The 144,179-nt window shown below is 40.3% G+C and overlaps 1 protein-coding gene across 3 annotated transcripts; it reads right to left on the reverse strand.

Moving 5' to 3' along the window:
- Nucleotides 1–31,074: 31,074 nt before the first annotated feature.
- On the reverse strand, nucleotides 31,075–103,580 carry LOC131258378 (bifunctional purple acid phosphatase 26). 3 transcript variants are annotated; one of them, XM_058259665.1, is made up of 10 exons: nucleotides 103,431–103,580; nucleotides 95,613–95,822; nucleotides 90,965–91,165; nucleotides 74,108–74,219; nucleotides 71,501–71,724; nucleotides 64,976–65,114; nucleotides 34,498–34,718; nucleotides 33,289–33,410; nucleotides 32,973–33,134; nucleotides 31,075–31,688 (listed from the first exon to the last, which is right to left on the reverse strand). In XM_058259665.1, the coding sequence occupies exons 2-10, from the start codon at nucleotides 95,802–95,804 to the stop codon at nucleotides 31,613–31,615; spliced, it is 1,449 nt and encodes a 482-aa protein (XP_058115648.1). In that variant the 5' UTR covers nucleotides 95,805–95,822; nucleotides 103,431–103,580; the 3' UTR covers nucleotides 31,075–31,612. The 3 variants fall into 3 exon arrangements, with proteins under 3 accessions (XP_058115648.1, XP_058115647.1, XP_058115649.1); XM_058259664.1 differs by lacking the exon at nucleotides 103,431–103,580 and adding an exon at nucleotides 103,343–103,366; XM_058259666.1 differs by lacking the exon at nucleotides 103,431–103,580 and adding an exon at nucleotides 103,343–103,366 and having other exon boundaries at nucleotides 31,617–31,741.
- Nucleotides 103,581–144,179: the final 40,599 nt, after the last annotated feature.

Genomic DNA, 144,179 nt, shown 5'->3' on the forward strand with positions numbered 1-144,179 from the left:
CAAAACCAGTAGAATCACTAACTCTACATTACCTAAAAATCTAAAATCAATCTTTAAACCAGTTGCTCTCGGGAGCATCTTGAAACTCCGTATCAGATCTGGATCGCACGTTAAAAGTTCGATTACCGCAAAACTATATAGTTATGACCGCCTTATTAGGCTTGACAACCATCTCGAAAATCAAGTCCTAACAGTATCCAGAAACGTACAACTTGAGCCCGGTGCGAAGTGTGTGAGAAATGCGAATATCTTTAGAAACTGAATTCAAACTTAAGTGAATTGGGTCATTTGCTTACGGGCCAAATTTAAGGTTTTAGATCGTCAGATTCTAACCCAATACACCCTCGGATCAGAAAAAATTTCTAACACATGTCGGTGTACTTGTGGCCCTGATCGAGTAAAGATGACTGTTGAACTGAAACAGGTACACCGCGGTCGATCCGTAAATCCGATCAGACCGAAAACTTAACCTAACATAGATCCATTGTTAGGAAACTTTCTCTGGATCGTATGCAGAAAATGGGCCTCCAGATGAGCTCCGTTGACCCGAAACAGCCACTCTTTGGCTATAACCTAAGTATACTATGGCCCGGGGGCCAATGACATTAGTTCTGGGCCTATATAAGGGCCTTAACCCACCCCTCTCTCATTCCATACGAAATTTAAAACCCTAGGAGAGAGAAGTGAGAAAAGAGAAGGAGAAAGTGAGGAGAAGTGAGAGAGAGTTGTGGTTTATTATCGGGATTCAATCCCGCCACTCCATGTGCTGAATCATCATACTTGCATCGCTATACCGTCAATTTTGATTCCGTTATTGGGTAAGAAATTCTAACCCTAATCTGTTTTAAGTATCCAAATAGAGTAAATGGCGAAATAGCTAACCTATTTCATGCTATAGGTTGTCGTTGTGCCGTAGATAAAGACTTAGTGTTCGAACTGAGTTCGATACGAGTTTACCGGCGAAAGGTGCGGACTATAAATGTTTAGGTTACGGTTTTCAAGGCTTTCAATGTCAGTTAATGATTTATGACTGACTTGATTGCTATCACATGTGCTTAGACGCGATGGTTTTCGTGTATTACACATATATATAAACTATGTTGAATATAATGCATTCTATGTGTTTGTTGAAATATTTGAATGAATACAGCATTATGACTTATGCTTGTTATGTTTACTTATTGATAATATATGATTGTTGTACATGTGGCAACTCCTATGCGGAAGGATTTGCTATAATATGTGTTTTAACTAATATATTACATGTATGTGATATGTGTAGTCTAAGTGTTTAATAAAATGCCTAAATGAGAAAATGCTTATTAAAATGTACTAATGAGGGCGTTGAGATAGGATTCTCAATTCCCTTATCTATAGATACAATTTCTTTTATGTAACCTATCTTACTACTATGTCATTTATGGATGAAATATCTATGTATGAAAACACATGTACTATTTGTTTGTTGAAATACTCAGATGAGATTTATATTTAGATTGGCTGTCACATGCTGTCTTTGACTATCACATGTGAATGTTATTGTTTGGAGTGTGATTGGGGCTACGATGTAGTCCAGGTAATCGGTAACGGTTTACGATCGGTGGCCGAACTGTTTTAGCCACAATAGATACGTTCGATGAATCCGAGTCGTACGGTGATTATCAATAGTGGTTAGGCCATGCAGAGTGCTTACGCGCTCTATGTCGATTAATTCAACATGCGCTCATAGTAGTCAAGCTTGTCAAGTAACCCGATTGACCTAATATATGTTCACCATGTATGGACACTACTGCTTGAATCTAAGGTACTAACTTACTAGTGAAGAGCTCGTTTAACCTTGGTACCCCGATCCGTCAAGACTCATGAGCCGGGCATGGTGGTATAGGACACCGTGGTCTAGGGTGACGAGCCTTCCCGTAGACCAGTGAGCAACCCAAACTCGTGAGCCAAATACGGTGGTATGGGACGCTGTATTCGAGCTGTCGACCTACGATCAGGTGACGAGCCTCTCGTAATGACCTCAAGTATACACTAGGACTACGCTAAGGTGACGAGCCTTTCCATGGTGACCTCAAGTATAAACTAGGCATATGCTGAGGTGAAGAGCCTCTCCGTAGTGACCTGGAACTTGCTTAGTGTATGTGACGAACTAGGATTGACAACCCTAGATGGATCATCATTTCGGTATATGATATAAAGGGAGGTACCTTAGCTTCCCAAATCTGCTGCATGAATAAACCTAAGTAAATATTAGCTAACATGATCATGCACCACATTGCATGTGCTTCGGCGAGGAAGTGCATGTTTAGAGAGTTTACCATCCGCAACCATGAGATGATGTCACTAAGGGAGTGCAAGTGAGGGCATGCATCATTACAGCATATCACTCCTGCATTAACAAGAGTACTTAGGACATGATTGTTGTACTGCTTTATCATTACTACTTGACTGAATTGATAACATGTTAACATTTGCCTTATAGCCACTGAGTTGATCACTCACTCCCACTCTGGGATGATATTTTAAAACACCAACCATTCTCTGGTTTAGATGCAGATGGTGGCGATGCTTACGAAGTGGAGCCTGACTTTTATGATGACGAGCAGTTCTCCTACATGCAACTCTCTGCCGGGTCTATGTAGACCTAGATTTGCGTCAACGGGATTACAGTGTTGCAAACTAGTTAAACACTACATTATATCATTTTGTGAATTTTAGAATTATACTTGTAATTATTTAACCTGGTGACATGTTGATACTTTAGGGACTTACAATCACTTATATGTTTTATATACTTATCACAGTCTTCCGCTTGTGTAATCTAATTGTCCCTGAAGTATGATATGCTGATTTAGTGTAATTTCATTCATGTTTAATACACTAATATAGATAACATTTAATCATCATTATCTATGTTGCATAAGTGATGCGTTGGAACTCAGGAATTGGGCATCTGCTCGACCCTCGATTTTTAGGGCGTTACACCCACCCGCTATTAGGTGGATGGATGATTGGGATATAACACATACTTCATGATCAACCCCATAACTTTCTAACGTCAACAGCAGTTATCTGTTGCTGGACTGCTGGGCTGCTGGCCTAGCGTCAAGCAGATGGACGGTTTAGATATAACACATGCATTGAGGTGGGTCCACACGTGTGGGACCCACCAGCTTTGGATCAGCTGACATTTATGTTTTCTCTTCATCTGGGCTTGTTCAGATGGACAGGCCAGCGAACCTGCTGCTGGGCGGTCCAGCAAGGTGGGCCCAACACATGGAAGATGGATATATACATCATGGTGGGCCACACACACATATCATCATCATCATCAAAAAAATAAAGGGAGAGGGAGAAAGAGAGAGAGAGAGAGAGAGAGAGAGAGAGAGAGAGAACAGTGAGATGGAGGGGCCTCGCCATTATGAGCCCCCCTAATACATGTATCAATACATAGATCCCATGTATGTATGGGCCCAACATTACAAAATAAAAATCTAAGGTGGGGATACCATCCCCACCATGCAAATGAGGGGTCTAGATGAACCTTAAAGGCATGGATTGAAATGAAATTATCATGGTGGGGTCCATGGAGAATAGACCCACCATGGCTCATGCATGCAAGAAGATGGACCAAAGGCTATATTGAGGGGATCATGGAGGATCTCCACCATGGGTTGGTGGGCCCTTCAAGTCCCCATGTAAATGAAAGAAAGAAATCTAAGGGAGATGATGAAATCTAGCTCTAGAAAGCACCTACCTTGGATCTTGATCTCCTTCTCCCACCACTATGTTTTAGAGCTCCAAGGGATGAGATTCAATGGTTGGGATTGATTTTGGATGGTTGGATTGAGGGGGAAAAGCTTGAAGAGGGCTGAAATTTTTTTAGAGATGGGTCTCTCTCTTGCTAACAATGGAGGAAAATGAGAATGAAAGAGGGAAAGAGAGAGATGAAGGAGAGAAAGTGGTGTAGCTTCCTAGGCAATGAGTAGTTGTAAGATAATAATTAGTTTTGTAAGAGGTGTGACTCATGGGGAAGAGAAATGTAATCATGGGCTAGGGGCTAGGGTGGCTAGAGCTAGGATGATGTCATCCTAGCCTGGGCATCATGATTGCTTGCTAGAAAATCTACTTGGACACCTTGGGTCCCACAACATATGATCAATGGCTGGGATAATACGCGGTCTACATCTTATGATCTAAACATCGGATTGGTACACGAGATGGGCATCAGAACTGCGGCGATGGCGTGGTCGCAATGGCATAGGTCTCGGGTTGAGTTGACTCAAGATTACATGATGTGACTTAGGGTGGCGCACAAATGCAATCTACGGGTCGCGGGTTATCGAAATTCAACCGGGAGGACCACGGGGTCCTAAGGAATGGAATGGACACTAGGACATGAGCCTGACAATTTTAATGTAATGAGACATTGGGGAAACGGCTCCACATGCTTATATTCCTACACTGGCTCTATGTCATGTGAAGCACTATTAGATTCACCATCATCCTTCGAGACTTTAGACTCCTTAGGTTTCTCAACCTTCTTATGAATCTCCTTTTCAATTTCTTTTCCACTTCTCAAGGTGGTAATGGATTTAACATGTTCCACATGTAGAGTTGGAGAATTGGGATCACTTATCTCGAACTGTCCCTTAGGGTTAGATTGAGGTTGGGCTGAAAAGGTCCCTTTCTCCTTAACATTTAGTCGTGTCTCAATTCTTGCAACCGAAGTTCTGAGTTCATTTATAGCCTACAGTTGCCCTTACATGAATTCATTCAATGTATTCTCAAGAGTTCTCTTGGATGGGGGTCCATTAGATTGCCCTTGGGGATTATTGGTTGCATTCATAGTTGGTCCGTTCCTCCAACTAAATTTTGGATGGGTCTGCCAATCGGGAGTGTACATGTTGGAATTTGGTGCATTAAAGGGGTGTTGATATGAGTTTGTAGCATTTGCTTGAGCATACAATACCTCTTGGAATGCAGGGAATGTAACACAATCCTTTGTTAGGTGTACATCGCTTTCACAAATACCACATACGATTTCAACGGCCGTTTTGGGTTGAATCACTTTCTTCTTAGATTCCAAGGCCTCAATCTTCCTTATGAGATCCACCAACCTTAAACTAACATCTTTCTCCTCTTTGAGCGCATGTACTCCCCTCTCTCTTGGCACTGCCATGGGATTATTAGGTTGGTTAGATGTATCCCATGATTAGGCATTTTTGGCTAGCATGTCAAAGTAATCCTAGGCATCTTCTAATTCCTTGCTCATGAATTCGCTATTGCACATCATCTCTATGAATCGGCACATATTTGGATTTAGTCCATCATAGAAAAACTTAATCATCCGCCAAATCTCACAGCCATGGTGTGGGCAAGCGATAAGTAAGTCCTTGAATCATTCCTAACACTCAAAAAAAAAGTTTCATCTCTTTTTTGGGAGAAGTTCATTACATCTCGTCTAAGAGTGTTGGTTTTATGAGCAGGGAAGAATTTTTTAAGGAACTCCCAGTTCATTTCGGCCCATGTGCTAATTGATCTCGGCCATAAGGACTGAAGACATGATTTGGCCTTAGCCTTTAAAGAGAATGGAAATAATTTTAGTCTAATTATATCAGAAGGTATGGTCATAACAATCTCTTCAAATACTTTTTATGTGCAAATATTGACTTTCTGAATCAAGTCCGCGAAATTTAGGAAGTAATTGGTCATTCCAAGTTTGAAGTCCATGTTTATTGCGTTGGTTGGAAAAATCATGCAGGAAGGTGCACTTGTTTTCGTTGACTATAGATAATCACGTAAGGACCAAACCAGTGGAACTTGGTGTACCTCATTCTCATCATGTACCGTCCTAACCGATGGTGTGTTCCAGATCAGATTCTCATCAAAGTATTATTCAGTTTCATTCATAGTTACAGATGGTATTTCAAGATTATTTAGATGTTTTCTAACTCCTCAATAGATCGTGAGCTCGTCAACTAAACCTCCTTCACTCATAAGTCTCAAAGTATGGTCGCTTACCCACTTGGGCATGAACCACACAAAAACTCGAACCCTAAGTCCTAATCCTACAACAATTATGAAAACAAATAGAGTGAGAGAGGAATGATGAAACCAAAAGAGAGGAACTAAACCGTAAAATCCTACAAAACCAAAACAATCAAACTATGTTAGTAACATTAGAGCATATAATAAAAAACCAATTTTTTTCTGAAATTAGAAAATCCTACAACTAATTTAAGTCTAATGGTTTTCTGGGTTTATAATCCAGCGATTTAGGAAAAAGAGTATGGTTTTCTGGGTTTTAAATCCATCGATTTAGGAAAAAGAGTTTAAAACAAATAAAGATAAAAGACTAATGATACAGGAATCCAGCAACACAATATCAATTTGTTGATTCAATGTATATCTCAATTGGAATCGAAGTCCTATCTTATCCAATCCGAAGATAATTCAATTAAGCCATTCATAAAAATTAAAAAGAATATGATTTCAATTGATTGATACTCTCATGAAGTATTCAAATCTCAATTACAGGGAATCAAAAATATCCAAAGCACCTGTAGGTGACATTAGATCAATCGGTTATACAGATTGAATCCTTCTCTAAATCAAGGCTAAACAATTGCTAAATCAAAGCATTCATTGTACTCAAAATACACAACAAATTAAGAAATAAACAATTTAAAGACATGAAGTAAATTCAAACCAAATCAATTCTATTTTCATCATTCAAAATAATGTCATTGAATCAAATAAACTAAATATTAAAATTGAACTATGAGCTTCATCACTTAACCTTAACTAAGAGATTAGTTAGTCACAAACTACCTTTAAAATAAAAGAAAAACTAAAACATCTATTAGAACACATGAAAAAATCGAAGCAAAAGAACGTTGATGATGCTCCACCTAAGCCTTCTCTCCCCTTCCAAACCCTATAAGATGATTTGGAATATCCTATAAACTCCTTTAAATAGTTTTGGAACTCAATATTTCACATCGCCTCAGAAAAATCACAAAATGACTTTGAATTTACGCAGTTATTGCAGCTTCGATGGCACCTTCGATGGGATCGATCCTCCTTCGATGGCATTGAACTTTTATCAAAGCGCCCGAGTGTATTTAAGAAATTGTCCAGCAATGAACTTTCAAAATTATCTATTTTCTCGATGTCATCGAACCTCCTTCGATAGGATCAAACTTGGCTTCGATGACATCGAACAAGTCCTCGATGGCATCGAAGAATGCACAAATTTCTAACAACAAAATCGAATTTTTCATGATTTTTGCAATGGGATCAAAGTGGCTTCGATAGCATCGAGACTTGTTTTGATGGCATTGAAGGTGTCATCAATGTCATCGAAGGTGTCAATTTCTGCACTTTCGATTTTTTGTACTTTAACTCTTTGATTTTCTTCCTTTCTTACTTGGTTTCCTTGGATCTTGAACTCTTAAATTCTTCAATCTTGACCTCCATAAATCCAACTCTTCATCATCTTCTTTTGAGCTCTAAATCCATCCTTTTAAGTACATATTCATCTTAAGTTTCTAAATCCCTTGCATGATGAAAACATATATAATTAAATTAAATTAACACTTAAATGCCAGGAAAACTAATGTAATTAAAGGGTTAAATATGCAAATTTGACTCTCAATACACCCCAGCTAGCATTTTACTAGTCTTGAGCAAAACATGCGAAAGATATTTTAAAAACAAATGAATAATTTTCATATGCTCAAGCGGTTCTAAAAATAATCCAAATTATAAAATTTTAAATTACATTAATGTTGAGTACTATTTTCTCCTAAACTCTAGCACTTGATAAATGTCATAATCAAGTTCAAAGCATTAATCCTATAATTAGAACAATTCTAAACATTGAGTTCCATGGGTGAATAGTACCTATCCTATTTCTTCTTAAAGATCCACTTACTGTCGATCGCTCTATGGCTGATAGGAAGCTCCATGAGCTCTCACGTCTCATTCTTATACAATGAGTCCATCTCGTCATACATCACCACTTTCCATGTTTTGGCATCTATGCTGTCAAGAGCCTTATGAAAAGCAGATGTATCCCCATTATCTATAATGAGGGCAAAGGCAACATTTGAGGCATCCCTATATCTTGTTGTAACCTACGATCCGCTGGTAGGTTCCTTCTCATAGGTGTTTGTTCCACCTGCTCTTGTACCTCTGTCTGCATCTCAGTATCAGCCCATGTCTCATCTCTGCCAATCTAAATATTCACAACCGACTTTTCTGCTTCCTTGTGCTCATCCTTACAAAACAAGGATCCCTCATCGATTTTGACGTCACGATTAAGGATAATTTTCATTGTGACCCGTTCATATATTCTATACCCATTCACACCATTATTATAGCTGCCAAAAATGTACTTGTTAGCCCTTTGATCCATATTTTCTCTCTCAATTGACAGTACGTGAGAGTAAGCATCGCAACCAAAACTCGCGGTCCCTAGTAGTCAACCTCCTTACTACTCCACACTTCCTTTAAAATTTTACAACCAACAGCTATAGAAGGGGATTGATTCACCAAGTAACAAGTTGTATTAACAGTCTTAGTCCACATTTCCTTGCCCAACCTAGATTACTCATCATGCATCGGGTCCTCGACACTTTCACCTTTCACCCTGACCGTTTTTCCACCATCATCTTTGAAAAAGTTTTATATTTTTGAAGTTATTCTTTTTACAGTTTAACTCTTTTAAAGTTTCTTCTTTAGAGTTTGAGGATTCTCCTTTTACAAATGTAGGAGTAGAATCCTTAGATTTCAGAATGTTATCTTTAATATAACCAAGTCAAGATTTGTCACCACATTGGTGAGATGAGGTTAATAATTTTTCAAGTTTCTGGTCTCCTTAGGTATATTTCCAAATATCCTTTGAACTATTAAGGGATGAAACTTCAATTTTAAACTTCTCAGTTTCAGATTTAATATTTTGCGATTCAGAAATTTTCAAACTTAAATCCATTTTTTTTCAAAACAATCAGAAAATTGAGATTTTTTCAAAATAGCCTTTTCAAGTTCTAATTGTAATTTGTGAAAAGGCCGAGCAAAGACCTAAGAGTCCTAAAGGGGGGGTGAATAGGACTATGCCAAATTAAAAAATTAAATGCTGAATTAAACAAATATAAATAAAGATAGCATTAAACAATCCCACAAAGCAGAAATAAATAACAACCCAAGATGTACAAGTATTGAGAGGTTGATACAGATGTTGTTCTAAGGACAACCTTAAACCAAAAACCAATAGCTTATGGTAGGACAACCTGATTCCTAGAACGGTCTGTGTATCAAAATCTCAAACCGATACAAAGGAATAAAGAAATAAATAGCAAAGAAAATAAACTAAGCTATTACAGCATTCCCACACTTGCATAAAAACTTACAACATTCTCCACAAATGCTTAAAAAGAAATTACAACATTCACAGAAAGCCACAATCAATCATCCACCACAAGACCAAAAATTATTGTGGTTCGCTTGTGTGTACACCAACTGTTTAGAAAAACAGCCACACAACTACTCCACTCCCAATATCCTCACACGGTCGATATTAGCGTTCACTATGCAATAGGTTTTTCAAGGTTCACATAAAACCTTCACAATTGTGTCTTTCAAGTGGGCTTACACAATTCAAAAACCCCACACTCTAAGTTTTCTGGATCACCTCAGACAAACCAAAAAAAGAAAGAGATTTTTCTTGGCACAATCTCAAAAAAACCAAAAACAGAAATGTAAAATACTTATCTGGACTTCTCCTTTGATGAAGCCCGGAAGAACCAATTTGAAGTAGATGTTCAGCGTAGATGTTTAATGTCCACACTCACTTATGAAAAGGTTTTAAGTTCTAAATGATTTTTAGATTAAATCACTTTGGACTTGCTTTATTTGATTTTGATTCCAAGAAAGGGAAAAACTTCAATCCCTTCTTTAAATAAGATTGGAATATAGAATCTCAAAATCAAATACAAAAAGCTAATTAAAGATAATATTAAATAAGCACTAAATAGCTTAAGAATATCACAAACTTATATCTTAGAGTGGTGTCTTGATTTTACTTGAATTGAATGAAAACTCTGAAAATCGTGCTCAATTTATAAGTGCAGAAACTATTCACTCGACTGGTCCAGAGGACAGCTCGATCGGTCGAAGGACCAACAAACTTTTGAAATTTCTAGCGTGATAAGATAAGACCATTCCACGACTAGTCGAATGGCTTGCTCGACTAGTCGAGTGCTCGACTGATTGAGTAGCCTCCATGACTAGTCGAGCGGCCTCCACGACTGGTCGAGCCCTGCTCTCAACTGGTCGTGTGGGACCCAATTTGGTTGCTGGACTTTGAGTCAAGCTTGCTCGACTGGTCGAGCACTGTTCACTCGACTGGTTGAGCAATCTCCAAGACTAGTCGAGGGTCCAACAAAAAATTCTGAAAATTAGTAACAAACCTTAGACTGGTCAAGGAAATTCTTGGACTAGTCAAGACAGTACTAGGACTAGTCGAACATAGGCTAAGACTAGTCAAGAAACAGCCTATAAAATTATATAGTGACCCAATTTAAGTATGAAATCAATATGACCTAACCTATGGTCAATATAGGGTCATTCATACCTTATAAGTGATATTTGATCATTGAATCATCATTTGCTTCGGTTGATAGTTGATCTTGAAGTACACGAAGCTTGATATTGAAGTATTTTGAATCTTCAACTTGAAGTACTTGAATAGTATTTCACCTTGAGCTTTGAGTTCCAAAACAAAGCACTTTGTCTTGTCATAGATGAAGCTTTAAAACCTTGAACTATCACTTGATGTTGTACTTGAACTTGTATATCTCTTAATCTTGCATTTGAAGTTCTTGAGGTAAAGACCTTTGTTCTTCTACATGAATTGCATGATCTTGAATATGTAGATGAGCTACAGAGCTACACAAGATACAGATTCCAAGAGGTTTTGGCACTACAAAATTTGATAATTATAAGAATTAGATAGAATAGCATTTACAATCTCCCCCTTTGTCAAATTTGTGAGAAAATACACTTCATAAAAATAAGATATGCATAATACGTACAATAAAGAATCATGCACCAGTTACAACCTGGTTAAAGAATCATGCACCAGTTACAAACTGGTCATCAAATCAATACACATCAATTACTCATCAAAAACTCCTAAAAGTCCCCCTTAATACCATACTTCATAAATCCAAGATGGAAGAAAAAAATAACCATCACACCTAACCACATACTTCATAGATCCACATTCATTCTCCACATATATCAAAAGGATAGAATAAATTCTCCCCCTTTTTGTCACAATATGACAAAGGAAGGAACCGATAAATGAGGATGGAAATACAAGAGTAATGGAAGGGTAAGATAGCATAGAGATAAGTAGTAAAAACATATCCACATGTCTAACCACAAGAAGAAATTCAAGTATTAAAAGTTATTACATAACAGATACTTAAAAATACTAATCTGATCTAGAAGAAGGAGCAGGTATGGATGGATCAATTTGATGAAGTCCCTGGTTAATGTGCCTAAGATATTTGTACATATATTTAAATTGCATTTCATGCGACACATTCATACTTTTAACCTTCTCCTCAAGTGAGCGCAAACGTACAACAAAGTCAGATGGCTGATAATTAGGACCAGCAGCAGAATCGGATTCAATTTCATCAAAGAGGTCATCCATATTGACATCATCTGGAGGCAAATTACCCTCCTCTTCATTTGCGGCAGTAACTCCACTAGCACCCACATCAACTTGGCCTGGGGCCAACTTCAAATTCATTTTATTAATGTTAGAGTTGTTGAAGGGTAAATGGTGAATGGGAGCTTCCCCAACAAGCATAGCCACTAAACTATGGGTGTCTAACGCAGTCATAAGATAAGGAAAGGGTATGTCACTATGACCTGGGTGGAGACAGAACTGAATTATGTTATGACAAAAGGTTTTTCCACAAGAAAACTAATGGGAATACCTTCATCATTGATAGGTATATCCATTAATTCAGAAATAAGATGATGGTCCACATCAACTGGACCTTCTTTAGTCATAATAGTAAATGTCAGATTCTCAGTAGAAAAGTCAGTAATGCAAGCATACATAGCCTATGCAATAGAGCGGTATGCAGGTCCACCCCAATGCAATATGTTATCCCATCCTACAGACTGAAGGAGAGGAATAACATCAAATGGTGTCAAATGATCAGGATTAACAGTTCGTTCTACTATCACATTGCGCAATCGAATATCCCTCACATACTAGGGATCATCCTCAGGCGACCAAAGGTGGCGTACTGTGTGTAACGTCTCAAAAAAATCCGTACAAGGACCCGAGTACCACCTCAGGCAGAAATCACCCAGGACCAAAACCTTTAGAAATTAGGTTAGTATTAGCAAGTGCTAAAATAGAGTACTTGTGAAATTAGCATTGATCACTTTAAATATGATCTACAAGACCTAAAACATGTAGAATCATTGGTGCTACATTACCCTGAAATCTAGAGTCCATCCTTAAACCCAGTTGCACTTGGGAGCACACCGAAACTCCGTATCGGACCTGGACCGCACGTCGAAAGTCCGATAACCGTAAAACTATATAGTTTTGACAGCATTACTGGACTTGACAACCCCCTCGAAAATCAAGTCTTAATTGTGTCTAGAAATGCACAACTTGAGCCTGGAGCAAAGTGTGTGAGAAATGTGAAAATATTTAGAAATAAAATTTGAATTTAAATAATCTGAGTCGTGTCACTTGTAGGCCAAATATAAGGATTCAGACCATCAGAATCTAACCCAAATACACCCTCGGATTAGGAGAAATGTCCCACACATGTCAGTGTACTTGTGACCCTGATCGAGTGACCGTGACCGTTGAACTAAAACTGGTCCACCACGGTCGATCTACAAACCTGATTGGAATAAAAACTCAGCCTAACCTAAATCTATGGTCAGGGAGATTAAGTCTGACTGCATGTGGAAAAGGGGCCATTAGAAGTGCTCCGTTAGGCTGAAACAAACGCCCTTTGGATATAACCTAAGTATACCTTAGCCCTGGGGCCATTCCCATCAAACCTAGGCCTATATAAGGACCTTAAACACTCTCTCCCATATTCCATACGAATTTAAGAAACCTTAGGAGAGAGAGAAGAGAAAAGAGAAGGGAAAAGAGAGAGTGAGTGAGTGAGAGAGTGAGTTGGAGATTCTTCCTGGGATTCGATCCCGCTATTCTACGCACTCAACCACCATTTCTGTATTGCTACACAGGTGATTCCGATTCCGTACTTGGGTAAGAAAACCTAACCCTAACTTATCTTAGGGTTTTTGACTAGCGTAATAGATGAATTAGCTAACCTATTCCCTGTTATAGGTTATTGTGGTGCCGTAGACAAGACTTAGCTTTTAAAACTGAGTTCGCTACGAGTCTACCGGTGAAAGGTACGAACTATAAATGTTTAGGTTATGGTTTTCAAGGCTTTCAATGTCAATTAATGATTTATGGTTGACTTGAATTGCTATCATATGCTTAGACACGTTGTTCCCGCACTTTACATATATTTATATGAACTATGTTGAATATAGTGTATTCTTGTGTTTGTTGAAATGTTTGTATGAGTATGGATTCTGGGTATGGATTTGCCATGATTAACTGTTGTAGACATATGGTTGAGGTATACGTGACAATTCTTTAGTGAAAGGATTTTCCCTAATACGTGTTATCACCAATATACGTCATGTATGTTGGAATATGTAGTCTAAGTGTTTGTAGAAATGTCTGAATGAACAAGTGTGCAATAATTGTACTTTACATAGGTGTTGAGATAAGATTCTCAACTACCTTAATGATGTGTATGATTTCCTCTATATAACTTATATTCTTTATCTGTTTTACTTACGGACGGCATATGTGTGAATTCATGTTTAAGTTGAAATCCATCAAATGCTCACATGCTTGTATGATTGGAATTGTCGATCCATTACTGATCTGATTATCTTGTATGATTATCTGTTATAATTGAATGTGTTTGGGACTACAGAATAGTCCAGGCAATCGGTAACAGGCACGGAATAAGTGGTTGAGGTTGTTTCACCACATAGGACGTGATTGATGAATCTGAGCCGTACTTGGGATGTCGACAGTGGTTAGGCCACACGGAATGCTTACGCACTTCATGTCGGTTAACTCAACATGTGCTCGTACTAGTTGAGCTCGTCATGTAACCCGATTGACTTGATGTATGTTCACCATGTATGGACGCTACTGCTTGAATCTAAGTACCAAACTCACCAGTGAAAACCCCTTTAACCTTGGTCTGCCAAGATTCACGGGCATGGTGGTATGGGACACCGTGGTCGAGCTGTCAGCCTACGTTGGGGTGACGAGCCTCCCCATAGTGTCCAGTGAGCAACACAACGTCGTGAGCTGAATATGGTGGTATGGGACACTGTATTCAAGCTGTCGGCCTACACTGATAAGGTGACGAGCCCTTTATAGTGACCTCGAGCGTACGCTAAGACTGCGTAGAGGCGACGAGCCCTTATGTAGCAACAAGAGTACATACTAGGCCTGCACTGATAAGGTGACGAGCCCTTACAGCGACCTAGAACCGTAACATCGTATGAGAATTACTAGGACTGACGACCCTAGAATGGATCATTATTTAGGAATTGATATAAGGGAGGTACCTTAGCTTCCCAATGTTGCTATATGAAAAGGACTAATAAGAACTTGGTAATCATGTTCATGCACCACACTGCATGTGTCGTTTAGCATTGGGCAGAGCACTGAGGAAGTGACTGACATGCACGACCGTTAGATGAAGATCGTATAGGGAGTGCAGGCGAGGGCATGCATCATTTATACATACCATTCCTGCATTAATCAAACTACTTAGGGATGTTTGATTGTGTTGCTTTATCATTACTGCTTGACTGAATTGATATCATGTTAACCTTTGCTTTATTGTTCCACTGAGTTGATCACTCACTCCCACGTTACGGGACGGTGTTTTAAACACCAAGCAGACTCTATCTTAGTTGCAGATGGAGACCCGACTGACGAGGCAGAGGCGGACTTCGTAAACGATGAGGATGCCTTCTCATATATACAGTATTCTGGTGGGTTTACATAGACCGTTCTGATCGGTGGGGCTTCAGGGTTGTACTTGTAGTGGACTACTACATTTTTGACATTTTGTATTTTGAAACAATACATGTAATTATTGACCTGGCAATACATACATACTTTGGGGACTTATACTGAATTGTAAAGTTATACGACTTGCGTATTACAACTGTCCCTGGTTATGTTTTGCTGATTTACCTTAATCTTATTCATGTTTTATGCACTAATACAGACAACATTTAATCATCATTAAATATGTTGCATAAGTGATGCATTGGAACTCGGGAGTTGGACTTCTACTCGACCCCCGATTTTCAGGGCGTTACACCGTGATAGGAGCCGAACGAGATGAAGAGGGACCACGAGATCCTTTCTTCTTGGTTTTACTCTCCATTTGCAATAAAGAAATTAAGGAATAAAGAGATTGCAAAAGAGGAAAGAAGGGTTCCTAGTAAATCAGATTTTTTGATAGAAAACCCCCAAAACAATCATAAAGCATGAAATAAACCACACAAATGAAGAAAAGGAAGTGCAAAGAACTTGAATCTACAAGAAAATCGAAAATAATGCACTAACCATGGAGGAATCGAAGATGGGTTCGACCAGTCGAGGTAGGGCAAGAAGACCCAAATGAAGAAAAGTGATTTTTTTCCCAAATAAAAGGTCAAACCCATGTTTCACGATGGGTCGAGTACATACTCGACCGGTCGTGCCACGACTGGTCGAGTATGTACTCGACTGGTCATGCACCTCACAAAATTTGCAATTTTACATAAATTTTGAATTCTAAAAAATTTTAAAATAAAAATATATTATGATACAAATAGACATAAATCATCAGTTCATATTGTACATACCAAGATCAAATTTTAATTTTGTAAACTTGCTTTTGTCGAGCGATTTTGTGAATATATCTGCTAGTTGAGTCTCGGTTGGAATATAATCCAAAGAAATTGTCTTGTCTTCCACTAATTCACAAATATAATAATATTTAATGTCAATATTCTTGGTTCGTGAATGTTGAATTGGATTTTTAGAGATATTAATTGCACTAGAATTATCACAATATAAAACCATAGATTCTTGCACAATTCCATAATCGCTTAGCATTCTTTTCATCCACACAAGCTAAGTGCATGCATTACCAGCAGCAATATATTCAGCCTCAGCTGTTGAGAGCGATATGCAACTTTGTTTCTTACTTAGCCAAGAAACTAAATAATTTCCTACATAGAAACAACCACCATTGGTTGATTTTCGATCATCAATGTTACCAGCCCAATCAGCATCCATGTAACCAGCTAATTGCACACTAGTATCATGTGGATACCAGAGACCAAGATTTACTAAACTAGCGACATATCGCAAAATGCGCTTAACAGCAATTAGAAGTGACTCTTTAGGGTCAGATTGATATCTAGCACAAATTCCTATGCTAAATGCAATATCAGGTCGGCTCGTAGTTAAATAAAGTAAACTACCTATCATACTACGATATAACTTAGAATCTATACTTTTACCTATTGAATCCTTAGAGAGTTTTAAAGTAGCACTCATTGGAGTATCAAAATTTTTTCCGCTCTCAAATCCGAACTTTTTAACTAAGTTCAAAGCATATTTGGTTTGAGAGATAAAGAAACCATCAGGGAGCTGTTTGACTTGCAACCCTAGGAAATAGTTTAGTTCTCCAACCATGCTCATTTCAAATTTAGACTTCATAAGATATGCAAACTCAACGGTCATGTTAACATAGGTAGATCCATAGATAATATCATCAATATAGATTTGCTCTATTAGTATGTGATCATTATGTTTTTTTACAAATAATGTCTTATCAACGCTTCACATTATAAAGTTATGACTTAGTAGAAACTTAGTCAAATTTTCGTACCATGTCCTAGGAGCTTGTTTCAAACCATATAGTGCCTTTTTCGGGCGGTAGACATGATCAGCATGCTTAAGGTCTTCAAAACCCGTTGGTTGTTCAACATACACTTCTTCATGCAAATCGCCCTTTAAGAATGCACTCTTTACATCCATTTGGTATATTTTAAACTTTCTAAAGCAAGTAATGGATATAAATAGTTTGATTGATTCAAGACGAGCTACTAGGGCAAAGGTCTCATCATAATCGATGCCTTGAATTTGAGTGTACCCTTGTACAACTAGCCTAGCCTTGTTTCCAATAATATTACCAAGTTCATCAGACTTATTTTTAAAAATTCATTTTGTTCCAATAATTTGTTTATCTTTCGGTCTTGGAACTAAGTACCAAACATCATTTCTTACATCATTTCTTACAAACTGATTGAGCTCTTCTTATATCACTACAATCCAGTTTTCGTCAGTAAGAACTTCTTTTAGGTTGGCCGGTTCTATCTGAGATGTAAAGCAATGTAGTTACACATATCTTCAAGTTGTTTATGAGTGCGCACACCAGTGAGAGGTTTTGCAAGGATTTGATTAGAAGGATGGTCTTTAACTGTCCTCAGTTCAGTGTTATTTTGACTTGATGAAGAGTCTGGTTTATCAATTAAAAGAACTTCATCATTTTCTAAACTTGAGACAGGTGTATTCAAGTGATCGTCTATAACCACATTAATGGCTCTTGAATTACACCAGTCCTCTTGTTAAGAACCTAATATGCTCTACTATTCAGAGCATACCCTAAAAATATCCCTTCATCACTTTTGGTGTCAAACTTACCCTGATTTTCTCGGTCACGTAAGATGTAGCACTTGCTGCCAAAAACTCGAAAGTATTTGACAATAGGCTTCTTGTCAAACCACATTTCATAAGCCGTTTTACCATTTGATTTTCTAGTATAAACACAGTTAATTATATAACAAGCAGTATTAACGGCTTCAGCCCAAAGATTTTTAGGAAGCTTCATACTATTTAGCATTACATTTGCCATTTTTTAAAGCACTCTATTTTTCCTTTCCACTATACCATTTTGTTGTGGTGTTTTAGGCACAGAATATTCATGTGATATTCACTGCAAAATTTTGCAAAACTCCTATTTTCAAATTCCGAACCATGATCACTACAGATCTTAAAGACTTGTGATTCTTTTTCTGTTTAGATATGTTTAAGTACCCTCTTTACTTCATCGAGAGTTTCTAATTTCTCTCTCAAAAAGACTACCCAAGTGTACCTGGTAAAGTCATCAACAATTACCAGAATGTACTTATTGCCACCTCGACTCTCTGTTCTAGTTGGTCCAATAAGATCCATGTGAAGAAGTTCGAGTGGTTTAGATGTGGTATTGGAGTTCACCTTGTTGTGAGTACTCCTGGTTTGTTTGGCAATCTGGCATTCACCATAAATTTTATCTACTTTCTGTATTTTGGGTAAACCTCTTACTAACTCTCTTTTGCTCAATCTATACAAGTTGCGGTAGTGTACATGTCTGAGGTGCTTATGCCACAATTCGGTCTCATCGGTTTGGACCATGTAACACGATAGATTAGATGAACTTGAATCACAAACAATGTAGCAGTTTTCAGAAGTTCCGCAACCAGTTAATATTACAGAACCATTTTTATTTAAAATTTCACACCCTTGGTTAGTAAATTTTACACTATGATTATTATCGCATATTTGAGAGATGCTTAATAAATTATGTTTTAACCCTTCTACATATAAAACATTCTCAAATAGAGGGAGGTTAAAGAGTTGAACCTACCTTGGCCAATAATTCTATACTTACTACCATCACCGAATGTGATTGAACCATCAGTCATGTCTTTAAGATTGGTGAACAGTCCTTTGTCACCGGTCATGTGTCTGGAGCAACCACTGTCTAGGTACCACTTTAAATGGCTCGAAGCTTTGAAAGCGGTGTGGGCAACCAAACAAGTAACCTTAGGGACCCATTTCATTACAGTTTTGGGTTTAGGATTATAGTTGGTCTTCTCTTGTTTATAATTGTTATAAGACCGACCTACTGAGTTAGATTTTAAGAGCTCCTTAAGTAAATCAATAATTTTCTCAGCTAATAGATTACGATTTTGATTTTTATAGTTGATATGATTGCTTTAGGTTTTAAGTTTTGAAAAGTATTTTTTGAATAATTTTGATTCAGGTTTTTCCCTTTTGAGTTAGAAGACTCCCCTTTCATAAATTTGGGTGGAGTATTCTTATGTTTAGGAGGAATACTTTTGTTGTAGCCCAATCTAGATCAACCGCCACATTTTGCAGATCCAGATAAGAGTTTTTATAACTTAGGATCACCTTGGGCATACCTCCATGTGTCTTTCAAACTCAAAAGCGAAGAGACTTCAAGTTTTAGCTTTTCATTTTCAGATTTTAGGTTTTCAAATAGGAAGGTTTTGAAATCTAAGTCGCACTTAGTTTTTTCAAAGCAATCTAAAATGTGAGATTTTTCTAAGACTAGATTATCAAATTTTTCTTTTAGTTTTGAAAACTTTTCTTTCTGAAGTTTTAACTTTACAGCAATTTTGCAACTTTCCTTATATAGGGCATCATAAGCATCTTGAAGATCTTCTTCATTTTCATGGTCACTATTTAGATTTTCTTCACTAGTTGAATCATCATTATTTGAAAAAGTGAACATGGCTAGAGTCATTAGGGCTTTAACATCATTACCCGATTCGGTTTCAGAATCTTCTGACTCAGAAGAAGCTTCAGAGCAGGAAGATTCATCCCATGTACCTAACATACCTTTCTTTTTAGGTTTGTCCTTTTTAGGACATTTGTTCACTAGATGCCCATATTCATGGCAGTTGTAACATTGGCTGTCATTTAAAAATTTACAAGTTTTAGATCTAGATCTTTTCTTTTCATTAGGTTTTTACAAATCAACCCTCTTTTTACTTTTGAAAATCTTATAAAACTTTTTAGCTAAAAGGGCCATATCATCTTCAGAATTTTCTAAATCAGAATTGTTATGTTCTTGAGAAATATTTTCAGAAGACTTAAGGGCAATGGATTTACCTTTAGGAGCTTTAAAGTTTAACTCATAGGTCTGTAAGGAACCAACCAATTCTTCTACCCTCATATTATCCGTATCACGAAGTTCCTGTATCGCGGTCACATTTGAATTGAATTGTTCAGGCAATGAGCGCAATATCTTTGCACAGACTTTACTTTCTGGGATTCTATCACCAAGACCCCACATATAGTTAACAATGTCATTCAATCTTGTATAGAAGTCCATGAAAGTTCCACTTTCTTCCATACGTATTTCCTCAAATTTAGTTGTGAGGATTTGGACTTTAGATTTCTTGACAATTGTTATTCCCATGTGTGTCATTTCCAAAAATCTCAGGGTTGCTTTGTAGTATCATAGGATATAATTCTCTTAAATTCATCCGGTGATAGTGCACAAGTTATAGCATTTAAAGCCTTTGCATTGGCACTACTCTCACATTTCTGAAGATTGGTCCAAGAGAAGTAAGGTGTGACTTTTATCGATTTAGATCCATCAGTACCGGTCACTTCAGTGGTAGAAGGGGTCTAATTGGTCACTGTGGCTTGTCATATGCTCTCATCCATAGATTTTAAGAAAATCGTCATTCTAGCTTTCCAATATGCATAATTGGAGCCATCAAATGGTGGAGGCCTAGTGACTGAAAGGCTATCAAAATTTGACATCTTAAAAAAGCTCAGATCGATTAGCTCAGGAAATTAATCCAAAAAATAAAGTGAGCTATTAGGCTTTGATACCACTTGAAAAGGCCGAGCTAAGAGTCCTAGAGGGGGGGTGAATAGGACTATGCCAAATTTAAAAATTAAATACGGAATTAAACAAATATAAATAAAGATAGCATTAAACAATCTCACAAAGCAGAAATGAATAACAACTTCAGATGTACAAGTATTGAGAGGTTGATACAGATGTTGTTCTAAGGACAACCTTATACCAAAAACTAATGGCTTATGGTAGGACAACCTGATTCCTAGAACGGTCTATGTATCAAAATCTCAAACCGATACAGAGGAATAAAGAAATAAATAGCAAAGAAAATAAACTAAGCTATTACAGCATTCCCACACTTGTATAAAAGATATCAACATTCTCCACAAATGCTTAAAAAGAAATTACAACATTCACAGAAAGCCACAATCAATCATCCACCATAAGACTAGAAATTATAGTGGTTCGCTTGTGTGTACACCAACTGTTTAGAAAAATAGCCACACAACTACTCCACTCCCAATATCCTCACACAGTGGATATTAGCGTTCACTATGCAATAGGTTTTTCAAGGTTCACCCAAAACCTTCACAATTGTGTCTTTCAAGTGGGCTTACACAATTCAAAAACCCCACACTCTAAGTTTTCTGGATCACCTCAAACAAACCAAAAAAAGAAAGAGATTTTTCCTAACACAATCTCAAAAAAAAAACAGAAATATAAAATACTTATCTAGATATTCTCCTTTGATGAAGCCCGGAAGAACCAATTTGAAGTAGATGTTCAGCGTAGATGTTCAATGTCCACACTCACTTATGAAAAGGTTCTAAGTTCTAAATGATTTTTAGATTAAATCACTTAGGGCTTGCTTGATTTGATTTTGATTCCAAGAAAGGAAAAACATCAATCCCTTCTTCAAATAAGATTGGAATATAGAATCTCAAAATCAAATACAAAAAGCTAATTAAAGATAATAGTAAATGAGTACTAAATAGCTTAAGAGTATTACAAACTTATCTCTCATAGTAGTGTCTTGATTTTGCTTGAATTGAATGAAAAACTCTGAAAATTGTGCTCAATTATAAGTGCAGAAAATGTTCACTCGACTGGTCCAGAGGACAGCTCGACTGGTCGAAAGACTTCCACGACTGGTCGAGTGGCCTCCACGACTGGTCGAGCCCTGCTCTCAACTGGTCGTGTGGGACCCAATTTGGTTGTTGGACTTTGAGTCGAGCCTGCTCGACTGGTCGAGCAATATTCACTTGACTGGTCAAGCAGTCTCCAGGACTGGTCGAGAGTCCAACCAAAAATCCTGAAAATTAGTAACAAACCTTGGACTGGTCGAGGAAATTCTTGGACTGGTCGAGCTAGTACTAGGACTAGTCGAACGTAGGCTAAGACTAGTCGAGAAACAACCTATAAAATTATATAGTAGCCCAATTTAAGTATGCAATCAATATGACCTAACCTATAGTCAATCTAGGGTCATTCATACCTTATAAGTGATATTTTATCATTGAATCATCATTTGCTTTAGTTGATAGTTAATCTTGAAGTACACACAGCTTGATATTGAAGTACTTTGAATCTTGAACTTGAAGTACTTAAATAGTATTTCACCTTGAGCTTTGAGTTCCAAAACAAAGCACTTTGTCTTGTCATAGATGAAGCTTTAAAACCTTGAACTATCACTTAATGTTGTACTTGAACTTGTATATCTCTTGATCTTGCATTTGAAGTTTTTGAGGTAAAGACATTTGTTCTTATACATGAATTACATAATCTTGAATATGTAGATGAGCTACACAAGACACAGATTCCAAGAGGTTTTGGCAATACAAAATTTGACAATTATAGAAACTAGATAAAATAGCATTTACAATTTGGCACATTCTTCTTTTTGAAATTTCAATTTAGCCACAATTTTGCAACTTTCTCTGTATAGGGTATCATATGTTACTTGAAGATCGTCTTCAACTTCAAAGTCACTTCCAGGAGTTTCATAATCAGATGTTTTACAATCATCTGAAGAAGTGATTCTGACTATAGTCATAAATGCATTAACATCTTTTACAGTTTCCTGATCTGATTTGTCAATTTCAGAATTAGCTTCTGATTCTTTTCAGATTTTAATGATTCATTCCAAGTGGCAATCGTGCATTTTCTTCTCAATTTATCCTTTTCAGGACATTTTGAAGCGAGATACCCATATTCAAAACAGTTGAAGTATTGGGTATCTTTAAATTTAGATTTCCAATAGTTTGAGTTTCCTTTTCTTTTGTCAAATGGTTTTTGAAAATCAGTTATTGTCTTATTTTTGAAAATTCTATCAAAATTCTTTACCAACATATTCATATCATACTCATTTTCCTTGTCATCTGAATTTATATTTAAAACATTTGATTTAGACTTAGAGGATTTGAAGGCAATGAACTTGATTTTAGGAGCTTTAAAATTCAACTAGTAAGTTTATAGAGATCCAACCAACTCCTCAACCTTCATTGTATCAGTATCTCTCAATTCATATATAGTAGTAACTTTAGAATAAAACCTATCAAGAAGTAATTGTAGTATTTTTTTTCACAAACCTTGCTTTTAGGGATTTTATCTCCAAGACCTCACATAGAATTGACTATGTCATTCAGTTTCGTATAGAATTCCATTAATGACTCATTTTCTTCCATACGAATTACCTCAAATTTGGTTGTGAGGATTTGGATCTTAGACTTTTTCACAATGTTGGTTCCTTCATGAGTCATTTTAAGTATATTCATGCTTGTTTAGTTGTATCACATGAAATGATTACTTTTAAATTCATCTGGTGATAGAGCACTAGTTATAGCAGTTAAGGCTTTAGCATTAGCACTGGTTTCACTTTTCTCAGTAGTCTTCCAAAAAGCATAAGCGGTTTCTTTCATGGACATGGTTTCATTCTCAGCTACTATTTCCATCATAAGAGGGATCCATTGAGTCACAGTGGCTTGCCACATACTTTCATCAATGGATTTGAGGAACATTGTTATCCCGGCTTTCTAATATGAATAATTTGAGTCATCAAAGGGAGGTGGCCTGGAAATGGATAAACTCTCCAAATTTGACATCTTATATCTCTAGATTTAGCTCTATGAGGTAAATCCCAAAAAGAGCAACCTCTCTCTAATACTAAGTTATTTTCCATCCATACACATTCACAAGATATATCCATGTTCAAGAATCACATATACATGTATCATGCATTATCAAGTATATCATCACATATAAGAATCACATGCACTACACATATATCACATTCACTTTCTCCCCCTTTTTGTCACAAGTTGACAAAGAAAGATATAATGAAAAAGAGCATTATCAGATGGGTAGATGAATGAAGCATAAAATAAACTGATTAAGCACAGCAACATTAGAAATTCGAGTCAAGTGTAACAAATATAGAGTAGCTAACACTGTAGAAAACAGTGTATGAAAGTAAGTCACATTACAAACCATAGTTGAGAAAATATCATTCTCATTCAAAAGAGGATGGACCAGGCATCTTAGGATCATTAATCTTCAAACTCCTACTAAATCGGTGAAAGTGCTTTTTAATGTACTTCATGTTTTTTTTTTTTTTTTTTTTTTTTTAAAAGTTTGAGCTAATGACTCTTGGGATACATGCAAAGCATCCACCTTCTCTTTTAAAGCCGACAACCTCTAATGAAATTAAGAGGGCTGGTATTCAAAATCATTAATGTCTCTAGACTCTTCCAGATTAGCAAAAATATCATCAATATTAATGTCGTCTTCATGTGCTTCTTCCTGATCATCTCGTTGCTCAGGAAGAGGAAATAATCACATCATATTAAGATTAGCATAATTGAAAGGCAATTCAGACTCCGGCGCTTCAATCGATCGGATGTGAACACGATATTGCAAAGCAAGGGAAGTCATAAAATGTACGAATGGAAGCAAACCATATCTAGGATGCAGTCTATATTGAATGGTAACAAAAAAAAAATCAAGGAGGGAAGACGAATACAAACACTAGTGGCAACAACATGAATAACTCGAATCATGAAGGGAGTAAGACTAGTCTTATTCATTGCCATTGGATATACATTCGAAGTGAAAATTCGATGAAGGACATGGTATTTGGGAAATAACTTATTAATGGGTAGGGCGTTACCGGACCTCCAATCAACATTGAATCCACATAACATACAGGTAATAGACTCTTTTTCTGAATTATTCATTTTATTAGAAACAGTGAAAATAGGAATCCCGTCTTCCGCCATATCTATTTCCATCAATGAAGAGATAGTGGAAGGTGTTATGGTGATGGTTTCTTTCAAAAATTTAACTTTGAAAAATAATTCATATATATAAAAAAAAAAAAACCTCAAAAATAGATGCGTACATACCTTGCATAATGGACCAATAAGTCGTCCCTCCTCATTGTAAGATTTTCTCCCATCCTACTTCAGAAAGGAGTTCAACAAGTCCAAATTGAGCAATATGGTTTAGATTAATGGATCACTCTATAATAATACTTCTTATTTTAAAATCCCAAACATTTTTCGAGTCATCTTCCGGTGCACATAAGGTACGCACATCGCGTGGACCGGAACGGGATGAGGAACCCATTTGATTCCTACGTATGGTGCATTTAACTCTAGGTTCCATGCTTTAGAACAACAAGAAATTACTAATAGAGAGGTAGAATAATGTAAATCAGATTTTGGGAAAAATCCTCAAAAATGGGTTTCTAGCTTTAACAAAAATGATAAAATCTATATTATAATACAACTAGGAACTTAAATCTAGAAAAGAAATGCTCAAAAACAACTTACAAGAGAGTTAGGAAGATGGGTTAGCTGAATGGAGCACCGACGGATTGAAAAAGAAGAAGTGAAAAATGAGAAAATGGGATTTTCCCCCTTTGTGAAGGAATCCATGCCCGATTTGGCTAGCCCGAGTATGAACTTAGCTGGCCGAAAAACTCTGTCAACACCGAGCTAGCCAAAAGTCCAAAAATAAAAAATAAAAAATCACATTTTTAAAATTTATTTTTCCATTTTTCTTTTCTTTTTATGCACAAATTATTTTCAAACATACATTGAAGAATAAATGCAAAAAAGAAGAGTAAAAATAAAATTATCATCATTTAATAACACATCATCTTATATCATGCTTTAAATCAGAGAATTTGACACTGTCAAGCAACTTAGTCAAGATATCTGTAAGTTGCTTTTCAGTTTGAATGTATTCCAGCATGATAGTCTCATCTTCAACTAATTCTCATATATAGTGATATTTTATGTCAATGTGTTTTGTACGAAAATGTTGAATAGAATTTTTTGATATATTTATCACACTTATGTTATCGCAATATAAATTCATCATTTTCGAATAATTCCATTATCAACTAACATACGTTTCATCCATATAAGTTGAGTGCAAGCATTCCCTACAGCAATGTATTCTGCTTTTATAGTGGCTAATGATACAGAATTTTACTTCTTGCTCATCCATGATATAAGACAATTTCCAATATAGAAACATCTATCACTTGTAGATTTTCTATCATCAACATTACCTACCCAGTCTGCATTAGTGTATCCTGCAATTTGTACATACATATCATTTGGATATCACAAACCTAAATTAGCAGTACTCGGAACATATCTGATTATCCGTTTGACAATGGACAAATGGGATTCTTTAGAGTCAGATTGATATCTAGCATAGATGCCGACACTAAAATAAATATCCAGCCTGCTGGCAGTTAAATAATGTAGACTACCAATCATGCTGCAATAAGGTCGAGTGTCAACACTTTTATCTTGTTCATCTTTTGATCATTTAAGTGTTATACTCTTAGGAGTATTAAAATTCCTACCTTTTTTCAAATCCAAACTTCTGTACTAAGTTTAGTACATATTTGGTCTGGGAGATGAATATTCCGTCTTCAAGTTGTTTGACTTAAAGTCCAAGAAAGTAATTTAGCTCGCCAACCATACTCATTTCAAAATCTTATTTCATAAGATCTACAAACTTTAAAGAGAGATCAACGCAAGTAGATCCATAGATAATATCATCAACATATATATGAACAATTAATATGTCATCATTACATTTTTTGACAAATAAAATTTTGTCAACACTACCTATTTGAAAGTTATGGCTAAGCAAAAATTTAGTCAATTTTTCATACCATACTCTAGGGGCTTTTTTTAAACCATACAATACTTCTTTAAGATGGTATACATGATCAGGAAGTTTGGGATCTTCAAAACCCTTTCAAGAAGCCTTTGATGCAAAAACTTGTGCTAACTACTACAAATATCAAAGGAAAATAATAGAAATCCTCCTTTAACTGATAAAATTGTGGACTTGCTCAAAGAGCTGTTAAAATCTAATGAACTATCGATTGGGGGGGTGAAGAAATAATAATCTTAATCACACAATGTATTGAAACTTTGATTCTAATTAATTTGTAGGATAAAATTCACCTGTTACTTTAGGCAGGACAACCTTATTTCACGACGTTCTTGAAATCAAACTTTCAAAATAAAAGGAGACATAATCAAATAAAATAATCACCACAAATGCACAATGAGTTATAATGAAGAAATAATAATCTTAATCACACAATGTATTGAAACTTTGATTCTAATTAATTCATAGGACAACATTCACCTGTTATTTTAGGCAGGACAACCTTATTTCACGACGTTCTTAAAATCAAACTTTCAAAATAAAAGGAGACATAATCAAATAAAATAATCACCACAAATGCACAATGAGTTATAATGGTTCGGTGCTTAAATCCACACCTACTCCACTCCTAAAATTACTACCCTCATAAATTTGGTTTTCCATTATATTAAGGTTTTCACAGGTTTACCTTAACAACCTCTTACAATTCTTATGATTTTCACGGGCTATCACAATAAAAACCCCTTTGTAATTTTCATGGGCTTACCACAAAACAACTCTCTTTGTGATTTTCACGGGCTATCACAATAAAAATCCCTTTGTAATTTTCATGGGCTTACCATAAAACAACTCTCTTTGTGATTTTCACGAGCTTATCACAAATCAAACCACGAACATTTTTGGACTATCTCAGAAAAACTCAAATAAAGCAATAATAATAACAGCTATACTTATTTCACAGATCAATTTGAAGATGTATTCTAGGCTTCAAACAACGATATTCTTTCTTGAGAGTCGATAAAATAATATATGTTCAACAAAAAAGAATATATGGATTTAAATTTTTCTCAAAGAATATAAGCCCTAACTATTGTAGATTCAATTCTATATTTTTTCAAGTAGAGTATAGATTACTTTCTAATTACATTTAATACTAACTTAAGAAAGAGAATTGAATAAGCTAAATAAAAATATTAATTATCACACAAAAAGCTTTGGGAGGACCTAGGTTTCTCTCTAACTTGTAGAAGATTTATTAGTGAATTTCGTTGTTGAAATAAATGAGAAATGGTCCCAATTTATAGCTAAACAATTTGGAAATTTAGTCAGCCTAAAAATAGGTTCGGCTGGCCAGATTCCAATGATTCTGTTCAAATGGCTATCGGATTACGCGGGATAAGATTTATCAAAAATTCGGTTGGCCTGAGCCAAAATTCGATTGGCCAAATACATGGTTCGGTTAGCCGAATTCTTTTGAAATTTCTAGAATTCATTGCTGTAAACTGACTCGAAACAGCTTTGGGCTGGCCGAACCCAAGGTTAGGCTAGCCGAATTTGCAATAAAATTTTCAAACTTTTGAATCTGAAATCTTAGTCGAAACTGAAGTTGGGTTAGCCGAAGTAAGTTGGGCTTGCCGAACCTAAAGTTGGGCTAGCCGAACTTCAATGAGCTTACACTATATTTTAAACATTTTAATCATTTTCCGAAAAGGACCTAACCTAAGGTCTTTCTAAGGTTATTCCACCTGGTGGTTGGCATATACAGAGATCTTAATCTTGAAACTATGCGACGTCTTTAAGTCTTAAGATGTTGAGCCAATCTTGAATCGATCTTCATGAGATGTCGTTGAAGACTGAAGTGTACTTGAGATCGAACCAATATTTTGTCTAAGAAATTTGACAACTCTAAGTGTGCTTCAAATACAAGCACTTACAATCTTCCACTATTTGAAGTTGGTGAAAACTTCTGATTTATTTTTAATCAATGAACATAACAAACCATGGCGACCATCCAGCAGAAACTACGGGCGACGGCCCCCATATATCATAATGCACATAATCTAAAACCACCTTACAAACATGTTTTCCAGACTTAAAAGATAACCTTGACTGTTTACCATATATACAATACTCACATATACTAAAATCAATGCTTTTAAAAACTAAGATCAAACAACGGTTAGAAAATACCTTCATGCCCCAGTCGCTCAAGTGGCATAGGTGTGCATGCCACATGTGCAAACGTGAAATCTGCTACAAATGTTGCAGCTCCACCCGATGAAGTACTCCCGATCAACTTGTAAATGTTACCATTCCTCTATACTTTCATGACTACGAGTGCCCCCTTTAAAACTTTAAGGACATAATCGAATTCGATGAATTTTGCACCCAAGTGTCTCAAGTGCACCTAAAGATATCATCTGATTTCTCCTTCCTATACTAAGATTTTGATCATCCTTCTTCACATGCCCTGTCATGCCACAATTCTAGCCACAATACCAACACTTCAGCTTGCCTTTGCTCTTACCAATGGATTTGAATCTTGATCGCGAAGATCATCTATCCCGCTCAGAATTTCTCCCCCTTATAACCAATGCATCTGTAGAAGTATCAACGTCATCTCTTTTCTTTCTCATCACTTTCAACTGAAAAGTTGAGATAACGGTCTCAATACTAATAATCGTCTTATCGGTGCATAAAGTGTCTTTGAACGACCCATGTGATTCTAAAAGAGAATTCAAAATAATACATGTTTGATCTTCATCCTTCATCACCTCATCCACATTCAACAATTTGCAAACAAGCCTATTGAAGTTACTAATGTGAGTCTCAACGTCAGTCCCTCAGTCATCTTTAGATTGAACAATTATATATTTAGATACAAACAATTTTAAAAAATCTTCTTTGCGTAGATGTTCTCTAACTTCACCTATGTATCAACTGTTATCTTCTCTCTCATAAAATTGTAGAGAACTTCATCCGCTAGACACAACTGGATCGAGATATTAGCCTTTTGACTTGTTCCACTCTTCTTCTTTCATAATTTTCGATCGCTTTCCAATAAGTGCGTCTTTCAATTCTTGCTAAACTAGAAAGCTATTTACATTTATCTTCCATAGTTTAAAGTTATTTTTTTCCTAAAATACTTCTCTACATCAAACTTCATGATAGATGTCATAGATACATTGCCTTTAGATTCGATTTACTTCCCAACAACAACTTTGATGCCACTTGTTTGAGATTCGTGGAAGCATATGGAGAGGAATCAAACAAAGTAATCACAATCGCACAAGCAAAAAAAAAAAAAAAAACTCCGAATTTACATAGATAAAGACACAACGCAATAATGCACTATGAATAACAAAGTTATAAGAACGAAAATATAAACAAATCACATAAAAACGCACAACTCATTGACCTGTCAAGTCTACCGATCGAGATGCTTCAACCAGCCGAGTCAACCTGTCGAGGGTTTTGCCAAAAACCAAATATTTTCGTCATCCTTGGAACTGTCAACGAAAGCGTCGACTAGTCGATGACCCTGTTTCAGCATTGAGGCATCCAATTTCCGACCCTGTTTCAGCATTGAGGCATCCAATTTCAACCTCTCTCTCTCTCTCTCTCTCTCTCTCTCTCTCTCTCTCTCTCTCCTGGGTCAGGCCAGGCCCAACCATACTTTTTTTGGGTTCGGTCTAGCTTGGGCCATGGTCCTACAGTTCGGTTGGGACCATGAATTTGTCCAGACAGCTAAGCTACACATGCCAACGGACACGTAGGACACTGAACCATGGATCAAGTGGCCCCACCAATGAGCCCAGTGCGCAATCTTTGGACCAGATCATCAAAACAGATGGGCCCACACCTACAGCATAGATATAAAGCCACGGATACTATGATATTGAGAATATTACGAATTTGAAAATCTTAATTAGCAAATCCATATAGCCAGAAGCGCATTTTGAGCATTAATTTTCAAAGCCAGGTCCTCTCCCTGGCCATCAGAAAATTCAGAAAGGGTGAAAAGTAATTTCCAATCTCATCTAAAAGTGTGGAAGATAACATAAGCTTCTTTCTTATATCTTGGTTCATCACTGTAACATGATCATTCATTGCCAATAAAACTCACGTAGCATATGCCCACACACCTTTCTACTTATTCTTCAGGAACTATTTCCCGCACATAAGGGCCGTTTGCTGCATCCCAAATCACAATTCTATCAGCAATATTGGTGATCTGAATGGACATTCAAATGAGAAGGTATATATTGGAAGCACCATTTTCAGGAACTGTGTCGGGATGCATGTTTCCACCCGATATCCCCATCTGGAAAAGCTCAAGTGGGTTCTGAAGTTTTCTGGATGGTAAAATGGCGGAATGGGATCCGTTGCCACAGAAGGCAGAAATATCGGAACACACCTTAAAGCCATCATTACCGGATGAAGGGTATATGCGAATCCATGCACATCGGGGAACAAAATGTGAATCCATTCCTAGGCAATAAAATGTACAAGTTTCAACATGTCTAGTGGAAGAAATGACCCTCCAGATTATTAAATGAGAGAAACCCACATTCCACTATCCCATCCCATCAGTACGTGGCAATGCCGTTGTTGTTGCTCTTGTGGTGATGCTTCTTTAGTCTCCTCCTCTGCAGATTGCTTGCCCTGCATGACCGATGCATCATTGTAAAACACATCAAACAACCAACAAAGAGAACCTGTGGATGGATGACAGAATACAGTTATTTCTAGAACAATACAGGAATTCTCTGTGATGAACATTTTTTACGTCTCATGTTGGGAAGGGAGAATAGATATGGGGGCACAGTACAAGAAAGTGACAACGAAAAGACTGGGCAAGAGAACGCATCCATACTTGCATGATACTGAAAGACGCAGCTATGTAAAAGGAGTTACATAGCATTGCCGATGCTGGAAAATTTTCACCTAGGAACCAGTTCTCAGGAGAACCTGCAAGAACCATTTCGAACTCATCCTGTGTGGCGTATATGCAATTCAGGCCACACAAACCCATCCTCTGGATTGGATGAAGGATCATGCAAAAAATCAGGCTCTTTCGCAACTCAGGTGGGCCTCGGTGAAAATCAAGGGTGGGTGTCCCCTCCCACCTTGTCCCCTTTGCTGTTGCCCACCTCATTTTGGATCAGGCTTATTTATGGGCCCCAGGGTTTTCATGAGGTGACACTTCTGATGGATGGTTTGGATATCGTGTACACATCATGTGAGATGAGTTCTCACAGAAGTTATTTATGGACCGGTTCCTAGGAGATCATTACCTAGCTGATAGTTTCATTTTCTTTGTAGGACCCTCGGTTCAATGGTCTGGATGTCAATCTGATGGGCCTCACCATTTTTGTTTGTAGGACCCATGGTTTGGTGGATCAGATGTTGACCCGATGGGCCTCATTATGAAGGGGAATGTCCCAAATCATTCCTAAATTGGAAGACGCTAAGCCTCCAATATTTTAGCCTTTTCTCAATTGGAGATGGACTCTGGGTATATATTTCTTTCTTCCCTACTACTTGTGACAACTGACATCTAAATAAAGAGTTAGAATCTTCCAGTCTGACAGATCAATAGTCCGGATCACCCATCCCAGTGGGGCCCATCAGATTGTCCATCTGGACCGACCAACCATGAATCCCACGCGTATGAAATTGGAAGCATCAGTGGATGCGCATTTGCTGAGGATTAAAGGCCCATAATTTCCCCCAGCTATATAAAATTACATAAAACAAAAGGACATTATTAAAATCAAACACATGAAAAATATATCACTAAGTAAATAGAGAGAACAACAGGAAAATTGAATTAAGATTTTTCCTAATAGCTGTGTAGACAAGTGTCCCACAAGGAATTTTTCTTTTGAAAAAATGAAGCAACCTTGTATGATGAAAACAAATCCAATGATGATATATGGCACTCACCAGTACTGATTGTGAAATACAACAGAGTCTGTTGGTACTTGTTTTCCATCATCGTTGCGGTTCCAATGGTAGAAGGCATGTGTTCTGTTCTTTATCTCCAATGTAGAATGACCATAACTGGCTTCTCTGAATGCAGAATAATCTGGCTGCGGGTTGGTAAACCTACATGGCGCAACATTAAAAATGGATTATAAATTTACAGACAGAATATTGAAAAACTTGAGATCATTTTTAAAAATTAAGGGGACCAACCGAACCACATCAGAATAGAAAATCAAAGAATACTGTGAACTTATAAATAATCAAATGGACTTACTTTCCGGCCAGACCTTCCTGGTTTCCTCCATCGCCCACGGTTATGTATACAGGAGCTGATTTGTCGGGCACAGGATAACGGTCACCAGTTGTTATGTTGTAGTTTATGTTAGAGATGCGATACTGTGAAGAAACAAAAATTTCAATTGAAATTCCACAAAATAAAAAGTAATGGGAATTATTTGCGGCCATTGGTAATGCAATTAGAATAATCCCCGATAACTGTAAACAAATATGATAGAAATAACTTGCATTAGCAGACACATACAGCAAAATAATGGCAGCCATATCTTGAATATTTTAGGTACTTCTAATTGTAATAGATAGTTTTTCAGTTTTGACTATTATTTTGTATTTACCATCATCAACTACTGCATATCCATTTTAAATTAGTTTAATCAATTTCCAGCCCACTCCCTTTCTGTTCAACTGGTCAAGTCTGTTTCAGCTCCAACTTTTTTCATTGTGCGATATCTGGACCATGAACCAGTGGGCACAACAAGAACATCCTCTGCAAAAAGCCAGGCTGGTCCACATAACAGGTGCGACACGTGTGCAAATTCAGTATAGAGATTTGGTGTTTCTTTCTATCCATCAATTTTTAGCCACCAGCTGAGTGCTGATTGGCCTTATTTGGTGCTGCAGAACTTTCAATCAGCCCCACCTAGTGAATGGTCAGATCCGTTATGCATGTCATGTTGGAATGTAAACTGCGATTCACCTGTTAAATTCTTCACTTGAGCAAAGTGTCGTAGAACTCTATTGCTATTCTAAAGCGTGGGAATGAGCTTCTTTGATAGAAATACATAAGATTGGGATTTCAGAAGCCCCAACACCATAGACAGAAAGGAGAATTAGAATGGGGAAAAAGATTAAATCAATGGACTTCACTCCTGCAACTAGGTACAAGACAATCAGATTCTAGAATAAAAAATGTCCCCACAGTAACATTTATTTCCGACTTATAGAAATTAAGGTTGACTCAGCTAATCATCAATAAATCTGTTTGCATATTGATTTAGGTTTCTTTTCTAAAACCAAGAGCTGAATGTATGAATATGTCAGATTACAACTGCTAATTGCAGAATCCAGAATCCAATTCATATTGAATCTATTGGTATCTGCCACCCTTTTTTAAATGGTGGCACATGTATTGGGCAGTTAATGGGGTCAACAATCATCATTAAAAGTAAAAGGGAATGACCTATACCGATCTTTCATAAGCATGCACATGGCCAGCAAAGATAAGATCGACTTTGAAACGAACAAACCAGCTTTCAAAAATAGCACGCATGCCTTCACCCTCCATGTAGTGGGCTTCGTTACTGTTGTATATTGGGGCGTGCATTAGAACAATAAGCCAGGGTGTCTTCTCCCTATCCACCCGTGGTAGCTCATCACGTAGCCATTTCCATTGAGGAGTGTACTTCACTGGCAAAACATTTCAATCTTTTAGCTAGAAATATGGATAGTATGAAACTGATCTTTAACTATATAGAGCAGCCAAGCATAAGACTTCAAAATTATGCGTCTGAGATGATAACGATAAGAAATGGTAACAAAGTGATCTTTCTATTCCATTTTAATTTCATGATTGGGTAAAATAACAGATACTAATGAAAAGTTCTACGTCTAAAATAAAATGATATTAAATTATTTTAGGTTGTGTTTAAATGTTTTGGAAATTTTAATTTTGTGAAATTTAATTTTTGTATTTTTCTATAGTATATTTTATTTTCATGCTTTTAAAATTTTAACATTCTTTCAGAAGATGGCCTAAGAGTTCCTTCCACTATAGTCAACTCCGACTTTCATCGATAAGTGAATCAATGGGAGCATCTCTAATCAAAGTGATTCTTAAGAATTTATAAGCACCTGGCCCATGGCAGGGCCCATGTAATAAATGGTCTAGATTGATGATTAGACCCATTTTCATACATTAAATATGGACCATCCATTTTCCTAACAATTGATTGGATGGTACAAATGGTCCAATTAAAGCGATTCTTGAGGAACTTTGGGCAATCAAAAGTGGGGTCCATAGGATGGACAATCCAAAATTAATGATTAGACCATTTACGTACAAAAATATAGATGGTAGGGAAAAGGATATATTCATGAATTTGGACTCCGTATGGCTGCACTTGTAGTTATATTTATCTCAGAAAAATCACTTTGATTAGATCATTCTAATCCTCTAGGCAATGACGAGTAAAATGGACATCTTAGATTAATTGTCTAAAAAATGGTCTGATGGTCTGATCATCAATCTGGACCATCCATCATGTGTGCCTCATTATTGATTGAATGTGCCTTGCGAGGATCACTTTGATGTGGATCCCGCTATGGGTATGTGCCTTTAAAATTTCACAAATCACTTTGATCAGATAATGCTAAAACATCAAATCTAATCTGGTCATTGATTGGTCCAACCGAGTTCGTATTGAAAATCAATGGCACAATTGGACTGATATCGAAACCAAATGTTGAATATACTAAAGATGAACAAACAGTTTGACAGATATAAAATATGAATGGTCCGATTAGTAAAAAATTAAAGATCAATGGTCCAATTAGTCGAAAATTAAAGATCAATGATCCGATTGGACTGATGTTGTAGGTCAACAGTTCCAATTGTGCTAAAATTTGAGATGATTAGTCATATTGGGCTGGTACAAAAATTCAACAGCTTGGTTGGACCAATGATGAAACTAAATGATTTAACTGACACTACGATGAATCAGACCAACAGCAAAGATGAACGGGAATCCGACCACTATCAAAGATGAACTGTCCGACCAGTCCAAAATTGAAGATCAATGATTTGATTGGATCAACATTGACAATAACGATCTGATTATGTTATTGTTGGATGTGGATGGTTAGATTAGGCTGATAATAAAAATCAACAGTCCGATTGGACTGATGTCGAAGCCACATGGTCTGATTTTTTTTTTCCTGTTGAAATGACACATGATCTGATTTGATACTAAATATGAAAAAGTCGAATTGCACTGACATTAAAGATGAACAATTTAATATATCCAATATTGAAGATGAATAATCTGATTGGGCTGTGTTGGGATAAACAGCGAAATCACACAGAGATGAATCTATGATTGCAATCCAAAAGCACCAAGCAAGCACAAAGAGAACACAACAATTTAATGTGGAAAACCCTTTAAGGAAAAAACCACGGCACAAAGCGACAGAAATCCACTATGAAATCAGAATTTACAAAGAGAAAGGACTTACCCGATTTGAACAATCCTCAAATCTCACCCTTATTACACCCCTTGAAACCCTAGAACTATTTAGAAACCCTTTGGAATGGTATAGGAAGCCTTAGAATATCTTAGAGACACTTTGGAGCATTCTAGGAACTCCTATTTATGGATTAGGAACTCCAACTTTTGCACCGAGTTGGAATAATCCGGAAACTGCCTCAAATTTACGCAGTCCGCGCACAATCTGCGTAACCTTGGGTTGGCCGAACCAGAGATCGGGCTCGCCGACCGACACTTCGGCTAGCCAAACTTGTCCTTAGGCTGGCTGAATTCCCCACAAGTTCCAAAAGAATATGTTGATGGATTTTCACCCAAACTTTGTCGGGCTGGCTGAATTTCCCACAAATTTTCACCCAAAGCCTGCTCGATGTCATCGAGCTAGTTTGACAGATTTAAGACATCTATCAACAACAGGCTGATATTGATGATCAATTGAAGATGAACAGTGATAAAATATAATCAGACCATTCCCCTTCGATTTCAGACCGTTGCTAATAAAAATCTACCCAACCAGACCATTATTCATCATCCTATTCATCAGGTTCAGCAAAACTGGACTGTTCATCTTCAATATCTATCCCATTGATCTTCACTATTTTCTAAACAGGACCGTTCATTTTTGTTATCAGTCCAATCATACCATTTATACTTACATTGTTCAAATCAGACCATCTGGTTTGACATCATTCCAGTGGGTGGTTGACTTTCAATATTAGCCCAATTGGACCATTCATCTCCAATTTCAACACAATGGGACCATTCATCTTCAATATTCATCCAATCAGACCGCTTCAACTTGGGACAGTCAGACCATTCATCTTTGATACCAGTCCAATCAGATCTTTCAAGTTACGTATTGTTCAAACCAGGCCATTGGGCATCAACATTGGTCCAATTGGGCAGTCGATTTCGAGATTGACCTAATTGACCATTAGTCTTTGATTTTCAGTATCAGCCCAATCTGACCTCTCGCTTCTATTTCAGCACAATCACACCATTCATCTTCAATATCATTTCAATCAAACTATCATCTTTAATTTTGGAGTGTTCAAGATATTCGCCTTTGCTATCATTCCAATGGGATCAATTATCTTTATTATTGTTCAAATATGGCCATTTAGCTTTATCATCAGTTCAATTGGGCTGTCAATTTTCAATATCAGTCCAATTTGACCATCTCACTTTCAATTTCAGCCTAATTGGACCATTCACTTCAATATATTCCACCAGAGCGCTTACCTTGAATTTTGTACTCATCAAACTATTCATCTTTGATATCAATCCAAAGAAACCATTCATCTTTAGTGTCATTCAAATTGGGCCATTCACATTCCACATCGATCCAATTGGGTTGATTTTGAGTCTCGGCCAATTTGACAGTTACCAATTTTACCACAATCAGACTGTTCATCTTCATTATGGTCCAATCGGACCGCTGATTTTCAATTTTGGACTGATTTAACTGTTCATCTTAGACAATGGTCCGATTGGACCTTTCGTCTTTGACATCAGTTCAATTGGGCCATTGATTTTCACTACTGGCTCAATTCGACCGATCAGTATATATATATATATATATATATATATGGGAAATGGTACTATAAGGTCGACCTCATGGGAACTTCCCATGAGGCCGAACTGTGTGGGACCCACCATGATCTGTGTCAAACATCAACACCGTGCATTTGATGGGTCCCCTTTAGGTTATGGGATATCCCAAAAATCAGCTCTATTCCATCTAAAACCATGTAAAGACATGCCTAAAACATATAAAAGCAACTCGTGGGGCTCACCTGAGTTTTGGATGCGGCTGAAACTTGGTCTGACCCCTTATCCAAGTGGGACACACACAATGGATGGGCTGGATTTGTGAACCACATCTCGGTGGGCCCAATAAATGATTATGAATGTTTTAATGGGCGGGTAACTCTTCTCAACTGTTGTATGTGGTGTGGCCCACCCAAGTCATAGATTGACTTGATTTTTAAGCCTGTGGCCCACCATGGAATGGTGCATCTGACTGATGGGGTAGATGTTTGACACATATCACGGTGGGGCCCACACAGCACCTCATGGGAAGTTCCCATGAGGACTTACCATGAGGTCAACCACATATTACCATTTCCCTATATATATATATATATATATATATATAATACACACTTCCCATTAGGTCAAGTTGTGTGGGCCCCACCGTGATGCGTGTTGAACATCTACCTTATCAGTCAGATGCACCATTCCATGGTGGGCCTCAGGCTTAAAAATCAAGTCAATCTGTGACTTGTGTGGGCCACACCACATACAAAAGTTGAGAGGGGTTACCCTCCCATTAAAACATTCATGATCATTTGTTGGGCCCACCGAGATGTGGTTCACAAATCCAACCCATCCATTATGTGTGTCCCACTTGGATGAGGGGTCAGACCAAGTTTCAAATGCATCCAAATTTTAAGTGGGCCCCACCAAATGCTTTTATATGTTTTAGGCATGTCTTCACATGATTTTAGATGGTATGGCCCCCAAGAGTTCCATATACGGCTGATTTTTGGGATATCCCATTATTTAAAAGGGCCCAACAAATGCATGGTGTTGATGTTCGACACGCACCATGGTGGGGCCCACACAGCTTGACCTCATGGGAAGTTCCCATGAGGTCGACCGCATAGAACCATTTCCCACACACGCGCGCGCACGCACCTTCTTACGTGAGCACCCATGCGCACCTTTGCACACGTGTCTTGGGCACAGAATCTGAACGATCCAAGTGATGTGGCACCCCTTAAAACTCTATGGGCCCAATTTTCAGCCTAATCCAAAACTCTAGTGGGCCATAGCAAAGAGAAATGCAAATCAGTGGAGGAAACTGTTTCGTTTTCTCATGGCCCAGTAGAGTTTTGTATCGAGCTGAAAGTTGAGCTTGTGAGGTTTCAAGGGGAGCTGCATCATGTGGACCGTTCAGATTATGTGCCCATGACATGTGTGCAAATGTGCACACAGGTGCTCACGTAAGAAGGTGCGCAGGTGAGCATTCCTCTATATGTGTATGTATATATGTGTGTGTGTGTGTGTGTGTGTGTGTGTGTGTGTGTGTATATTGACTAGAACTAGAAGTTAAAAATATCACAAAATTGATGTATTTTAGAATGATAAATAAATTTGTTTTGGTATAACCAAATGGAGGTACTTACAGAGCAAGATAATATTATTTCATGAAATTTGGTGCAACCAAACACACCCTCAAGAAAATATCCCAATCATTGGAAAAAAGAGAACTCAAAATCAAGCGGCCAACACCATAGGTTTGCTCCTTATAGGCAAGGGTTCGACTCCCCTTCCTGACATTACCCGATGCACTTGGTTGTGGGTGATTGCGTGCATCTGTAGGGAATAGTCTCGCCTTAAAAAAGGGGCAGGGATACCTTGTGTTGTAAAAAAAAAAAAAAAAATTTAAAAAAAACCATGAAAGCCTAGAAGAATACCAGTTACGCACTCTCTTCCTTTCTAGTACAAAGGATATCTCTAAAATCTACCGGATTGAAAATTTGTGCTCATTCAAGAGGAAGTTATTACCACTTTATCGGATGGCACTTGTCAACTGTGATAAGTTTCAAACAAACTCTACATGGGTTTTGTTATCGCTAGAATTTGGTTGAACCCGCAGCTCCACCTGTAAGTTACTAAGTACCTGCACCAGTAGAAAAGAAAGGACAATAGGGGCGCCAGTTGTAGCCAGGGACCCTCCAATGCCTTAAGTCAGGTAGATAAACTTAGAGTAGGTGTGGCTGAAACCGGAATTTTCGTGCATACCTTTTACCCAAGATGGGGTATATTTATAGGTTCTCTAGGCAGTTTGTGTATCTTAGTGGATCTATTAGATATGCTGGAAGGGCCTGTATTATAGTAGGGATCTGCTTCTGAGAATATCTCTGATTCTGCCTTGATTGGCGTAATTTTCGGCTGAGATCTCTTTGGACCGATCCCGTCCTAGAACGATGCGAGATTCTCTCCAAACGTTTTTATTTCGATGTCAAGGTTGGTTTCCGAGGTCGAGGTCGGTTAGATAACTCGATTGAGATGGTCAGGTTGGTCAATGAATCTCATTACCGAGTTTTGAGCTTGACCAGTTTAGCTCGGCAAGTGAGTCCTCCATCGAAGCTCAGCTCGACTTCCCTGGTGGTGGACACATTGATGGCTTACGGAGGTTGCACTGTTGGTTCTACGCCACATGTCTCATATGGCTAGTCAGTTCGGTTTTCCCCTTAATAGTTGCCCCCTACTTCCGAGTTTAATATCCATGAGCTCGGGAAGTAAGAGTTTGAATTGATATATAAGCGCGAGAATTTGAAATTTTAATTATAAGTAGATAGCTTGATTCGTCCATCTTATTCGATTTTGCCGCCTGGTGATGAGGGCGGAAATCGAAAAGGACGGAGCCTGTCATGGGAATCAAAAAGGATATAATAGTAGTTTTGTCATACGAGGAGTCGTCCACTGAATGTCGAGCGTCGTTTCATCTTACAGACGACTCACAAGTGGACACCCGTCTCTGCACAATTTAATGCTCCTCCCAAGTGAACCATGTGTCGCCACGAGGTGGAGGTCGTGGATTAAGGCGTCTCTTCGTGCCCTTGTGAGTGTTGCTGGCATTAAAGGCATTATCCCTTGGATGCTTATAAATAGAGGCCTCCCCCTCATTGTGCATACACCAAGTCTAGCTAAGTCCGAGCTTTGCCGACCTGTTTCCTTCTTCCTTTGTCCTATGGGTCCTTCGTCGTCCAGTTGCAGTTATCTAAAGACTTGATCTTTTCGGTACGCCTCCTCTGCGTCTCTCCCCCTTTTTCTTTTCTTTCATCGTCGGTTTTTCTTTCTACCAATGTCTTCTGAGGTCATCTCAAGGGGAGCTTTTGTCTCAAGAGCCTCCACAGAGAGTCTATACAAGATAGGACGGACTCTGGGTTGGCTGCATCTTCGAGGGAAACATCGTCGGTGATGGCACCTCGCGATGGGGAGGCTTCTCCGCCTCTAGCGAATGCAGCCTCCTTGTCTTCCCTTGGGGTGGCCTTATCGGCCAACATTTTTGTTTCCCAGCTGTGACCGGAGGATTTACAAGCCATCCGGTCGGAGTTTGGGATCCCATACTCGATGGGTCTGCAGCTTCCCCGAAATGGGGAACTTCCAAGTCATCCTCCCGCAGGGGAGGTGGCCTTTTATCCAATTTTCTTTCCCTACAGCATGAGGATGCCTTTCCATCCATTGGTGAGAGAGGTGCTACACCGCTTGAGGCTTGCCACAGGATAACTTAACCCTAACGTATGGCGAGCTGTCTTTGGGTGTTATATCTTATGGCGACAGATCGGCCATTCTAAGCTTCTGTGGATGAGCTCTTCTACTTGTACCAGGCCAAGAGCAGCCTAGGTTCTCGCAACTAGTATTATTTTTCCTCCTGGCCGAGCATGGGCCAAGCTATTATTACCAACAACCTCTGCTCCAATAAGGGCTGGAAGGACATGTGGTTCTTCACTATGGGAGAGTGGGAGGCCCCTGCATCGGAGCTGGGTAGGTCATGGGCTCGAGTTCCTACCATGTTTGCCATCCCAAGTCGGGACTTAAGAGTTGTGACTTTACATTTATAGAATGTCTTTGATCTCTTGCCTTGTGGTTTTAACTCATCTGATCGCTCCTTTTGCAACTCTTCCTCGGTCTCAACCCCATCTCTTGGAGGCCCTCCTATGCTAGATAGGATCGCTCGAGAGCGTCCCACAGCCCAACGGGATTGTAGGAGGTTGATCACTCCGACTATGCTGCAGCAGGTCACTTTATCGATTGTCAGGTCGTCAGGTAACTCTTTTTTCTGGCAAGGCTCTTGTAGTTTTGTGTGTGTGTGTATTTCAGAAATGACGGATCGTCCCTGAGGGAAGAGGATGAGGCACCCCTCTGCAGCAGAGATGGAGCGGCTGAAGGCTGCGGCTAAGAGGGTCACTCCCTTGTCGCCTGCTCGGTGCGCAACTAGGGTCGAGGCTGCGGGGTCCTCGGCAGAGAGGTCGGCGACAGGGCATGCGGCGACGGGGCTTGCCCCTAGGATTCTTCCCCCTACTATGCAGGCAAAGGTGGGGCCTGATGTTGTGACAAAGCAGAGAGATGCTGCAGCGGAAGTTGCTGTCAAGGCAGCTCCTGTGGTGCTCCAGGAAGCTGTTTCGACTATAGCAGCACATAGCTCCCCTCCCCCGAGCATGTCTTCGACGGAGGTGGTAAACCTAGAGTCGTCTCCAACTCCTATTGAGGAGGAACAGGCGGAGGCTGCTCCTAGGGGTGCTACTAAGTACCAAAGTTCTGGCCTCGAGGGGGCTGTGGGTACAGGGACGCTGGGGACTGTAGTCCATGCGCTTCTCCCGCGACATATGGTTGTGCTAGCCAACTGGGGCCACGGTCATGTGCCCAAGGAGGAGGTTAATGCGATGCTTTCCCTGCATCCCGATCTTCTCCTTGGTGCTATGGCGTCGATGCTAATTAAGGTAACGTTGTTAACACCCCTTTTTTTTCTCTCTTTTTTTGCTTATGCATTTGCTAACCTTCGTCTCTTTCCTATTTGCAGAGCGCCATTAGGGTTCTCACCACCCACTACCTTTTGACAAACCTGAGGGGCCACTTGGAAGAAGCTACCCGGAGGCTCGAGTCTGCCGGGGTCGAGCTCCAGGCTAAGGCTGCTGAGCCGGAAGCGGCTGCGGAGGCCCAGGTGGCGACCCATGTCGAGGTTGAGGTCCTTTGCAAGGCCCTAAGGGTTTCCAAGGAGGACCAAGCCACCAGCGCATCTTTGCTAGCCACGGAGCAGTGGGGGCCTATGTGGTTGAGGTGGAGGCGAGGGCCTCTGAAGCGGAGTCCCGCCCAGCCAAGGTGGGAGTTCGGGCGATGAAGGCGAAGGCCAAGCTGGCAAAAGTCAAGGCCATGATTCCTGGGAAGGAGGCAGCCGTAGTGGAGGCTTTCAAGACATTTGAGGATCATGTGGCTGAGCTAGAGGAGACATTCAGCGTTGGCTTCCAGCATTACTGAGAAGACATCCTGCGTCGATACCCCGATCTCATCTTAAGGTGTCTCGATGACGATGTCGCTGAAGCCTCCGAGGTTGCCGCTCCCGGGGCCGAGGAACTTCCCTAGGGATAGGCTTTTTGTAAGTGTATATCTTCTTGGACAACTTTGTAACACTCCCCCTCATTAATGAGAAGAATTCTTTTTGCCCAACTATGGTGTTTCTTTTTTTTTCTTTTTTTTCTTTTTTTATTGATTATTGTGCATGATTACTTGGTAGATGAGTTAGTCATCTTAGTAGATTAACTTAGTGATCCAGTTGTTGAGCATGTGAACTTTGGTCGGATGGTTATTGAGGACGCAAACTTAGTAGAATCAGAAAAGACTGATTCCTTTTTTATTCATAAAGGGAATCTTTTACATGTAACAATCATTCGATGGTCGGTAGCTTGCACCTGAGGTGAGTTGTCGGTGTACTGTAGATTTCCCCCGGGCTCATTCTTACTGATAGTAGATTTTTAGGTGCTCAGCATTCCACAAGTGGGATAAGAATCAACCCTGCATGTCTTCTAGTCGGTATGTCCTTGGGCAAATTGTACCGGCTACCTTGTACAGTCCTTCACAGTTTGGCCCCAGGGCTCCCGTGCCGGGCTCCTTGGTGTTATGGAAAATTTCCCAGAGTAACAAGTCCCCTACTCGGAATCTATGTACTTTAACCCTCATATTGTAATGCCGAGCAGCCATGTGTTGGTAAGCAGCGACCCTTATAGCTTTTCCCTTAATTCTTTAATCAGATCTAGACCCAAAATTAGTTGTGCATTGTTTTCTTCCATGTCAAACAGCTCGATTCGCCCCGAGGGTATCCTGATCTCATCTAGTACCACCGCTTCTGTGCCAAAAGCTAGGGAGAATGGAGTTTCCAATGTTCTTGTACGGGTCGTGGTGCGGTATGCCCATAAGACATGTGGTAGCTCATCGGCCCAAGCTCCCTTGAATTTTTCGAGTTTGGTTTTTAGGTGGGTTTTTATGATTTTATTTATAGCTTCCACTTTTTCATTAGCCTGGGGATGCCGAGGTGAGGCGAAGGCGTTGTGAAGGCTGAGCCTCTCACACAATCCTCGGAAAACAAGCATTGTTGAACTACCTACCATTGTCAGTAACGATAGTGTGGGAGATAATGAACCTGCAAATGATATTTTTCCAAATGAAGTCGGTGGTCTTTTGCTCGGTAATCCTTGCCAAGGGCATGGCATCTATCCACTTGGTAAAGTAGTTGACTGCGACAATGGAAAATTTGGTATGTCCTCTACCCATCGACAACAGTCCTATGATGTCGACTCCCCACTGTGCAAAGGGCCAGGGACCACTCATCGGGATCACCTGCTCGGGAGGTTGTCACAGTAACGTAGCGAAGTGTTGGCACTCGTCGCACTTCCTTGTGTACTGGTTTGCGTCTTCATGGATGGTCGGTCAGTAGCATCCTTGCCGAATCACCTTGTGGACTAAGGCCCTTCCCCAAATGGTTTCCGCAGATGCCTTCGTGGACCTCCCTTAGAACATATTCGGCTTCATCAAATTATAAGCATCTCAGATATGGCATCGAGAACGCTCTTTTGTATAAGACGTCTCCCAGGATCGTGTACCGAGCAAACCGGTTTTTGATTTTACAGGGGGCCTCTAACTTGTCTGCAGGCAGCTCGCCTTCTTGCAGATAGCGTATGATCAGGTCCATCCAGCTCGGTGATTAATTTATTAGGAGGGCTTCTTTTTGGTCGGGCTGGTTGATGCTGGTCTTAGGCAGGAATTCGATCAGCATGATCTTGTCGAGGTCATCGTCGACCGCCGCAATTAATTTAGCTAGGGCGTCTGCTTTGGAATTTTCCGACCTGGGGACCAAGATGATCTTGTGCTTGTCGAATTCTTTAAGCAAGTCCCATGCCTTTTGCAGATAGGCAATCATTCTCTCTCCTCTAGCCTGATATTCCGTAGTGACCTGGCTCACTATGAGCTGGGAGTCACCGTCGATTTTCAATGCTCGGGCTCCCATTGCTTTGTCTAGCCTGAGCCTGGCAAGGAGTGCCTCATATTCCGCTTCATTGTTGGATGCTGGGAATCCAAACCATAAAGCATACTCTATATTGGACTGGTCAGGTGAGATGAGGATCAATCCTGCTCCACTTCCCCGAGAGTCGGATGACCTGTTCATGTGAATGGTCCATTCCCGTAGGCTGACGTTCCGCTCGTCGTTTGTCTACTACTGAGGAACGGGGAAAGTGAATTCGGCGACAACCTGGCCTTTGATCGCCGCCCTTGGTCGGTATATGATATCGAACTCACTGAGCTTGATTGCCCATTTTGCTAGTCGCCCTGATGCTTCCGGTTTCTGCTAAACTTGGCAAAGCGGTTGATCGGTTGGAACCACAATAGTATGAGCCTAGAAGTATGGTCGGAGGTGTCAAGATGATATGATCAGCGGTAGCACTAACTTCTTTATATCTGGGTATCGCGTCTTGACTTTGACTATAGCTTTGCTCGTGTAACAAACTGATAGCTGCTTATTTTCCACCTCGCGTATTAGGGTCGAGCTGACCGTTGTGGTTGACACCTCTAGGTACAGTAGTAGTGGCTCCCCTGGCTCTAGCTTAGATAGCAGTGGAGGGGACCCCGGATATTCCTCGAGTTATTGGAACGCTTGCTCGCACTCATCCGTCCAGGTCAACTTCATGTTTCCCTTCAGCTGCTTGAAGAACGACAAGTATTTGTCCGTGGCCCGAGAGACGAATCTATTCAATGCCGCTACTCTGCCCATCAGGCATTGAATCTCTTTTGTTGTCCTGGGGGAGTTCATCTCTGGGAGAGCTCGGATCTTGTCGAGGTTCACTTATTTCCCCTTCTGGTTGACCAGGAAGCCTAGGAACTTTCCCGAGATGACATCGAAGGCGCACTTGTTCAAGTTCAACTTCATTCGATATTTCTTCAGGATCGCAAACATGTCTTTCAAATTTGCTGTGGTCCCTTGCCTCAGAACTCTTGACGATGTCGTCGACGTAGACCTCAATTGTGTTCTCGATCTACTTGGCGAACATTTTGTTGAGCAGGAGCTGGTAGGTTGCTCTAGCATTTTTTTTAGCCCGAATGGCATTACTCGATAGCAGTACAATCCTTTGTCCGTGACAAAGGCTATTTTTTGCTTGTCGTGTTTGTGCATAATGATTTGATTATATCCCGTGTATGCATCCATGAAGCTAAGGGGCGCATGCCTGGTGGTACTATCCACCAACTGGTCAATCCTTGGGAGGGGAAAGCTGTCTTTCGAACATGTCTTATTCAGGTCGGTGTAACCTATGTAGACCCGCCATTTTCCACTGGACTTTTTAACTACATTGGCCATCCAGTCGGGATAGTAAATCTCTTTGATAAACCCAACCTCGAGGAGTTTGTCGACCTCTTCGTCAATGGTCACGTATCTCTCTAAGTCAAATGCTCGTCTTTTTTGCTTCACAGGTTTGTGGTCAGGGTCCACGTTCAACCGATAGACCATAACCTCTGGATCTATACCGGGCATATCCTGATGGGACCAAGCAAAGACATCGGCATGTTGTCTTAGTAGGTTGGCTATCTCCACTCGAAGCCCTGGCTCAAGCAACGATCCGACCTGAACGGTGCCGGTTGGGTTAGACTCGAAGAGTTGTATTGCAACGAGGTCTTCCATCGGTGACCCTCTTTCAGCAGTCTCTCCCCGTGGGTCTAAGGAGATAATTTGCATTGCCTGTTGTCGTTGTGTCTTTGCTCAGAGTGTTGTTGAGTAGCATTGTCGAGCCTCGTGCTGATCGCCCCTAACCTAGCCGGCCTCGTGTTTGGTTGGGAATTTCATGGCAAGGTGTTAAGTGGACATGACAGCTCTCATAGTATTCAATGACGGCCTGCCCATGATCATATTGTAAAATGAAGGGCAGTCTACCACCAGAAAATCAACCATGGTGGTGACCTGGTTAGCGCCTTCGCCAACAGTTATAGGTAACAGGATGCTTCCTTCAGAGGTTACCCTCTCCCTTGTAAAGCTGAGCAAGGGCGTTTGGACAGGTCACAATCTAGACCTTCCGACCCCCATCTTGTCAAATGTTTCAGCGAACAGGATGTCGGCCAGATATACCTTGTGGTTGGCCACGATCATAGTGACTACTAGGGCGTCGTTGTGCAAATGATGAAGTCCTCGGGCTTTCCTCTTCAATGAAGGTGAGGCTGCATAAGTTTAGCCTTGGTTCCTTAATGGATCGGCCAGTAAGATAAACTTGATGCTCCCTTTCACTATTGGTCATGCTTCGAGCGTGGGCTCGGCGTGCCCAATTTGAGTCTCCACCTCCGGTAGAACCTCCAAAGATGGTGCATATTTCGCCCATCGCTTCATTGTCGTTTTGCTCATCGCGTCACTCCTGCTGCCTGCTCGATCAATCTTCTCTTCCCTTGTTGACAAATTCACACAGATTTCCCTTCTGAATAACGGACTCAATTTCTTCCTTAAGGTCAAAACACTTAGTCGTGTTATGACATCTCGATGGAAATGGCAATACTTCATCTTGTCCATCTTCTCAAAGTTGGCCATCATCTTGTTCAGCCACCTTAAGATTCTTTTGTCTCCCACCTCCATAAGTACCTATTCCGATGTGGTATTCAAGGGAGTGTACCTGTGGAAACGGCTTTCTAGACGTCAATTGGGTCGCGAGCCGCTGCTCTGGTCATTGTCCTTTTTTATCTTAGAGTTTGCAACGAACGGCTCTCTCTCTTCCTTTCGCTTCATGTCTCTAGCCGAGCTATTTTTGCCTCGAGTAGCCCTTCGCGTGCTGAAAAGCTCCTCTACGTTTGAGTACTTTTGAGCTTGGTTGAGGAGGTTAGCGAGAGTTGTTGGAGGGATTTTTCCGACCGAAAAAAGAAATTTCCCTTGTTTGAGGCTGACCATCATGGCGGTGAGAGCGACCTGGTCAGAGACTCTGAGTAGCTGTCCACCTGAACAACTTCAGCGTTGAAGCGCACAATGTAGTCCCTCAAGAGCTCATCCTCCCTTTGTGTTATTGTGAGGAGGTGAGCTATGGGTTTCCTCATATCCTTTCTGCCGATGAACTGGGTAATGAAAGCCCCGTTGAGTTGAGCGAACAAGCCAATGGACTTTGGCTTCAAGCGCTTATACCATTTCCGAGCAGCCCCAGTCAGTGTTAGGGAAAACGCCCTGCACATTACAGGTCTGAAGGCACCATGGAGTTTCATCCATGATCGGAGGGACTCTAAGTACTCCGCCGGATCCCTTGCCCTGAATAGGGAGTTATCTAGAGCATTTGGAATCAGGCTAGGAACTGGACCTTCATAATGTCATCAGTGAATGGAGGCTCGGTTTGCTCGAGTAGGGCGTCCACGGACATAGGGGCCTTGGCCCAACAGGCCTATTGGTTGTCTCTGATCTTACCTCAGATTTCTTTTAAATTTTCCCCCCAAGGGACCTCGTTCACTACCGTGACTTTCAGGGCTTTTCCTCGAGCTCGCCTTCTTTTCTCCAATGTATGTCGCAGATCTGACTCAGCGAGCTCGGTGGTTCCTAGAGTTTGCGCTGGAATGCACTTGCTTCTAGCTGGTCGATCTTTTGCCACGTGCAATTAAGGAGGCATGAGCGGGGGGGAAGATTGCTCGATTGCTCCCGCCAACTCTATATTTTGGTCATCAGGGAAAGGATGATGCCTCTCCAGTATCCTTATGATGCGGTCGATGCTAGCGTTTAGGACCTCCACTTTGGTTTTGAAGGAGATAAGCCGACTTCCCCTATTCTGGGATCTCTGTGATACCACCAGTGAAGGGAAGTCAAGCGAGGGGCTTGACCGGGAAGCCTAAAGGTTTTTAGGTTGTTCGTCCTACATTAGCTCGGCGACGGCCGATGCCTTTCCCCTTTTCTTGGCCATCGAGGTGGGAGAAGGGGAAGGGTGGTCCAGCTTTACTGGTATTGGGGAACTTTAATGGCTTTGTTGTCGTTCCCACAGATGGCACCAAATTGTTGTCACTAGAATCTGGTTGAACCCATAACTCCACCTGTAGGTTACTAAGTACCTACACCAGTAGAAAACAAAGACAATGGGGGCACCGGTTGTAGCCAGGGACCCTCCGATGCCTAAGTCAAGTAGATGAACCTAGAGTAGATGTGATTGGAGCCGGAATTTTTGTGCGTACCTTTTACCCAAGATTTGAGAGGGGGGGGGGGGGGGGGGGGTCTCTAAGCAGTTGCGTATCTCAGTAGATCTGTTAGATACGTTGGAGGGGCCCGTATTGGAGTAAGGATCTGCTTCTGAGAATATCTCCGATTCCACTTTGATTGGCATAATTTTCATCTAAGATCTTGTCAAACTGATCCCATCCCGTCCCGGTACGATGTGAGATTCTCTCCAGACATTTCTATTTGGAGGTCGAGGTCGGTTAGATAACTCAGTCGAGATGGTCAGGTCGGTTGATGAATCTCATTACCGAGTTTTGAGCTTAACCGGTTTAGCTCAGCAAGTGAGTACTTCATTGGAGCTCAACTCGGCTTCCCTGGTGGTGGACACATTGATGGCTCAGGGAGGTTGCTCTACCAGTTCTTCGCCACGTCTCTCATATGGCTGGTCAGTTTGGTTTTCCCCATTACATGTTTAGTTGAAGGCATTTTACAAGATACCAACATATTTCCCGAAGTTATATTCCTAAAATCCATCGTCAGGTAAACTACATCGCATTGTTCAATATCTAGTAAACCTCTTGGATAAGACTTGGAACAAGCTTCACAGGATTAGATGCCCCTGAACTTTCAATCAAAAGACTTTTCATGGATGCCTTTTGAATCTCCAAGAACTATGCAATTGATTAAACCTTTAGGACAATCTAACCAATGTGAAGTTTGGCCTATAATCCATTTAAGAGGTGGTTAATCCATTGCATGGAAATTTCAGTGAGAAACATTTTGATTTAAGAAACATTGTCGCATTAATCCCTATAGTATAACTAAGAGCACCTTTTCTCCATTATCTTTTATGTTGGGGGGCTTGCCCTGTTGAGTTTGTGCCTGGTTACTATTATTTATGTACTTCTAGAGACTAAATTCTCTTGATACACAATTATACATGATGAAGGCTAAAAGTGAAGCATCCTTCATAAATACTTAAGACTTGGTTTATTGTTAGTATCAGGTTCCAAGGTCTATCTACAAGTTTCAGCCAGATGGATCTCTAGTGGAGTACAAGGCCCGTTTACTTGAAAGGAGTTTTCATCATCTACAAGGTATTTGATGTAGGACCAACGCATGAACTCAAATAATGTGAGAGATCAATCAGCGAATTTAAATTAATTAATGAAAACTATAAATCTTGCTACCATCATTACAAATATTAAGATTCTAAGAGGAAATCATGCATAGTTTAAGCCTAAGTTGCCAAGCATCATCCTCAAAGACCATTAAACATGAGAAACTAGCATCTAATGGATGTAGAAACATCCAAATAGCATAGGGTTAGGTCTATTGTAAATGGGAAGGTCTAATACTACCTAGGGTTTACTAGATTTGGGTGTGGTTAAGCTAGGATTAGAAAAGTTCGGGAAAAATGTGAAATTAAGGTTAAAGTGAGGAATTGAATAAATGGATTAAAGGATTTAGGTATTAGGAGATAGGAATTAAGGTTTTGGATGTAGGAAAGTTAAGGAATTTAGGTTAATTGAAGAATTTGAAGATATAGGATTTGGGAATTTGGGGAAATTGAGAGATTTGAGATTTTAGGGTTAAGGTAAGGGTTTTGGACAAGGGAACATAGGGTTTTGAGGAAAGGATGATGAAGAAGAAAGGAAGGTGTTGGAATAGGTTTTGGTTGAAGAACTAAGGAGATTTCAATAAAATACCTTGCATAAAGAAGAAAAAACAAAGGAACTTGGTTTTTTTTTTTTTTTTTTAAGAGAGAATCCACCATGGAGAGGTGTACATGATGTGATGTCCTCATCAGTATTGACTATAGAGACTTTTCCTCTAGTAGTCAAGATGAACTCCATCATTGTTGCTCTCGATCAGTACTCCTAAGGGCCAGTTTGATTGTTGCAATTACTAAGAATTGGATGTAAATATATAATAATTATTTACCTTGATATTTTATGCAGTATGATGTTGACAGCTACAACAACTCGGTTTGCATGTGGCAAAAATCTGTGGGCTCCACCATGATGTATGTGTTTCATCCACACCGTCCATTCATTTTGCCAGATCATTTTAGGGCATGAGCACAGGAATGGGCCAAATCCAATGCTCAAGTGGACCACACCACAGGAAGCAGTGGGGATAATGACGCCCATAGTTGAACCCACCATTTTTTGTAGTGTGGTCCACTTGAGCTTTGGATTTGTCTCATTTTTGGGCTCATGCCCTAAAATGATATGAAAAAAAATGAATGGACGGTGTAGATATAACACATACATCATGGTGGGGCCCACAATTTTTGCTTGGAAACTGCCCATTTTTCAAGGAGAAATTTCACCTTTATTTCAAACAACGAACACTTGCTATCATTATGCCTTCACCATTGTTTACCGATAATTACCGGGAACTAAACAAAAATTCCTCACGTTAGATGGATCTTAGGCATGCATTTTTTCCATGTGAGATAACAAAAATTAGTTTATGCGACTCTTTCTCTCAACTCACAAAATCAAGAGGATGATAAAGTTCTATAGACTCAAAGGCAATATGGATTGTAAAACAATGGAAAGAGAGAGAGAGAGAGAGAGAGAGAGAGAGAGAGAGAGAAGAGAATGCAAAAAGGAGAAGCTAAAGTTAGGGTTTACGCTCCCCTCCTTTTATATTATGAAAGTTCATAATTACAAAAATAACATTAATAACAACAGAAAAAATCCCCTCTATGTCCTAGAACAAAATAAACCATCTAAGTGGGCCTATGTAGGCCCATATTGCATTCATTAACATGAACGTTGGGAATTTTTGAAAAGCGGAAACTTTTGCAAATCATGTTTTTAAACCTTATACGATCAATTCCCACCCATAAATAAACATATTTCTAAGCTCTAAAATAGATGGTTCGGATCCTTAATGCCGCGAAATATGGATGCTAGAAATCGATGTCATTTCGTCACAAATCAAGGTCTCCTAAATCTACCCACCCCCCCCAAAAAAAAAAAAACCACACTAATTCTTTATACTATATGGTTGTAAAGAGCGGTTGGAGATGATGGGCCTTTGTTCAAATGGGCCATCAATGAAGAAGGGAGGAGATGAGCGAAGGAAACTTTGTGTGCGCACATGTGCATGTGGACGTCACTGGGGGGAAGGGGGTTGCCCAAGGCTTGGAGTAGGATCTATTTATAAGAGGAGCCCTACAGTTTTGGTGGAGCATTTGTTATGCTACTTCATCCTATGAACTTTGGTAATGTCTTACAATATCAGAAGTTCGTCATCTTAAGTTTTTCCACAAACCCAAATAGACCTATGTCCTTCCACCTTACTATAAAAACCAATCTAGCCTTTAAAACCCCATTGCAAGGCTTTAAATTGGATATCAAAGTATCTGACTAGTGGATTTCCATTAAGCTTGATAATAACAAATCTACAGTGAAAACAAACAATCTGATGACTAAAGTTCATCTAAAAACCATTTGAAAACATATGATGACACTGACCAACTATTTTAAGCTTATTGGAGCATCCAAGAGGCAAGATCTAGCCACTAAACTTAAGTCATGGGCAATAAGTGGATTTCTTTTTGAAGTACATCAAGCCCTCACCCAAATCTTCACATGAGAACCCAATATCACTCATCTATTAGCCACTAATGTAACATCAAAAGGTGTATCAAAACCCCATATTAAGACCCTGAAGTACATTTGCAATCTCATGTTTAAGGACAAGTACAAGTTGTGTGCCAAACAGGTGAAGGTGGCCATGTTGTTGAAAATGTAAACCTTTGCCTAGAGAAGATTTGAGATAACGAAGGATATGATACACTATTGTAAAATGTGTGGTACAGGGGGGCATGCATGAATTGACTTACGACACTCACAGCATATGAAAGATCTGGCCAAGTGAGGGTGAGATAGATAAAGCGACCGACTAACCACCGATACATTCCTGGATCAGAAAGAAGTTTGCCATCATTAAGACTAATCTTGTGAATCGCATCCATATGAGTGTTAATAGGCCTACATCCGAGCATTCCAGTCTCAGAAAGAAGATCCATATCATATTTCCTTTGAGAGAGCACAATGCTAGATTTAGATCGGGCAACTTCAATACCCAGAAAGTATGAAAGAACCACAAGATCTTTGATGCAGGACAAGAAATTCAAGTATGATGTGCAAGATTTCAGGCTTTAGATCACACTAGTTCAGAAACAACTACACAAAATTCCACATCCCACACAAAAGTTGAAACACTCAATCAAGGGGAATCTTATATGGGTCCAGGCCTACACATGCTAGAGCCGGCTCAATCAAAATTATAGACCAAACAAGAATCAAAAGAGGGTAAATTCATCCACACATGCACAAAAATAATTCCCCCAATCCAAGGGATTCAAAAATTTCAATTCGGGGAACCCTAAGGTTGAAGAAAGGGCATAAAATTAGGGATTTGAGTAACTTAGGGTTAGGTTAAAGATTTTGAATGAAAGAGTGAAAGAGAGGAGAGAGACAAACCAGAGAAGTATCGCACGTGTGGACAGCAGCAATGGCCCAGACGCACGTGCGTGTGATCCCGGCCGCACGTGTGTGGGGCCCACTATTTACAAAAATGCCACCTTGGCCCTAGTCGGCCAGGGATGGACTCCAAAACCCCCAAATCTCAGCTCGATCCGATGCACGGTTTGTACGTAGTGCTCCGCCAACGTTTCAGCCCTCCTGTAAGGCCAGATTCTGAAAATCTGCTATAGAGAGAAAAACGGCTGTGCGTAGATGATTGTAGGAGAAGAGAAATATGGATGAAAGAAGGTGGGGGCGAATCGGGATAGGTATGGCTTCGCACCACAGTAGTCAGCCCTTCGAGGAAGGGAGGGTTTTGCACCCAATTGAATCTCTACAACTCGGAAATTTAGAGCAGAAAAATGCAACAGTTTTATTAATCTTCATTGAATGAAAAAGACTACAAGGGATGCTTATTTATAATAAAACTCTATACCCCAAAACAGGCGCCATGTGCGCAACCTATTACTTGGCGACAAAGTAATAAAAAATAACAACTAATCAAAGCAATCTAAACCGTCCATGATACTCCTAATAACAATAATAAGCAAAACCCAAAGTACTAGATTAATTAGAATAGTGGGTCACGATCATGAGAACCCATGGTGGGATTCACATGACTATCGGTTCCACTCCAACAAACCAAAATGCAGTCCTCTAACTAGGAGGCCCTCCATGGACGTCGTCATTGATCTAGATCGATGGTGGGGCCCTCCTCCTTGCGTACATGCATAGGGGGGCGTGCGTGTGATGTCCCCATCAATCTTTGATCTCAAATTAAGCCTTGAGGAAATATTTAACAGCCACCATTCTAGCAGTATCATCACTGGACAATACAATGTCATCTACAAAGACAACCAACACCATAATCCCGATGGGTCTACAACAAATGAGCAACATGTGATCAGCTTAGCTCCAAATGAATCCAAAGTCTAGAAGAGCATGACTGAATTTGTTGAACTAGGCGCGTGGGGATTGCTTGAGATCATAAATGGACTTCTTGAGTCGATATACAAGAGGCAAGGTGTGATGCGTAGCCTGGTGGCTAATCCATATAGACTTCCTTGACAAGATCACCATGCAAAAATGCATTTTTACATATAATTAAAATAGGGGCCAAGACAAATTGACCGCCAAGGAGATAACCACACATACAGAGTTAAGCTTGGCCACAGGAGAGAACGTCTCAAAGTAATATACTCCATATGTTTGAGAGAATAGGCCTTTACAAATAGTTGTGCCTTGTACAGATCAACAGAACCGTCAGGAAGATACTCGATAGTATAAACCCATCGACATCCAACTGTCTATTTTCCTGGAGGTAAGGGAATGAGCTCCCAAGTATTTCTCTTTTCCAACGCCCTGCATTTCTTCCATCATAGCCTTAGTCCAATCAGGGCTACTCATAGCTTCCTTCAAAATACATGGGGTAACAAAGGAGGATATGGAAATTGCAAAACAATGGAAGGAAGGTGAAAGACAGTGATAAGAGACAAAATTGCTAATAGGATGCTTTGTGTATGACCGGGGAGGTTTGCACAAAGCAATAGGAATATCATCAGGAGATAGAGAGCTTATACCTGGATCACCAACTGAAGTGGATGAAATAATGGACAATTGATTAGTAGAGGATTTAATCCATCAACAATACACAAGGATAGGCTTGGAGACAGATCGAATAGGGGATCATCAAAACAAGTGATAGGAAGAGGTATAGAGTTGGATTGAGGCTCCCCCTAACTAGTAAGAGGATTATGTAAAACTGATGATAGATACAAAGAGGGAGTGATGCAGGACACATGATTTAATGCTACCATAAAACATAGAGACTATGAAAGAGTCTATAAAGTAATTTAATTAATAAAAGATGCTAACCAACCAAGTAATTAAGAGTAAACAATAGAAAATTAAATCTGATTTAACCTAAATCATATGACCGCATGCTAAGAAATCAAGCAAATCAATAAAAATTTGGCCCGATGGAAGGATAGAACTTCCAATTTAGTATAGGCATGTTCTACACTCAAGGGTTTGACTTGTAGGTTCTATGATTACGGTTAGGAAGGGAAAAATCTGAAATTTGAAAAATTATAGTTCATGGGAATTAAGAATTTTGGAATAGGATTTTTTGAGAATTTGGGGAAAAGATAAAATTATGTGGTTAAGGGGATCAATTGATTTAGGTGTTGGTAAAGGGGAATTAAGGTTTTAGATGAAGGGAAGTTAGGGATTTTAGGATCCTCAATGGTTAATTTCGGTTGGGGTTGTAGTTGGATGATGAAAAGATAAAGAAAAAGATGATTTGGATGGTTTTGAATACGAAGGAAAGAAGAGAGATGAAGTTTTTGGGAAAATACCTCTTTTGGATAGAAAGGAAGAGTGAAGGAAGATGATAAATGAAAGCCTCGCACCACCTTTGAATGGGGAATGGAATCATACCACACCCAAGCTCCAAATCATATGGAGTATTTTTCAAATAACATGAAGAAGAGATAACTCAAAGCTTCTTTTTTTTTTTTTTACAAAATAATGGCATAAGGGCTTCACACACCCATTTTTCTCTTTTATAGTCTCAAAAAAGACCTTTTACAAAAAGACGCTCTTAGATAAGATTCTCAACATAAAGACGCTTAATAAATTAAAAGTTGTCCCTAATTCCCTATTGTCAACACAAATACAAGCTATACCAAAGACAATGAAGCAAGTAAATAATCTAAACAACTAAACTATTTCGTAGCCCATGAGGGTCCACGATGAAGATGTCCAATGATGATTATCCAACGGTCCGATCATCGTGTCCATCAAGCTCCTATAAGCAACCCACACGCATTTCCCAGTGTGGGGTCTTCAAAGATGCATGAACATGCACGTGGGGTATTCAACGTGGCTAAGAATGTGGATTGGATTAAATGGACCCCATGTAATGGTCGTCTAGCCATAAGGAGACCAGCTCAACCATCCTCTGGGATAGTGCTCGGATGTCCTCATCAGGGAAAGCTTAATGGAACCCGTTCCAATTACAGGAGTTTGGTTTCCATCAACAACAACGACAAAGTGTGATTGCCTAGAAGGAAGATAAGAACCAGTGTTTTAAATAGCGGTAGCGTGTTGCGTAGCGTTCAACCCTCCGTAGCGTGTAGCGAAATAACGTAGCGTGTAGCGTAAGCTACACAATACTTCTATTTTTTAATTTTAAAATATATATATATGTGATAAATATTAAATAGTAAGAAGTTGATGAATAGGGTCTTATTATTTTTAAGTTAATACATGTCTCGTGTACAATTTTTTAAGGGCCCGAATTAGGCGGGACTCGGATTGTGAAGTGTAGCACACAAGTGTCAAAGCTTTTTGGGCCCCACCATGATAAATGTGTTATATCCACACCGTTCATCCATTTTGCCAAATAATTTTAGGGCATGAGCCCAAAAATGAGGCAAATCCAAAGCTCGGGTGGACCGCACCATAAAAAACAACAATAATTAAACGTCCACCATTAAAAATTTATTGGGGGCTACAAAAGTTTTAGATCAAGCTGACATGTGTGTTTTCCCTTCATCCATGTCAGTGTGACCCAATTAACGAGTTAGATGGAAAATAAACATTACAGCGGACCGTGTAACAAAATAGTGCAAGTGCACTGTTCAACGTGCACCGCAGAACACAAAATAATAATAATAATAAGTGCGTGGCTATGAAACAGCCACGCAGTCTATTCCGGAAATGAAAAAGAAGAGGGGGAAACCGAAAGAAAAGAGGGAAAGAAGAGAGAGAGAGAGAGAGAGAGAGAGAGAGAGAGAAGAAGACGAAGAAGAAGAAGAAGAATCCGCAGCTGCGGCCGCAACCGCAGCAGTTCGAGAAGAAGAAGAAGAAGAAGGAGACGAAGGAGAAGGAAGAGGAGAAGAAGAAAAAAGAAAAAAGAAAAAGTTAAGAGCGTACCTATTTTTGTCTCAAGATGAGATTGAATCAGTGAAAACTGCAAATGTTGGTTTGCCTCTGGAAGCAGTTTTTCAAACTCAAGATTGAAAAGTGGGGAGAGGAGCAATGTCAGCAGCGTCGGTTTGCCCCTGACAGCAGATTTTCGACCTCAACATTGAAGGGTGGGGAGAGGAGCAGCGTCGGATTGGCCCCGTGAGAGGATTTTTGGTCTCCAAATGGAAGGGTGGGGAGAGCAGCTGCTTCGGTTTGGGGGTGGAAGCCCTTTCGAATTAGGTTTTTTCTTTTTTAACTTAAGTTTGGCTTGTGGTGTGAGTTCACCACTGTTTCCTGCACTGAAAAAAAAAATACCAAACAGGTAGCGCACGCTACGTATCCATAGCGTATGCTACGACCCCTGTAGCGCACGCTACAGGGGAAAAACGCTATTTGTAACGCTACGTAGCGAAATCACTACGCTACGCTACGGGCGCTACTGCAAACACTGATAAGAACTAAACATAGGAGACTTACCAATCATGTGAGAGGTGGCTCCGGAGTCAATGACCTAGGGAGAAGGAGAAGAGGTCACACCGAGAACAGTGATGGCTCTAAAACTATCAAGAACATCACAAACATGTAGTTGCATCAATGCATCATAGGTCTCATGAGACAAAAGAACCAAATCACTTGAGGAAGGCTTCTCCCTATAGGCGGCAATGAAGTTTTCTCAGAGCTAGTGGAGGCACTACTGGCTATAAATATGCCAGCCCAAGATGGATAGCTAACAATATCCCAACATTTATCAACAAGGTGATTTGTTTCCCCCACAGTATGAACAATGGTGTGGTCTATCATGTCTTCGTCCTCATCCACCGCGGCATTAGCTACCACAGTTACCCCGATCAGTGTCACGACCCTTGCCTTTATTACGCGATCCACTATCACATCCACGTCCTTGACGGCTCCACATTGGAGCTCGAGTCCCATGGCTAAAGGAAGGTTGGTCCCCAACAACATAAGCAAATCGACCAGGAGAAGCAAATGTAGGGCTAGACGATGTATCGACCCTTTGACACATGGCATAGATGAATTTTAGAGAAGGAAGAGGGTCCAATAACTATAATTTGCTTTCGAACACTGTAATGCTCAGAATTGAGGCCATATAGAAATTGCATGATTCTAGTTTCTTCACGCTGCTTCCATGCATGTTCATAATCCATGGTACAATGGGAAGGGAAAGGATGATAGAGATCCAACTCATCCCACATACCCCGAAGAGCAGAAAAATACTCCTTCCAGGATCCAGAAAAATACTCCTTCAAGGATCCTGAATCCTGTTGAAACTTTCTAATATTTGAGGTCAACTGGAAAATTCTGGATACATTTTGAGCCTTTAAATACATAACATGAAGGGTGTCCCATATCCTCTTAGCAAACGTCAAAAACATAACTAAATTACTCATAATAGGCTCTATTATGTTAAGAAGCCAAGGCATGACTTGGTAGTTCTCCTTTGTCCAAGTCTTGAAGCTCACACCTGAAGAATCTAGGGCTTTATCTATTATGTAAGAGAATCTATCCCTTCCTACTAGAAACAATTTTACTGATTGGGCCCACTGCAAATAGTTGTTGCCATTCAACTTAATTGTGGTAATTAACAAGGGATGTGATTCTGATGATCTGACTCTGCATACGGAAGAGATTTTATCTTCCATAAAGGCCTAGGAACACACAACAAGGCCAAAACAGCTACACGAGAGCACACACAATAAACAACACATATTTGCACAAATCTAGGTTCCAGAAAAGGATTTGAGGTCCAAAAAGAAGGTTTTAGGCCCCAAAAAGAAAGACAATAAGAAGCCACACTCACATCAGTATCTAAATCAGGCAAGGAAGCCACCCCACTACACTAAATGATCACTTTAGGCATACACCGAGAGATTTAGTGTACAATTGCAAGCCCTAGGCTCCCAAAATGGTACAACTAGACCCCAATTTGGCTCCCTACTCTCTCAAATCCTCCCAACATGAGACCCCCCCAAAAAAAAAAACTATAGATTATAAGGGACTATGAATCTGCCCCCCATTATGAAGAAAAATTGGAGAAACATTCACTGATTTAAGAGGAATCATGAAAACTTAGGGATTTGGGGTTTTTCTGTCAAATGTGAAAATCAGTCCAAACATACCTCAAATGGCCTCCAAAAATTCTGCAAAAATCACTATAAATCTCCTAAAATCGAGTTGCTTCAAACCATGTTCTGCCCATTGTAAAATGACCTGTACGGATAGTACAGTGCTGCCGTCTGCCGTATGGTTGCTGACGTCAGCAGGTTCCAGTGGTGCGATCAACTCGTAGTGCCCCTCTGATACCAAGTTGGTTGAGATGGATTTAGGGAACGAAGGGAAGAAAAGGAAAAAGGAAATGAGAGAGAGAGAGAGAGAGAGAGAGAGAGTTGTGAGAATGAGCGGTATGATATGTAGCATGTCTCTAAAAAATTTGGTATCGGCATAAATATTGTACAACATAGCAAGATATTGTCAGTATCACGATATATTATATGTGACCCTTTACATAAAATGATTGATATTGATGGATATTGTGCAATACCCAAGGAAACTGGTTGCTGACTTTAGAAAAATCGAGAAAAAAAGGGTCACATATAATATACTAGACCACTTAAACGGGGGGGGGGGGTGCATATACTAGACCACTTAGCACACCGTAAGCATTCTCTATAGTGCGCACACGCACACAAGGTTTTCAATATTCGATAATATCGGTATCATACATGAGCGGTATGATATGTAGCCTGTCTTTAAAAAATTTGGTATCGGCATAAATATTGTACAACATAGCAAGATATTGTTGGTATCATGATATATTATATGTGAGCATTCACATAAAATGATTGATATTGATGGATATCGTGCAATACCTAGGGAAACTGGCGGCTGACTTTAGAAAAATCGAGAAAAAAAACCCCCAAAATTCCCCCTTTTTTTATTCCTCTCCACTGTTAAATCCTTCTATTGTGGATTTTTACCAATCCTTTTGAATCCCTTTAAACACAAATTTCTAGTCGAAATCAAGAGTGAAGCTCATTTGAGATGCATAGGGTTGTTTGATGAAATCATCATCAAATACACTAATTTAGGGATTTAGGACAAGTTGAGCCGATTTAGGGGAAATTTGAAAATGTCCCAAATTTTCTCAAATCTATTGTAATTTAATTTTTATAAAAATGAAAAAAAAAACATGTTTGTAGCTTGATCTACACATTATTGGTACTTTGGTTTTTTGTTTTGTTTTGTTTTGTTTTTATTTTGATTTTTTTTTTTTGAGGGCGGGGGCGGGGCGAATAATTTTTAATTAAAAATATTTTTTTGTAAATTCCAATTTGATTGCTGGTTAAATTCCCTTAATATTTATGGATATAATACACTGAATATGTTGCGATTATGGTGTGCTTAATGTTCTTTTGCAAGTTGAACATGTCGGGAGGAAAAGGGAGACAACTTGACGTCAGACGGTAGTATGGGACCCCTCTTCCTAATAATCATTTCGGGTCTCGGTGCATTTTTGTTTTTCTGCCACATATCGAAAAGTGGAGGGGTGACCTGCTTGAGAGAACGCTTAGTTGGAGGGCATCACAATGTTGTAGATTGCCCAAAATATCTGAAGGATGTGAGAGTACGGATAAAGGAAGTGTTGAGAAAAGAGGTGAAGATTAGAGACGATCGTGCCAGAAGGGAAATGGAGATTAGGGAGGAGTTAGGGAGGTTAGTGCAAGGTGTTGATGATGGAGTGGAGTTGCATAAGGAGGAGAATCCTGATTATAGATGCACCATAGAGGAATCTTTATGGGATGATTGGGATAGGAACCAGGAGAGGTAGTGAAGCAAAAAGGGCCACTTTTGAGGGGTTTACCCAAGGGATTGGTGGTAATCGGAGGAGTGGAGTGGGGGGTAGTAGGAGGGGAATGTCATGAGGGCCGAGCCATAGTGGTAGCATGCAAGTGCCAGGTGTACCTCCAAAGCCAACGATGTATAAAGAGGAGACAAAGCAAAAGAGACTAAAGGATATGTTCAATAAAAGGATGTGAGAAAGAGAGTGGGAAAGTTCATTGCCATTTTATTTTTTTTATCACCTTGTAGCAAATGCAACTGCGAGCCCGCGCTTCAAGAATATAATCACAGAAGTGCAGCATGGGGGTGAGAGTGCAGTGTCACCCATGCCACGTGAGACAATGAGAAAATATTTAGATGATGACGTCATCGACATGCAATGTTATGTCGATGAGTTGAGGCAATCCTAAGTGACTTATGACACCACTTTAATGTGTGATTGGTCGATTGGACGGATGAGAATGTTGGTGATAAGTTTCATGGTCTAGGGATAGGATGGTATTCTTGAAGTCCATAGATGTCAGTAATCATATTTAAGATTCAAACTATATCTATGGTTGATGCATGATGTCATGAAAAGCATTAGGAGGAAGAACCTCATATAGTTTATCATGGACAATGGAAGCGCATTTGTGAAGGCGTAGAATGAGTTAATGAAGAAGTTCCACTTGTACTGGACCCCATGCGCAGCCTATTGCATAGATCTTATGCTGGAGGCAAGAGGGTATAGGTCTTCAGTGAAGGCTGCGATTACTAATGCCCAGTTAATTACAAATTTTATATACAACCACACATGATTATTAACCAAGATTCGTGAGGTGTGTTGGGGATATATTGCGGGCTGGGGCGACGCGGACCACCACAAATTACATCACCCTGAATAGCTTCCTAAAACACACACAAGGGCTAAGAGAGCTCTTCAGCTCTAGGGAGCATGTGGACTAGAATCAAAGTGGCAAGAGACTAGCTTGGAGGATCGAGGAGCTAGTTTTGAGCAGCTCCTTCTAGGACTTCGTACGCAAGGTGGTGGGTATTCTAGAGCCCATATATAGTGCTAAAGGTAGTGGATAATGAGACATATCCATCGATGGGCTCCTTGTATGAGTTCATGCGGTTAGCTATCAACGCTAAAGCCTCCTAATGCATATAAATGGGTGCAAATAATAATTGATGACCACTGGGAAATGATTCTTGTGCATTCACTTCATCAGGATGGTAAGTAATTACATAAGTTACATTTAATTTTCCATATGCTTCAATATTTTGCTGATTATTTGCATAGCATGTATGTTTCTTTTCTTGTATTGATATATGAACATATGCACCATGTTGGATTTCAACATACTTCCTGAATCCCAAGTACCTCTATAGTTGTGGGCTCTTCGATGACAATGGCTTAAAGAAGGCGGTGCATGAGGTATATAAGTAATTCCCCAACCGTACAAGGAAAGACAACTTTGGCAATGAAGTGAACATGTTCCGCACTTAGCTCTTCTTTAAGTTCCTCAAAACCTTCATACTCATAATTAATGCTAAATGTCATCAACAAATTATTCAATTCCGCAATGCAGCTGGTATGTTTGGGTGCGAGGCCGCGCGATCGTTGAGGACAAAAATGATGTAATGCGAATTGTTGCATTAATTAGCTCTTAAACTAAAAGGTTTTTTTTCATATTTTAATACTGCATGTGAAACTAAGGAAAAAATGATCAATTTCACAGGCGAATGGTGAGACATGTATGGTAATGACTGTGAGACATTACAGTGACTCGCTATACGTGTGGTTGCACATACGGTGTCCTCCTCATAGTGTGAAAGAAATTAAAGCACCTTCTCTCTCATTACACCAACAAGTGCATTAAATTGGGTTATGAAAGGCTTCACAAACTAGTCTATTGTCATTACAACATAAAGCTACAAGAGAGGTTGCTACGTTCAGGAGCTTCATATGTACCCACCCTAGATCCATATTAGTCACAGACTGTGACAGTTATGCATTATCCATGGATGGCCATACCAATCCAGTTCGAAGAGTACTAGTGTTATGTTAGAGAGTATCTTCACTGGTATCATTCTGCTACAAGTTGGGCACAATATTGTTGGTTTGTGGAGCAACAGCACCATGCCAAACCCCGTTGAGATGGAGTCATGGAGATGATGATTTTAAGCCACCATGCAGCTCTATGTGGGCCAAAGTCAATAGCCGCGAACATCATTAACAAGTATATTTCTAGTTTTCTACTTCAACTTTTGCTTTTCAATGTATTACTTGTGTTTCCATACATGTGTTCTTACATTTACAAATGATGCAAATTGACTTTGAATATACTTACATCAGTTCAGTCAGACATTCCATAGATTAAGACCCTATACAAAGGAACCTATTATGTGCACTTGTTTTTTGTAGTGTTTTGATTTCTACGTGCGTATTGATGTTTTTTTTTTTTTAACAATTCCTAAACTTTCATTGAAAAATTCAACCAATTTCCCAATGTTTCCCCATGTTTCCCAATAACAACAATACATTACGTGATACATCTGATATTTCCTATGTGATAACCAAGATGTTTCCTTCTCCCAAGGGTGTGATACATCTATTGATAACGATACGGAAAACATTGCGTGCCGGCGCGTGCGTGCGCGCGCGCACACACACACACACACAGATTTGTGCATATTTAAGGGTTTTAAATGAAGTGCAATAGATATGTCTAACTTATGTACATGTCTCTACAGGTATGCTATACGCTGGAATGAGAGTTCATGAAAACAAAACATAATAGCAGCAAACAAGGGAAAGACAATTACCAAATGAAGAATAGCTTGATAGAACAATGATATGAGTAGATGCACGATGGATTGAATACCAAAGAGGAGAACTACTCATGGAAGCCTTATACGGTGTTGTGTATCGATGTAGATAAGATTTGAAAGGAATAACTTCCCCCTAATCGCACAAATAGAAAAGGGACACATAAGTGCATTTATAACAACATAATTTGGTAATATCATACAAACTACAGCTCTCTATGGAACAAAAGAACAAACAAAATTCCCATGATACATGAACAATATCAAAGCCAAAAGAGCATCTCATCGCTTCCAAAGAGCAGATCCTAAAGATCATGTGAACTAAAGTAACCTAAAACACAATCATATTAGTGAACACATGGACTGAAATCAGTCTTCATCATCATCCAATACGTATCCAACTAATTGGGGCTGGTGGCAGTCAATTGAAATCACTACCAAGTGATAGTAGTTCAAAATCGACAGTCTTCATTGAAAAGAACTGCACTAGATTCAGACTATCATTCCTTGCTTTTCGTATTATCGGTTTTCTAAAGTAAAGGACACTTGTGCAATAACTACCTGCAATTTTTAGCCACATGCTATTGTGCAGAAAAACTGACAAGCTGGAAATGGATATTTTGTAGCACTCATATGCAGCAAAGAAGAAAAAGATGGCCTGATGTTAGAAACTAACTCTTTCTCTAACGCTTCAAATCAAATTACATAAGAAATCTTGTAAAACAACTTTACCCTAAAATTTCAAAAGGCAAACTACGTACCCATAGAACTCGTTATAGAAGATGCAACACTTCTCCAAGTACTTAAGTTTTACAAGCTGCTCGTGGAACCAAGTTTTGGAAGGAAACAAGTCTGAATAGTGACTCAGCCCAAAATTCAGCTGAGTCAACTCAACTAATTTCAGATCTGTGATTTCTGATGTTCTCTAAATCCCCAACCCCAATGTTTTTCTTTCCGAATCGAGCTATCTGGATTATGGGTTATTTGCAATCCCCATCGCTATTTTAACCAACCCAAAACTATAGTACTATACCAGTGTTAATTAAATTGACATATCATTGACCATGAATCCTTTTCTTCCGTTCCACTCTATCAAGGGTCATAACTTCAGTTAGACCATGGGTCATCAAGTCTTTTCTTACTACTTCCACCCATGTTCTTTTGGGCCTTCCCCTTGCCCTTTTAGAGCCTTCAACTTGTACCACCTCACTCCTAATCAGTGCAGTTCTCCGTGTCCATTGCATATGAGCAAATCATCTAGGCCTACTTTCCCTCATCTTCTTGGTGCTACTAAGTTCCCTCAAATGCTTTTATTTCTGATTCTATCCTTCCTCATCTTTGCACGCAACCATCTCAAAATCCTCATTTCTCCTCCACTCAACTTATGAACAGGTTGTTCCTTAACTGCCCAACATTTTGTCTCATAAAGCATGGCTGGTCTTGCAGCTATACTATAAAATTTTCCTTTCAGTTTGGTTGATACATGATGGTCACATAAAACTCCAGAGGCAGATCTCTATTTCTTCCACCCTGCTTGAATTCTATGGGCAATATCCTTCTCAATCTCTCCACTCTCATGAATTATTGACCCAAGATATCAAAAAATGGTCTTCTTGGCCAACAATCTTAACTAATTCCTCGTCTTAAGTTTATTTTTACGATTTTTTCCATGATTGATAATCTCTCCTTGAGATCAAGGAATATTAAAGAGACTCCTTTGAAATATAAGCACCTGTGTGGTAGATGCCTAAAAATGAGTTCAACAACTCATTTTAGTTAACAGTAATTATGTACTAGAGATCTTCATCTCTAAAACATGAGATCATGTTAACGGTAATTATATATTAGAGATCAAGATCTCTAATACAAATTTAGTGCCAACTAAAATGAGATGAACTCATTTTTAGGTATCTACCAAACAGGTTCTGACTTTATATTTAGAAAATAGAGATGTATAATATGCTTGTGGGATATAAATAACAACATTGATCATCTCATATGCAAATTACCATAGTAGTTTGTATGTAACACTATATTGAAAAGAAAATGTGATCCTTCCACTAGTGTAACATATTGGAGAAAGTGGGTTGAAGTGTACCCATTGCCATACTACGTATAGGTATGGCCTGCAATCCTGGTAACCATGACTTTATCCCTCCAATTAAAGGTTACGGGCATAAGGCCTTGGGTTGATCATTCTGCTTTAGGGGAATTGATTTGCCATACCGAAGGCCTTATTTACGTAACTTTGGAACTGATTGACATTAATTATATCTACCCACAAAAAGAATGATACAACTAATTTTACTCAAATACCTACAGAACAATACAACAAGAAATCAATGGCTAAAGCTCATGCACTCCAAGCCAAAAAAAAGTCTTTTGAAGATTTTTAAAAGAAAATGAAAAACTCTTTAAAAAGGAAGGAAAGGAAAAAAGAAGACAAACAACCAAATAAAAGAAAAGAAAAAAGAAAGAGTTTGGAGCTTCATATGTCTTTGTTAGCATTTCCAGAGAGCTATTTTAACGATGTTCAGAAAGGCCTAATGCAGTCCCATGCAGGATACCATGGAATCAAGAACGAGAACCAAAGAAAGAAACCAAGACTGCAATTTGAACAACCCAAAGGGAACCACTTTAAGGAAATAGAAAAGTGGGGGGGAAAAAAAAAGAAGAAGAAGAAAAAGAAGATTAAGTAGTAATGGTTGTGGGAAGATTCCACAACCCTCTAGCCAAAACTAGGGACCACAAGAATTTCCATCTTTATTCCTCTTCCGAGAGCAATCACCAAAAAGAAACACAACATATATTTCTTAATGCCAAAGATGCTTCCACATGTCCAAGCTATGCCTTTTATAGGCTTAACAAAGAGAGAAAACCCTACTAAGGGAGGGTATTGATGCTAGCCACCAAATGGCCACACAAGCTGGTTGACCTAAGATGTGAACAATCCAACCATTCAGATTGTCTTAATTGATGATTTGGACCAAATTAACGTCCAATGATCAATTGGTTGAGATCAATGGTCAACTCGCACTGTGGGGCCCATGGGACCAATTGCGTGATCATCAATTTCATAGGTTTATTTATTTAACTAGTTAGGGTGAGTCATGATTTAGTTAATAAATTACATTTAGTATTTTTGTCCTATTTTGGTGGGCCACTTTGGGGCACAAAAAAAAATACTAATAAATAAATAATGTCTCCAAATAATGTGAAATCGGTCCTGTTTGATAGCCCATTGAGTTAGCTTTCAAACGAGTTATGGTATTGTAGTCATTTTCATAAATTAGGGCTTCCATGTTTGTTTAAAGCCCATATAAGGCTATAGTTAGAGGTGTTAAAAGGCACTATTATGATTTAGTTAAAAAAAAAAATCTTTGGTTTTGGTATTTATTTTCTTTGGAAGATTTTGAGAGGGGGCTGCTTGATCTGTATCATTCGGTTGGAGGATTGTTAGGGTTCTACCCTACAATTTTGTTTTTCTACCTTTAACCAAGTTGCATACCTTCTGGAGTTTGCATCAGGTGTTTTGTTCATTTCCTATTTATTATCAAATAAGGACAGCAAGAGACTAAAATAATCCTAGGAATATGGCCGCCCACCAAAAGTGTGGCCATGGCTAACAGGTACGAACATGAGGGATCCACATGTTCCAAATGTGTGATCAAGTGGTCCCCACTCCTGATCTCTTGCATAGCATGTGTTGATTGCCTCAAAACTAGTCCTGTAACTGAACTGAACCCCAAAGCCATAAGGCAAGACATGGTAATCACCATGACAGTTTGAAACAGGTTCCCTAATCCTTCGAACCAATTGCTTACCAATTTGTTCTTAGTCATGATTTTCATGCTTAGCAAACCCAATTAGTTGGGACAAGGCTTAGATGATGATGATGAGTCACGATTTTAGGCACGCCATGAAAGCTGCAGAAAAGAATTTGTTGAGGAAAAAAATGGATCAAATTGATCACTTGTGCAATGAAAAAAATTGAAGTGCTTCGATAAGTCTATTGTATTGGAAGGCTCAAGCCACTATCAAAACAAAGCATTGTTGGACGAGGAATTCTAAGGTGCCCCTTAATTGCATGCAACCCTATGGGAAGTAACTGGCGTTCCTAGGAACTCTAAGGCCCATTTAGTTGCTGGGGAATTCATTCCCCTATATATGTATATTTCCTGCAGACTTAGTGTTTCCTTGGGAATGTTTAAATTCTCTTTGGTTGTGAAACCTGGAAAAAGTCTAAATTTTGTTTGTTTCAAACTCTGAGTTAGGTTGATGAATGTCTGAAATTTGGTTGGTCAACATCTCCATCATATTAGCCCTACCTTCAAAATTGACCATGACTCTCAGTAATCCCTTTTGTTGGACATCCATAATTGTTGATCAATATCCAAAACATTGTGGGTCTTGATTAATCATATTAAAAATGTCCAATCATCAATCCAGACCGTCCATCATGCATCCCAGCTTTCGTTGCCCAACTCTTTCTAGAACCACTTCGATTGGATGATTCTAAGCATCTAATCAATGGCTAAGAAAATGGATGGTTTATATTGATCATAACAAAATGACCCAATCATTGATTTGGTCAATCCATGATGTGGGGTCCACCTTTGATTGCCCATCCCTCTCAAAGTTCACTTTGATAGGATGAAATAGATCCAAACACTGATAAGGATCATCCATGACATGGGTCCACCTTTAATTGGTCATCCCTCCTACGAAAACTATGATCAAATGACCCTAACCATCTAATCAGTGGTTAGGAAACGGACAATCCATATTTATTATACCGAACAAAGGTCAAATAAATGATCTGGACTGTCATGTGTAGCACAGTTTTCTAGAAATTGATCGGATGGTTGGTATAATGCAATCGAAGTATTTCTTGAGAAAGGGGATCAAAGGTTGGCACCACATGATGGATTGTCCATTTAATGCTTGGAACTTTTCTAATATAATCAATATGACCATTCCATTTTCCTACACATGAATTGGATGGGGATCATCCAAGCTAAGTCATTTGAGGGAGCTAGGCAATCAAAGTTTGGCCTCACTTGAACGATTGCCCGTATCAATGATGCAATATTTTCTAGAATAAAATTAATATGGACCATCCATTTCCATAACCACTGATTGAATGATTAGGATCATTCGATAAAAGTGACTTCTAAGAGGGATGAACATTCGAAGGTCGGCTGCACATCATGGACAGTCTGAACCAATGATAAGACACTTTCCAGTATAATCAGCATGCACCATCCATTTTCCAAGCCATTTGTAGGATGGCAAGTATCATCCAATCAAAGCAATTTTTTAGAGGATGGACAATAAAAGGTGGCCCCACACAATAGACACTCCATATCAATGATAGGACCATTCTAGTACAACCAAATATGAAGAATCCATCTTCCGAATAGTTAGATTCACCTATCACAGACTTTGCGAGGGATGGGCAGATGGGATCAAATGTGGGCCCACATGATTGAAAGTCCAAATCAATTATCAAATCAATTCTAGTATGATCAATATTGATCTTTCATTTTCCAAGACATTAATAGGATGGGGAGATCAAACAAAGCAATTTTAGAGCAGGAAAGTAATTTTTCACGAGGATGGCTACAAAAGGTACGCTCCACATGATGGATGGTTCATATCAATGATCATCATGTTTCTAGTGCAATCAATATTGGCCATCCATTTTCCTAGTGATTGATATGATGGTTAGGATCCTCCAATCGAAGTGAGTTTTGAGAGGGATGGGCAATCAAAGGTGGTGGCAACGGATGGACAGTGTAGAACAAAGGAAGAACCTTGATTTTGGGACAAGGGATGTTCACATGTTGCAGCACCTACTATACGATCCAGATCTCCCACACATGTACCATGTTGGCTTATGTGTTGGATTCATCTTTTCGTTCTTTAGATGAGTTCAAAGCAATATTGGCATCCAAATATCACAACTCAAGTTTGACAAAACTTGGGAGACATCCAAAAAACCAAAAACGAAAAACAAAAACAAAACAAAACAACAAAACTAGAGTTCTGAGAACTCTTTCCATGGAAGTAGACTTCTCATAGGAGCTCCAATTCCAAGCATCCAAACGATGTCGTCCCTCGCATTAGATGCATGGGGAAGCTTCACATCACAATTCATACATGCTACCATGGAACACGTGTGAAAGATCCAGGCCATTCATCATGTAGGCCACAAAATGAGCATACCCTGGCCCAAATATCAAACTAGTTCAATCATAAGGCAGATGAAACTTGTAGGAGAACAATGGATTGTAAGAAATACTTCCAAAGGTCCAGGGTAAACACACACGTGTCCTACCTGATGAGCAGACCGGCCCGATTTTTGTTCTAGGGCATTTGTATACTTGTGCCAAGTTAGCATGTCTATTGCAAAGTCCCACATCCATCTCACATGAGTGACTACACAACACTGCTCAGTGCTGGAATTGTCTAATCAAAGACGCGTACAAATCATTCCTAGTGCATGGGAGAAAATATTACCAGATGTGGCATGTACTCTATTTCATGATTTCCAGCTGACCAAAGCCATGGCTGATATGCTGCACTTCGCTCAATGAAGCGGCCCCATGAATCCCAACGGACACCATTCTCAAGGTTATATCTATCAGCATAAGAGAGGTCTCCAACATATAAGACAGCTTGTCCTCCACTCTGCATGTAATGCTCTAGAGTGGAAAGAGAATTATATGTTTGGCCTAAATCACCTGAAAGCAAAAAGGCCAATCTGTAAAAGAGATTTATATAATCTAACAATGTCAGAGATGCCAACAATTAGAAGCTACAGAAGTAATTTTTATATCTTTATGGGCAAAGGTTAGCAAGATGAACATGTTGGATGATGTGTCCAGTCTCACAAGGAAATTTAATGCGTATAGTGAATAATTTTCGTCAGTAATTTCAAGTCATATTAAAGCCCTCCTATTGCCTCCATGAAAATTAATGTTAAAAAAGAATAAGTTGATTAGTAATTCCAAGTGGTATTCAAGCCTTCCTTTTATCTCCATTCTCCATACCACGAAGAACTGAATTTTGTCAACAGCCCTCATCCTTCTAATTGCCATCTTTCATTGTTGTCTTGCCTTGGTCAATACAACTTAATTTCCTTTGTCATTATTAAGTAAATGTCTAATCCATGGACCTTGAAACTATTCATCATCCTAATAATAATAATTAACACACGCACGCACGCACACGCACACGCGCGCGCGCGCACACACATCCATCCATCCAGGCCATTACATGATCTACATCTACACACACACACACACACACACACACACACACCTATATATATATACATGATCCATCCATCCAGGCCATTACATGATCTACATCTACTCACATGGTCCAAATCCCACAGCCATTATGGTCCCGTGAACTGATTGCATTTGAACTCAATTCACTGTTTATTTGTGTTTTTAAATTGTGCAAATCTAACCGTTTATGTGTGTATTCGAATTGTGCAAAGCTGACCATTTAATTGTGTATTAAATGTCCAATTAGGACCGTTGATTAGTGTATTAAATCTATCACAATCGTTGATTTGTTTGTTAAATCTGTCTAATTATGACCATTAATTTGTGTGATAAATCTGTTCAATCATGACCATTAATTTGTGTGTTAAATCTGTCCAATTCTGAACATTGATTTGTGTGTCAAATCTGTCCAATTATGATCGTTGATCTGTGCATTAAATTTGTCCAATTATGGCCGTTCATTTGTGTTAAATCTATACAATCCTGACCGTTGATTTGTGTGTCAAAGCTGTCCAATAATAGCTGTTGATTGGTGTACAGAATTTGCCCAAATCTGACTGTTGGATTGTGCAAGAAAACTATTAAAATATGTCCATTGATTCATGTGTGGAAATCATGCAAATCTGTCCATTGGTTCATGTGTATAAACCATGCAAATCTGTCCACAGATTCATGTGTATAAACCATGCAAATCTGTCCATTGATTCATGTATGCGAATCATGCAAATTTGTCTGTTGGTTCATGTGTAAAAACCATACAAATCTGTCCATTGATTTGTATGCACAATCCATTCAAATCTATCCATTGATTTATGTGTACAACCGGTACAAATCCAATCATCCATCCAACTGTTCATCCCTCCATCCATCCATCTGACAGTGCTGCACACACAACCCACACATGCTTGCCCAATCTAGAAAGAGGGGGAGTGGTGTGTGTAAGTAGGAAGAGTCGACCATCAACCAAGTGTCAATTGAAAGATTCATCTGGACCATGGTAAGACAAGGTCATAAATGGCAAATAAGACATCATTCATTATGAAATGGATTTGGATCAATGTTAGTTAGGTTCTCTTATTAAGCTTTTCAAAAAACAATTATTCTTCGATCCCAAAAGACATAAAAGTGGCAGTAGTGTGTTTTGATTTTTGATTTTGGATTTTGGCTGGGAGGGTTTAAATAGTGATGCAAAGGAAAGAAGATAGTGATGCAAAGGAAAGAAGAAGAAGAGAAAACAAAATAATAATAATAATTTATAAAGTGGAGTTTTAGTGTAAAAAACAGTGAATTTTTATCAAATTGCACGATTTGTGACTCAAATCATACAAATTTGGTACCAATTTGAATCCAATTCATACAAAGTGCTAAGCTCGCAATCCAAAGGCACAGTTTGAAACTTTGAACAGTACATAGTGCTGACAATAACATCTGTATAAAGAAATAATTCAAGTTGAAGAATGAGCCAGTGAAGACTCTTTGGGAGCAAATGTGGGTAGCCTCTTCTAACATACAATCAATGACATCTTATCTGGAAAATCCCGCAATTTCATTGGATATTAGGATGCTAGACAGCAATACATAATCATATTCGGAGACGACTTGTCACTGTCAACATTTTAAGCGGTGTCTTATATGCCAATTACTATTTGTCCCATTTAAGTGCTTCGATTGCAATGGCTCTAATATGTCAGGATTCTTCTAAGAACTTTCTCATTTTATACGCCAAGCAGTGATATATATTGCACATTTTGAAGGTCAAACCAAAAATAAAATTAATTAGCAAGAGGCATATAATAAAACTTAGCTGTTGAAGAGTGTTGGTATAACTTACCAATAATGCCAAAAATGTAAGGAGCATCTGGATCAACCTTGGGAGGTGTTTGAAACCAAAATTCCCTAACAGAATCACCAGTTCCAATCTTGTAGTAGTACTTGGTATCATACTGGGAATAAGAAGAAGAAGAAGAAAACGATATCAGTTTTCTAAAATCACAGTGTGTTTTTATCCAAATGAATAAGCAATTTGTCAACACATTGAGGCCAACAATGCATCAAGAAGATAAATTTACTTGTTATATCATATATTTTACTTTCCATGATGCAAATGAAATATTTTCTTCAAAATGTATTCAATAACAATGGCATAATGCCTACCAAAAGCAAAGAAAGCACCAAGTCTTCCTCAGCAAGAGATCACGATTCAATTTGGACCCATAAAGACATAAGCACACAATGTTAAAGACAATGTTAAAACTATCAATGATCAACCTAAGCCCACAAAAAATAAGCCCAAATTCCATGGTTTAAAATTAAACAAGAAGCCAATGAAAACATTTTGGGAGCATCGTTCCATTACTAGAACAACATGGAAAGAACCATGAATTAACCTGAGCCCAAAACGAGTAGCATTTGCATCCCCCTCATCACACTGGCAAACCTCATCCTCACTGGAAAAGAAAAGATGCTTGAGCCATTCTAGTATTTAACAATGTATCCCTGCCATAGTTCGAGCCACAATCAAAATAGCCCATTTCACTATCCAAGCAAGGAGGATTTGACTTTTAAAAGGTTCCTATTAACCATGGTGAGACATCTGTCAAACCAATTTAGGAAAACTTTGTGAACCAATTCATTCAACACATGTTGGGCTCTGAAGAAGTTAGGGAACATGCCCAAGATGGAGGAGACCAATGGTCGGTTTAATAAGAGATGATCAAACCATTCCTCCGCCACCTTGCACATAAAAGAGATATTTAGGAGTTAAGAGCTGATTATTATTGATATGGTAGAGATCTTGTTTTCTTCTTTTCTTTTTTTAATTAGCAAGAGAGAACTTTGTTCATGACCATCATCCAGCATAAGGCAGCCATCCGATGAATAACCTACCCCAAAAACTAGCACAATGGGAGATGTCCCGCTCGACTTAGAAATAGACAAGAATAAAGCCTTGGAGAAAAATTTTCCAGAGTACAATTCACAGATCGTCCTATCCTCTTGCCCAGGGGTAATGATAGTCAAGTGAAGAGCTTGAGGAGATCTCTGAAATACCAATTTCCTTTAGGGGGTATTTGAGGTTGTTGAATCCATTTTGTCAATATGGAAAATGGACATGGAATGCACAAGAAACAGAAAATTGTGTATTTCATAAGGAAATCTATGTGTTTGGTTTGTAGTTTTGCATGGATTTGGGTAGAAATGTGAAGAAACCAACAGGCAAAATGGCCACTTTATTTCCTTTCAGCAATTGAAATTGATTATCATTTTTTTGGGCGACATTGATTTTCCCATTTTTTGCGGATTAGCTTGGAAATGGAAAATGGATGTCATGCCACTTTTTTCTTTTTTCCAGAAACTTCTTCAAAGTAGATTCTATAAATATCCTTCTCATTTGAAAGGCATTGCAGGAAAAATAAAAAATAAAAACACCCTTAAATTCTTTGAGAGATTATATTTCAAACAATTTCCCCCAACAAATTCATAGGAGTTAATAATACAAGCTTGCATGGACGAGACACCAAGAACAAGCAGGGGAAATAAGCAAGAGTGCTTTTACCAATCCACATGTCCTCCCAAAAGGAAATTACCATCATCCACTCTTAGTACGGTGTCAACTACAAAGAACCAGCCATCCTCTTTGTCATGCTTCCAATCTTGCAAATGTTTTCTAATCACCAATCTATGTGGGTTTTGGCTTCCTGCCACCTTCGCCATGGTTCCACTCCCAATCTGGTGTATCCATATTCTATGGTGGCACAAAGCATGAGGTGAAGCAGCTATTCGGGTGCAAGGGCAGGGAAGCATCTGTTTTAAAATGTTATCAAGTATAATGCAGCTGGTAAGCAGGAGCGCGAGTACAAAGCACAATTTGAAGCTAGAGAGGCACCTTGATATAAGGATTGTGCAACTAAGGTTGTTCCATGTGTACAAGAGATACTTGACTCCTTATTGCCTTTATTTCCTAGCCAAATATCCACTAACATTAGGAGAGAAGGCCCCAATTTCTTTCCTTGAGGTGCTCTATTCCCAAAGCTCCTTCCTCTTCAGATGTTTGAACTTCAACCTAGTTAATTATATGTGTGTGTGTGTGTGTGTGTGTGTTGATGTTGTGATCTGGACATCCTCGCTAGACCGTTGAACTCCTGCAAAACCTAACAATAATGGAGGCCCTGGTTACAACAGGGGACCCTCCAATGCCAAAGTTGGAGTGGGCAAACTAGGTCTAGTAGAACTTAGGGTTTATCTGTGTATTTGTGCATACCCTTCACCATAGATGAGGCTCTTATTTCCTTCTGATGTCGGTAACGTATATGGCAATGAATCTTCCGTTCAGTTGGGTATCGTAGAAGGGATCATCCCTCAAATCCATGGCATTACCCTCAACTTGGTTCTCAGCAAAAATCTTAGGAGACTGATCTTCCCCGTGTAAGAAGGAGATCTCCCATGGTGTAAGAAGGAGATCTCCCATGGTCGGCTTCTGAGGACATCGTAATGGACGGCCGAGGACGACCTCGAAATCGGACTGGTTGAGGTCCACAGACCAAGCTGAAGTGTCAGTCATGGTTGGTATCTAAGGTCAAGGTCATTACTCGAAGTCGAGGTCGGTATTTTCCCAAGGTCGATGTCGGTATCCGAGGTCGAGGTAGCAAGACGTCGACCAGAGCTGAGCTCACTGTTGGTGTTCGATCCTCGAGTTGTTTGTAGAAATTGTGCTCGGTTGTCAAGGTCGAGCTCTTATCTGACCTCCCTTGTGTTTTGTATTCTCTCTCATTATGGTTGTCTTGGTCAATCCATTTTAACCCATAACAGTAGCCCCCCTATTTCCGAGCGCTCTTCAGGAGCTCTGGAAGTAATTCGATGTGGACAGACGCTTGCGTGGTGCCTTGCACGGGAGAAGTCAGGAAGTTGAGAGGTCGAACCCGTCCATCATTATGGTGGGAGAGAGAGAGAGAGAGAGAGAGAGAGAGAGAGAGAGAGAGAGACGATTAGCGCGAAGATCGAGGGGGATTCAGTTATGATGGCGACGAGTTGCTTGAGGAGATGTGTTTTGAAATGACGCCTCTTCGATCCTCAGCGTATAGGGAGGAGCCGTGGTTCTCTCTCGAAAGTTGGGTCGATTGGCGAACAGGCGGTTGCCACGTGAAGGTCGATGTGAACTGTAACGTTTCTTCGGACTGCAGCATTGAATGCGAGCAATTAATGCCCACGGCTGAGGACTCTATAAAAGGGAGGGAAAAACTGAAATACTTCTCATTTGCTCCAGCTATTACTGCTGCTTCTCCAGACCATCGAACTAAACAATTTCCGATATGTCGAAAATCCTCCTTCGGTGATCTCTTTTTTCCCTTTCTTTTTGGTGCTCCGGCCTCTGCCTCCCCTTCCCTTAGTTTTCTTCATCTTTCTCGTTCTTTTCTTGGCTGGAATGTCTGATATCTTGGATAGGAACTCCGTATCCGGGGCCTTCCATGGGGACTGTACCGGAAAGCATAGATTCCAGACCAAGCACACCTTTTAAGCCACCATCCCCGATAGCACTTGGTCGAGACGAGCCAACAAGACCCGCACCATTGGAGAGGGCGGCGGCTCATTTCTCTGCGAAGCGTCCTACGGACACTGGCCCTTTTTGGTCAAGGCTGAGAAATGCCGACCTGGTTTGGATTAGGTCGGCGTACCAGATACCAGATTCTGTAATACTCCAAGCTCCTGAACTTGGTGAAATTCCAGGTGCTCCTCACGAGGGCGAGGTGGCCATATATCTGGTCACCTTGCAATGTGGCCTCCGACTTCTCATCATCGTATTGTGCGGGAGGTCACATCTCACATGAGTCTGGCCTCGAGCCAGATCATCCCCAACGCCTAAAGGGCTCTGCTGGGGACTTATATTATATGGTTCCAACTCGGGAATGCCGAGTTGACCGCCGAGGAGTTCCTATTCTTATATCGGGCGAAGGCCAACCCGAAGCACCAGGGCCTGTATTACTTCTCGACATGGGCGAACAAGAATCAGGCCCTCATAACCGGCAACCCGTCCTCCAACAACAATTGGAAGGACATGTGGTTCCGAGCATCCGGAGAGTGGGAAGCCCCAGTGGCTGATGTGGCTAGGCTGCGATCTCGGGTATCTACCAAATTCGCCAATCCAGGTCGGACATAACCGAGCTGTAGACTTTGTAAATTTCTTTATTCTTGTAATTTTGTTTGCTGACCATAGCGGTAATTTTTGCAGTTCTTCCTCAAAGTCAGCCCTTGATCTCCGACCTACTGCTTCGCCAGGTCAACCATGCGAAGCTGAAGGACAGTGCTGATAGAGCTTGGAACAAGTTGATTACGCCCTAGCTCCTACATCGATCCGGGCTCTCTCTGACCGTCATGACAGGTAGATAGTAGATAGTAGATAGTAGAATTTTCTTGGGAGTTCTCGTATTCGCATCCCATTTTTTCGTATCTGACTATGGTTTATCTTGTTTTATAGAAATGGCCGACCTTCCTCACCCCGGAAAAAGGGTCCGGCTTCCTTCTGAGACTGTGGCGGCCCATATGAAGAAAACAGTAAAGAGGAGGGCCATTGTGCCCCCGTCACAGTGGGCAAGATCCTCCACTGTTGTGGAGGGGAGGTCAGAGTGTAGCGTTGAGGGGCTTGTAGCAGAGCAGCCGGCTTTGACTGCTGCAAGTGAGGGAGCCCGGGATGCCCCTCCTTTTAAATTCCCTCCTCAGCCAGCGGCTTTGGAGGTAGTAGACTTGGAGCCTTCCCCACCTCAGGAGGAGGTTCCTCCTGCTGAGGAGCTCCATCCTCCCACAGTCTAAGTTTAGGCCGAGGAAAGTGGTACCTCGGGCTAACAAGCTGACGAGGCCAGCGGGTTGGGTCCTTTGCCCCCGAGGTATTATATGAGCCATCTTACCTCGCGGGCAGCTCGGCACATTCCGAAGGAGGAGATCACGACCCTCATTAATGCTCACCCGATGTCCCTCCTGATTGATCTGGCAGCGAATTTCTACAAGGTAAACCTCCCCTCAGTTTATTGCTTTTGTTTTCAGACCGTTGCTTTCTTCTAACAAATTGTCTTGGTCTTTATTTCTTCTTTCAGGTTGTTCCCGCTTTCCTGGTTACCCGTCAATCGTTTGGGCGAGTGGCTGCAGAGTGCGAGCAGGTGAATGAGTCGCTTCAGGCCAAGGTCACGAAGCCGAGACCCTCAAATGGGCTTTGGAGAAATCTGGGGAGGAGCAGGTAGCTCTGAAGATCTAGTCGAATGAAGCCCAACGGAAGGAAGCCTCGGCATGGGCCGAGCCGGAGGGGGTGAGGTCGCACCTTTCCTGGTCCGAAAGAGAGCAGGTTAAGGCGGAAGCCAAGGCCGCGAGGTTGGAGGCTGAGTTGGCCAAGGCGAGGACCAGTTCGGCGGCCAAGTTGGCCAAAGTTAAGGCCTCCATCCCGTCGATTCGAACAGCAGCGGTGGAGCACAAGGCCTCGAAGGAGTGGGCCGACGAGGTGGAGGTATACTATAGCCTCGGCTATGAGCGTTGCCTCGAGGATGTCAGAGGGCGATATTCTGAGCTCGACCTAGACGACTTAAGTGAAGAAGCTCCTGCAGATCCGACTCCAACCGCTGCTGAAGTCGAGCAGCCTCCTCCTTAAGCAGACTAAGCCTCACCTCTCTTTGTTCCCTATAGAAATTTTTGACTTTCGCTTTTTGTAAATTTTTTATCTGTTAATGAGAAGTCTTTTTGGTCATGACTTGTTTTGCAATATTCGAAGTAGAATAAGTAGGCCGAGCAACGTAGATATGTTGTAATCAGTGCTTTAATTGTCGACAAGAAATTGATAATATCGGCGATACTATCGGTGTCGCTGAACCAGTGATATCGAAACCCCAAATTTTCGTTTCTCTTCCAAATATCGACGAAATATCGGCGATATTTTTGATTTTATCGAAAAAATAGCTATCGTTCTCCCTATTATTGGAAAAAAAAAATTTGAAATAAATATAAAAAATATACAGAAAAAAGCTCTCTTACCTTTTTTTTCTCAAGATCTACCAGTGGAAGTGGCTTTCGGCTAGATTTAGTGGGCCAATCGTTGTTGATAGCTCCGAATTTTCCGAGATAAGAAAACCCTTAAAAAAAAATTTAAAAAAAAAAAAAAAAAAAAAAAACCTTTTGTTTTCTTCAAAGAAAGAGATTTGAAAGAGAACTTGATTTCGCCGAGATTTATGGGCATTTGGGTTCGGATTTGAAAAAGAATAAGATAAATTTTTGAGAGATTTTTTACAAAAAAAAAAATCAAAATTTCATCGTCATTGCAGATTTTCCGGAGAAGAAGAGAGAATTTCGTAAAAACAAAAGCTCTCTTGCTCTAAAGGGGCGCGGATTGGCTACTGACGGGTTGAGTAGCGAGACTGCTACTGAAGTGACATCACCAAGTTCTGTGGACCCCACCAGGATGTATGTTTTGTATCCACGTTGTCCATCCGTCTGGAGAGATAATTTTAGTGTAAGATCCAAAGAATGAGTCACATCCAAAGCTCCAGTGGACCACACCAAAAAAAAAAAAAACAATGGGTAGAGTGACGCCACCATTAAAAACTTCTAAAGGCCACAAAAGTTTTCGATCAAGCTGATACTTGTGTTTTACCTTTTTTAATGTCTTTTTAAATTTTTGAACAGGTTGGATTTCGAAAAAACATCCTGGTGGGCCGTAGGAAGGTTTTAACGGTGGGCATCAATCCTCCCGCTGTTTTCTGTGGTGTGGTCCATTAAAGCTTTGGATCTGCCTCATTCTCTAACTCATGCCTTAAAATAATATCTCCTAATGGATGGACGTTGTGGATACAACATATACACATAGTGGGGTCCACAGAACTTGGTGACATCACTTCAGTAGCGACTCTCACTACTCAACCTGTCAGTATCTAATCTGCGTCCCTCTAAAGTTTCAAGGGAATGGAATCCGTGCGACTTTGGCTTTATTAAAGATGGTGCGGCCCTCATTGTGGGGCCCACCTTGATGTATTTCTAATAAATCCATGCCATCCATACGTTTTTCTAGGTCATTTTAGGATACAAGCCCAAAAGTAAAGTAGATCTAACTCTCAAGTGGACCATATTCTAAGAAAGAGTGGTTGTTAAAACTCCACCATTAAAAACTTACTAGGGCCCACCGTAATGTTTTTCTAATGTTTATATGCCATCCAACCTATTTGTAAAGTCACGTAAACATGGATGAAGGGAAAAGTACAAATATCATGTTGATCCAAAACTTTTGTGACCCATGAAAAGGTTTTAACAGTCAATCACCACTCTTTCTTATGTGATGGTCTACCATGATTTGAATTTGCTTTAGTTTAACTCATATCCTAAAATGAACTGTAAAAATGGATAGATGGCATGGATATACAATAAATACAACAAGGTGGGCCCCACCATAAGTGTTGCACCGTTCTACAGCGGCACCTAATCCCATTGGCTCAAAGCGGTTCGGAACCTACTGCATGGGTGGGATTCCGTAGGGCCCACCTGAATGTATGCATTGCATATCCACGCCATCCATCTGTTTTTTCAGATTATTTTAGGGAATGGCCCCAAAAATGAAGGAGATACAAATCATTAGTGGACCACACCAAAAGAAATAGTGGTCACTGAACGACCATGTCAAGCTTGTTTGGGTCTCAAGGGTGGGTGGCTCGGTGCTATGTGGGGTCCATTATGATGTGATATATTTTATCAATGCCATCCATTTATTTTGCCAGATAATTTTAGGGCATGAGCCCAAAAATGTGGCAAATCCGCATCTCAAGTGGACCACACCAAAGGACCAAAGGAAGCAGTGGTGATTAAACACCCACCATTAAAAACTTCTTAAGGCCATTCTAATGTTTTTTTGCCATCCAACCTCTTGATTAGGCCACACAGACTTGGATGAAACGAAAACAGAATTATCAGCTTGATCGAAAACATTTTGTGACACCTAAGAAGTTTTTAATGGTGGGATTTAAGCGCTACGGTTTCCTTTGGTGTGGTCCACTTGAGATTTGGAACTACGTCATTTTTGGGACCATGTGCTAAAATGATATGTTGAAATGGATGAATGGGGTTGATTTCTCACATATATCATGGTGGGCCCATGAAACACTGTCCAGTAGCCACCTCGTTATTCACAACATGATAAAACACATGCCATACGATGGATACCATAAAGTACTTAGACCACCAGGACGTGATTTGGCTAGTGACATTGCCCCTGGCAAGATGGCTAGTGGTTGGTGCTATGTGGGCCTAATCATGATGTATTTATTCGATCCACGTTGTCCATCCATTTTTTCAGATCATTTTAGATCTTGATCCAAAACATCAGGCATATATAACTCTCAGGTGGACCACACCACAAGAAATAGCAGTAATTGAATGTCCACCATTCTCCCAGGGTTCAATGTAATGTTTATTTGACATCCAACCTGTTGATTAGGTTATACAAACTAGTTTGATACAAAACTTGTAGCCCTTAAGAAGTTTTTAATGGTGTGCATTCAACCAACACTGTCCTGTGATGTGGTCCACTTGAGATTTGGATCTATCTATTTTTTGGGCTTATACCATAAAATGATCTGGAAAACTGGATGGATGCGTCAATATGTCAGACAAGTGCCATATCTAAGCCATCAATCACCAAGTGTACCAATATATAGATTCTATGTCCCAAGAAAGGTGTACATTTTTAGTTAACTTTTACATGTCTCTGGCTGCATTTGTATTATATGAACTCATTTTTATTACAATTGGAGCAATTTCTTATGGCAGCGCATGCTTTTTGGGCCCCATTAAATGAAAACTTATTATTTAATGCATTTTTTGTAATTTTTTTTATTCCTAAATATGCAAATATGTGTATTTAGGCATGCCTTGAAGTTTTACTGAAATTTTCCATTATTTTCCCCATTATTCCATTTTTCTTCACATTTCCGGTTATCGGCGATATTATCAGCGATAACAATATTATATCTTTATCTTCAGTCAGCGAAACTTGTAGCGATACCGACAACTCGAACACTGGTTGTAATAGGCCGTGCATGGTAGAATTAATAGGTTGACCACATAGTAGTAGGCCGAGCACTCGATAGAAGCACTTTCTTCGCTTAAATTGAGGGGTCCTTACTATCGATCATATAGCTCGGATAATCATATTATGAAAGAAATTTCATTCCCTTAACCTGGGGAAGTTCTTTCATCAGAGGAAGTCCTTCCATTGAATCAAGAGAAATCCTCATAGTCGATTGCGTAGTTCGGATAGTAGAAATGTTTAAAAGAAATTTTCTTCCCCTGACTTGGGAAAGTTTCTTTATTGTCGAATTCATAAAAATAGTAGAGATAAAATGGTAGCAATGTCCTGAGTACCTTTTTCCCTTTAAGAAGGGAGGTCGATTTGAATGGATCATTAAGTCGACACGCTCATAGTCGTCGGATTCTTTGGCTCCCTTGGAATAGTAGATCTTCAAATGCTCGGCGTTCCATGGATGAGACAAGGGTTGTCTGTCCATATCCTCAAGTCGATGGGCTCCTAGCCGCATCGTACCCATTATCTTGTAAGGTCCCCAACTCGAAATCTTTGCACTTTAACCTAGAAATTGTAGTATCGAGCGACCCTTTACTGATGGGCCGCAATCTTCAACTGTGCTCGTCCCCTCTCTTCCTCAAGTAGGTCCTGACTTGGTGCCATAGGCTCAGCGTTTTGGTTTTCGTCGAAGGAGTCGATTCGTGCAGTAGGGAGTCCCATTTTGACTGGCACCACAGCCTCTGTGCCAAAGGCCAGGGAAAAGGGGGTCTCCCTTGTTGATGTCTGAGCAGTAGTTCGGCATGCCCAGAGGACGTATGGCAGTTCCTCAGCCTAGGCCCCTTTGGACTTCTCGAGCTTGGTCTTGAGGTTGTTCTTTATAATTTTGTTGATCGCCTCTACTTGTCCATTAGCTTGAGGATGTCGAGGTGATGAGTAATCGTTGTGGATTCCGAGCCTTTCACACAGACCTTAGAATCACGCATTGTTGAACTGCTTGCCATTGTCCGAGACGATAGTGTGCAAAATCCCATATCTGCAGATGATGTTCTTTCAGATGAAGTCAGTAATATTCTGCTCAGTAATTTTGGCTAACGGCTCGGCCTCGGCCCACTTGGTAAAGTAGTTGACTGCTACTATAGCGAACTTGATCTGACCTTTACCCATTGGCAATGGTCCTATAATGTCTATTTCCCATTAGGCGAATGGCCAAGGGCCAGTCATGGGGGTCAGCTGCTTAGATGGTTGTTGAGGTATCACAGCGAACCGCTGGCATTTGTCGTACTTCTTTGTGTACTGCTTGGCGTCTTCTTGGATGGTCGGCCAGAAATACCCTTGTCGAATCACTTTGCGGGCGAGTGCTCTTTCGCCCGAATGATTACCGCAAATACCTTTGTGGATCTCCCGCAGGACATATTCGGCCTCATCGGGGCAGAGGCACCTCAAGTATAGTAAGGAAAATCCTCTTTTAAAGAGGACGTCCTCTATCATGGTGTACCAAGCTCCTCTGCTCCGAATTCTCGGTGCCTCGAGCTTGTCATCGGGTAGCTTGTTCTCCCAAAGGTAGTTCATGATTAAGTCCATCCAACTCAAAGTCAAGACAATGGGAAGCACCTTCTCTGACTCAAGTCGACCAATGTTGGGCTCAGGCAAGAACTCAATCGGAATTGATTTGGCAATGTCATCGTCAGCTGCAACTGCCAGCTTTGCCAGAGCATCTGCTCAGGAGTTTTGGGCCCGGGGGACTAAACTGACCTCGCATTCACTGAATTGGCCGATAAGTTCCCTCGCCTTCTGGAGATAGGTGATCATCTTTTCTCCCTTTGCTTGGTATTCGTCGGCCACCTGATTGGCGATGAGCTGGGAATCATTGTGGATCTTCAATGTTTGGGCTCCCATGGCTTTCGTCAGTCGGAGCCCAACGAGGAGCGCCTCGTATTCTACTACATTGTTGAAGGTCAGGAATCCAAATCTTAAGGAATATTGTGTGCAAGTCTGGTTGGGCGCCACAAGGATTATCCCTACCCCGCTGCCTTTTGAATTAGAAGATTCGTCAACATGTAGAGTCCATGCTTGTGGGTCGGCTTCTTCTCTGATCTTCTCGAGTCCTTCCAAGAGCTTGGAGTTGGTGAATTCAGCAATGAAGTCGGCCACTGCCTGGCCTTTGATAGTAATTCCGAGCCCAAATTCAATGTCGAATTCGCCTAACTCAATCGCCCACTTGGTCAATCTCCCTGATACTTCGGGCTTTTGGAGCACTTGACGAAGGGGCTGATTGGTCAGGACCACAATTGTGTGAGCCTGGAAGTATGGGTGGAGGCGGCGTGATGACACTATCAGAGCTAGTGCGAGCTTCTCGATGTCGGGGTATCTGGTCTCGGCTTGGACCAGTGCTTTATTGACGTAGTAGACAGGAAGTTACTTGCCCCCAACCCCTCGAATTAGAGCCGAGCTAACTACTACGATGGAAACTGCTAAGTAGAGCAACAGTGGCTCTCCCTGTTCGGGCTTGGAAAGCAGGGAGATGACCACAGGTACCGCTTGAGCTGCTGGAAAGCTTGCTTGCAGTCGTCTATCCATATTGGCTTTGCTTTACCCTTCAGTTGTTGAAAGAACAAAAGACACTTGTCAGTAGCTCGGGAGACGAATCTGTTGAGGGCCACCACTCTGCCCGTGAGACACTGAATCTCCTTTGTAGTTTTAGGTGAGCTCATATTCGACAATGCCGGGATTTTGTTGGGATTTGCCTCAATCCCTCTTTGGTTGACTAGAAAGCCGAGGAATTTTCCCGAGCTTACCCCAAAGGCAAATTTGCTCGGGTTCAACTTCATCTGGTACTTCCTCGGGATGGTAAACATCTCCTCGAGATTGGTCACATGGTCTGTGGCTTTGATGCTCTTGACCAGCATGTCATCGACATAGACCTCCATCGAGTGTCCGATCGATTGTGCGAACAATTTGTTGACGAGCCGTTGATACGTCGCTCCAACGTTCTTCAGCCCAAAGGGCGTGACTTTGTAGCAGCAGAGTCCCTTGTTCAGTGATGAATGTTGTCTTCTGCTTGTCGTGCGAGTACATGGCGATCTAGTTATAAACCCGAATAGGCGTCCATGAAGCTAAGGAGCTCATGCCCAATCGTACTATCGACCAGCTGAAGCTATCTTTAAAACATGCTTTGTATAGAGAATGTTAGTGTATAGTAGTGGCCCTTGGCCCTTTTAGTGTAAGTGCATTTGCACACTTTCCTCTTCTCCTGTAGTGTACTATATGCTCTATTATAATAAAATATTGTGTGTTAAGGCAAGCAAGCCTAACACAACATCTTTCCCAAACTCTCCTCCTCTCTCAATCTTCTCCTCTTTTCTTCACATTATAATCATCAAACCATTCTCTACTCTTTGTTCAGATCTATGTAGTCAACACACACCCGTCGCTTTCCGTTGGACTTTTTCACCAACACGACGTTGGCGATCCAGTCAGGGTAGTAGATTTCTTCATTAAATCTGGCTTCGAGGAGTTTCCCGACCTCCTCTCCGATGATGGCGTACCCTTTTGGTTCAAACACTCATCGCTCATGTCTTACTGGTCGGTAGTCGTGATCGACATTCAGCCTGTGAACCATTACCTCGGGTTTAATGTCGGGCATGTCTTGGTGGGACCACGCGAAGACATCGGCGTGTCGCTTCAGTAGACTGATGATCTTATCCTGCAGACCTAGGGCTAGCAGCGAACCGATCTGTACTATGTGAGATGGGTCTGTCTCACTGAGGGGTGTCAAAGGAAATATCAATCTACACAGCAGATTTACAGCTTTACTGGAAAATCAGAAAATTTCTTATTGATTCCATTTGGTTTCTCAATCCAGATTTACTAATATCTACATAGGCGAGCCATCTATGATGGTTGAATTCTCTGAGGAGAAGCTTACACCTTCCTTAATTAGGATATATTAGCTGTACAGTATATTTAGATAGATGTATATATGGTAGGGGCTGAAGATCAGCTTGTATTTCTTCCCTAAATAGCTTGTAATCTACCTATATAATGGGCAATTGTCAATAAAGAAAGACAGACTTTTTCAAAAGGACTCTAAACTGTCAAGGGGGACAGCCACCGGGTCTTCCATGGGGGATCCTCTCTCGACTGATTCTTCTCTGGGGTCAAGGGAAGCAACGGCCATTGTATGTTGTCGTACCCCTGCCCTTAGTGTCGTCAAGTAGCACTGTCGGGACTCACGCTGATCACCTTTAACTTGGTCGACCCCATGTTCGGTTGGGAACTTCATCGAGAGATGGTAGGTAGATACTACTGCTCGCATGACGTTCAGGGACGGACATCCCAGAATGATGTTGTAGATTGAGGGATAGCCGACCACGAGAAAGTCGATCATCACTGTAATTTGGTCGTGACCTTCCCCAGTGGTCACAGGCAGTAGTATGCTTCCTTCAGAGGTAATTGCCTCTCCTGTGAACCCGAGCAGGGGAGTTCGGATGAGACGTTGTCGGGATCTCCCAATTCTCATCTTGTCGAAAGCGACGGTGTAGAGAATGTCTGTCAAGCTGTTGGTGTCCACCAATATACGATGCACCTTGTGGTTCACCACCATCACGGTCACTACTGGGGCATCATCGTGCGAGTGGTGGATTCCTCAAGCGTCTTCTTCGGTAAAGCTCAAGCTGCAAGGAACCATCTTTTGTTCCTTGGCAGCCTTACTTGTGAAGTTGGCGCGATGCTCCGAGTTATTACCAGTGATGCTCCGAGCATGAGCCCTTCGAGCTCTGTTTGAGTCCCCACCTCCTGTGGGTCCTCCGAATATCGTGCGAATCTCACCCGCTACTTCGTTGACGTTCCCATTGCTTTGTTGCTCGTTCCTCTGATCTGAGCGCTCGTCCCTTTTCCTGTGGATCTACTCCAGCAGATGTCCATTGCGAATGAAGGACTCGATCTCTTCCTTCATATCAAAGCAATCTGCGGTGGTATGGTTGTGGTCATGGTGGAAGTGATAGTACTTTCGTTTATCCTGCTTGTCGGCGTCGGCTCTCATTCTGCTTGGCCATTTCAGGATCCTCTTATCACATACTTCCATGAGAACCTGTTCAAGAGTTGTGTTCAACGGGGTGTAAGAGGGGCACTTGCTCTCTGGTCGTCAGTTCTAGCGATGGTCCTTGCTCAGACCATCACCCCATCTCTTCTTACTACTGACCGCGGGCGGTAGCTCCTTGCACTTTCGATCTTTAGTCGAGCTCCCCACACTCCGAGTAGCTTTGCGTGAGCTGAAAAGCTCATCCGCATTAGAGTACTTTTGTGCTCGGCTAATGAGATCGGCTAATGTGGTAGGAGGGTTCTTGCCTATCGAGAAGAGGAATCAGCCTTCTCCGAGGCTAGATGTCATGGCGGCCAAGGCTATCTGTTTCGAATAACCGTCCCCCTGTACTGCGCATTGAAGTGGATGATGTAGTTATTTAGCAGCTCGTCTTCTCTTTGGGTAATGGTGAGGAGATGAGTCGCCGACTTTCTTCTATCTTTTCCACCAATGAACTGGGTGATAAAGGCTTTGCTGAGTTGTGTGAAAGAGTTGATGGATCTCAGCTTTAGCTGCTATACCACTTCAGTATCGCTTCTGACAAAGTTGAGGAGAACGCAAGACACATTACTGAACTGGTTGTGACGCGCAACTCCATCCACGCCCTGAAGGATTCCAGATGCTCAGCGGGATCTCCTGTTCCAGAGTAAGGAGTAATTTACGGCATCTGGAATCTCGACGAAAGCAGAGATGCCATGATGTCGTTGGTGAATGGTGGCTTTGTTTCCTCCAACATGACATCAACGGAGGTTGGGACCCGAGCTCAGTAAGCTTGTCGAATATCACCGATCTGACCTCGTATCTCTCTAAGCTCGGCCTCCCAGAGAACCTTGTTCTCAGCCATTACCTCGGGCACTTTCCCGCGTCTTTTCTCATCCAAGGTGTGTCGCAAGTCGAAGTCAGCAAGCTCTATAGTTCATGCGGTGTGAATGGGTGCATGGCTATGTTGCCCTAGATATTGCTTGGCCCCACACGAGTCATGAGGAGCCTGCAGGGATCGGGATTGTTCAATAGGTGTGTCTGTCTCTGGTCCATGGTCGGGGGGTGGGTTTTGCCTTTCCAATATCTGGATTAATCAGTTCATGTTGCCAGTTAAGGCTTCAACATGGTTCTCTGGAGAGACAAGCCAGCCACCCCGATTCTGAGATCGATGAGCAAGTGCTGGAAGAGTAGAGTCAGCTTCATGCTGCAAAGGTGGACCTTGGAAATCTACAGATTGCTCAACTGTCGTATGAGCGACTGGTGTGAGAGCTGTTGTGACAATGGTTTTCAGAGCCTTCTTCCTTTTGCCATCGTAGAACCTTGGTGAAATGGAAACGGCTTTGATGTTGTTCCCACAGACGGCGCCAACTGTTGATGCTGTGATCTGGACGTCCTCGCTAAACCACTGCATTCCTGCAAAAGCTAACAATAATGGAAAACCTGGTTATAGCAGGGTACCCTCCGATGCCAAAGTTAAATCAGGCAAATTGGGTTTAGTAGAACTTAGGGTTTATCTGTGTATTTGTGTGTACCCTTCACCGTAGATGAGGTTCTTATTTATATCCTTCTGATGCCGGTAACGTATATGGCAATGAATCTGCCGTTCAGTTGCGTATCGTAGAAGGGATCGTCCCCAAAATCCACGGCATTACCCTCAGCTTGGTTCTCGGCGAAAATCTCGGGAGACTGATCTTCCCCGTGTAAGAAGGAGATCTCCTGATGGTCGGCTTCTGAGGACATTGTGGTGGACTGCCGAGGCCGACCTCGAAATCGAATTGGTTGAGGTCCACAGACTGAGCTGAACTGTCGGTCATGGTTGGTATCTGAGGTCGAGGTCATTACCCGAGGTCGAGGTCGATATTTACCCAAGGTCGATGTCGGTATCCGAGGTCGATGTAGCAAGCCATCGACTAGAACCGAGCTCACTTTTGGTGTTCGATCCTCGAGTTGTTTGTAGAGATCATGCTCAGTTGTCGAGGCCGAGCTTTATCCGACCTCCCTTGTGTTTTATATTCTCTCCCATTATGGTTGTCTTGGTCATTCCATTTTTACCCATAACAATATATATAACCTCTACTTCCCAAACGAAATCTCTTTGCAATTGTTTTTAGTACTTTAGTTAACTATTTGAATCCTTGTGTTTTGTCATGAAAGGATCCAACAACACAAGCACCAATGCTCCGCTCATCATAACACTCGTTGTTTTGTGCCCAGAAATGCCACCACCACAATGCATTCCACCTTTCCTAGGAATAAAAATGAGACGAAGTGCAAAAGCTACAACTTCCATAAAAAAAGGAAGGCAATAATTTCGTGGGGCCTCAGGCCCCATGTTGCAACATTTGTCAACAACAGAAAAGGACAAAACCTTTTTAATATTATAAATGAAAAAAATTCATATAAACAAATTTACTTCTAAACTATGACAAAAGTGTTCCGTATGTTTAAAACAAAGAAATGAAACAAAAATTACTGTTTCATATTATATTTAAGCACTTGAAAAAAAAAAAACCCTCCTTTCCTAGGAAATAATGGTATAAACCTTCACAACATGTTTCCCTAAATGTTAAAGTTCACTAAATAATTACCTCAAGGCCACCAACAAGACAGTGATGAATGTATCCAGATTTATATTTGTAGAACGGGTAGTTCGTGGAGTTCCCTACAGCTCGATTCTTGTATTTGTCCTGTGATGTGCCATATAATACTTCACTAAGCCCGGGCTCATCCATTGTCACCCAGGAAATTATTACAGCCGTCCCATCATAGTCACCTTGCGTAATATGTACCTACAACAGAATCAAGCAGATCGCTATAAATGATGTTGGAAGCTGGAAGAAATTATACATGAACACAAATTTGCAAGAAATAGAAGTTATATAAAGCCTAGAAACATCTCGAGTAACTTTGCCTCATAGCAGAGTATATGCAACATCTTGCAGAAGGATAGCATGCTTCAGAAATATGTCAAAAACATTTAAAAGTAGGTTAAAAAGTTATACAGAATTAAAAATGAAGAAACTCCATCTAACAATGTGTGCGTGCGTTTTATTTTTATCAAGACCAGGGCTTAAGGGCATAATAGATACCCAATAACTCTGAGAAAATGAAGTAGCTCAATTTTTTTACTGCTAAAGAAGGAAGTTGATCATACAATAGAGAAACGAGGTATCAAAGCTTGATCGACAAAAATTGAAGAATCAACCAAACACTCTCCTACTCTCCTAGGGGTGTTAGACAAACAAAGATCCAAGAGAAAGTAAAAATGGTGTTTAAAGATCAAGAGAATGACACAATGATACCGGCACATCATCCATGTAAAAATGATACTATATAATGCAGTCAAAATCTAGCCCATATGTGTGAATTGGTGAAGCAACCAAAAGTAGGACCCATCAAATACCCATGTGTCCAATCCCATCAGGAATTAGTTTATATGTTAAAAAAGCATTTTTGGTGATTGTTGACAAAGGAAAAATCACTTTTTCCATGTTGCGCCAAAGCCCAAAGGATATCACGAGGAACCAAGCACACAACCAATAGTTGGCGTGGGCTGGATGTTGCGCATGGAGAAAGGCATGGTCCAGAGGCGCAGGATGCCAAGCTTTTTGCGACACAATCCTGTGGGAATATTGAAGAATTCCAAGACCTCTGACAGCCATTGTGCTTGGTCGATATGTCCAAGGCTCTATGCCTATACAGGAAGGCTCTAAGGAGATATGGGAGCAACTCCGTTATGTTTCTGACATTAGCCAAGAAGATATGGGATACAATTCATGACATGTGTTCAGAGGTTCTCAACATATCCCAAGTGTATAAGTTGATTTCAGATATTAATAGATTCCAAAACCAAGAGAACGTAGGAGTGAGATAGATCAGAGTGATGTGAAATCAGCTGGCAAGATGGCGGTCAATGCAAATGGATCTTAGAGAACAGAGTAGTGTCTCACAAGATTCTTCTCTAACAGAATCACGGGATCAATCGCAGGAAAGCCATCGCTGAAAAGATTGCAGTGTGGGGTATGCAAGTGGAGGGAGTTCTGACGAGGCTTTAAGGTATCAAAGAAAGATAACTGAAGAAAGGAGTAGAGTAGAAAGAGGAGCAGCGGCCCTCTCTTCAGGTCGCGATATCAGAGATGGAAGGGAACATCAGTAGAATGAAAGATTTTCCAAGGGGGACAAAGACGAGAGAGAATGGACTATGGTGTATTGTAAGAAAAATAGAAAGATGGGCTACTAGCAGGGTCAGGGAAAGAAGAAATTGCAAGAATTTCCGACAGCATTTGTCAAAAGTTTCCCTGCAGAATGGAACCATCTGAATTTCGAAGAGACCTTGGGGATTAAAGGCAGGTTAAAGAAATTATAATACTAAAAAGGAAAGGGTCGATGGAAGCACGGGGTTTTTCTTTTGTTCGAATGAGGGTAAGGGAAGAGATGGAAGAAGCTGCAGAAGCCATCAATGGCATTCAAGTAAGGGAAAGAGTACTGAGGGTTAATGTTACTAGATAAGGGCCGGAGGAGATAAATAAAGGAAAATAAAACAAAAAGCCAACAGTAGCACAAAAGGAGGAGAATCAAAGTCGGAGAACAGAGAGGGGAAGACAGTCTCTGTGAATCAGCTGAAGAGGTGGAGGTCCGAAGGAAGGCATATCTAGTGGTATCCCAAGCCATGGGAAAAAAGAAAATAGATACAAAACGGGAGAAGATAGAAAAAGAGGGGAAGACAGAGCAATAGGAGGCTCTAAAGGAATGGGTTTGGAGAGTGCATACAGAGGAAGTTCCAATAATACAGGTGCATCCGATGATGTGCAAAAGTCATGGGAATCCTTCAAATGGTGTTTCTTCATATCTATCTGGCCCGTTATGCCGGAGAGGAGGTTGGAGATTGCTTCTGCAGAACTTCTGTGTGGAAGAAAAAGGCATGGGGATCAAGCAATTGTCTGATTCAGAAGTATGGGTTTCACTGCATGCGCAAGTGGACATCGATAATTCCTGATGGCTTGCAACTATTCATGGACAACATGATCAGGGATGTGATGAGATGGGAGGAATGGTCTGTATTTGGTTGGGAGGAGTCTTATTATCAAATATGGGGTCTTCCTTTAGAGCTTTAAGATCACCGAAGTTCTCAAAACGGTGGGGTCGTGCCTTGGGAAGGTGGTGAGGATCAATCCTATGTCAGAAGAATGTGAGATGCAACGATATGCCCGGATCTGTGTCAGACAAAAAACAGGATCTGATACCGGAGACAATGATTGCAATGGTTGGTGAGGATCTAATTTTGATTAGTGTGGTGAAGGTGGAAATTGCTTCTGCAGAGGCAATCGTGAGTCTAGACAACCCCAGCATAACGGCAAGAAGAAGGGAAGCTACTTTGAAGGGTCGACAATGGCAAATTCAGATGTCCAAGCCGAAAGAGCATGAGACCATGAGAATGGGGCATGGCAATGTGGGATCACTTGGGAGGGAGTTGGTGGGGAGTGGGTGGACAAGGAGAAGACATGTGGAAATCGGAGCGGCAGTGTCAGGGTGATGATGTCAGCAATAGCTAACATCAAGCAGAGGGACGGGATACAAGGCAGAAATGGGTGTCCCGAGGGATGGCTGACGTTAGTGCTAACATCATGATTGCTAATGAGTCGCAGCCATATTGAAACGCATGGCTAGGGTTGGTGGACATAGATCACATACCGACACTGCCAGTAGCAAGTTGATATTGGACAGTGCTCTGTGAGCCCCACCATGATGTATGTGTTTTATCCACGTTGTCCATCCATTTTTCCAAATCATTTTAGGGCACGCGCCCAAAATGAGGCAAATCCAAATCTCAGGTGTACCACACCACCGAAAACAATAGTCATTGAATGCCCACCCTTAAAAAAACTGGGCCACAAAAGTTTTGGATCGAGCTGATATTTGTGTTTTCCCTTCATTTAGGCCCGTATGACCTAATCAACAGGCTAGATGGCAAACGAACATTACAATGGGCCCCGTGAAGTTTTTAATGGTGGGTGTTTAATCACACCAGTGTTTTCCTGTGGTGTGGTCCAGCTGAGATTTGGATCTACCTCATTTTTTGTCTCATGCCCTAAAATGAGCTGAAAAATGGATAGAAGCCGTGGATAAACACAAAAATAATTTCTTTAATAAACACATCCAGTTACTTAATAGATAATGCACTAATTTATTCACTACGTATCACTACTTGAATATTTTTTTTTAAATGTATTTTTTAATTTGTTTGAATTAAATAATAATATTTTTCCAAAAAATAAAGAGCATGGCCAATTTTGTAGACCAGCCTGTGGTCATCAACATTTTATTCCACACACAAAATCAAGTTTAAATGGTAAGAAAGGTAAAAAGTTCGAATTTTCCCAGTTTCTTTGGCCTTCCAATTCCAAATTGAAATTTGTTGCTTCAAATCCATGTCAATGCCTTGAACTCATGCATGGATAAGAATTTACACTTGTTTTCCTCCTAATCTATTTAAGAAAAGAATTTAGAAAAATAAATCAAAATTTTCTCACCTATTGGGTTCCGGCCCGATGCCACTCTCATATCGTGATTTCTCCACTAAAATCATGTTAGCATGCGAAACAACTTGAGTGGAGTTGCCAAAACATAGGCACGAACAATTTCCAACAAAAATGCTTCTGTTTTTTTATTATTTATTTATTTATTTATTATTATTTTGAAATATTTCTTGAATTCCAAAGATATACATTGGTATTGCTCGAATCAATACAATGTTAATTAAAAAAGGGACCTCAATCACGATTTTTCCTAAGATCATGATATATTGGCAGTATCGACAATAATATCATCATTGCAGCATAATATTTGTTATACACCCCATATATCATATTGATACCATGAAATATCAATAAACATCTGCTGATATTTTTGTTGATACATTGAACATTGCAGATAAGAATCAAATGCAATGTCTTCGTTGGCCCCTCAAAGTTTGTTGGATAATGCATTTAGCCTAAGAGTGGGCTCTCTCTCAAGAATTTCGAAGATGAAAGAATGCAAACCTCACTACCTCAAAGGAGTAAAGAATACAAGCTGTTCCCTCTCACTTTACTAAGTAAAATAAATTAAGACGTGTCCACTAATGAATATGCAAAGATGAATCTATGCGTTTGCATGTTTATGATCCTTCCAGAAGATCACCACATGGTATTATCCTTTAAAATCACTCAAAATCACAAACTAAGAGTAGAACTTCACCTGTTGTGGTGCATTATGACCTTTTGGAATAGCAAATACTTCATTGTCAAGAGGAATGTCCACAGATGGCCATTGAGTACGAACAAAAGAACTTGTGATCCCCGCATCGCCAATTTGCACAGATCTCAAAAGAATGAACAATGTAAGTAGGAGCTGAAATAACATGCTCCACATGCTAGTGCCCTCGAACATGGTTATTCCTCGACCACCCTGAAATAACCATAATCTAAATCAATATTGGAAATATATAAAAGATAAAACTGATTAATCCCAAGGAATCGTAAGAGATTCAACTCTCAAATAATCACAACCCACAATTACCAAGCAACAAATTGCCCAATTTGATTACATGCAATTTGTAAAAGAAAAATATCATGAAAAAATAGTATGGATCAATTTACAAACCCCGGATGACCTGGCAGATTATGGTAAAATTTTTGAAAAAAGAAAAGCCATTATAAAAACTTGGATATATACATAGCAAATGTAGCCATCATTCTTCCTAGTAACAGTTGCACCTGCAACTGCCAGTCGCCAGCTCAGGTAAACAACAAGAAGTGATGTCAGGTAGGCATCTGGCAGGTTGGGGGTGGTGAAACTTCAGCCAAGCTACCATAAGAATTTATCCTGTTTCGAATCTTGATGATTGGCGAAATAGGATTCCTAAAGCTGACCCCAATTGCCTGGGATGAGAAGGATATAATGATGATGATATGGTGTGACCATTCCCATTATGCAAGATGCTAATCACAAAGAAAACATCCAAACTATAACCACAGCATACACCCAGAATAACTAGATTGGAAGAAAATCGTTCCTTTCTGGAAACATAACAATGGTAACATAATACAAGATTTTATCTAGACAACAAAATGGTCCCGAAGTCCACAAGGCATGGAGAGATAATAGCATCACCTAGAGTTGATCTTATCCCCGATACCGAGGAACTTTTATAAGGGATTTTTTTCAAATATTACCGATATCGATAATATTCCCAGATGTCACCGATATTATCGAAAATATCAGCAATATTTGAAATTTTTATAATGCCAGCAGTTTCAATATCGCCAACATCGAGAACACTGCCTCAGACACATCTAAGTGGATTGCTACTAAGTAAGATGAAGGTTGCAACTCATCATCAATTTCTAATGCAAAGCTATGGTTTTCTAGATATGTTAGATGCGTATGAGTACTCGAGCTCTTCGTATGTTCATTTATAGGGTGAGAATGTTCTGGAGCAATATCATGCTCATTTTCAGTGTGATCATTGTTATTACTAGCTATTGATTTCTCCTTAGGGATTTCGAAGAACTCCACTAAATGTGGATTAGCACTATGATTTCCTACTGGATCCGAAATGCGCATCTCCACATTCAACCACGATCCTGGCAGTATGATCATACATACAATGACACTTAGAAAGCGTTTAGGATACCCCACAAAGAAGCGATTCTTTTTAGCTTATTAACACGAGTAAGACAATCCAACTCTAATATCATCTAGTCTTAACTTGGACCCCTTCCAAAGCTCAAAAGGAATTTTCTCCACTAACTTGTAAGGAACTCTATTCAGGATGTTTTGTACAAGATGTATAACTTCTCCCCACACATCTAATGAAAGGTCAACATGACTCATCATGAACCAAACCATCTCTAACAAGGTTCTTTTTCTTCTCTTGGCTATCACCATTTAGTTATAGCGTATAAGGGATGGTTGTCTCATGTAGAACTCATGTTCTGCAAAAAAATGCACTAAAGAGGTCAGGGGAGCATTCTCCTCTGTCCTTAGGATTTTAGTTTCCTTCCTAATTAGCTTTTAACATCAGCTTTATATATTTTGAATTTTTCTAAAGCCTACGATTTTCTATGAATTAAATGTGTGTTGTGTGTGTGTTTGTGTGTGTGTGTGTGTGTGTGTGTGTGAAAGTCGCTTATGAAGGTGTAAATTTTCAGTCCCTCCACATGTTCACACATTCATAGGGCCACAGACGTTAAAGTAGATGACATACAAAAAATCTTTCCTCTTAGATGCTTCAGGAAAAGGTCTCTTTAACATTTTTTCCACAGATGCATGGTCCACATGTAGGATAGTCTATATTACCTACGTTGAGTAAAAATAGTCCTTTTATCATTTTACTTATTTAGTTTTTATTACGTGACCCAATTGTAAGTGCCATAAATATGCTAAACCATCATGAGAAGCATGCAAACAATCATATGAAGAAGCAACATTCATTTCATTAGTATACAAGAGATAAAAGTTATCTTTCAGTGACACAAAAGCCAGCAACCTGTCATGCATTCTAATAGTCACTTTATTCAGTATAAATTTGATTTTATATCCTTTTCTAGCCAACCAGCTTACAAAAATTACAATTCTTCTTATAGCAGGAGCATGAGGAGCAGTTTCCCAGGTAGAGAGACTTTCCAAAAGGGAGTGAAATCCAATATCGGCCATTGCCCAGGATGTCACAATAGGTGTCATTACCCATGTAGACACACAAATCTCTGGATTCAATTTAAAGGAGTTCCTCGAACATGATCTTTGTCCTAGAGATGTGACGAGTAGACCTAGAGTCAATCCACCAGCCCTTGTGTCCACCATCATACACTCGGCTAAGAATACAAAAGACATTTGCAAGGCTGTTCTCAGTTTTTTCGAATCATCCAAAATTTTCAAGCAGCACACTACCCTTATTACTTTGATCCCAAGAACTGAGGATGTCTTATCTCCCAATGATCTAAGGCCTATTTCTCTCACCAATGAAGTTTACAAGATCATATCTCGTATCTTGGTGAATAGAATGAAATATGTTATGCTAGGAATTATTAGGCAGACTCAATCTGGCTTCATTCCTGGCAAAAATATCTCTAACAACGTCCTTCTAAGTCATTTCCTCATCCGCGGTATCCATCTCGATTCAGGCCCTCCTAGAATGTGCGTAAAAGTTGATCTTAAAAAGGCAACTTTGATATGGGATTTTTCTTCTATCCTCTGTCCTTAAATTCCTAGAAAAATGGATAAATTGGATCAACTCTTATATCTATAGGCCTTCCTCTTTGGTCATTGTTAATTCCTAGCAAAAATATCTCTAACAACATCCTTCTAAGTCATGACCTCATCAGTGGTATCCATCTCAATTCAGGCCCTCCCAGAATGTGCATAAAAGTTTATCTTAAAAGGGCGACTTTGACATGGGATTTTCTTCTAGCTCTCCTCTGTCCTTAATGTCCTAGAAAAATGGATGAATTGGATCAACTCTTATATCTTTAAGCCTTCCTCTTTGGTCATTGTTGATGGCGAAATTTGTGGCTTTTTAATAAGTATTCACGGCCTTCGACGGGAGCAATGTTTTAAATATCAACGATATTGGCCGATATATCCCACCATATATCTTGTGTCCCACCTGTGCGATACGAAACGCACAGGTAGTGCCAATATATCCCACATGTTCAATCCAGTGAGCGTTTTCAATTTCCGATCGTTTTTTTGTTGAAATTATGTTAAATCAATATCAAATTGTTATAAATCCATTGGTGCTTCATGTTTTGCATGAAAAATCATGGAGTTGGAGCTTTGATTTTGATATCCATTAGTTCTTCATGTCCTCCATGTTTTTTTCGAAAATTTCCTTCAACCAGCTGTCAATTGAGACTAATTTCAAAGTATTTAGGAGTATTCGATGAAATGATCATCACATACACTCTAATTTCGAAATTTGAGTATAGGTGGTCCGATTTGGGGAAATTTGGGGAAATTTTGAAATGTCTCCAATTTCTCCCAAATTGCTTGCAATGTTGCACTCCAAACATGAAATCAAGCATGTATGAGGGCTGATCTATTGATTTGTTAAGTCCTTGCCAATTTTCATAAAATAAAAATCATTTTTAATTAAAAATTGATTTTAAAAAAACTATTAAAATAATAAATTTTTTTCGAAATTCTCCTTCAAACAGTTGTCAATTAAGACTAATTTAGAAGTACTTAGGAGTGTTTGATGGAATGATCATCACATATACTCTAAATGTTATGCATTCAATTTGAATATAGTTACATTAGTTCAGTCAGACAGTGAATAGCTTAGGAACCTCTAGAAAGGAAACCTATTATATGCACTTCTTTTTTGTGATGTTATGATTTAAATTGTTTAGGTCTTTTTTAACAATCCCTGAAGTTTCATTGAAAAATCAACCATTTTCCCAATGTTTCCCCATGTTTCCCAAAAGGTGCGCTAAATTACCTAATACAAACGATATATCCCATGCGATAACCGATACGTATCTGTATCCCAAGGATGCGATACGTAACGCGATACTAATATTTCAAACACTGGATGGGAGAACCTCATTTCCCCCTTCCTTTTTGCCATAGTTATGGAAATGTTTCTTGCCCTTTTATCTAAATGTTGTGTTAATGGTTTAATTGCTTCCCCCTTTACTTTGAGATCAATTACCATTTCACACCTTTTTGCGGATGATCATATGATCTTTGTTAATGCTGACCTGCAAACTGCAATGAATCTTAATTGCTTTTTCTCCAATTTCAACACTCATTCAAACCTTGGGATTGATCTTCAGAAGACTAATATCATTTTCTCCAGCTCTTGCCAGTCAAAAGAGATCATCCTCAATAGAGGAAGGCCAATTGCCATTTAAGTATCTTGGCCTTCTCCTATACTCATCCAGGCTCCATATTAGAGATTGTCAATCCTTGAAAGGTAATCTCAATAAGAAGTTGGGAGGGTGGAAAGCTAATCTTCTTTCCTTTGCTGGCAGGCTAGAACAAATCAAATCAACTCTTTACTCCTCACATCTTCTGGTCTCACTTTTTCCTCCTTCCTAAGGGTTGTTTCGATATTCTAGAAAGAAGAAATAGGAAATTCCTTTAGAGAAGTTCTAAGGTTCATTCCATTTCTCGGGATCAAATCTGTAATTCCAAGAGTGATGGATCTTAGGATCCTTCCCCTGAAATCACTGTCAAAGCCTACCTTATAAAACAATTGTGGAAAATCATTTGCAAGGAAGACAACCTTTGATGTAAATGGGTTCATAAAAAATATATTAAAAATGGTTCTATCTGGCATGTTATGCCCTCTTTAAATGTGTCATGGCCCAGCATAGCATCCACAATATTCATAACATTGTCAAATGACAACCTAGATTCCTAATTGGTATGGGGAATAGCACATCTTTTTGCTATGACACTTAGCTTAGAGAGGGTAGCCTTGTGGGACCGCTATGGTGAGCATATCATAGTGGATTTGAGAATGGGACTGACATTAAAGTAAGCACAAATATTCAAAATAATGAGTGGCAATCCCCTTATCCATTAACTTCTAAACTTAGTGAAATATTTGCCAAATAAGTTTCTAAGCTTAGTGAAATATTTGCCTAAATGAGACAAATTGCCCTTGTTCCTACCAAGGATGAAATTATGTGGACCCTTTCTCCAAATAGCTTTATTTCCTTCAACTTGGCAGTGCAAGCTTGTCAGCACTGGGGAGACTTAGTCCCCTAGACTGATTTAGTCTAGTTCAAGGGTAACGTCCCCAAGCATTGTATCATGGCTTAGATGATTTTTCTCAAAAGGCTTAAGACCAAATATATGTTGATAAAATTAAATATTATTACTGACAGTCATTTCCACTTTTGCCCTTGCTCCATGGAAACTATTGATCATATTTTCTTTGAGTTCCCTATAATCATGGGTCTGGGAGAATGCCAAAAGTTCCTAACCTCTAATCTCTACCATCTTCTCCCCTTCAATTACTCAAGATGTCACCCATCTTGTTCAAAATTCTATAGACCCCATAAGTAATCTTATGAGAATTCTCTGCTTCCCAGCCCTTGCTTGGCACATTTGGAGGGTAAGAAATAATTGTCTTTTCAATAAAGTCTTCCTCACAAAGAAGATCATCTTGAGACATTCTGGAGGAGGTGAGATCACGAGCTTTATTCTTCTTCGGGCCCACTATTGTTGTGGTTGCTCCTACCCACATTTTGTCTACTTGGAATCTCCCAACATATTTCCTTCATAATCCCAGGCAATATCTGAATCGCCGGCCTAAGACTTTGGGAAATCGCCATGGACCTTCTTGGATGCTCTCTTGCACCAAAACCAACCCTTCCAAGATTGACCTCTTGTGCTTCTCCCCTTCCTCCAAGACTATCTGGGGTGCAATCACTAATGCTGACAATCGAGGGCTAGGAGATAGAGTCTGCCTATTAATCTTTTTTGTCCGATGAGATTAACTTCCGTTATTTTAGGAACCCTCATCGAAGTGCACAATGAAGATTGTTATCAGGCAATTCCTAAATTGGATTCCTCTTGGAGAATGAGGCTTTTCACCCAACATCTAGGGTCCCCGATTAGTGAGCATGAAAGGTAGGTGATGATCATTAGTAGGCGGAAGAAATCACATATCTCTAAGCTCGTTGATACCCGTCCAATTCCTTCATCGATATTATCTTGGAGATTGAGTTAGCGCTCCTTGGAGCATATCTCTTCATTTGCTTTCCTTTCCTTCTTTCTCTGGCCTGGGGTGAGGGTGTCTCCCTAACCCAAGGTGTGGGTTTCTCCTTGACCCGGGGTATGGGTTTCTTCTTCTTCTTCTTTCTTTCTTTCTTTCTTTCTTTATTTCCTTTCCCTGGCCCGAGATGTGGGACCCCTTTTGTATTTTGTGGGCTACGTGCCAATTTCGAGGAAATAAAGTGTCTGTTTAACTTCCAGAAATAAATGTAACATCATGTCCGCACTAGGGCTGCACATCCTCACTAATCCTGACACAAATTATGACTTTTATCATGTCAACAGGAAGACATTCCATCCATTATGCCACCATCCAACCAACAGATCACATGTAACACCAACACGATGTCAGATCCTATCCCAGGCTGCCACCTGGCCGGGATGGACATTGAAATACGTATCCAAAATGGCTAAGATGAGATTGAGATAAACCAGGGTTAACCCTTTATCATGGTATGGCTTTTAAGACCTGTCCAACACAAAAAGGCCTCTATAGTCTAGACATCAACAAACCATGGGCCCAACTTGAAGAAACTGAAAACCTGAGTATCTTGAGCACAGCATCACCCCAAGGATCATATAAATGCTCTCCCCAATAAATCTTCCATCCGACAGTTAAAATTGAATCAGCATTGCAACCGAAAATCCATTTTATGGTCATTTGATTGGACCAAATATCATGATTAATCAGTTTAATTTGATGCAAACTATCATGAAATTCCACCATCTTATGTGTTACCAAAATGCACCCTTAGACATTTTGAAATTTCGGATAATTGCAATTTTTTTACATTGAACAAGTTTATCTGCTTGACATACCAACAAAACCTGAAACCACTTCAACAGCGTCAAATAATAATTAATCTAAAAGACTACAGATTATCAAATAAGACAAAACTCCTCCCAAAAAAAAAAAACCCCATAAGGAAAGAAACATCAGGCTACTAATTAGAAAACCCAACAAGAAAAGGAGACTCCAAATAACCAACCATTTGCATATCTAGATCACGAATAAATGTATACGACAACATACTCCATACAAAGCAAGAAATGCATGAATAAATGAAGAATCGAATACACACAGATCATTCAATGTATAAGACTACATACTCCTAATTTCATAAGAAGCTACTAATTATAGATGAAACCCAAAAATAAAAAAGGAGGAAATGCATGAATGAATGAAGAATCGAACATACAAAAACCATTCGGTGTATACGACTACAGACTCCTAATAAATAACTTAAACTGAAAATGAGGAACTAAAATGGTGGGTTGAATGAATACCTGAAAGAAGATGAGAACTGCAGAGAATGAGAGATAATGAAAGAGCGGATGAACTTTTCTTGTTTTAAGCAATGAAGGCTGGTGTTTACCTATGTCAGCGACCCCTTGATAGGATTATTTCAACCGCTAAAAGCGATTCGCGCGAGGGAGGTTGAAGAGTTGCATAGAAGCGCACGCGACAGTAAACGGATTGGCTACTCCCCCTGCCACCGGCCCCGTGGCTGATGGTCGTTGCTCTGTGGGCCTCTCCATTATGTATGTATTTCATCCATTCCGTTCATCCATTGTTAAAGATCATTTTAATATTCCAATCCAAAAATAATACAGATATAAATCTCAGTGGACCACACCATAGGAAAACAATAATTATTGGATATCCACCATTAAAATCCTCTTAAGGCCCACTGTACTTTTTATATGACATCCAATCTGTTTATCAGATCATACAGGCCCAGATGAAGGGAAAAAAACAAAGATCATCTTGATCCAAAACTTTTATGGCCCCCAAAAGGTTTTTAACGGTTGACGACTCATTCAATACTATTTCCTGTAATGTGGACCACTTGAGATTTTTATATACCTAATTTTTTGTCCCAAATTATAAAATGATCTGAAGAAATATATGGACAGCATGGATGAAACACATACATCATAGTGGGGCCCACAGAGCACCGACCACTAGCCATTGGCTGGTGGCAGGGGAGTAACCAATCCGTTTGCCACGCGACAGCGGTGACGCCACATGTGAACAACAGAGGCTGGACGGGTCGGGCGCGGATTAGGTGCTTCCCCGGCCTGTTCGGAGCTCCGGACTGGATAATATAATTGGAAAACTGTGGCGTGACCTTATGAATAGGTTGATGGAAAAATATAAACTCAAAATTAAAGCAAATTATCCACATGTAAATGACATACATGGATGGACAACATAAATAAAATACATGCATCAATGTAGGGCCCACATGTGTAGTGTATTTCAAAATTAACAGGAATTCTATGTGAGACCAATTGCAATTACTTCCCACCTAATCTCAATCCTTCTTCTTATCCACCTCAAATGCAAGATGGAATTTATATAAGACCAAATGTAATTCAGTTCTCAACTGGCATAATGAGCAGAGATACCTCGTTTCAACGATTAAGGTCTTAGTATCGATCCCTAGCAGGGGTGGCTAACATGGAGTATGTGTGTGTACTGACATGGGTGTGTACTAATAAGCTAACCCAAAAAAAAGAAAGAGAAAAAGAGTACCACCTAATTCCACCTAATATCATGTGTCAAATTCAAGAGAAGTTATTTGATGATCTGGCTGTAGGCTTGATACACATGATCGAAAACATATGTATTAGCTCGAGTTAAATTGACACTTTTGTAATCCACTGGCAAAGTTACAATCTAAAAATTAGATCAATTGAACCATTTAAACTCGTTGTTTGAAATAAGACTGTTGGATTTTATTTTTTCAACATTTAACCATTCAAGAAAAAACCAGCAATCTAATAATTAAATAAACAGAAAACAGTAAAAATTTGTTCGTGGAACAAACAAGTTGATGCCTATGGTTTGGACGGTTTGTACCACTCATGCAATTTCTTTCTCAATGCTAGAAGCGGACGATTTTTTAATTTCCAACACGGACTAGGTACTGCAAGGGTTTTGTGAGGCCCACCATGATGTATGTGTTTTATCCGTATTGCTCATCTAATTTTTATAAATCATTTTAGAATATGATTTAAAGATGTAGAAGTTTGGATGAAGATGATATTGTATTTTCTTTTCATCAGAATCTATACGACCCTACGAACAGCTTGGATGGCAAATAAATATTACAATAAGTCCAAGTAAAGTTCCAACCGTCGGCTTCTTATTACTACTGCTTCTGGTATGGTCCACTCGAACCTTAGATCCGTCTCATTTTCGAAATTATATCTTAAAATAATCTTAAGAAATGGATGAATGGTGTGGATGAAACACTGAGATCACGATGGCCCCAAAGAGTCCCTGGTAGGACCGAGTCGGTCGTGGCAGGTGCAGGACGCAATGTACGTGTCTTGATGCGTATATTTGAATATTTTAGTAGGAAAATTACGGGGTCTGAAAATGTTTCAGAAGTTTCAGATGATCCTCTGGCAAAGGATATTATTATATGTGCAGTCTCGAGCCTTGGGGCGCGGATTGGATACTATTCCACCCATCTCTAGGTAGAACCGGCGGTACATGAGGGACCACAGTGGTGTATTAGTTTTATCCACCGTCCATCAGCCATGTCATTTTTACATGTGGGGCCAAAAGTTAGGCAGATCCAAGGCTCAAGTGTACCACACCACAGGAAGCAAAGGGGTGAGAATGACCGTTGAAACCTTCTTAGTACCCATCGTGAAACGATCAGACCTTATCATTAGGTCACGTAGACCTCTCCACCAAGGATGACAGAAATATCAGCTTGATCTAAAACTGTTATAGCCATCGAGAAGTTTTTAGATGTATGGGGTTTAATTGCTACTGTGTGGTACAATTGAGCCTTGGATTTGCCTTATTTTTGGGCTCATTTGCTAAAATGATATGAAAAAATGAATGGACGGTGTGGATAAAACTATCCGTTCCAATCCGCGCCCGCAGCCTTGAGTTTGTGCAAGTGGGGCCTACGGTTACGTGGTCCAGACTACTGATCTGCTGGGGAACACCATCGATGGATTAATCCTATTTCTTAATGGAAAATCATACCATCCAATCGTTGGATAAGAGGTATGGGGTGAAACTAGAACCCGTTTGGACCAGTGGGCCATGATACACCGATGCATGCCATTGCCTGATGGGCCCACGACAGATGAATGATGACCCATCACTCACTCGAATTAGCAGAGCCTGGCTCAGTCTATAGTGCGCACCCTTTCCTCCCGTGGGCATCATGTGGTTTGTCAGATTTTTCTCATCAGCGGCTGTATGACAAGTTTAGATACAGCATTTTATTTCGGACAACATATTAGACATATATAATATCCAATCCGTTAAATATGTGAGCCATACTATCTTTATCACATGGTAATAAAATTAGGACGATACACACGCTAGGTAGGCGAAACCATTACAGAGATTCGTTAGCTTGGCTGTAAGTTTATCTTGATGTTGTGTTCCTATCAATCTGTGGATGGGTCTGATTTGCATATCAGGTTATTATCATGATTTGGTCCACCTTTTCCACGGACTGGATATCTACACATTACATATCTTAGTGGAGAAAAACTGGCTTGTTCATATACTGACGATGTGTATATGATAATCCCTCTGGCTGAAATGCAGAGGGTACCCATTGTAGGAGGGAAACGGACTGGCTACTCCCCCTGACACCAGCCCCGGAGCTGGTGGTCGGTGCTCTGTGGGCCCCACCATGATGTATGTGTTTCATCCATTCCTTTCATCCATTTTTAAATATCATTTTATGTCTTTATCCCAAAAATGGGAGGGATATAAATCTCAAGTGGATCACACCACAGGAAAACAATAGTGATTGGATATCCATCATTTAAATCCTCCTAAGGCTCGTTGTACTGTTTATTTGACATCCAATCCGTTGATTAGGTCATAAAGACCCAGATGAAGGGAGAAAACAAATATCAACTTGATCCAATACTTTTATGGCCCCCAAAAAGTTTTTAACAGTCGAAGTTCATTCAACACTGTTTCGTGTAATGTGGTCCACTTGAGACTGGGATATACCTCATTTTTTGTATATTACCATAAATTGATCTAGAAAAATAGATGAACGGAATGGATGAAACATATACATCATGATGGGCCCACAGAGCACCGACCACCAGCTCCGGGGCTGGTGTCAGGGGGAGTAGCCAATCCGTATCCTGGTAGGAGAGAGTGAAATGGTCACTCGCACACATGTCCTAACTGCTAACGTGTCATGTATCGGGGACATCCCAGCCGTTCGCTATGATAATCCCCTAACCAAGAAAAAGAAAAGCGGCTTGTTCCTTATTCAATCAAACCAGAGGCCATTGGTGCTGAAGAAGGGCGTATTCAATCAAGCGGTGCGATTAGGAGAGGGCGAGCATGCCAAAGTCATACTTAGGGGAGTTATATTGAACGTGCTAAATTAATCCTAAGATTAGGCTCATTCACAACTGATGAACTGACTCTCCAACTAACAATAATGCAGCCATTAGATGACTTAAAAGGGGAAGGGTAGTCCGTTTGAATGTAAACTTTTGGATTTTTTTTTGGACTTTAGGTTTTTCAATAATACATTAATCGAAAGAAATATTAGTGCACTAATTTGTATATTTTATTTGTCAATAACATGAGTCATTTTATTATGTAGTCGGTTGAGCCTTTGGAAGCTGAAGGTTGAATACACAAGAATACAATAGCATCAAAAAGTAAAGAACAGATAAATTACCTCGATGACTCTAACTCTTGACCCAAAACAACATTTGAACCTCCGCATAATCTTAACTTAATAGGTAAACCTTGTTGCTCATCCCTTAACCCTAAAAATGTAATTAGAACATGATAAGTAAGATTAGAAGAGGTGCAAATCTACTTGTGAACGCTGGAAATCGACTCACACGCTAATTTATGTTTGTTTTGGGGGTGATTGGGCTATTTGGATTGATGATACAAATAGACTTGGAGTCGCTACTAGCCACTTAAATCAAAATCCCGCAGTCGGTTAAAACCTGCAGAATATGTAAAGCCAGAGAATCCGAGGACTCTCTTGCCTTAAATTAACTCCTGATCTGTGACTTGGGATTCTAAGTAAGGGACCTCGGTTACAAAAAGGGAAGGTATTAGGCACCCTCTCTCCCTGTACAGATGTATGGTCTCTACTTCATGTGGTAAACTGATTTTAGGGGATAAAATGATAGGATATGAAGTAGTAAAAATGGACTAGGCAGACTCGGATTTCTGATATGGCAAGGTCTAGAATTTCGGCAAGCCGTAGAGCATATGTCCAGAGAATTTCTAGAGGAGTTTTTGAACAAGTGTGATGATGTTACAATATCATTAAAAGAGGACTAGGCTACCATAAGTTTTTGATGTGATAAGATCCGGTGTTCAGTAAGTCACAGAGCATACATTCAATGGCAACTTAGAGAGCAGGGGGGTTGAGAAGGAAAGTAATGATGCGATTGATGATGTATAAATGTTAATGATGATTGTATGATCTTTGGTTTGCACTTAAAGTGGCTTGGATGTTGGGATGCATTATGGTAGGAGATGATTGACCCAAGTGGGACTATAAAAGCTAAGGATGGCTGAAGGAGGCTAGAGGGGGGCTACAAGGATGGGAGCTTGAGAACTCAAGCACTCTCTTTCACTCTCACTCTCTTACTTTCTCTCACTCTTACTCTCCTCTTGGTGTTGGTGTCTTCTCCTCTTTTTGAAATGAAGAGAGGTGAAGGCTATTTATAGCCTTTTGGAATGACATTTTGGTAATTTTAGGGTTTATGGAGGGTAAATGCTGATGTGGCACCTTATGATTGGTTGAAGGAAGGGAAATGCCACATGACATGCTTTTATGAGAACTTGGGTTTGGTAGGATGGTAAATAAAGTGAATGTTGGGGGGTAAGTTTATAAAAGAGTTGACTTTTGGATGGGGAACAACTGTGTGCTTAGAGAATACACCTGTCGAGAGAGGGCGGTAATTGGACTAGTCAGACTACCGCTCGGGTACGGTTGCTCCCGCGGTTTGGCCATTGGCCTATTTCGGGTCATAAGAGTAGCCTAAAGCCCGTTTTTGGATATTTAACTCAAAATGGCTTGAAATTGGCTCGGAAATGGCTTAGAAATGGCTCAAAAAATGGATCGATTTTCAGCATGCTTTGGCTTGGATGATGGCTCAAGTTAAGTTAGAGTTTATGGTAACATAATGGCTCAAGTTCGATTAGGGTTTGGATTAGGTTTAGGAAATGGTCGTGGTTTTGGGTAGGGTGTGAGGTTTAGGTTCAGCTCCTAAGGATCATCTATGCCTTATCAAGTTGCTAGCCTGGGTAGGGTGTCTACACTACTGTGAAAACATACACCCAAAACAACAGCTTTCGAGTGATGTTCAATCCAATTGAGTAGACCTCGATGGGTCTTTGATGGCATCGAAGACCCCCTCGACGACATTGAACAGGAAGTCAGATATGTCCAGCAAGAATTGATCATTTAATCTGATTTTCTCAATGGCATCGAAATCTCCTTCAATGGTATCGAACATCACTCAATGGCATCGAACATCACTCAATGGCATCGAAAGGTAATTAAGATATATCAAGTAAGAAACATATCATATTATCTGATTTTCTCGATGGCATCGATGGAGTCGTTATCTGCCCATTTTCTAATCATTGGAAATCATACTTTAAATAAAGGGCATTCGATTGTTGAGCATTTAGATGAGTTTTGTGGTGCAATAGAAGCTTAGATGAATCCATGATCATATCCCTCATCCCAAGCTCTAAACCAATGAGTTCTAAGTTATCTTCTTTGAGATTAACACTCTAATAAGGATTCCAACCTCCACCTTGAAAATGTGCTTAAACTCCCTCATTTTCTAAAAATTAGACTCAACCTTTATAAACATACCATTGTCTAAATCCTCTAAAAGACCCATCTAGGTAAATCCCCTAAGAAAAACAACTTTCCATTAGTTCTAGGAGATTCAACCAATCTCCCATCACCTTGGTCACCTCAAAGAAGTACTACATGTAAGGTATTTGATCTTGGAGCTGGAGCCTTAACAAAACCTTGACATCATAATTGGGGGAGCAAATGGGAGCTGATTAAAGTACGAGAGAGCATCAATCAAGCAATCCGAGACGACATAACAAAAGGAGCTCAATCCAATAAGTAAGTTGTCAAATGTAAGAGTTTATATACTCTCATTTCTTATGTAAGATTGATGGTAAGATTTTGTGACCCAAACTTGACTAGGTTCTTGTGTAATACCTTAGCTCTTATGTAGGGCCTAAATGTGTGGGAGCTTGACTCTTATGTTAGGTCTAAATCAACTCCTTATGTAGGCCATGGGTGCGTACGTGTTAGTCTTTATGAGAGCCTCCGGCATGAGTAAATGTGAGTCCTTAGACTAGGACCATGGTTGTTGTTAAGCTTATAGAAAACCAACTAAAGTTTCTTGTGGGAGCCTCCGATGGGAGTGTATAACAGTAGGTATGGATGTTGAAGGGCAGATTCCCCGAGGGTATGGGAGATCTACTCTCTTCTTTCCACTTGGTTGCCTCGTTCAAGGGCTTTTTGTGATGGAGTAAAGGGTATAATATTTGACCAGAGTTGCCACTAACCAGTTGTTACGATTCTACAGTCGGTTAGACCCTGTGGAAGCGCTTAAGATTGAGAATCTGAAGATCCATAACTTTAAGATGACTCGTAAGTTTACGTTCCATAAATCCCAAGTAAGGGACCGTGGTTACAGAGAAGGAAGGTATTAAGCATCTACTATGCCCATACGGATGTACAATCTTTACTTTATAAGATCTGACTAATTTTTGAAGAATAAGAGTAGTTCTCGCATACAGAAAATATAATGTGATGCAACGATAATAGTGATTGGCTGATCTGAATTTCTAATGAGCAGGATCCGACTATATTAGCAAGCCGCAGACAATACATTTGAAAGGATCAAGTGCAGGGTATGTTAATGGGATGGTTATGACGTTATATGGATGCTTATGATAAAACGACAGCCAACCGGCTAAGGTTTCTAGCGGACCTGTTGCAATTATATCAACAGTCTCAAAGCATATGCCCGTCAGTCAGATACGATGGAAAACGATGAAATGCAATGTATATGCTAAAAATGACGACTAACTGGCTAAGGTTTCTGATGGGCAATATTCAATTATATTGGCAAGCCATAGAGCATATGCCCGCTAATCAGATGTGAGAAAATAGTGAAAAATGCAATATGATGCCAATGTGCATGAGGAGCAGGGGGTTGAGAGGGGAATGAATGTTGCACAATACTACGTTTGAGTTTGATGAAACTGATAAAGGCTTGAATGACTGGATGAACAATAGTGTCACAAGGCTAAATTCAATGGCTCTGATTTGAACTTAGGTGATTCAGGAAGCTTAGACTCTGATTAGGCTAGGCTAGACAAGGGTAGGGCTCACTCTCACTCTCACTCTCACTCTCCTTGGTGGAAGAATGGAATAGGACTCATTTGGGTGAGAAGGGATAATTGAAAATAGGAGTGGATGTCTTTAAATGAGAATGGATAGGGGCTATTTATAGCCTCCAACCCTGGTTTTCTTATAATTCCTAGTGATCCTAAGGGCAAAAGATGATTGAAGGGCTGGGATAAGATATTGCGACATGGCATCATCTCATGAGTTGGATGAGATGGTAAAAGAGTAATTTCGGGTAAGAAGATGGGCATTGTAGTAAACACACTTCAACCGCACACTTAAGATTTGAAAAATGAGAGTTCGACATGCTTGAGGGATGCTTCCCCAAAGAGGGGGAGTGCCACGCAGCCGGCGGCAACCTGGCTACCTCTGGTCTTTACTCAGACTCCCTACTTTTGTAGGCAGCATCCTCTAAGCATGTGGAGATCTGTTGTGAGGATTGCTGCTTTGAGGTTTTAGTCATTTCTCATATTGGGCTTAGTTTTGGGCTTGGTTCAGGCTTGGTTTTATGTTTAACTAAGTGAGTTGACTGGGTTGTAGAGTTGGGTAAGTTGACCGGATGAGATAACCGGTCAGTTGACTTACCAAGTTGACTCTAGGCTCTAGGGTTTTAGGTTCCTAGGGTTTAGGGTTAAGCTGACCGGGTTGATTGGGTTGAACGGGCTGAGTTTGGGGTTTAAGACTAGGGTTCCTAGGATTTAGCTTCTAGGTTTAGGGTTTAAGATTGGGGTTCGATTATCCATCCATCCATTCAAACTCTATTAGCTAATGAGCTTGGGGTGGGGTGTTTATAGTAGGTTCTTGTGTAGGACTAAGGTTTGTAACGAGCTTATAGAAAACTACATCAAGTCTCTTGCGGGAGGCCATCCTTATGTAGGATTGTAAAGGTTAGGGTAACCTTATTTAAAACATCCGATAGTGAAATCTGGTACACTCATGGGTTGAGTGCGTCCACTAGGAGTGGAGTAAACAAACCGAACCATTATACGTGCTTGTGTTTGGGATTGTCATTTGCACACTTGTTTAATTATGCTCATGTAATTGAATGTTTAATTATATATATGATTAGATAAATGATAGGAGTTGATACTTAGAACATCTTACACACACTTGTACACTATTCGGTTTATAAACTAGTTGCTTAATTAGCATATCATTTGTAGTCTATGTGATTGGACCCTCTATTTACTTAGAAGTCTTAAAGTTAATTGTCTTGCTTAGCTTGATTTGCATTTTAACTTAAGTAGGCAATTGTAGTTTTAAAATATGAAAATTTTCTTTGGTCTTAATCAACCCACCCCCCCCCCCCCCTTGGACATGCCTTCATTCCTTAACTCCGTCAAGCTTCTGCACGTGTAGCCGTGGTAATCCTGTTACACCACAGGTGAATTTTCAGGAAATAAAATAAAATTAAAGGTTGAAACGCTGCTTTTATTGATTTATAATGGAAGCTTTGTACAATCAATGAAGAAACAAAATAAAAGATAAATACATTTGATCGCCTATATGGATAAACAATCGAGCAGGTAGTCAACAGGATGTGATATTCCAAGTAAGAACTCAATTGATTGGGAATCTAATGACAATAGGTCATGGATATTTATACTACTCTTAAGCGTACTATAGCGATGGTGCTGGGCAACGGCGATCTAAGTTATCCTATACTCCAAACATTCTGCAACAAGGTTGGACAGAAGTGGAGGAACTAATTCTTGAGAAAATGAAAAAATAATGTATTTTTTAAAATCAAAATTCATTTTCCCTCTAAATCATTTTGAAAAAAGTGAGAAAAGGGGAATTTTTGTTTAGTCCCACATTAGTTAGAGATGCGATCTTTTTGTGGTTTATGAGCCTTCTCGTGTTTAGCTTACTTGGAAATGAAGGAGAGACAGTTTAGGGTTGCATGTTAGCACTAGAACACACGTACATGCACACTCACATTGGCGAGGGCATGGGCAATGTGGTTGAGTGGTTGTAGAGGTGTTGGTGACGCACTTTGTACTTCGCACATGCAACCTAATGCGAACCATCATGAGACAATGCAATCGCGGTGCGAGAGAGGACTAGGTTATATAAGTTTATGGAAATGGTCTGATCCGTCTATTGTAAAGAACATCTAGAACCAATGCTAGTTAATGGCAATTGTCCAAAAAATGGTCAACCATTCAATGATCCAATCAAGTAGATCTTTAATCCAATAGTTTGAAATATTTAGATTAATGAACAAATGGTTTGAAATTTCTGGATTAATGAGCCAATGGTTAGAAACATTTTTGTAACGAGCATAAAAAATGCAATCGATCTCCTTTACATGAACTCAAATCTCTCTTTTTCTTTTAACAAGTTAGTAACATATTGAGTACTCGAACTCATTGAGTTTTGAGTCCAATTACTCACTAAGTATGCCTGAGACAATGATTGCATTAATTGAGTTCCTAAGGTGGTCCCTTTGTGATTTATGCACGCAAGACCAAATAAGGCTTATTTTATCTTGGAAACAATTCGCCAGCAACTCGTTAGTGATCTCTAAATTTGAGAGGAGGGGGTGAATCATGCTTTAAGGACTGGGTATATAATACATGTTTCATCCTGATTTGAATAGATTTTCTAATTTATTTTTGATATCTGAATTCTTTATTTGGAAATTTCACCAACAAGCTTAAAGTGTGATTCACATGGATATCGAAAGTGTTGCATCAATCAAGCTAATGGACCAATACCTAATTAAGCTTGACCAGATCAACGACACCAACTTCCCCAGGTGGCAAGACAAGCTGAAGTTCCTTCTCACCGCTTTGAAGATCTATTATATTCTGGACCCGAACCTACTGCCACTTCCAAAAGTAATTGATAACGACTCTGCATAACAGATTGTTGCAAGAACCAAGCGACAAGAAGACGACTTGTTGCGTCATGGTCACATCCTGAACACCCTATCCAACCATCTATATGACTTATACACAGGAACATCATTGTCCAAAGAAACCTGGAACGAGCTAAAATTCACATACAAGGTAGAAGAAGAATGAACAAAGAAGTTCCTAATTGCTAGGTACTTCGACTTCATAATTGTAGACAATAACCCTTTACTAGCACAAATCCAACAAGAGTTATAATTGATCATAAATAAGATAAATGCCTTAAAAATTAACCTCCCTAAATCCTTCCAAGTTAGAGCCATACTAACACATCTACCTCCAAGATGGAAGTGTTAGTGTACTAATTTATGCACCCTATTTGTCAATCACATGAGTCCTTATGTCATGTAATCGCTTGAGCCCTTGAAAGCTGAAGACCGAAGACACAAGTGAAGGTGGAGCATTAAGGAGCAAAGAACAAGTAAACACAATGACCCTAACTATAAGGCATGTATTCTAGTCCATATCGTTCCTTAGACTTTCGCGATCCTCCCCGTCGAATTCCGACAATCCACGACCTATAATCGGCATTTGCGCGCGACCCTAAGTTACATTCCGTATATCTGAGTCGACTCGACTCGAAACTTGTATCCTAGTGACCGCGCCGTCACCGCGTCTCGCGTACCGATGCGATACCCAAGCTAGGAGTTGTGTGCCCGTGTATATTTCGAGGAAACGCCGCACGTTGTGAATCCCAAGAGAATCTCTACCCAATCTATCACATCAATCAATCAAGTACAAGTAAGTTCTTAACTCATACCTAGCCCATCACCCTCTTACACAACCCATCTCCAAAGTCATCTCTCTCTCTCTCTCTCTCCCCCCACCCATCCCTTTCTTACACCTCACCATTCCTCTCTTCCATCCATCCCATCCTTTTTGTCCCATCACCTTCTCTCTCCCTCTCATTCTCTCTACCATTCTAAGCAACCAAGAGAGAAAATTCTAAGGAGAGAAAAGACGAAGGCCCACTTCCTACCCCCACATCTCACCATCTAACCCTTCAATCTTCATCATCCTCCATCAAAGTTGAAGCCAATGAGTTTAGGATTCTAAAGAGCTAAAGAAGAGAACCATAAGTGAGTGTTTTGTAAGATTATATTTCAGTTTTTGTGATGGACCAAGTGGGGCCTACCGATTGATGGTATGAATCCTATTTGGGACCCATCTTGATGTATGTATTGATGTATGTATTAGAGGGGCCCATAGTGGTGGGGCCCCTCGATTACACTGTTCTCTCTTTCTCTCTCCCTCTCCCTCCTCATTTCATTTTTTTATGTGATGATGTGTGTGGCCCATATGATGTGTCTAACAATCTGGACTGTCCGGATTTTCTGGACGTCTAGCGAATGGGGCCCACCTTGTTGCTCGTTTTTGGGCCAGCTAGGATGAAGGGAAACAAATAAATATCAACTTATTTGAAGCTGAGGTGGGCCACACGTGTGGACCCACATTGATGCATGTGATGGATCCACACCGTCCAGACCCTGGATGGTGGGTCCCAGTAGCCACAACTGCTATATTGCATCAGCAAGTTCTATGGATCTGACCTTGAGATATGTGTGATACCCTCACCGTCCATCTAGAAGTGGGATCTATCTTGATGTGTGGTGTCCTCACCGTCCAACGAGGACAGTGTTGGACGGTGGGACCCACCAGATGTATTGTTTCATCCAGCCGTCCATCTGTGGGGACGATCGTGATACATGATGGACGGTGGGAAGTAGATTGGCTGGAGTACCCCACACCACCTATATAGCTGTTGTATTACGTTAGTAAGTTCTATGGGCCCCACCATGGCATGTGTTATATCCAAACTGTCCATCTGGACTATGGGTCCCACGCAACCTCATAGCTGCTGTTTGATGTCAGCAAGCTCCATGGACCCCATGATGTATGTGTTTCTCCATGCCGTCCATCTATTAGGACCACCGTGATTTATGTATTTTATCCCACCGTCCATTTGGACGGTGGGGGACCACCTGCTGTAATGATGTCAGCAGCTCTGTGGGTCCCGTATGATGTGTGTGTTACATCCAAACCATCCATTTGTGGACCCTACAGGCTATATAGTTGTTGTATTGACTTCAACAGCTCTGTGGGTCCCACATGATGTGTGTTATGTCCAAATCATCTATCCACTTCGCGAGCTCGTCTTAAGGCTTGAGACAATAAATGAGACAGATCTGTCTATCAAGTGGACCACACTGCAAAAACTAGTGGAGGATTGAACGTCTACCAGTGAAACTCGTTTGGGGTCACAGAAGTTCTGGTTCAATACGAAATATTTATTTTAAAACAATGAAAATCATTATCTCCACTGTTATTTGTGGTATGGTCTAGATGATCTTTCGATATGATTCATTTTTTTGGGTAATGCTCTAAAATGATCTCTAAAAATAGATGAATGGTGTAGATAGTCCAACTAGGACAATGGGTCCCACTTAATGTATATGAGGCCCACTGTTACGGCCCATGTGATGCAGCCCACTTGATTATATGAGGCCCATTGTTGCGGCCCATGAGATACGACCCAATGTGATGTATATGAGGCCCATGAGTGAGGCCTAGTGTGATGTATGTGAGGCCCAATATGATATATATGAGGCCCGATGTAATGTATGAGAGGCCCATGGATGTGGCCCATTGTGATGTATTCAAGGCCCATGGGACGTGGCCCATTGTGATGTATTTGAGGCCCATGGGATGTGGCCCAATGCGATGTATATAAGACCCTTGTATGAGGCCCAATGTGATGTATGTGAGGCCCAATGCGATGTATGTGAGGCCCTTGTGTGAGGCCCAAAGCAATGTATATGAGGACCGATGTGATGTATGATTCCACCATGATGAATGTAATGATGTTTATGATGGACCATGCCTTGGGAGCAATGATGATTTGATGTCCACATTGTAAGACCAATGATGGTAAATGTCCACATTATAACTCTCTCTAAGGCCCATTGTTAGGTCTATTCTCACCTCCCCTTAGTAGGCTATCTCAAACCGTTGGGCCCCCATAATCGTTAGGCTCATTCTTAATATGAGTAGGTCATCTGCTCCCATCCTTGATATGAGGAGAGTACATCATCATCATATAACATGCTTAATATAACTTCACGATCCATGCCCATGCGCATTATATGTATGCTTGATATGAGGAGTGATCGATCATAACACATGTCATTGGGTGGATTATTATGGGACTCCCTGATAGGAGGAGTTGCCCATATGAGCGGGCGATACACGCAGGATTGTTGCATGACTAGATAGTATGATTTATGAATCTCACATTTGTGTGATATAATTTTTGTAAGCCCTAGCAACATCAGGGCCATAGCCTCCACAAGCAAATCGTGGATGACAGGATTGGACTTCGAAAATACTGTTACTAGCATCGGGGCGCCATAGATGTCCCTAGTTGAAAATTCCTAAATTCGATGGTACCATAGGATGATTCCAACGTCAAGAACAAGTGGATACATGAGCGCACGAAGGCCGTATACCAGTAGGCCGCGTCTCCTACTGTGTTGTGGTTGGTTGGAAGGGGGTGTGGCCTTATCCGCCTGAGGGTAGGGGGTATAACTAGGCTGAGTTTGACCAGCTCATATAAGGGTACGTTATCGACGTGCCGGGCCGATATTAGTAGGCGGATAATGAGGTCTCTTCCACTTGCATGGTTATGCGTCTAATGGGTGGCGATTTGGTGCATAGTATACTAGACCCCGATGATATATATTCTAGAGATAAACTGTATTGATATGATATAACTCCCTGAAAATCAAGAGTCGAGTAGGAGCCCAACTCTTGAGTTCCAACACATCACTTATGCAACATAGAAAATGATGATTAAATGTTGTCTGTATTAGTGCCTTAAGCATAAGTGAGATTATACCAAACAACATATCATACTTCAGAGACGGTTAAATTTCGCAAGTGGAAGACTATGATAGTTATATAAAATGTATAAGCTATTGTAAGTCTCCAAAGTGTAAACATGTTATCAGGCTAAATATATACATGTATACTCCCTAAATGGACAAAATGAATATACATGGGTGCTCTAAAATGTAAAATGACAAGTGTAATGGCATCTAGACGCATCCCTACAACCCTGTTGATCAGAACACGGTCTACATAGACCCGCCTGATAGCTGCATATAAGAGAACTCCTCCTCATCGTCGTAGAAGTCCGACTCTGCTTCGTAAACATCGTCATCATCTGCAACTACAACAGAGTCTGGTTAGTGTTTAAATACCGTCCCAGAACGTGAGAATGAGTGATCAACTCAGTGGAGTTATAAAATAAAGGTTAACATGTTATCAATTCAGTCAAGTAGTAATAATAAAGGAATACAACAATCATGTCCTAAGTACTTTTGTTAATACAAGTATGAAATGTGGTAATGATGTATGCCCTCGTCTGCACTCCCTCTTGCGACAACATCTCATGATCGCGGCATGTAACACTCCCGCTATACTCAACTCCAACGCCAAAGGCACATGTAATGCGGTGCATGTGCGTGATTAGCCAAGTTCTTAATTAGGCACATTCATACAGCAAAATTGGGAAGCTAAGACACCTCCCTTTATATCATTTACCCAAACAATGATCCATCTAGGGTCGTCAATCCTAGTTAATCGTATACGATAGCAGTTCTAGGTCACTACGGAGAGGCTCGTCACCATCGGTGTAGGCTTAGTTTATACTCCAGGTCACTACGGAAAGGCTCATCGCCTTAACGTAGTTCTAGTGTATACTCGAGGTCACTACGGGCTCGCCACCTGATTGTAGGCCGATAGCTCGAATACAGTGTCCCATACTACCGTATTCGGCTCACGAGTTTGGGTTGCTCACTGGACACTACGGGGAGGCTCGTCGCCCCAGCGTAGGCCAACATCTCGACCATGGTGTCCCATACCACCATGCCCGACTCATGAGTCTTAGTGGATCGAGGTGTCAAGGTTAAACAAGATTTTCACTAGTGAGTTTGGTAGCTTAGATTCAAACAGTAGCGTCCATAAATGGTGAACATACATTAGGCCAATCAGGTTACTTAACAAGCTCGACTAGTACGAGCGTACGTAGACTTAACCGACATGGAGTGCATAATCATTCCGCTTGGCCTAACCACTGTCGTCAAATGACGTACGACTCGGATTCATCGAACGCATCCGTCGTGGCTAAGACAATTCGGCCACCGACCATGAACCATTATCGATTGCCTGGACTATATCATAGCCCCAATCACACTTCAAATAATGGCATTCACATGTGATGGTCAAAGACAGCATATGACAACCAATTTCAGTATCCATCTCATTTAAGCATTTCAATAAACACGTAGTACACACGTTAATATATACAGACATTCCATACTTAGATCACATAGTAGCAAGATAGATTACATAAAGGAAACTGTAACTATAGATAAGGGGATTTAGAATTCTATCTCAACACTCTCATCAAATACATTACATCAAGCATTTTCTCACTCAAGCATTTTATCAAACACTTAGACTACACTTATTACATACATATAATAAGTTAGTTAAAAAATACATATAGTAGTGAATCCTTTCACAAAGGAGTTGCCACGTATCCCACGATCATGCATTAGCAACTAATATTCATGGCAAGCACAAATCATAATTTCATATTCATTCAAACATTATAGCAAACACTTGAAATGTATTAAAATTAACATAGTTTACATACATATGTAATATACGGGAAACATCGAATCTAAGCATATGTGATAGCAATCAAGTCAGACATAAATTATTAATTGACATTGAAGGCCTTGAAAACCATAACCTAAACGTCTATAGTCCGCACCTTTTGCTGATAAACGAGTATCGAACTCAGTTTGTATGCCAAGTCTTTGTCTACGACACGACGACCACCTATAGCATTAAATAGGTTAGTTATTTCATCACTTACACTATTTGAAACCCTAAAACAGATTAGGGCTAGGTTTTCTTACCTAAGAACAGAATCAAAATTGCTGGAATAGTGATATAGAAGTGGTAGTTAAGCATGTGGAGTGGCGGGGTTGAATCCCAGGAACAAACGCCAACTCTCTCTCTCACTTTCTCTCTCTTTCCTTCTCTTTTCTCTCTTAGAGTTTTCTAAATTCGTATGGAATGAGAGAGAGAGGGTTTAAGGGGTTTATATAGGCCCAAAACTGATGGGAATGGCCCCAGGGCCATGGTATACTTGGGTTATAGTTAAATAATGGCTGTTTTGGTCCAACGGAGCTGTTCTGGAGGCCCCTTTTCTACATGCGGGTGGACTTGAGCTTCCTGAAATTGGATCTAGATCAGGCTAAGTTTTCAGTCTAATCGGATTTGTGGATCGACCGTGGCGGACCAGTTTCAGTTCAACGGTCATCGTCGCTCGATCAGGGCCACGAGTACATGTGTCACGCCCCAACTCGGAAACCGGGTTTACAAAATTTTCGATTGCTGAATCCGGCGCCAACAGCCTTCGTAGAACTCCATTCTCAGATCCCAACGCCCATTCACCAAGTTTCGATCTTGGGATGCTACGAGGAGGATTTTCAACATCAGTTTGATTTGTAATAAGCATAACCAAAGGCATAACCCACAAACAACAACCAAAAACTCCATCACATTTCCACTATGATCAAAAACTTTATAAGTACAATGAACATAAAGGAAAATACAATGATAATAAACAAAAGCCTCTAAGATGATCTACAAAGCGCTCCTACCTCAGCGCTGCTGTGCTCCAACGTCACCTGCACGCAACGGTCGTGCATAAGCTTATGAAAAGCTTGAGGGTGGTGTAAGTGTGTGCGCAAGGTGGTAATGCAGTTATGCATTATCAGAGTAATGCGGAACATGCGGATGAAAGCCAAGAATACCATTAGCCATACCAAGGCCATGCGGTGCAAAGCATGAATGATGTCGGCCATACCAAGGCCATGCAATGCGAAATGCAACTCAAGCATACAAATCCTCATCTAAGTCCACATATCAATACATCTCAACTCTAGAATATCACCGGGGTCTAGTACACTCCAAGCCAGATTGTCACCCCATCGCGCGCAATAAGGTGAGTGGAAAAGACCTCACTATCCGCCTGCCAATATCGGGCTCGGCTCGTCAATAGCGGACCCATTCCTCGAGCTGGTCAGACTCAGCGTAACTTTGCCCCCTCCTCTCAGGTGGGTAAGGCCGTATCCCCTTCCAACCGACCATGACACAGTGGAAAGCGCAACCATCTGGTAATCGGCACTCGACGCTCATGCACCCACTCGGTCTAGACGTTGGAGCAATCTCCTGGTACCATAAGGGTTTAGGGACTTTCACCCAGTGATATCTATAGCACCCCATGTAGAACAATATTTCCAGTATCCAATCCTGCCAACCACAATACGCCTGTGGAGGCTACGGCCCTGATGTCGCTAGGGCGTACAGTAACCATATTATACAATGCGAATGCATGAGTCACACTATCCAGTCATATAGCAATCCTGTGCGTATCGTGCGCTCATGTAGGGCAACACCCCCTATCCGGGAGCCCCTAAACAATTTTCCCGAAGGCATATGCTATGATTAGTCATTTCTCATATCAAGCTACGTATGATGCATATGATCATGAATCATGGAACTAAACATGTTATAAAGTAATGCACTATCCTTACAACGCAGATGGCCCAGACGGCCTACACACAACAGGTACGGGCCTATCAATGGGCCCTAGGGAGAGTTGTAATGTGGACATTTAGCCAACATTATACTTGTAATGTGGATGTCAAACCACCATTGCTCCCAAGGCATAACCCGTCGTAAACATCATTACATAAACCATGTTGGGATCGCACATTGCAATAGACGTTAGGTACATCCCATTGGGCCTTAAATACATCAAATGGGCCATATCATATGGGCCTTATATTCATCAAGTGGGCCACATCAATGGGCCGCACCAATGGGCCTTATGTGTATTGCAATGAGCTATAACCCGTGGGCCTTAGAATGCATCAAATGGGCGTAATCTCATGGGTCTATGTGTATCAAATGGGCCACACCAATGGGGCCCCAAATGTACATCAAATGGGCCTCAACCCATAGGCCCCAATACATCTTAATGGGCCTTAAACCATGGGCCCCTAATACATCAAATGGGCCTCACAACATGCCAAGGTGGGGTCCACTTGGACTATGGATCTGGCTCATTCTTTACGCCCATGCCATAAAATAAGCTTTTTAAAATGGATGGATAGATTGGATGCAACACCTGCCCCATGGTTGGGGGGGGGGGGGGTCCACATGAAGGCCCACCACCCAGTATATAATATAATATATAATTTATATATAGTATATACAATATTATAAATAATATAATATTTTATATATATATACACACACATACACACACGCCCACACACACACGCACACATACACACCCACCGTCCCCTGGACGGTTGGGATAGAACACATGAGTCACAGTGGGCTCCACCGCCCGCCTGGACGGTGGGAGTAAAAACACATACATCCTTGTGGGCTCCACGTGGGGCCCACCATAATGTCTACTTACCATCCAATCCATTGATAAGGTCCTGCGGACCCAAATGAATAGGAAGGACAAATCTCAGCTGGATCTAAAACTTCTGTGGCCCAGAAAAAAGTTCCAAGGGCAGACGTTTAATCCCACTGTTTCCTGCAGTGTGGGCCACCTGAGCTGTGGATGGAGCTAAGATTTGGAGGGGGCCCACTGCTGGGAGTGGCCCACCTCATGAACGGGTTGGATGACAAATAAACATCAAGGTGGGGCCCACGGCTAGAGCTGTGGGTTGCTGACCGCCCGCCTGTCCCCCCGAGCATGCGCAGGCAACGCCTACTTCCTTCTGACAGCAGCAGCAGCTGCTGTATCTCTTCTTTCTTTCTTTTTTTCTTTATTTTTTTTATTTTTCCGTGGTATTTCACGTGTAGGGCCTGCATTAGGTGAATCCACCCGGTCCAATGGCCTCCCATGGCTCAAGACAAGCAAAATAAGCCCAATATTGAGCATATTTCGGTGTATAGAAACAGGGAGGGTGTTTCAATGATAAATACATTATTTACTATGCTATGGCCCGCCTGAAAGTCAGATTGGCCCCATTTTTCGGCTTAACGCCTAAAATGAGCTTGGGAGAGGAATGAACGGTGTGGATTGAATACATACCTCAAGGTGGGGCCTGCATGAGCAGCCCACCATAAAGTTTATATTTTAAAAGGGATATTTGTATTTTCAGTGGCTGGACGGTACGCAAACCGTCAGCCCACACTCCACTCTTCAGCCGTGTCCAGCGTCCCTAGACGCTGGACGGCCTGGGAAACACATACATGTAAAGTGGGCCCCACCTACAGGTGTGCCATAAATGGGCCACCAAATAGCTGCATGGTGTGGATACAACCCATAGATAAAATAGGCCCCACATACAGATGGCTTGGATAGAATACATGCTTCGAGGTGGGGTCCATCCGGGTGGGCCACACGGCCATATCATCACATAAAATAGGAGAAAAAGAAGGAGAGAGGGAGAGAGAAAGAGAGGGACACGTGTGATGGAGGGACCCCAACACTATGGGCCCTCCTTGTAATCAATCATACATCAAGTGGATCCTATTACACATAGGCTCATTAAATCAAAATCCAACGGTGGAGATCCCTTCTCCATTAAAATAGACGGTCTAAATGACCCTAAGTATGCAAGAAAAATAAACATCATGATGGGGTCCATGGAGAATGGACCCATCATGGAATGATCATGATGATCCAAGTGGGCCATCGGCCACATCTTAGGGTCCAAAGTGAGATCCAAACCATTGATCGGTTAGCCTCACTTGGCCCATCATAAACACATGAAAATCTAGCCTATGACACACCCACCGTTCGATCTTCTTGCTCCCTTGGCTTCCTTAGTTCCTTAGCTTTGATTCCAATGGAGGAGATGAGGTTTGGATGGTTGAGATGGGAGATGGAGGGGTAGGAAAGTGGGCCACCTTTGTTGTTTGGGAAAGCTTGGAGAGGTTCATACGTATGGTGTTTCTCTTGCTTGGGAGAGTGGTTTGAGAATGAATGAGAGAGAGAGAGTTGTAAAGGGAGAAAGAGAGTGATGGGTGATGGAGTGAGTGATGGGTGTGTAAGAGATTTTTGACTTTTGCGGTTTTTGGTGTAAGAAAGGTATGGGCTTGTGTAAGAACTTTTTGACTTTAGGGCTTACTTGGGAAAGGGTGAAAGGTGATGTGTACTTGACATGTACTTGATATGATGAGATTGATTGATGGATTGAGATGACATGTTGAAGAGATTCTCTCGGGTTTTGCAACGCTCGGCATTTTCCTCGCACCGAATGCTGGCCCACATCTCCTGACCAAGGTATCGCCTCGGCGCGCGAGTCGCGGCATCAGAACCGCGGCGACGGCGCGGTCGCTATAGTAAAGGTCTTGGGTTGAGTCGACTCGGGTTGACAGCATGCGAATCAGGGTCACGCGTAAATACCGGTTAAGGGTCGAAGGTTGCCGGAATTTGACCGGAAAGACTGCGAAAGTCTATGGAACGGTACGGTCTAGGATAACGGGCTTACAACATGGACCTGTGCTGAAAAATTTCCCTGATCCAAGGGTGTATTTGGGTCAGATTCTAATAGTTTGAAAGCTTAAATTTAGCCTGCAAGTGAGTGGCCTAATTCACTTAAATCTGAGTTCATTTTCCAAAGGTATTCGCGTTTCTCACACACTTCGCTCCAGGCTCAAGTTGTGCGCTTCTGGATATTATCTGGATTTGATTTCTGAGATGGTTGTTAAGTCCAGTAAGGCGGTCCTAACCATATAGTTTCGCAGTAATCGAACTTTCAACGCGCGGTCCAGGTTTGATACGGAGTTTCGGTGTGCTCCTGAGAGCAACCGGGTTTAGAGATTGATCTTAGATTTCAGGATAATATAGTGTTAGTAATTCTACAAGTTTTGGGCCTTATAGTTCATATTTAAAGTGGTTCCAGCTAATTATATAGCTAATCTAGTTTAGCACTTAGTTAATTTTGTCTAATTTCTAAAGGATTTGGTCTTGAGTGATTTCTGCCTGAGGTGGTACTTGGGTCTTTGTACGAATTTTTTCCAAACATTACATATGAGGATTCAAATAAAATTTGGTATGCTTGAGTTACACCTCGCATATGACATTGGCCCTATAGGCCTTGCATCGCATAGCCTTGGTATGGCCGATAGCATTCATGCCTTGTATCGCATAGCCTTGGTACGGCTGATGACATTCATGGACTTACCAGCATTTTTGCATTACTCTAATATTACATTCTTGTATTGCTACCTTACGCACACACTTTTACCACCCTATAAGCCTTCTATAAGCTTATGCACGACCATTGCGTGGAGGTGACGCTAGGCCGTAGTTGAGCAGGAGCAGGAGCATGCCGCAGAGCTTCTGGTTTTGTCATTATTATCATTGTATTTCCTTTTATGCGCATTGTACTCAAGTTTTGATCATAGTGGATTTTTGTGATGGTGTTCTCGTTATTGTTCGTGGGTTATGCTTTTAGGTATGTTTATTACGAATCAAATTCATGTTCAAAATCCTCCATGTAGAATCTCAGGATCGGAACCTGGTATATGGGTGCCGAGAGCCGAGAATGGGGTATTATGGAAGTTGTCGGCGTTGGATTCAGCGATCGAAAATTTTGTGAGCCCGGTTTCCGAGTTTGAGGTGTGACACTAACCCTTGACCCAAAATAACCTAAACCTCGAGATGATCTTAAACTCAATAGGAAAACCCTTTATTGATTATCCCTTTAGCCATGGGAGCCTAAATTGACCATCCTTAAATTGACTTTAGAGGTCCTGTGTTGCTGAAAAAACTATACAATTCAGCAACCTTCGGTCCCATCAAACCCACCTTTGGTCCAACAGAAAACGGCTAAAATATGACAATGAGTTGGGGCAGAATTTCGAATAATTTAGTTGTAACCTAGTGTCACCTTTGGTCTCATTAAAGACCACCTTAGGTGCGACTAAAAGTTTCCAAATCTGTTTAGTGACTTTCTTATCTAATTTGGTTCGACAAACTTCAAAACTGGTGCAACTGAACATCACTCAGTGCGACCGAACCTCCATTCAGTGTTACCAAAGACTAGCCGTTATAAATTCGTTGGAGCTTTTTTCTTATAAATCTAGCAACCACATCTTTATGAAAACAATGTATTTTGGCATTTTAGAGACCATAGTCATCCCAAGCTCTACGAACCTCATATGCTCTATCCCAATGAGATCCATGCTCTCTTCTTAGTGATTTTTCACTTTAATGAGCATTCCAATCACCTCTACAAGAATATCATGATCTCAAGCCCTCTCTAGTATTTAGATATCATTTCTATTGGCAAATTCAAATATTTATCGATCTCTAAAATGTCCATCAAGTAGAATCCCCTAAGCTTTACAACTTCCCATATTAGTTGTAAAAGATTCTACCTAACCTCCCATTACATTGGTCACTTTCGGAGTATCTCATGTAAGGTGTTTGATCTTGGAACTGAACCTTGGTAAAGCACCGACATCATGATCGGGGGAGCAAATAGGAGTTGGTTGAAGCATGAGAGAGCATCAATCAAGCAACCTAATAAGGCGCTACAAAAGGGGCTCAATCTAACAAGTAAGTTTTCATATGTAAGAGTCTGTATACATTCATTCATTGTGTAGGATTGAGTGTAGAGTTTGAATTGTTAAACTCGACTAGGTTCTTGTGTACGACCTTGGATTTGATATATGACCTAAATCAAAATCCTTATGTAGGCCACCAGATACGAGTGTATATGCATTAGACTCTAAGTGAGCCTCTGGCAGGAGTTAACGTAGGTCATTGGATTAGGAGAGACGTTGTTGGTTAGCCTATAGAAAACTAACTAAAGTCTCTTGCGGGAGCCTCCGGTAGGAGTGTACGTCAATAGGTTCTTGTGTAAGACCAATGTTCATGGCGAGCATATAAAAAATCATATAGAGTCTCTTGCGGAAGCCAGACCTTTTGTAAGATTATAAAGGTTAGATATGAACTTGATTTAAAACCTCCGATAATGAAATTTAGTACACTCATGGGTTGAGTGCGTCTGTTGGGAGTGGAGTAGGGAAACCGAACCACCATACATGCTTGTATTTGTGATTGTTATTTGAACACTTATTTAACTATATTTATGTGATGAATGTTTAAATTATATGTATGCATGATTGAATTAATGTTAGGTGTTGTTAGTTAGCACATTCCACACACTCATGTATACTATCATATTTATAGATTGCTTATTTAATTATCACATCTTTTATAGTTTATGTAATTGGACCCTCTACTGGCTTGGAAGCATTAGAGTTGATTGCCTTTCTTGATTTAATTTGCGTATTAGTTTAAGTAGGCAATTTTATTTTAAAAGATGAAAATTTTAATTAGTCGTAATCACCCCCTCTAGAACATTGCCATTATTCTTTAGCTCCTCCAAGCTTTTGCATATAGCATGTGGCATTTTATCATGCAATTTCAAGAAAATTATAGGAAAAAATTATTGCACAAATCTGAAGGATTCACCTTGGAACAAATTAAAAAACATCATTGAATTGAGGAAGAATCTTACAATCGAGATAAGAAAGATGATGCTAATGGTACGTTCTCATGAAAGGTAAATGCAGTAGAAAGGCCATCCCAAAATAATAATCCTAAAAAGGACGAATCCTTAAAACCTAATAAAGATAATGGAAAATTCAAATATACACAAAATGTTATACATATATAATCGAAGTAATTATTAAAAAATTTACATATCCACCAAAAATATAATGTTATACATATACAATCGAAGTAATTCAAAGTGTACAATGGTTTAAACATTCATCCATGTTAACCAAAAGTACTGGCCTTTTTATGGATGCCATTACAAGCTGAAAATCATTCCATGCCTATGATATTTATGTATAAATCTCAGTGTGGGGTGTGGGTTAGATCACCTACCTGATACATTATCTATGTCCAGAGACGGCTATCACAAAACTCAACGGTTGATGGTTTTGCCGAGGAAGGTGGTACCTTTTTCAAGACTTGTTGATCGATGGTTTTTCGACAATTTCACTTCTTCAGGATAATGGAGTTTGATGTAGGAAACTTGGGAGGTGAGGGATTAAGGCTTTAATAGAGATTTGTCATTGGTTTCAGAAGTTCGTGGCTTCGTGGTTGAGGCGGCGTGCATGCACAATGCACATCACTGATTATTATTATTATTAACATTATATTTTTTTTTCCTTTTTCTTCTTTTCGTGAGATGAATGGTTCAGATGGCTTTGGGTGCAAAATCATTCAGTTGTCGAGCGAAGAAAATGGGAGAAGTGGGAGAGAGGTTCGGGATATCGATTTGGTAGTGACACATGTCGCACATTATGTGTGTATGTATGTTTTTCTTTTCTTTTATTTTTTTAAAATATGTGTTAAAATGACAAGATCCACTGAATCAATAGTTCGGATCAAGACCCTGGGCCCACTTTCCCGATGATTTGGAGGTAATAGATGGTTCCGGTAGCCTTTTGTTGTAAACAGAGAAAACATAAGAGAAGAGAAAAACTCGGGAAGATTGGTTTAACATAGTACGTCACTTATCCTATATTTTATTTATTTATTTACCTAATGGGCCCTATAGTGGCATTGCAAGGAATCTATTCCGTTCATCTGTTTTGCTTGCCCATATTAGGGCACGAGCCCAAAAACAAGGTCGATCCAATGTTAAAGTGGGACTCACCAAGTGAAACATTGGGAGGGGTTCCCATCGTTGAATTAATAAAAGCATGTTATTACAATAGGAGATGCTTCAGTAGTAGCATCGGCTGATATATTATTTGGTTTATCTATCTTTTGGCTGGAAGCAGTGGCCGATTAGGATGCTGCTCTTTTCTTTTCTTGCAACTCCATTGAGGAATAGAGGTAAGCAATGACGAGTTTAGGAGATTTATGACCAGTTACTGGTGATGGCTTCCCACCAGTTGAAGAAAGTATCCATTATTCAGGGTTGTTTTGGGAAGCTGGGAAGTTAACGGAACGATATATATTGATTTTATCAGTAATCGGCTAAGAGAAAAGGGATTGATTGCAAGTTTGGGATGGACAGTGAATGCATACGACAAGAACGAATTGTCGAGCAAGCAAATTCAGACAATACTGATTGATTCTGGCCTTGGCATTTTTTCAGCATCTATATTACTGCCACAAGGAAGATCCCTGCAAATGAGGTAACTTTCCCATGCGAGGAGCATTTGAGATGCTGATTGTCCATCATTATCTTCAAAACGACCTGTGAACCAAGCTGGGCCGAATTCTTTAAGCAGGAAAGTAGTAAAAGTTTAGTTACATTTACCTTTATTGAGAGGAAAGAATAAGGAGTACATATAACTATAGAATGTGCGGATCTCCTGAGGACAATGAATAACATGGTGAACATAAGAAGTATAAATAATATCGAAAGGAATGTGAGAATGTACAAGTAGCATGGAAGTATTCACACATCCACATTTGGAGGGGCCATAATGGTCCTCCTCCGAGATATATACCTTTAGTGGTTACTTCATAAATGCCTCTATAAAGGTGGCTGAGCATGAAGGGCGCAGGTACAAGTTTTCAACCCTGTGTGAGCATCTTGACCAGTAGGACATACTCGGTGGTGATTTATAGAGCATTTACATATATCAAATGATGACAGATCTAGAGCAGTAAGAAGGCCATGTGTTCTTCATACTCGACTGAGCCTTCATGTTTGTTGTACACTTGCATGAAGTGCAAGTAGGCTTTGCCAGCCTTATTGGTGAAATATTTTGATTCCTTCTGAGTGAAGTCTAGGAAGATTGCCTCGTCAAAGCGAAGGAATTGAGTGAGAGCAGAGATGTCCAAAATCGTGGTACTCATAGGGTTGCATCCGAAGAAGAATGTATTGGTATATGGGCTCCAGAATGTTGATACTGTGGTAAGAAAGGAGGATCTTATGAATAGTTGTACAATGACAGTTTGATGTATTCACAAATATCGGACCCTCTTCAAGAAGTTTCATATTGGGTAGTGACGCGATCGAACCAATCTTCCCATCATGGTAGGGGTTTCAACCATAATCATGGATTCTTTATAGTGTTGGAGGGTTTTGGGAGTGATTCAGATTAAATTAATATTGTTTTTCCAGGACAATTCGGGAAGAAGGGGTCCAGTGAACGAATTTCATCAGGCTCGACTCCAGGAAAGAAAGCCGATCTTAAGCAGTAGTAATCTCCGATGGGTAATTTGAAAATGATTTCATTGGAAAACTTCTTGAAGAGGCCATCCAAGACGTTTATCAGATCATCTTGTTGAAATGGGGGAGCAAAAGATGATGAAACTACCATCGTTAGAACAAGAAGGTAAGCTTGAGCTTTGGAGATGAAGGAATAGGGAAGCAAACGTGAAAAAGAAGAATGTTTTTTTTTTTATTTAAATGAGGTATATATCAGTCGAAAATCTGGTGCATTAATTAGGGTATCATTATTTTCTCATTTGGCATGATGCTCGTACATGCATCGCTATGGGAATAGCTTTTTATTCAAAAAAAGAAAATCAAAATCAGAATTATCTCGGTTAGAGACGGTAATTAAGACGTTACCACGTGTCCTGCAGAACGACTACACTTATCACCTTTTATCCAAAGGCTAAGCAACACGAGGGGAGGGGAGGGGGGGGGGGACCAATTAGGGAAGGTTGTGTGTAACCATTAGGGAGTTGCGAGGTATATTTGAAGATCTTTAGAGGTATGCGAAGATGATTTTTTGGCAATGCAGTTGGTGTTTATCGAGTGCGCCGTGCCATCCATCAAGAGAAAGTTGTTGAGCGAAAATCAGTCATGCTGAAGCAGTGATTGAGACATATGACAAGTTTAAAAGCAACAAAAGCAAATAGTGCTGAAACGGTTATAACAATCATCAGAACATGGAAAGCATCTAAATGGTCAGGTTAAAGCTATAAATAATGAAAGAATTCAATAGGAAAAATCGTCTCATACTAACCAAACCAAATCTATTTTTCAATTATCCGTTCAATTATCATTCATTTACATTCCTTAGTGTAATACTTTTATTTCCAGCAGTCATTTACATTCTTTAGTGTAATTCTTACCTTTACCTGCTATTTAGATTCATTAGTGTAATCCGTAACAGTAATCAAGTAGCCATTAACTTTAGTTGTAATTTGTGTCTACGCTCATATATTGGATATAGTTCGAGTTTCAAGTAAAGTTCTCAATCTAGAAAGGTGTTTTACAGTTGTTCGTTGTGGTCGACTATAAGAATTTTTTTTTTTTGTTTTATCTGTATTGAAAAGAAAGTTCATTTGTCTGGAAGGCAGAGATATGACCCATTTTTCAGAGGAGGAACCCCACCCTCTGACTGTTGCTTAATCATATGAAGTAACATTATACAAGTGGCTGAATAGATAACTGATATTAGTAGAACCCAATTATTTATGGTTGATCTTTTATGTATCTACCAATGTTGGTGCTTAGAGTCTTAGTTATCCAATTTGAATTGAGCATGGCATTCAAATCTGAAGTGCCCGCTACAGAGACTGAAATGACAGTAAGACTAGAATTCTCAAAATTAAATGATAAGAAGAAGATGACCAGCTATCTATACTCAACATCCAACTGCAGCATAGCTGATTACTTAACCCGCTAGAATTTTCAGCCTTCAAGTGGGACCCATCTATTGGACGGCTGAAATTCCTCGTGCTAATGCCACGTTAGCACTTGTGTCGCAATCAGCGTCTATAGGCGTTTTAAGCGTGACTCCAAACTTCCACAAACTATTACTTTGCATCAACTCATCAGCGATAGTGGGCCCCACAACGTTTAGGCTACGACTGAAGCTCAACTATAGATATCAAATTGGGCGGCCAGTAAATGAAAATAATCAATTGTCTAAATTCAATGGGCACAATCAAATGGTTAAAATCATTTTACAGGTTATAAAACATCCATAAATCGAACTCAGCATTTTGATGGCTCGCATGATAATTTATTCGTAAAGTATGACTTTGATTTCTTGCCATAAAATAATATCTTATAAGAAACGCATGTTCCAATCTTGCCGTTGAATGTGGGCAAACAATTTCACCCCGAGCCACTTATTTGTCCCCATTCAGGCTTTCCGGACATCGGAGGGGACGGGGCTTCATTGGATCCCCAAGATCAGCCCGCCCTAAATTATGGGACAGGGATTAGCTACGGACAGGTTGAGTAGCCAGACTTGCTACTGAAGTGACGTCACTAAGTTATGTGGCCCCCACCATGATGTACGTGTTGCATCCACATCATATATTCATGGGGAGATATCATCTAAAGAATGACACATCCAAAGCTTTAGTAGACCCCACCACAGAAAACAGTGGAGAGAGTAGTTGCTACCATTGAAATCTTCCTAAGGCCCACCATGATGTTTATTTGAAATCCAAACTGATCACAAGTTAACACAGACATGAAAGAAGGGAATACACAAGTATCAGCTTGATTGAAAACTTTTATGGGCCTTAAAAGTTTTTAATGGTGTGCATCACTCTCCCCACTGTTTTCTGTGGTGTTGTCCAATGGAAATTTAGATTAAACTAATTCTTTGGATATTTCCCTAAAATGACCTCTCCGGACGGATGGACAGCATGGATAAAACATACATCATAATGAGGCCCATGGAACTTAGTGACGTCACAATAGATCAATAAATATTACAAATCAATCCTTATAAAACAGATAAGCATTACTCTTAGCTTTTATAAGCATCCGATATGCCCGGAATCGACAATTAATCAAAGTAAACTAAAAATATATCTTCATTCAAATCGAATATTAATGAATTGTTCAACATTTAAATCAATTAACTTGAATAAATGTAAACTAAGACATTAAAAATAAATACAAGTTTCACCTCTTGGTCCAAGTTAAGAGATTTAACCAACCATATACATGATTGAACTAAATTCAAAAGAAAACATAAAAACTAAAGAAGAACCGAATGATTAGAGAAGAAGAAAGACTCTGTAGAAGCTTCACAACTCCTTGCTGTTTCTCTTTTACCCTAATTTGTGTTTTAGAAGTCTAGAATTACCACTTTATATAGAAAAAATTTGCACCGATTTAAAACTAACTTCAATTTTACGCACTTATGTTACGCTTTGGTCGCACTGATGACAACCTTTGGTTGTAACCAAACATACCTTTGGTCACACTGAACCTTCTTTTAGTTCCAACCGAATTTCTCCAATATAGGTCTGAAGTCTTTGTCTTTCTCAGGTCGCACTGAACTCTCCTTCGATGACACTAAACATGGTTTTGGTCGCACTTAAGTGTCGAGACGAATTTCTTATGAAAATCACATTTTTTTGCTGGATTATTCTGTGCACATTCGATTAGATCGAATTAACCTTAGGTGGAATCCAATAGTCTGTTATTTTTATTAATATACTTTGTGATTTTGTCAGTTTTTTCTCTCTTTTGTACTTGGTTTTCTTGAATCTTTGGCACTTGAATTCTTCATTAATCACCTCCAAATCTCCAAGTCTTTATTTGGTCATTCTTTGATAAATAAATCTTCTCTTTAATAGTTCTTTTCATCTTAGCTTTCCAAATTACATTGCATAGCAAAACATACATAATTAGATCAATTAGGCACGTCTATGCTTATAAAACTAATGCACAATAAAGGAGAAATATGCAATATTTCTCACTCAACATTATAGCATGCCTAAGATCTTTGAAGATATTCAGAGCATGTGTTGTGACAATATCAGCTGGTACTAATTGTATAATAGACCATCTAAAGAAGGAATGTGACCGAGTACTTGATGACGGAATGTGGTCTAGTAAGAAGCGGTTATCAGGACATGTGTCAAAGAAGAGTTTGGAAGGCCTAAGTGGTGTTGAAGAATTTGCTATAACTGTCGGAGTTGGCAGATGGTTTCGATGATTCTCTTAAGAAAGTCTATAATTAGAAGAGGAGTTCAACGAAGCAAGGTGTCTCACACTAACTTAATCAAACAAATCGAATCTATCTTTCAACTATCCTAATATAACCTTTATGTTTCTTAGCATAATTAGTCTTTCACGTTCCTTAGCATAACCAGTAGCGTAAATCCTACATTGGGAGTAGCAGTAATCTAGTAGGTGTAATCTTTAGCTGTAACCCAAGTCTATGCTCATACGCTGGACAATTTCCATTATAACATAAGTAGTTACTCCCTGTACTTAACTTAAATATTTCCTTTTTGTCTGCTTTTGTATTTGAAAGTCTTTTCGTATGGAAGGCAATGTGCAACTCATTTTTGGAGGATGAACCCTACCCTTTGATAATCGCCTGATCATCTTAAAAAACATCTTATGATTAGTTGAAGAGGCAACTAGTCTTCTTATATTTTGGTCATATATGTTTAAGTCTAACGTATTTTCCTATCTTGGCACTTAGGGTCAAAGTTGTTCAGTTGGAATTGAACCGCATAGTCGATTCTGGCATGCCCGGACACATCATAGGTGACCGAATTTTGAAACCGAGAGGCAATAATTTTTAGCATGCCCGGTGACACATCTAATTTGGTAAATATACTGACATAACATAAGTTTAACTAATTGAACCAACCTTAGAAATATGAGCCGAAGGGTTACTCGAAACTCTCCTAGGGCTAATGAGTCCGCAACACATTCTGCACGGCCTCCACTAGCGGAAATGCAAGTGCAGCTAGCATATGAACTCCTTAGTTGGCCATCAAACCCAATGCTCAATCTTTCGAATCAGGATGGCGTATCATAATCTCGGAGTGATCCTCTTGAGGTGATATCAGCTGGGCTACACAATATGCATATGGAAATCCAACATATTGCGAAGCAAGGGAGGGCTCAAGCAAAGTAAGCACGGGCTCAGGCAGAGCAATCACGAATTTAGGTAGGAACCTTCAACAGGTGGATGACTAGCTAGATCAAGAACTTGAACCAGAAGGTACCTATCCTTACCAAGAGAATGCCTAATGCACCTTAACCAATTCCATGAAAAACTTAGCGTTAGTACCACTAGTACCTCCCCCACGACGGAATACACATCCTACTCTGATATAAGGTGTAACGCCCCGAATTTTAAGGGTCGAGCAAATGCTTGACCCTCGAAATTCTGAGCATCACTTATGCTTTGTGGAAGCTGGTTTCTCGGTTACTTCTACGTCAGGCAATTAAGCATGTATAAGATTATACTAAGCAGTGTATCATACTTCAGAATAAACATGATTAAAGCAGAAAATTAAATTGAAACTCATGTAGTATGATTATTTAGAGTATGGGTCTAACTGGTTCCAATATATAATTCCAAAATTAAAAAAATATATGAAAATGTGGCATCTAGCTAAGCCCGATCGCTCGACTCTCCCTATCGAGAAGTGTATAGCCTACATCAGTCCATCAGAAAGTTAGAAGTAAGAGAACTCCAAAACCTCTTAACTCCTACTCTCACTCTTCTTCTCCTCTTCTTTCTCTTTCTCTCTTTCTCTCATTTAGAAAAGGTAAATTCTTATGGGGAGATGGGGTGCTCAAATGAAGGCTTTATATAGTGCCAGAATTGGTGAAAATGGCCCTAAGGGCTATATTTTCGTTATACTATCCATATGGGAGAGTATTTGTAACCTTTAGGGCTCATTATGGGGTGTATATGTCGATATACGTCGTAGGATAGTTAGCCCTAATGATGATCTACGTATGGATCGGCCCGCCATTTGGATGCGCCGATCGAGAGGTATGATCAGAAGTGTGTTCGACGGTCACCGATGGTCAATCGGGGCCGTGATTATACTGATATGTGTGGGAAAATATCTTTAGTTGGTACCCCGACTTTGTCCATAAACCGGTGGTTTGAAATTCTTAACTTCACGAAAGAGTATACAACTTAAATAACTTAAGTTTCAGGTTCTTCCTTATGATATTTGCACTTTTCATGCACCCACTCTTCGACTCAAGTTGATCAATCTTAAACACTATTCGGGTTTGGCTCCTACGATGGACGTCCAGCCTAGTGATGAATATTATTCTATATTTTCAGAACTAGTGGCCCACTAACGAGCGGTCTAGAGCTCGTTTGGATAATTGAGGCATTTCTAGAATGAATTAAGTAGCAAGATTTCTTGTGTGCAATGACTAGGATTTGGATTAACTATGTCCATAGTGTGGCATATTCACAATTAGTGGAAATGGTGATTCGGTCATAATCACTCTAAACCATTGGTTCATAAGCTAAATGGATAATTGAGTTACTTTGGTTTGTTAATTATGATCCGACCCCTAGTTGTCTCGGCTTTGGGTAGATCTTTAATTTAGTTGTGGTTGTCTTGATTAGTCAGTGATAGGTCGGCTAGATTTGGGCCCTATGTGAACAAATTACAAGGTTATACTCTATGCCTAAGTAATCGGGTAGATTCGTTGGCTATGTATAGTTAATTAATCAAATTTGTGTAGTTCTTTATTGGTACCGCCTATGTATAGGCTCACCATGAGCATTAAGGGTCGATTAGTGACAATGCGAGCTAATTATAGCGAAAAATTTTCAAGGGTCTTTGGAATTCCAAAACAGTGAAAATCCAGGATGTTACAATCTACCCCCCTTAAAAATAATTTTGTCCCCAAAATTGCCTAATGTAAATAGGTAAAGATATTTTAATTTCATACGCCTAAGTTTCAGTTAATTTTATGTTAATATATGTGTTAGGGTATATATACTAACTCTAATGGCTTGGCTTATTGTGGTATACCAACTCCTGTCACACCTCAGACTCGGTAACCGGACTCAAAAGGAACCCGATGGCCGGTTCTGGCCGCAACAGCCTCCGTAATATCCCATTCTCGGCTCCTAAGGCATGTTCCGATCCTAGGATCCTGCAAGGAGGATTTTCATAACAGTATAATCATTCCAATACGAGCATACCCAAGATCACAGCAAGTATATCTAAGAATAACAAAGGGCACACATCACAATATCCACTAAGAATTTGAACTTTTACAAGTTTACATCAGGCTCAAAAGGACATACATCAGATAATAGGAAAAGAGAGAAAAGTCAGCAACACTGAGTCTTCAAGCTCAGCTCTAATCTACGCTCTGCCGCTCTATGACACCTGCCTAGGATCACATGCACGCATCAATCGTGCATAAGCTTATAGAAGCTTAGAGGGTGGTGAAAGTGTGTGTCAATGGTGTACAAAAGAATAGTAGGAGATACAAGGAAAGAACATGCTTAATGAGAAAATCACTAGCCTTACCAAGGCTTATCACGAATACCATGCAATGAGTACTGGACACCATACCAAGGCAGTGCATAAAGGGGGCTTATACAGCCAATGTTAATGCGATGCAAGTAATGCCAGTGCTCATATCCAATCTACATATTAAATACATTTCTGGTCATAAGGAAATCACTGAGGTCCATTACATTGCTAAATGACTGCCACTCTATAGACCCACATAGTCAAACGAGCGTAAGAGACCTCACTACCTGCTTGTGGACAGCCAATCACTAACAAGGCCTGACGGTAGCAGACCCATTTCACGAGCTAGTTAGACTTAGCCTAATAATGCCCTCCCTCATAGGCGGATAAGGCCACATCCCTATCCAACCGACTACATGACAGTGGGAGTCACGACCTACAGGTGTAAGGCCCTCATGTACTAATGTTTCCACTTGGTCACTGCGTTGGAGTAGATCCTTGGTACCATGGAAGTTTTGAAAATTTCACCCATAGGCATCCTATGCACCCGGTATGCTTAAACATCATTTTTGGTGTCCACACGTCCAGCCATCCATGAATATCCCTGTGGAGGCAAGGCCCTGATGAAGCGAGGACGAATGTCGATCATATTATGCAATGTTAGATGCATAAATCACACAAATAGCCATGCATCATACCTAAACATCCAACGTGCTTAAGAGGAGAAAACTTCATCCCTCACAATATCCTACCCAATGGCATAACCATGACCAATCACATCTCAGCTAAGCATGCATATGATGCGTATGGAAGTGGGCCATGAAGATGAACAAGAAATGCCAATGCGATGAAGATGTTCTCCCCTCCTCACTAGTAGGGTCTAGGTACTTAGATTGTTTCTCAAAAGGAATACAACCTCAATGGGGGCCCAATAGCCTAGGGTAGCCCATGAGACTAGATGGATAATGGTATGGGCCTAAATAATAAGAATGGGCCTAGCAATGGTCTATGGTGGACCTTTAACCACCCATAGAAGCAAGAATGGGTCTAACAAGGATCTAAAGGAGCATATCAAGGTGGGCATTCAACCACAATTGTCTCCTGAAGGCGGCTTAATAATAATCTGCCAAGGATCAAGTCCCGTGGCCCGAGCATCACCATAAGAAAGAGATGGGCAGCTATATATATATAGATACATCACATGTTGGGCCTCGATAAAATGGCCCAAGGCTACACATAATTCATAGGCCTAATAGGGGCAATATATAGCCAAATCCACATGCAATAATATGGGCCCATAAGGAAGGTTAGAGCCCAAACATAAGGGCCACTAAGTCCATACATTGTGGTGGGCATAGTGGGCAGCCCATTACTCCAACACATGGGCGAGAATCGTATTCAAGATAAGTAAGTTGGGCCTTACAACCTAGCCCAAGAATTTAGTTATTTTGGTGGGCAACCAAGGACCCAATCACTCATACATTCCATCCCACTAGCCCAACAGAATACCATGGAGAATACAGCCCAAGAATCCATTGGGCCTATCTAAAGGGTTCCAACCCATTTGGGCTTACAAGGAGTCCAAAAATCTGGTTACGTATAAATACCCATATAGCCCAAACAAGGTAAGCCTTAATGATGCATTAATTAAACCCAAAATTTAGGGTGTAAAGACATCAATTATCCTATAAAATCCTCACAATATGGTGGGTTATACAACACATCTAGGTGGGCCCACAAGGTAGGCTGGATGCCCTAGCCTGGGCGTCCCTGCCGATGAGCCACTCCAGGCCGCACCACCAGAAGTACAAGGGCCCAATCGCTCTAAAATTTTATAGAGTGATACTTTCATAGGTGGGACATGGCTCCACAAAATTTCAGGATTTTTAGACTCCTATAAATATTTTAATTAATTTAAATAAGACGGTCTATCCAGAAAATCGGACTGACCTGGACGTCCCAACGTGGTGGGCCAGTCCGGCCCTTTCCATGGTGTGCACAGGGGTCTACTGGCCTCAAATATTTGTAGGTTGGTCTCACCATAGGTAGGTCACCTCTCTGTAAATTTGAATAATTTTTTGATACCCAAAAGTATTTTAATAAATTTCAGAATTCCAACCTATACAGGGTGGAATGCTGCTGGAAAAATAGCTGTCCACTATCCTGAATTTGGCTCATCCAAATGGGTGGGTTCTGGGCCTCCAAAATTCCTAAAATTTTGGGCCCAAGGTCCCTTATCAAGCTTACAACAAGGTAGGTTCTAGAAATATGGCCTGCCTTCTGAGAAAATATTTTTAAAATTTGTTTTTATGGAACTATTCTACTGGACTGCACAGCAGGAATATCTGGAAGCCCATTATGTTGGCCCACCATTTTGGATGCCAAAATGGGGTCCATTGGCCCTAAAATTTTGTAGATAAGTCCTAACATGGGTGGGACACCTATCTAAAAAATTTTAAAATTTTTGAAGTAGTATAAGTATTTTATTTAAATTCGGAATTACAATCTATCCAGAATTTCTGCTAAGTGCAGAATTCTGGATAGATCATGGTTGAGCACCCAATGGGGTGGGCTCTGGATGTTCAAAAATTGAGAAAATTAAATATAAACATTATCTCATATATGTAGTACAATTTGGGGTCCACAAAAGTGTCCCACCTGATCAGAAACTATTTTAAAATTTTACATTTCCAAATTACAACCTTGCTGGAATTACAGCAGAAAACCCAGCAAGTACCCATATTGGCCCACCCTTTTGGGGACCCAAATGAGGTCAATTAGGACTGCAATTTGGCATGCTTATAGGTGGGATACCATATTCAAAAATCATATTTTACTTCGTATACAATTCCCCACCAAAAGTCCCAAATCCTGGCCTCAAGTCGACCCAAAAATCTGTCCAGACAGATTTAGATAGCAACATGTAATAGAAAGAATTAAAATATAACATTGTTTTCCATGGGATTTAACCCCAGGAATTTGTGTAGTGGACTACCCTAGTGGGCCCCACAAATGTCCAGACCGTCCTCATCATCAAATACCCCATGCATGTGTCCCATTTAGGTGGATTTTGGGGCCACGTGTCTAAGGATGGACCGCTATGGGCATCCAAGCTCCATGGTTAGTCTGGATTTTTGTTGGCCTACAAGGTGGACCACACATGCAAGATCAAAATTCTATCATTAAAATAATAATAATATTAAAGAATTGGCCACAAGAAGAGGGGCTCTGCCACATTGAGGCCCTCCTCTTCATCAATCACACCATACATTCCTTCTATTCATATGTTACAACAAAGATCCACCACATGCATGTCCTAGATTTAAGATCAATGGTTAGGATGCCATCCCAACCATGATTCTAAGGTCTAGAGGACCTATCATGCCATGAAATCCAAGTAATCCTCCATAATGGGGGCCCATAGAGGGAAAACCCCATGCATGGGCATGCATGCATCAAATAGGCCATTTGGCCACAAGTAAGGGATGATGTAGGATCTCCACCATTGATTGGTGGAGATCTAAGAACATGAAAATAAAAATCCTAAATCCTAGGAGTATACCCACCTTAGATTGCTCCAAACTTGGACCTCCTAGCTCCTATTACACCAAGGGATCCATATCAATGGTTAGGATTGGATTTAGATGGTTAGATTTAGAGGATTAGAGGGGAAATGGGGTTGGAATGGAGGGAAGATGGGCTGGAATAATGGAGGGAAGAAAAGAAGAGAGAGAGAGAAATGAGAGCGAAAGAGAGAGAAATCTCTTTTAAGCTAAGTAATCATTACTTTCTTACCTTGGTTAGAGAGGGGAGATGATTGCAAGTAGGGAGTTACAACCAAAGTTGTAGATTTAATAGGTTAGTAGGCATACCCCCTTAAAAGTTTCCACTTATGAGGTTAGAAAATAGATGTCAAAATCATTATTATCGCACTCTGTGTTTGACAATAAAGTTTACCTAGGGTTGGTATATTATGCTCTTCATGATCGGGCTAATACGAAAAAACGGTTGTGGCAGGCTCAAATCCGATACGTCGATTGTCCGCCTAACCTGGGCAGATAACTCGTTGTATCCCATCCTAATCCTGATAGATCCTAGTTTTCTGCTGGTCAAAGTAGTGAGTTCGTTGGTAGTCACCCAGGATTGAGAATTGGGTCAAGCTGCGAATACTTCGTAAGTGTATGGTCCCATAATTTCGTAGTCTAATCAACCTAAATGCTTAGGGAATATCACACATAATTGGAAAGTTCAAATATCTTATTTTTAGTTTGTCATTCGGGTCTTTGTCAAAGAGAGTTCTGATTTAATTTATGTTCGACTTAGTGGGCAATGAGTCTCCCACGATGCTTATGATCAAAATGACTATCCTGGAAAGGTTCTCAAGGGCCTTCAGTGAGTTATAAGTAAACCGTGCTTCAGTTTCGTTAACTTCGAGAGAGAATGAAGAATCAGAAGTTCTAAGGTATTTCGGAGGTTTGACGTACTAATAACGCTAAGAAGGACATAGAAAATTTTGACGGGGTCGCGCCGAACGTTGTTCGGAATCGGTGTAATTCTTTTATTTACATTGGGCTACTAGGATTTGATGCCTGATGATATCTATCTTTTTTGAGGTCGCCTGAACCAAGTCTGGACCAATTAAACTCCTTTCTGAAGCATTATATTACAAAGCTTGAATACTTCGTGAATCCAATCTTTAAGTAAATCTAGACCGTTGATCAATAAGGCTCACCTTATAGGATTCTCACACCACTTGTGAAAGGTCAGTGCACCACTATTGTCCAACATGAGACAATGCCTAGCCCTTCAATTGGTGACTAGCAAATCAACCCTTGCAGTAGTCCACATTCAATCGAACAAAGACCAGAGATTCAACAGCTGTGATCTTACATGATGGCGCCCAACATATTGACGTTCTGGATTGCTGAACTACAGGCCCCAACTGTAAATCTGAAAATAAGTTAAGCATCGTATAAGACCTCTAAAGGAGGGTAGTGTTTCAAACTGCGATGAAATAACTGGATAGTATGCAGGGAGAAAAGGCTCCAAAATGGATACAATGGTCATAGCTAGAGTTGACATAGATGAATCTTGCCCTAAATTGTGCCCAGGCAGGAGCTCCAGTATACGAGAGTCGTTCAAAGAATCCGGTAACAACAGCCCAGACGCAAAAAGGGTCATCTTTCTAGACCTAAAACAATATCAAAGAGATAACCATTCAAAATGGACATTTTGAAAAACAATACATTTCACTTCTGATTATAAAAATAATAATTTAGTTCCTTTTATTACCAAAACAACATTGTCCAAACTGGGTTTGAAATCCTCCATACAGTTGTATAGGATCTACAAATACAACTATACATATGGGACCGATGACACTGATTACAATTGAATCAGGGCCTTTCCTTTCTCAAGTTATTGAGATTGGAATGATTATCTAAGCAACTCTTCTAGGATATAAGGTGAGACACCTATATTCCTTCTTCTTGTCATGAGAGTCCACAATTTTATCCCTCTTCAACTATTCCTATCTTTCTTCTCTCTCTTTCCCTTCTAGTTTCAGCTGAGCTTGTTACTCTTCCCATAGGTATAAGGTGATTATCAAAATCAAAGGCATAACAGGACCTAATCTCTTATAAGATCTCCTAGAACCAAAATTTTGAACAATAGGAGCATATTTCCTCATCCTTTAAATCTGACATTATTGTTTTAATTTGAATCCCCAATCCCAAAAGTTTTATGATCAACCGCCCACAAAAAATTACCCTTCAATTTTACCAAACCATTGGGAATTGGCGAGACTCAAAATGACACCACTCATAGGGCCACATGTGTCATGCTCCAAACTCGGAAACCAGGCTCACAAAATTCCTGATCGCCGAATCCGGTGCCGACAGCATCCTTAGTACCCCATTCTCGGCTCCCAGTGCGCATACGCCAGATTTCAATCCTGGGATCCTACAAGGAGGATTTTCCATACATTTATCTTATAAGAAGCATAACCACAAGTTTACCCAATCACAAAAGCAACATCATCATCACATATCCACTAATATAAACTTTGAATACAATGTTGAAAGGGAAATACATATTCATCGAAATCAAAGCTCCAGAGGTCCGCTGCATGCTCCAAGCTCAACGCTGCTGCAACCTAACACCACCTGCACGCATCTATCATGTATAAGCTTATAGAAAGCTTAGTAGGTGGTGAAATTGTGTGGGCAGTATATGCGTGCTTAGAATGTAATATCAGAGCAAACAGAAATATTGGTGAGTTCATAATTCATATGATATTAGAGTAATGCGAAAACATACTGATAGACCCATACATACCATCAGCCTTATACAGACTATGCGATGCAGAAATATAATAAAAACAATATCATATACTGAT

Source organism: Magnolia sinica, chromosome 10 (genome assembly GCF_029962835.1).
Source record: "Magnolia sinica isolate HGM2019 chromosome 10, MsV1, whole genome shotgun sequence".
NCBI lineage: Eukaryota > Viridiplantae > Streptophyta > Magnoliopsida > Magnoliales > Magnoliaceae > Magnolia > Magnolia sinica.

Coding starts and splice junctions, on each gene's coding strand:
- LOC131258378 (XM_058259664.1), bottom strand. Junction 71,725..74,107: donor TTACATTTTTGGCATTATTG/GTAAGTTATACC, acceptor TTTTGCTTTCAG/GTGATTTAGGCCAAACATAT. Junction 33,135..33,288: donor CAGGAAGGTCTGGCCGGAAA/GTAAGTCCATTT, acceptor TGCGCCATGTAG/GTTTACCAACCCGCAGCCAG.